Source organism: Anopheles ziemanni, chromosome 3 (genome assembly GCF_943734765.1).
Source record: "Anopheles ziemanni chromosome 3, idAnoZiCoDA_A2_x.2, whole genome shotgun sequence".
Taxonomy (NCBI): domain Eukaryota; kingdom Metazoa; phylum Arthropoda; class Insecta; order Diptera; family Culicidae; genus Anopheles; species Anopheles ziemanni.
The window spans coordinates 58,559,111-58,702,727 of NC_080706.1; the positions used below are offsets into that span (position 1 = coordinate 58,559,111).

A 143,617-nucleotide genomic window follows, 5' to 3' on the forward strand; every position below is an offset into this window, starting at 1 on the left:
TCTCTCGAAAAATCTGCTGCCAGTCTGCTTGAAGCGTTGAAGAATGTGACTGAGAAGGGCTGAAACAACGCCATCATATCCGTTAGCCGCAGGCTTCACCACTTATCCAGTGGTTTCAACACCACCGGAATGTCTTTAATCGCTGCTCGATGGCAACAAGGTGTTATGGTACAAATACCTTCTTTTCCATTCAGCAACATCGGGAAACATCAACACTCAACGCGACGGCCGGGCACCCGGGCCGAGCCGGAGAGCAATGCTTAAGGCTAGCTTTTCCGTTCCATTTCAGCTTCACGGGAGCGAGCGATGAGATCATAATAGAGCTACATAAATGTTCTCCTCCAAACTATTAGCAAAACTTCTTAGCACCCTTTCCGCAGCAGCGGCCACCTCTTTGTGCCAGTCGATTTCCCGAACAACTTATTCCACCGTCGCCATCGAAGTTTGCCTTGAAAAGTAAGCCCTCATAACTATTCCTCACACCTAAGCGCCCCATGCTTTGCCGACAGCCTTAGGATGGAACGCTTGAGGCGAGTATCTAGGAGAGGCTTAAAGTCGATTGCCATCGACAGAGGGGTAGCCTGAGGCAAACGAAGAAATTTAAGCTCTAAAACCTCAGACGAACAATAATTAAACTTGATAGTTGTTCACCCGCAACTTGGGACAATTTGGATATACTCTTCGGAAAGTCGTACAACCTGCAGGCATATATATTCCCACTCCAAAGTAATAGTCTTTAATTGAAATGAATTTTATAGACGCACGAAGAAAGAATTATTATCGCACAACGTGTATCGTACGCGAAATCGCGTCGACCATCGACCGGAAATGGTATACGCTGTTTGCCTATCGCTGTTGCCCCGTGTGTGGCTCCACAATCCGATCGGCCGATAATTTGCAATTCCTTCCTCTAGAACGATCGGCAACACGCCTCCAGAGCAGCAGGTTTTCGCCTTTTTCGCAGCACAAATCCGACCGCAGATTGGGTGTGAGAAGAGCGCTCGTTTTCCGCCACATCTTGCCGGTGAGCTGCTGCTCCTGCACTCCTCTTCGGAGCTCGCAACCGCAAGCATTGTACGTGCTGTCGGAAACAGTAAATAGTTAGCGAGGTTGGCTAGCATGCTCTATTATTTCCGGGACGATCTACCCGCTCGGTACGTTTAGCGACTGAGGCGCAGGCACTCGGCAAGCGAAAGGAATGCATTTCCACCGGTACTGGTTGAGCCGTTTCAATCTGCGGCTTTTCCCTCCCTTTTCCCCTTCGATGTCTCCCATCGCGTTCCGCATCAGCTTGACTTACGTTCTGTTTAATACCGCATGCCGACCTTTAAAGTTTCATCGAATGGAAACTACAATTTAAACACACGCCGACCGACTTTCCGCAATCAGTGTGTACCATTTTCTTCTCGCCCAGGCCGAGTGTAAATTGGATTAAAATCCAATCGAACCGTACCGCATGCTTGACCGAAGACGGTTGGCAAGGAAAACAACGACTCAATAACGGGATGGTGCGAAACTGGATTGCCAGGAAGGAAAGGGAAAGGAAAGGATACAAGAATGGGGCATCGTAATAAAGTTTTATGAAAACTAAATTCTAACTAAATTAAACTTTTCACCCATACTGGCTTCTGTGACATTCCTATCGTTGTCTCATACTACGGCCAAGGCCGAAAAAGCAAATGAATTCTGTCACTAAGGATAGATCATATGATTAAGTTATAGTATTCAGGAACTTTGAAGTCGAATTCGAAACGATACGTTCGGCTTCGTTTCATTCATTTAATTATTGTAATTGTAAATTTTAATGAAAAATCCGATTTGTTTTATTCAATTGACTTTCGATGATAAAAATAGTTTATTAATAAGTTTGTAAATAGAAATAGTATGAAATTTTTTTCATTTATATATTTTTTAAATTATCATAATTCTTTCTAATGTTTTATTCAACAAGTTGTATTGAAGCTATTAGATCTAGATAAATTTACATTACAACGTTATTAATCTTCACCCAAAATTGAAAAACTTCAAACTTTGTTTGATCATAACTCTTAAGCGGAAGCGAAGTCAATTAAATTATGGCATGATGGAAGAATTATGGCATTTCACAGCTTTTAGTAAACCTATCCAACCTAATACTGCGATCACTGAAGCTTTTTAGATAACGCGAACTGACGCTTTTAAGACGATAGGGGAGCGTTTAGCGCGAAGGCCGCACTTAAAAAATTTTAATTTTATTTAATTATTTTCAATTTTTTATTTTAAATTTTATAAATTTTCATTCGCCCCAAACCCATCAAATTCCAGATTACTCAGTTGCAGCAGTCTCTACTTTTTCAAATTCATTCGAATGTAAATCCAAAAAGACATCAAGTATTTGGTGAGACAAGTAAGCTCGGTGCTAAAACCAGTTGCTTAGTTTGCTTGACCTATGGTACGCCTCTGTGAAGATAGCAATTTCTGTGTAGCTCTACTTTGTCAAGAACAGCCGATGATTGACCCATCAGATCACTTTGTATTCCTTTTATTATGAGAAGGAAAAATTATATTTTTTTCATCATTTGTGATACAATTATTTATCCTCCGGTGGTATCTTTTCTAAAGGTAATTTTGAAAAGGTAATATAAGAGTATCCCTACGCTTTGGGAGCGTCGGGTAAAGCCCAATTAATTAACGCCGTCCACTGGAAATGTATTTTTTCCGCACCCTGTACAAATTAAGAAATCCAGGAAACCATGTTATAAGTATCATTTTACTTTTTTCATTTTATTTCTGTATCGCCTACCCATCGAACAATGCCTACAATCAAACATCCGATGATGAAAAGAAATCCGGTTTTTAGAAAAGGTTAGATCCAATAAAGATCCATCGGTACTACCCAGAACACGAAAAACCAGATAACAGCACGGCCCTACAACAGAAGTTTGCTGTGCGCTTGTAGTCGTGTTAATTGTAAAAAAGGGGTTTCAGTTCGGGCTCCGTTTCGGGTACGTCTAAATCAGCGTGCAATCCGGTGTCCATCCGCAAACTAATTAAACTTCATTGACTTCGTTAGCGAAGGTATTATCGAAGTACGGGTACTCCCTCGAGGTGGCCGCGAAAAGATCACCAATCACGTCGCTGTGCAGAAAAACGGTACGATCAAAAGAAGGAATCAAGAGAGAAAAGGTAGTTTAACAAATATCCATCACAACGAATATCCTTGCACGCGTCAAAGGAAACTTGGGGGATTCTTGGGTGCTGACGAACAAAGCAAAAAAAGGCAATCGAAAAAGGTCTACGCAGAAGGAGAAAACGTACCTACGGGTGAACCTTAGGGTAATGGGCGGGGGAGAGGTGAGTTTGTAATAAAAAGAGGCCATTTTGATTGGATTACAATCCCGTGTCGCGTCGGATTTTGGCTCACCTTTTACGATCGGTAAAGTAGCCCATCCGGAAGCCCTTCGGCCATGCCGGTGCAAGCCGCTTCGTTTCGCAGTTCTGCTTGTTCGGCATCGCTAGGAAGTCATGTTTGAACGCGCTGTTGTAGATGTACGGGCAGAGGCCGTGCGATCCCTTCGGGTACGGTCCGGCCGCATCCTGCGACTTGCCACACCGTCCCAGGTTCCAGTTCTGATGACACTTACGCTCGTGCGTACCATAGTTGTCACTCGTGTGGATGCACTGCACATTCTTGGCCGCTTGCATGGGATCCTTCTCGCGGTAGCTCTGCTCCCCGTCGAACCCTGGGCCGGCCGGTTCACAGACTGGAATTTTTTATGGAAAGTTGCAACATCCAATATCCCTTCATAAAGAGAGATTGTACATCGGTTTTCACCTACCGTCCAGCACGCCCAGCTTTCCTGGGCTGAACTTTCTCAGCGAATCCAGTGCCAGGTGGGCCCCGTAGCTGAAGCCGAACATGTAGCCCCGGTCAAAGTCGTAGCCAAAGTCGTCCAGCTGTTGCAACTTTGTCACAAGCACATCCGATATCGGCACGAACTGACGCACCAGACCGAAGTAGTCGTCATGGCGGGAGAAGTTGTTGTAGTTCATACAATAAATACACCCAGACCGCACGCTCGTCAGGTTGGAAACCATATCCACCAACCATTCGGTCTGGCAGCTCTCCTTCCACCCGTGCACTATCACCGCAAACGGATCCGAACTGTTGCAGCCGAGCGCTCCGAAATCCTTAAAGTCCGACGTTACGTTTGCGGTCACGTTTTGGTCGCTGCCGAAGGCCCCGCCGCACACCGAAACGGATGGAAAAGACCAGAGATCAGACCAGACACTTGCTTGTTGTGCGGTTGTTTTATGTCAACCCACCGTGGACGTCCCTTACCCTACCTGTTGTAAATCCCAAACGTGATTAAGTTTGCGTAAAAATTTGCGTCAAATGCCAGGGTCTGCGCCACTAAGCCTGTGGCTACAATGGCGATCACAAACATTCGCAACGAATCTCCTTTATCGGTACGCATTTTCCTTTCCCTTGTTCTACCAAGCTCACTTTCCGGAACCACAAAAACCTCCCGAAACGTTCACTGTCCTCTTCAAGAGTGCAATGATCGCCACTCTGCCCGATCGTTTATATCGGCATCAGTGGATCCTAATAGCATGACCCATTTTGCTGTTTGGTCACCATCTTGCCGACCCCTCGTAAAACAGTCCTCCCACAAAGGCGTCCCGGAGAGACTCTTTCCCAACTTAAAATAATATAAAACTACACAGACACACACAAAAACACTATCAACAAGTACCCATTGTGAGAGTGAAAATAGTGTCACCATCATCGCATCAGAGCATATCATTCACAACGGTTCGATTGTGTACCACTCCAGAGAAACGAAAAGTTGTTGACCAACTTCTGTGGTACCCATTTCCCCATACTTTATCATCACGGATGCTGTTGGCGGTGAGGTTTTATTTATTTATTTTATTTTTTTTTTTTTCTTGGTAAAACACTTTGTTCGAAATTAATCAAACGGAGGAACTATCAGTACTTCCCTCCCGCTCTAGGTGGAAAGTAAAAAGAGGTCAGGAACACGGTTTCCTTTCAATCGAAAATATTTTATAATCACAAATTTCATCCAATAGGGTTGTCCTAAATTTAAAAGTAAACAAAAACTAGCAAACCTGTTCCGACGTTCTGTGCCTGATGTATCGTTCGCTTCAAAGAGCCGGTTCCGAATCCGACAGATGGGTCATAATAATAATCGACACATTTGATTTCACTTTTATTTGTCAACCGGTAGATGCGACACGAATTAGCAATGCTGGTTTTCGATAGATTTGAAAATAAAAAAAAATCGGTGAAAATAGCACTACGTTGAAAAAAAAGTTACTGTAGGTCACAATAGACAGCAGGAATTCTGATGAGACGCAGATTCACTCCAAAAAATTTAAACAAACCGTGTATGGGGTGAGTATGGATTAAAAATTCATTCGAAAATCCGAGTTGAAAGCGTTGATTTAAGGATAACGAATATTAGAAGCAAATTAAAAGGGAAAATATGCCAGCATTGATCTGCATTAGAAGATAATTACGCAATACACATATGCATAAGTATAGTATTTTTAAAGCAAGCTAAATAATCAAGCAATTATCAGACTGTATCTAAAAAGCAGGCAGTTATTAGCCTTTGTCGAAAAATAGCTCGTTTGAAATCTTTCAATCGTTCTGTTTTTATGGTTATAAACATAAACCCTTATTGACAGTCTCGTAACACGAGAGAACTGCAACAACATTTCTAAATCCAATTTAGTGCTTCTCGGAAGCACTCATTTGAGTTAGATTACCAGCCATTGATGGTGTCAATTTCACAGGCACTCGTTAGAAGCACTGCCCCTTCATGCAGCGTCCGTTTCTTTTTCTACGACCCTAATCATCAATGACCGATGGAAGGCGTTCCTCACCGTAATTTGGACCAACCAAAACTGTCCATATCAGCAGCGAAATGTAACGAAAGTGCACATCTATCAGAATTAAATTACGTTTTCTCATTTTATTTGGCTAATTTTACTCTTTTTCCTCACTCTATCTATTTCCATTTCCAGTGGCACCAATTTACTTCCGCCTGCTGCTCACGTGCTTCGTAGTGCAAAGCAAATAAATTCCACCCCGTTCAACCCTATAATTCACGGTTGACATTTTTACCTTGATACGGACCTTAAATCCGACACCGTTTTATAACGTATCATTGAAGTGCATGATGGTAATTTGGTGTTGGGTCGTTCCATGCGTAATTGTATTAATTCGCCACAACCAAAAGTGCTTATCCAAAAGTGCTCATTTGTGGTAAATCATGCAGAGCATAGCAAAACATCCAATCGAGATTTAAATAAAGAGGTAGTATAGGAAGTGAAATCAAAAAATGTGTTTCTATCTTTTCCTCCAAAAATACAATGATAGTCTATAGCAAATTTTTACTTTTAATAACACACACTTGCTACAGACGATAAAGAGCGGATTTTTTATCGTATTCGAAAATAATATCGTTTAGAAAAGAACAGTGCAAAAAACATGATGTATTGTATAAAAAAAAAGATAGATTTAATTTATCAAGGACGGATTTTGAAGAGCTTTGCATACGTAAACAAAGTTATTTGTGAATCTTTTCCTGGGAAATTTCTGTATGGACTAGAAACTTTTTGACCTACATTCGTTCTTATCTGAAATGGTTATTCACTTTGGCGTATCGCCGCACATTGACTACGATAACATGAGAAATATAAATATTATTCTATCTACTAACTACATTTGTCTACTTTTCATATCTCTATTGTTGGCCGCTAGACATTTCTAACGGTTTCTCTGAAAATCCCCTCAATGTTCCGCAACAAAAAACTCCTCATCCAAGTTCCCGTTTTGAAATGGGAAAGACGTAGTTCCGACACGAGGAATTGGTCCGGGCGGACTGTTCGGCACGAACATCAAATATGTCGAAAAGCATACACGTTCGGACCAACCGTTTCCCGATTCGGCCATTTTCGAACGAAATCCAAAGCTCTGAATTTCGAACAAACTTTCGAAAAGCTTAAAGAAAAACTTTCAAGCGAAGCTTGCAAAAAAAAAAACTTTCGAGTGAAGCTTGCAAAAAAAGGAGAAAAAATTATCTTTTTTCTACCTCCCCCGCACACGCTTTTTTTATTGCGTGGAGGCGGTGGAGGCAGATGTTACTTGTTGTCGTATTTATCCACAATCGTCCATTATCATTATCACTTACACTACTAACTAGTAGTCCACATTTTTCTGCAGCGTCGATTGGTGTTGTCTGTCTTCTGATGGTGTGTAGTACAAAGTTATTCAATTCTTGTGTTTGTCGTCCATCGCTCGGGTCGGTCGCTCGGGCTCGTTCGTTTGCTCCACCACACAGTTTTGCTGCAACCAGTTACCCACCAACCAAGTGCTGAAAGTTTTTATACATATTAAATTATTAGAGGATATTTATATTTGATCAGTCGCGAACCACGATCGTTGGTGTTCACACGCAGCATCCAAGACCGGTACGCCACCCTCGCAGTCGTCCTAGACCTATTTACAATCCGGTTTTAATTTAACAGAAAAATGAACTTCAACGAAAGGATGCGTCAATCGAAAGAAGAAAACCAGCAGCAAAAGAATTTGATGCCTGCAGCATCTAGTAAGTAAACCAGTGGTAATAAGTGTGATACGTGAAATAATCCGATGTGTTATGTGCGATATTTTATATCGAACGATATGCAGGACGTTTATTATCCGTAGTGTTCGGGACCGAGTGGTGGTCGATCCGTTGTGTTAAGCCCGGTCCAGACGCTCCGTTTTGCACGCCGTTTTAAGCTTGTGCAGGTTTAAGACGGAATGAAAACGTTGCTTTTTGTGCGACATTATGAACGAAATGCGACTCAGGATAATCAACTTCCGTCGTATTTTCATTGCGTTGGGTTTTGGTTGGTTATGCTAAACCTTTTTTGAGACACAATCAGTTTTAAATTAATTATGTTTTCTTTTTCAGCCTCTTCGTACAAGGCCCCTTCCCCGCGACGCAAGGTTATTTCACCCTATCCTTCCCATAAACCTTCCCCTTCCTCATCATCTAGTTCTTCTTCATCTATTCTGTTGTCTCTATTGGCGCACAAATCAGCAAGTGGCTCTGGTAAGAAACCGTACAAAATTAAATATATCATCTTATTTATTCATTTTACTTTCGTTTAATCTTTTTCAGCATCCTTCAACCACAGGATCGGAGCCGTCACTATTGTCCCACGTCCTTCGATGGTTAGCTCATGTAAGAAAATTATTATTTCACTACGTTACTCGAAAAATCTAACACTATTCTTTACATTTCCTCAGCAACTCCAATCACACGAACTTATTCCGGCCAGCGCGCGGTATCAACAACAGCTAGCTCGTGTAAGAAATTTATTATTTTAATACGCGCAACTCGAAAAAGCTAACACTATTCTTTACATTTCCTCAGCAACACCAATCACACGAACTTATTCCGGTCAGCGCCCGGTATCAACAACAGCTAGCTCGTGTAAGAAATTTATTATTTTAATTCGCGCAACTTGAAAAAGCTAACACTATTCTTTACATTTCCTCAGCAACTCCAATCACACGAACTTATTCCGGCCAGCGCCCGGTATCAACAACAGCTAGCTCGTGTAAGAAATTTATTATTTTAATACGCGCAACTCGAAAAAGCTAACACTATTCTTTACATTTCCTCAGCAACTCCAATCACACGAACTTATTCCGGCCAGCGTCCGGTATCAACAACTGCTAGCTCGTGTACGAAAATTATTATTTCACTACGCTACTCGAAACATCTAACACTATTCTTCTAACTTTTTTAGCATGCTCCATTCCACGTTTCATCGCCTTCTCTACCAGCCCTCGAGCGGCTCCCTCGACGACCAGCTCTGGTAAGAGTCCTTTCCTTCGCTCGTAACTGTTGCTATCCGGCCGCCAGGATCATCATGCATTCTCGTTCTGTCTAATTGACAATTGTTTTCAACAAAACGAGAAAGCATGATGATTCTGCCGGTCGGGTATGGTCATTTTGCTAACTTGTAACTATTGTAGGTACCAGCAATGCAGTGGTAGCAGACTTGACTCCAGGCCAGGAAGCAAATGTTCTGCCGAGCTCGTGTGAGTTTCAGTTGTTGATATATCTTAATATATATACTTTGCATATATATTGCAAAAACAAAAAATTATGTGCAAATCGGTAAGTGGGAAACTTGAAAAGGGAGTAAGTTCTTTTTTCAAGTGTCCCACTTACTTACCTTATCTGAACACTGTATACAAATATTTATGTTAATTTATTTGCATTATATAATATTTTCCCGAGAGTCTTGTAACACTTAGCTCAATTGATAATTAAAAAGTTATTATACTATTTTAGTTCCATTTGATTTTAAATTTAAATTCATTATTTTCCCATTTTAGCTGTTTCAGACCAACTTGCGGCGTCTGTTGAAGCCCTGACGATAGAGATGAAGCGCATTGCTGGTGCAGTCGAGAAAGAACATAGAGAGAACACGGAGCATCGGGAAAGGGTAGAGAAGGCGATTAGCCAAATCCGTAGGGACGTGATGCATGGCCGTACCGAGCTAGAGGTGTTAGTTGCAGCAAGCCGTCCGCGGGAGGGCATCGTGCCAGCCAACTTTAGTTTTAGGACTTTAGATAGTAAGGATGAATTAGACAAGTTAGAATTAAGATTGGGTAATGATTTAGAATTTAAGGATAGTTTAGTTTCACACTTAAGTATTCAAATAAGTAAGGTAGGAGTAAATAGTCGGTTACACGAGGCGATAGATCTAGTTTTTAATAAGATTTTTTTTGTATATATTAATTGGCTAGGTAGGAATAGTAAGATAGGTTTAAGTAAATATAGTAATATTTTGGATTTATTATGTAGGTTAGGTGGTAATAAGCATGTGAGTGTTCAAGAAAGTTATTTAAAATATTTTCTTAGAAATAAGTTTAGGCATGCTAAGGAACGTGTTCACATACCCGAAGGAACTACAACTTCTTGGCACGAAAAATAAAAAGAAAAAAGTTGAACTTGTACCATAATTCTGCTATTTGTTTTATTCATTTTTTATTGACTATTCCACGACTGTGTGGAATAAAGGCACGAATAAATTACCTTCGTCCTCCATCTTTATGCTAACAAACTTACATCTAATTTCATTAAACGATAAAGTAAGTGTAGAGCTATTACTGGTGTTGCAATAGCCTTTATAAATATAAATGTATCTCGAATCAAAAGGTTCTGTAAAAAACTCTTCTGTTCGGTCAAGTTTTTGGCCAGTAATTTTAAGTCCACTTTGGTCCACGATGGCTGATATAAATTTAATAATTTCGCCGTGTTTTGATAGAAACCAGCAATTCTTTGGGTCATTTTTTAAAACCAAACCTGGCCTTACGCAGGCTGTGACCCGGCTACCACTTATCTTTAGTTTAGGTTTTTTAATTTCGAACGCCCTGGAATTTTCTTGTCGAAACTTCTCTAATTCCGATAACCTATTGATAGCTTGCTCCAAGGTTTTATGCCCGCTTCATATCAAGCGCCTCAGGTGGTATAATTTGTTTTCAAATGGGTACGTCGAAAACGTTGACAGTGGTCCGAAACGTTCACATTCCTCCAGGAGGTGTGGAAGGTTGTGAACATTACTAGTCATCATCTGTTGGCCGTAGACGCTAGGGAACTCTTGAATGAATCGTTCAAGCAGCTCCCCAGCGATGGGCCAGTATGCTCTAAACGCCGATGAGGACAACAAAGATACAGCACAAAAATATTTCATAAAATGATTGTACTGATGTACGTCAATGTTGTCCCTCAACACAACAATGCTGGCGTAATGGAGGAATGACGCGTACTCCGATCCTTTTCAGAACTGGGAGTAGTTCACGGATCGCAGCTTTCGGTGAATTTCTACTGGCAGATTGATGCGGGCTAGGTCCTCCGTTATATTCCTTCTCTGATCCTGGGACCACTGCCGACTGATGGTACCCTTCTTCCATCCTTCCAGTAAGCGCTTTGTAACTCCCAAGTCGATCAAATGAAGGCGATCGCCAACAACGACATCCTTAATAATATCGAAATTTCGAATTTGCAACAGCGATGTCTGCTGTTTGCAATGCTCGGGGTACGCGTTGTTTCGGAACCCTTCGTCGGTCCGTTTTTCTGCCCCCACGCCGGTAAACACCACCTTGTGATGTTGGGCCACATAGCGCCCTTTTATGGTGCATTTCTGGCAGCTGGAGTAGCCGTTATGGCCAACTACACCTGAGAACAAGATGTAAAATCCTTTATAAAACACCGAGATTTACCCTTTATAAAACACCGAGCTACAGTATTGGCAATGATAGCGCGCAGCCTCACCACAACCCGCTTTCCATCGATGCTTAATCCGTGCTCGAGAAGCTTGTTGATTTCGTCGCACATGGGCCCCAAATACTCGTTCACGTTTAGTGGTCGGTCCGCAAAAAATAGCAGCCGTCATGACCGGTGCTTCTGGCATCTCGTGTATATTGAACAAAATTGGCCAAAATTGCATATTGCTGCTATTATGCAATGGCAGCCCATCGATAGAAAAATTCAGCGATATTTCGCTGAGACGAAGTTTCTTAGAGCTGCAACCATAAATCGTAAAATTTTTAGCATTCACCCAAAGTTTATACCTTTCAAATATGTTACTTACCGAAAATAGCTGTACAGCGATTTTCCGATTCCGTTGTACCAGAACCGCCCGCCGCTAATTTCAACTATCTCCGTCGATGGGCTGTCAGGGGTTCCGAGCAGCGTCTGGGCAGTTTTCGGAACTTTGGCGCCCGTTTTGAGGAAAAGCCTCAAAATCATGTTTACCGAATGGGTTGACTGGTTAGTGGACAATGCCCAATACCTCAGTCCCATTAACAAAGGCAAAACATCGATACAATCAAAGTTTTTCTCGTCTTCGTTCTCATTATCGTCATCGGAAAAAGGTTCGGAAAGTTGGACCTCGACGTCAAGCTCCGGACGAAGTTCCTCTTGTTCCGAAGATCCAGAATGCGCTTCTGGCTCGCTTGATGAAATGGCTGTAGAGCCAGAGGAACCCGCCCCAGCTTGCAGCAGCTTTTCCCGAGCCATAGACCGACGATACAGCGCACCAGTTGTCCGCAAACGTTTCAACTCTTGCGGCATTTTCTTCACGATTTTTTGTCTTGCACACTTTATCTCACAGGAAAGCACTTTGAAAAATTGATCACGCGTGACTTGCTGATCACACTTTCAACACGAGACTGAAGTCTGTATGGATGCAAATTATTGTGACGCTCGATCGTAATTGATCAATGGTAATTGATCAATGGCGCTCTCTGCCAAAGGTCAAAGCTCCTGTGTTTGTGAGATCCGTCGGAAGAAGATCAGCAGGTGCAAATCGAACGAGATACACGTGCTTATCAAAATCGTTCGATTGATAGTTTCTAAGTGTGCATGAGAATTATCGTTTCTAAAGGCTGATTCGCACGTCGGCAAGTGCAAGTGGCAAGTAAGCAGGCTAGTGGCAAGTAGCTGTTCGCACTGCAGGCAAGTACTTGCCGGTAACTTGCTCACTCACACAATAACAAATAAACTTTAATTTACCATTATTTCATCATCAATAAATGAGAAAATCGATCAACGATACGATCAAATAATATTTCTCGAACATTAGTCGAAAATTATCCTAAACAAATCACGAAAATGAAACAGTTTTTGTTTGACAACTTGTAATTACACGAGTTGTCAACCAATACATCCAGCTACTTGCCCGAAAAATAGACTCGGTTCTATTCCAGTGGCAAGTAGCTACTTGCCACTTGCCACTTGCTAGCTCCTGATTCGCACGGGGTAGGTACCCGGCAACTTGCCACTTGCACTTGCCACTTGCCGACGTGCGAATCAGCCTTAATGGTAAATGTGCCTTTCCCTTCTCCTGCAGAGGTCTCTGAACGAGATGATGGGATCTTTGCATACTAAATTACAAATGATGGAGACAGAATTGTTACTGATGAAGTCCAAAAGAAAATTTGGCACATGGTCATTGAAAAATGGCACCGAGGCTTCTCCGACTGCCTCGATCCCTATGACATAATGATTCCAGTGACATAATGACATAATGCATAATGACCCAGAGCGCTGAAAAAGTACAGCACCTTCCGCATAACATTTGCATAAAAAATAGACAAATTTTAATCGGTGATAAGAAAAACGTTAAACAATCTAATTGAATGAAGTAAATTTTATTGTAAATTTACATCTTTAATGCACTTTAGAAAAATATTCTGACGGCCAGTAAGCCGGCCTTACGGTCGTTGGCCGAAACTTTAGCTGTAGTTGACAAAACCAATCGTGTAAAGATGTTTTTCAGTTGTTGTGAGCCATTCATGACTAAATGCTACTCCGGTTGGACTTTAAAATGTTATAATGGGTCCTACGATGCTTTTTGCGTATGATTTACTGTGGCCAGGTAAGTAAAAACAACAGAATTGCACTCTTTATGATGTTTTCTGTACGGAATAAGTTGCTTAATTCGTGATAGGAAGAACAGCGGCTTTGGGCAAATTTTTCTCCCTGGTTTTCAGCAATGGTATGGCGTTCTATGGGAGTAAAGGGACAATATTTTAAATATACTGTAACAAGCTTCAAAAGCAACAAGTACCAGATTTTTTTACCACTTGTCGCCGTCTGGCTTTAAATATTCTTTGGTCACGTGGTCCGCGATAAAGGTAGATGTTTTAACACACAATCAAACGTAGCGGGTTTAATGTTTTGGCTACGGTGGCTTCAATTCAAATGATGAAGTTATCAAACTTGTCCTAAATTTAAAGAAATGCTACTCTTTATTTTGCTTTTAACGGAAAGTTGCTAGCGTTTTCCGTTTTTGCATAAAAGTCGTCAAAATTTGTCTATTTTTTTAAATGCAAACATTAGTTACATTGCACTTCAACCCTCCACAAATTATGTGTATTACTACCGAGAAAGCCCAGGATGAGACCTAACAGTAGGGCGGAAATGCCTTGAGAATCAAATTTTCGCGTGCGTGATACCACAATAATGAATAAAATAAATGCGTTTATTTGGTTACCTATTTTTGGCTAAATTAAAAAATTTGCGATTTCTAAGGATATTCTTGGTTTAAAAAACTTTTGGTAAGAGGTATCCGCTTGAAATAATGTTGTCGTTAATTTCTAATGATAAACAAAGTTTTTAAATGTTTTGAAAAAAGTTTTAGCTCGGATGGCACCAAGGGGAATCAACACGGCGCTAAGAGGCGCCAGGAGGCGCCAACGGTCGAGAGAAATGTGCGACGAGATGGAAAGTAATAAGCAATACTTAACGATTTATTCAAAAATAAAATCGGAGATTTCTGAGCCAATTCTTGGTTTAAAAAGCTTTTGGTAAGTAATTTCTAATGATAAAAAAGTTTTGAATTTTTTTGTAAAAATCGTTTGCTCTGGTGGCGTCAACGGGATTCGATTCGGCGCCGGCAGGGGTAAATGGTCGAGGAGGTGTGCGACGAGTTGGGGAGGTGAGCGAGCGCAGGTGCGAAACAAAACGGTATATGAAGTTGATGGACTCGAGACGCATGAAGGTTTGTGTCGCGGGGTGCGGAACGAGCGAGAAATCGAATCGGGATTTCGAACTCCTGTACATCCAATCTGGGGGAAAGAGAAAAAGCATATTCGAACAGTCCGAAAGCGCCAAAACTTGGACTTGGGTGGTTGTCTTGGGTTCTTCGAAAAAACCGGAAAAACTAGATGAAAGTAATCTGTCGCTGATTAGTTGTGCGGGACGATATCACCAGGTATTTTCTATTTGCCATATCTTTAGCATCTATCGCATGAAAATGACTGTTGCGACAGCCCATTGAAATAAGTTAGATATTGAATGTGGCTTTGTAGAGCGGCCATGCCACAGTTGTCGTGCTGTTGTCGTTATGAAGCGCAAACTATTACCAGAAATACGGCGCATGTTAGTTTCTTGATGCACTCTTGGAATTATAAGGTGGAAAATACTGTAATTCACAGAGATCACACAAAATTTCCTCACCACAATAGCGGCTGATAAGCATCGAGAGCTTTACGATTTTTCCCTAATTGTAGTGAACTTTTAAAGAACGCAGAAAGATGATTCGCGTTCGAAATGGCCGAAACACGAAAATCGTTTCATACTAGACATTGATCATACAATTGATTCCATTGCATTTTCTATTACCGTCGCAAGATCCATTGAAACTCTGATGTACTGTTTACTGTGTTCTTTCATTATAAATGAAGTAGAAATAGAATACTCACACCTGTTTGTCAAATGAAAACAATTTATCTCAATATTATGCTGTGCTTGACCAATTCGCTCATGGAAGTTTGAATTTTGTTTTCATAAAAACCGGGAGAATGTTTTGGCATACGCTATGTACGTAATGATTTGGTTTTCTCGCATATAATCCCCTGTCTACTACATTTTTCTTTAGGTATTCAGAATAGATGTTGTCTAAGCCAACGCATGGTCAGGTGTCTTCTGACAAGCAATGTTCAGAGCAAGAAATCAATGAACTCGTTATATGCTACATCGCTGTGCCTTTTCATTCACGATACTGCTATGATCTGGAATACAAAATCTTGGGCGGAAATTAGACGCTACACCCAAATTTCAAAAATAGCATCACTAGAGCGCAAGAGCAGAGAGTGAAAAGAGTATGCATGCACATTTCAAAACATTCACCCTAGCTCCGTCACAAGTGAAACTGAAAAGTTTGCCCGCAATGATGTTCACGATCACATCTGCTCTCTACACCACGCTCAGTTGGATCTATACCTCGCTCGCGATCTGATGTTTCCACATAGTGTTCGCCTATCGCCTCAGATTAAACCCATATCCGGTACGGTAGTGAATTGTGAGAAACCAGGCAGCGTTCCGATCCAGGTGTCTTTAATTTGTGCTAAAACTGAAGCCGGTGTATCACCGGAAATGTAGTTCTGCGACAATTGTCTTTGATTTTCGAGACGATCGTCTGAACGGGCCGCGCGTAGCTGCGTTCGATGTGTCGTACCAACTACGTTGTGTAAAATTCGAGTGATTTATAAATTTAGAATATCATCAGCTCGGTGCGGCCACCGGAGCTACTAACGCGATCGCATCCGCAGCCGCAGCACAGCAGGCGTCATTTTCCGCCTCGTAAAAACAGGGCCTCTCGGCGAGATGGTTAAATGTGAAAGCGATACCAACCTCCTGAACACGACGACGGTGACGACGGCATACCATGAGGAAAAATCGATCGTGTGCAACGGAGATGAAAAGGCTAGTCACGGGGAATTCTCGACGGCGTGACTGAACCAACCACACCCGGAAAATCCTACTCTCAGAGAAAATTTTCGCAACATGGAAGTGCAACGCCGCTGTTAAGTGTATGTTCGTGCCACTTATGCCTGACCCTCAAATTGGCACGGGTTTCCATTGCACAGCAAACGCTCTGCAAAGGTATTCCCTACTAAAACTGCACAACAGTCGCCACTCGAATATATTTGTGTACACATTGTGTATATAGTGCCTTCGATACTATCTTGAGCAAGTGATCAGTTCAACACTAACGAAACTGTTTTATTGTTTTTTTCTTTTCAACCTGTAATGCAAATCGCATGTTAATTTGCAACTTTTATGTATGACTATGTATGTCAGTGTAATTTCGCAAAAAACTGACAATATTAAGTTGTGTGTTACAATTCAAAGAAAGTCAAAGTTGTGTATTGCAATCCACAGAAAGTGAATCAATCTTCCATAGAAGTAGTTAAACTGATCTCAACTCAACTCGACTACGGGGTCGGCGAAAAAATTTTCACTCCCAAAATTACATTCGTTGCTAAATCAACACAACTCAAGTGAGTATAATCTTATTGCATTAAATATTATTTCAGATAAGTATAATCTAACACGAATTTGTTTTCAATTCATTGAAATATTGAGGAAAAAAATGAAATATTGAGGAAACTACATAAACCGAAACTCTAATCCATTGTACCATCAGGTAGAATGAAGCAGTATACATCCCTTAAAACGTTTAGTTTCGTAGTTATAAACCATTCAAGAAATTTAGGTGAAATTTTCATAGTTTGCGCTATAACTTCAGTTCTATCACAAAAAATTACACTTACATTTTTTTAATTAAAATTTAAGTGTGACTAAGTCAAGGATAACATGAACAACCGCCGCGTAAATAATTATTTAATCAGTGCTTAAAATCTGTGACTGTGTAAGGTTTATTTAAAGCCATAAAATTAACGTTAGATTTATTGAACATATTTTATACAATTATGCATTTTTTTATTACAAAAATCGGTAAAAGATAATGATCGTTTGCTTTACTACTACCTTCATTATTATCGTGGGATTGAATCTGTATGGTACCCATTACGAATATGCTGACGTTACATACACCAAATAAGTCCAGTAAGCCTTAGGACGAAGAAATAACAAATGAAGGAGAAATTAATCATATTTATCAGGTAAATATTATAACATTGTTTGGAAATCAGCATTTTAAGGTTTTATAGGTTTAGCAAAACGATTATTTTAATTACAACCGTATTTTAACAAATGTGTTATTTGGATATGATTAAACAATGTAGGTGTAGGATCTACGTATGGTGTAACAATAACAAACCCATCTACCCCATAAAAGACACCAAAAACCCTGGTTGAGGGATTAAAGACCGCTCTTTCGTCACACAGCCCACAATCACATAAATAAATCTAACCCGTTCATGCTGTCGCAAGACGCAGTTCCCGGAGTGAGAAAACACTGGGGGATTGCCTAGCAAATAGCGGTTACTCGGTGTGGTTTTTTTTTCGGCGTGTTCTTATCGCCAAAATGCCAATCACAGTGACGCGTTACGTTATCCAAAGCGAAGGCTTAACGCCGAACATACCAAACAAAGTGCGCAAGAGTGCGCTCTCCCTCAAGGTCCGCTGACAAGCGTGTCAGTATGGCATTATTGGATGTGGTAATGCTCTTTGGGTGGATAAACTCATTTGATGTGAGCATTTTGAAGCAAATTTGCATTTTCGAAGCAAATTTTAAGATCAACAAGTTCTCAATCATTTCATTTTGTATCGCCATCATATTTTACTGTACAATTTGGGAGAAAAATTGCTAGATCTGTCTTTTTCCGGAACAATGTCTACCCAAAGGCATTCTACATCAAAAACCGAGCGGGTCAGTATCTAGAGGTATTCCATTTGTGTCCCCACGGGCATACCACCAATCGCGGAAAATTACCATCGAAGAAATCAAAGATGGGGTTACATGTGCCGTACAGCTATAAATAGTGCCTTTGCTATTCTACCAGAACGAAAGCATCCAACACGAAACACGATCACCTGTTGGCTTGCTTTGGCTGGTACGCTGATGGTATGTTAATTGCTTTTTTTTGGCAATTTTGGACATTAGTCCACACGGCTAAAGTATATCTAGTGAAGGGTCGAGAGAAATGGGAAATGCTTGAACTTCTTGCTCGATCCACGAAACTGGATCCACGGGAACAGGAATACGGGCATCACCAGTGAACCATGCGTTTATCAGACCAGTAAATGTCAAAATAGTGTACTCAACTCGCTTCAACTCAAAAACAGCGACAAACCATCAATCAAGCTTTTTCCCTGCTCTGTAAAACTGTTTCATGGTAAGAAGGGCGACAAGACGGAAGCCTAGATATGTCTGGCAGGAATAACCCCGCCCAGAGTAAAAGAAATGAACGCATATGAGCATTATAAACTGTTTTAAATTTATTCAAACGACATCAACCCAGACAGGTTCAGCGTCTCGTTTAGAATCTGGGAAGTCGCGTCGTTGTCTGATTGTTGGGTTTCTCTCGCTATGCGTGCGTTTATTTTGGTACCGATTCGCGTGCAACGCAATGAAATTTGTCCTTCAAATAAATACCGCTCTTCATAACACGACCGTGTTGTTAATTCTTATCTGATGGTTGGTTTGATCTTGCTGTCTCTCACAGATACGAAATCACACGGCCTGCACTACAATGCTGTCGCAAGGTCGGTTCCTCCGTAGTGAATGCAGAAGATCGTCGTGCAGAGAATAAGTGAATCACACTCATCGCATCATTGTCAATAAAGAACGAACCACCGAGCAAACGGGCAAAGCAACAATGGCGTCGACTAAAAAATCTAGCGGAAACATTCACAAAATCCGTGAGTTTGAGCTGGATAAGGTGGTCCTCTCGGATGAGTTCGATATTTTACAGATAGTGGGCGAAGGATGGTTCGGAAAAATACTCCTCGTCGAGCATCGGGCCACCGATACGGAGATGGTTTTGAAGCTCCTTCCGAAGCCATTCGTATCGCTGACGGACTTCTACAAGGAGTTTCATTTTAGTCTCTTATTGGGACAGCACAAGAATATCGTTACCACGTACGATGTAGCCTTTGAAACGGCAGGGTTCTATGTTTTCACCCAGGAATATGCACCGCTAGGTAAGTCGATTCATCAACACAAAGGAAGATTGCTCTCTTGTCTGCGTTTTACCATACCTAAGAAATTGTTCATAAAACAGCTACATTAAATCAGTGATACTAATTTGTAAATTGATTTCGATAACTGCAAAAGTTGTCAGTTTTTTTCCATTAAAAATATTCTAAAATTTGCTTTTAAATCCAATAATGCTCGATCTATTCTGAAAAATTATCCACACATTCATTCAGTATAACTATTCTGCAAACGTCATTGTAACCCCTTTTTTCTCTTAATATTTCTAGGAGACCTGACCTCAAATGTCTCCGACAGTGGAATTGGAGAACTGCACACAAAACGTGTAGCTCGGCAGCTGGCTTCTGCTATTGATTATATTCACCAAAAGTAAGTTTACTCAAGCCTAAACTGGACCGGATTTGAAATAACGTGACATTATGGCATTTTTTCCACAGAGAACTCATTCACAGGGATATCAAATTAGACAACGTGTTAGTGTTTCGGTCGGATTTCGCACGAATAAAGCTATGTGACTTCGGTGAATCGCGCAAGCTAGGTGAAGAGGTACTGAGGCGCAACGAATGGCTACCGTACAGTCCTCCAGAAGTGTTACTTGTCAAAACGGATGACAAATACAAGTAAGAAGTATGGTGCAGAGTTGCATGGTGGACCTTTTTGGATAACTTTCTACGTTTTTCGTGTCCCTCCACAGGACTGATACGGCCCACGATGTGTGGCAGTTTGGCATCGTTTGCTTTGTGTGTCTCACTGGATGCCTACCCTGGCAGAAAGCATCCGCAGATGATCCCCGTTTCAACCGGTACCAACAGTGGCACCAGGCAACGCTTACCTTTCCGATGAAACGATGCCCGAAGCTGTTCAAGCTGCTATCCGCACGGGCGTGCAAGCTGTTCAAGAAGTTTCTCGACCCCCGCTCCGAACGGCGCCTGAAGACACTGAGCGATCTGCAAAAGTACCTGGACGATCGGTGGCTGGCCAAATCTGCCGAGAAAGAGATGGCCGAAAATGAACCGGACGAGCTGTGTCCCTCGATGTACTCCTTCCACAGCAGTGTCGAAGAGAAGAATAAGCTGCTCGGTACGTTGGCCCAGTGTGGCATCGAGACTACGGTTGACCGGGCAGCAAAGAAGAATCGCATCCGAGATTGGATTCAGTCGTCGGTGATTGCTGAAGAGGAGGAGGAGGACGATTCCGGAACCGCAACACCCACCTCAAACGTATCGCGAACGGCCGTACCAGGCCACGTGTCGTCGGTAGCGGCTTTAGAGCGAGCGGAGAAAAAGATCAACTCCACCGTCAAGGAAGCGTCACAGAAGCATATTGATCCACGCACAGGAAACATTCAAATCGGTCCGAGCGAGATGGGATCGGTGAACGCGAAAGACGGCAATAACAACAGCACGCCGAACATCAATGGACATCCGGCATCCTCGACCAACACCGGAAAGCATAGTCTCCTCAGGGCCACGCAAGGGCTTGTGAAGGTGGCATTTAACTCGGCGGCTGCTGTCACGGTGCCAGAAGTCACCCGAAACGGGTCGTTCGGCAAGCGCGGAACTGTGAAGGATAGTGGGTACGGTAGTTCAAACGGTGGCACAAAGACCGCCACACCGAGCAGCAGGAAAATCGCGCGATCCCCAACACTACCGAAACGGTCCACCTTCATTCGATCGGAGAGCAATCCCTACGAGGAACCGGAATCGGCTGACGATCGTGATAGTCAGAGCTTGGAGTTCGACGAGCTGGAAACCGATAGGGGATCAAACGGCTTCCTTAATACGCCAGTGGAAAAGCGAGTACAGGAGAAAAAACCAGAGAGTGCCTACGATAAGATCTTCTTCCGAAGAAAGTGAACCACGCTGCGGTTTTTAGCTGATCGCGGGAGATCGAGAATCAGCATACTTTATGTGGTTTTAACAGCACCGTGCACCGTGAGTTCGTTTTATCTTTTCGATATAGCAACAGCAAACAGCACAGTTTTAAGAAACTACTGCACGTCTCTCAAATGCCGTTTCGGTGATCATTACGGTTCAATCGATCGCGGCCAGCATGTGAGCTATCCATATCAATATGAAGGAATTAACAAAAAAACCAAGTGGACCATCACTGCAATGAATACATCATTTTTTTCTTATTTTTTGAGAAATAAACCAAAGCGTTTGGTGTTACTTTATGTTTAACGCAGTATAGTATAAAAGATTTGTTGAACCAACCTGGTTTGACAAGAAGTGTTGAACCAAGCTGGTTTGAACAACTACTGAATTGATGACACTGGCAGCACTGCATGTGTCAAATGACCGGAACTGTTGAATAAAGAATTTCATTCCTGTGTGTATAGTGGAATCGGTCGCACGTGTTCCTTGTTTCCCGATCCGAAATTAGACCATATACCTCTAATTCTAACAGGTTATGGGCCCAGGCCACGCGGTGTGTATTAAGTGTTGTTAATCTTTCGGGCGAAGTTTTTTTTAAAAGTGAAATTAGTCGCAGTCAGAAAAACAAAAAATACAATGGATCTCTCTAAAGTGAGTGTTGTTCGATTGAATAATCGGAACTACCGAGCGTGGGCGTTCAAGGTAAAAATGGTGATGATGCGGGAGGGAACGTGGAAATACGTTGACCCGGGTGTCGCGCCGGCACCGGTAACTTCCGATTGGACGGAAGGGGATTCGAAGGCGCGAGCTACCATCGCTTTGTTGGTTGAGGACAACCAACATAACCTCATACTGGATAAAACAAGCGCCAAATCCACGTGGGATGCCCTGAAGGCTCACCACCATAAAGCTACATTAACTGGAAAAGTGGCACTTCTAAAGGAAATATGCAGCGCAAATTTCGTTGAAGGAGAGAGTATGGAGAATTTCCTCTACAGCATGGAGGAATTGTATTCTCGTCTCGAGAATGCTGGAGAAAAATTGTCACCATACATGCAAGTAGCTATGATCTTGCGGAGCCTACCAAAGGCTTTCGATACCCTCACCACCGCTTTGGAAAACCGCTCCGACGAAGATCTAACAATGGAGCTGGTGCGGTCCAAGCTACTGGATGAAAGCGAAAAATTGTATAGCGGTGATGCGGCGGAGGAGCGGGCGCTGAAAACGGGCAGCCGAACGAACAAGGAGTCTATTGTGTGCTTCTTTTGTGGAAAACCCGGTCACAAGAAGCAGGCGTGCAAGCAGTTCCTGAAGCAGAAAAGCAGCGAAAAGAAAAAGGTGATAGAACGAGCAAAAACAGTGCGCGAAAACGACCAAGCGTCGTTCCTTCTTTCGGTGCGTTCCAGTGTTCCCGGAACTACGCGTGCGTGGCTTATTGACTCTGGTGCAACATCACACTTAGCCAACGATGAAAAGTTGTTCAGCCGTTTAGACAGAAGTGTGCGTCCTGAGATTTTTACAGCGGACGGCAAATCTATCCGTACGGGTGGAATAGGGGATTGCGTGGTTATTTCGTGCGACAATGACTTTGGAAAGAACGTGTCGATAACACTAACGGACGTTATTTTTGCCCCGGGTATAGAGTGCAACCTTATATCAGTGCCCAAACTTTGCAGTAAAGGTGTTCATACAGTGTTCGACAAAAGCAATTGCAAGCTTGTTTACGGTGCGAAAGTCGTGGCTACAGCTGATAAAGTGGGTGGCCTATACCGACTGAATATGGCTGATGAACGGGCCTTATTGGTGAATGACAGCCGACACACCAAGGATGCAGAAAAGACATCGACTAAAGTGCTGGATATAATCCATAGTGATGTGTGCGGCCCAATGGAGGAGACGACGCCAGGGGGATGTCGTTACTTTATGACCTTAATAGACGATCACAGTCGTTATAGTTTCGTCTATTTCCTGAAGAAAAAATCTGAGGTCGAGGATAAGATTCGCGAATTTGTGAAATTGGTTCAAAATCAGTTCGGACGTAAACCGCGGATCATTCGCTCCGATCAGGGTGGAGAATACTCCAGCAAGACACTTAGGAGATTCTACGCGGATGAAGGAATAAAGGTGGAGTACACTGCGGCGCATTCACCACAGCAGAACGGGGTTTCGGAGCGGAAAAACCGGTCTCTGAGTGAGATGGCCCGGTGTATGCTTCAGGACGCGGGCATGCACAAGCGATTTTGGGCGGAGGCAGTCAACACCGCTTGTTACATGCAAAATCGTTTGCCATCTGTTGCAGTAGACCGTACGCCGTTCGAGATCTGGTTCGGAAGAAAACCAAATTTGACCCACTTGCGACTATTTGGATGCGTCGGTTACGTGTTCATTCCGTCGGTAAAGCGTAAGAAGTTAGACGTCAAGGCGAAACGAATGACGTTCGTCGGCTATTCCGCGGAACATAAAGCGTATCGGATGCTAAACACACGGACGGGAGAAATCCAAATCAGTCGGGATGTTCGTTTTCTCGAATTCAGCGACGGATCTAAGGAGCATCATCACGATGAACCCAAACTGGAGGATAGTCCGACTGGAAGGGAAGAAATCGAGTGGTCTTTCGATGAAACAGTGAAACAGGAAGCTGAACCCGATTTGACTCACGAAACAACCTCTGAGTCCGAATTCTACGGCAAGGATTGTCCAGGTGATGGTTGGCCACGAGGGTTTTGGAACGACAACGACAACAATTGGCTTCGTGGACTGTGGGATGATGATGACTGTAAAGTTCAAGCTGGAGCTGCGGTGCCAGAGACCGAACCTCCGGAGTCTACTGATACCGTTCGTCGTTCACAGAGGAAAACAGCAGGCGTTCCGCCGGTAAGATACGACGAGGAAGTGAATTTGGTGATGGAAAGTTTGCCTGAACCAAGGACGTATAAGGAAGCTGTATCCGGTCCACAGAGCACCAAGTGGAAGTCGGCAATGGCAGAGGAAATGCAGTCCCATCGCGAAAATAATACGTGGGAGCTAGTGGAACTGCCGCCACAACGGAAGGCAATCGGGTCGAAATGGATCTACAAATGCAAGGCGGACGAAGACGGCAATCTCGTTCGTTATAAAGCACGTTTGGTGGCGCAGGGCTTTTGCCAAAAATTCGGGACCGATTATGATCTAGTTTTTGCTCCAGTCGTAAAACAGATAACTTTTCGGACGATGCTGGTTTTAGCGAGCAAAAGGAAGATGTTGGCGAAACACGTTGACATAAAGACATCGTATCTTCATGGTCATCTCGAGGAGGAGATTTTTATGCGACAACCACCAGGGTACGAGAGTGGTAAACCGAATGAAGTCTGCCGGCTGCGTCGCAGTATTTACGGGCTCAAGCAGGCAGCTCGTGTTTGGAATAAGAAAATCGACGACGTACTGAAAACTAAGGGTTTCATTCAATCAACGGCGGACCCGTGCCTATACATTTGCAAAAAAAGCGGATAAGTCCATTTTTGTACTCATTTACGTAGACGATGTAATTGTCATTTGTTACACGGAGGAGGAATTTTCTGAGGTGGTCCACGTCCTGGAACAGAACTTTACAATAAGCGTCATGGGTAATCTAAGATTCTTTCTTGGAATACGTGTTAGGCTAAACAAAGGAAAATTTTGTATTGATCAGCAAGCCTACTTGGAAAGAGTTCTGGAAAGATTCGGCATGAAAGATGCAAAGCCGTCAAAATATCCGATGGATCCCGGCTTCTTAAAACGAAAGGAGGAGATTGGCAAGAAGTTGGATTCGGCGAAAGCGTACCAAAGTCTTATTGGGGCTCTGTTGTACGCTGCTGTGACCAGTAGACCCGATATTTCAATAGCTACAGCCATTCTGGGAAGGAGAGTACAAGATCCATCAGAAGCGGATTGGAATGAGGCTAAGCGAATACTACGTTACCTAAGGGGTACACTGGACAGCGTACTTTACCTCGGAAGAAGCGAACAGAAGCTGGAATGTTTTGTGGACGCCGACTGGGCAGGAGACGAGAGCGACCGCAAATCCAACTCAGGGTTCTTTTTTAAGTTCGGCGGCGGGCTCATCGGATGGGGCTGCCATAAGCAGAAGTGTGTGGCACTATCTAGCACCGAGGCCGAGTATGTATCCCTTGCCGAGTGTCTGCAGGAGGTAAAATGGGTCCTCAAGCTAATGGCAGATATTGGCGAACAACAGGTTGGTCCGGTCGTGGTCAATGAGGACAACCAAAGTTGCATTGCGATGGTTAGCGGAGACAGAGCTGAACGCAAGGCAAAACACATCGATACAAAATTCAATTTTGTGAAAGAAATGGTTCGGGACGGCATCGTGCTACTGCAGTATTGCCCGACCGAGCACATGCAAGCTGATCTACTCACGAAACCGTTGCAAGCGGTGAAGCTTCGACAACATCGGGAGGCAATCGGCATCAAAACGTTCAGCGTTGAGGAGGAGTGTTGAACCAACCTGGTTTGACAAGAAGTGTTGAACCAAGCTGGTTTGAACAACTACTGAATTGATGACACTGGCAGCACTGCATGTGTCAAATGACCGGAACTGTTGAATAAAGAATTTCATTCCTGTGTGTATAGTGGAATCGGTCGCACGTGTTCCTTGTTTCCCGATCCGAAATTAGACCATATACCTCTAATTCTAACAAGATTAAGGGAATCGCGACTACCGAGCGGACCCTCCCCCTGTACGAGATGACTGACGTGAGCACAAAGGGAAAAACTCTAGTGAGCCCTTAACAAGCAGGCGTAGGCATGACCAAGATGGTCAAGAAGAAGTATACCAGGTAAGTGGGGGTCCACGACAGCCAAGCGGTAGCGCCGGTTAGAAAATCGGCCCATGAGCGCCGGGGCTCACCACCTCGACGGCATGGGTTCGAATCCCAACCGAGACCAGACCCTCCCCTGTACGAGAGGACTGACTATCCACGTACAACAGGGAACCAAGTCTCGTAAGCCCTTAACGGGCAGGTATGACCAAGAGGTCGTTACGCCAAGAAGAAGAAGGTAAGTATAGCACCCTGAGAAAGGTGATAAGATATTAGATGTTCGCTTACGTCAAATATTGCCAGTTTTCATGGGTACTATTTGTTCTGCCTTATCAGCATATGTGACTAGACTTTACAAACAGATGCGCATTTTTATCAGAACATATTTTTGTGGTATGCTGAGGTTGGTCCCTCACGTTATCCCAGAATGACCCGGTTAATCAGTCTGCTTTCAGGTCGAATAATGTATCCTTCACCCAACCCTAAACTGACCAGCGCAATAAAACGAAGATAAAAATTTATTCCCGTCTGGTTAACTTCCCATGGCTCCCAAAACCCTCACTACAGGATTAATCTACCCGAGCGACTTCTATCAAGACCTCCGTTCAGTTGTGAAACGCGAATCAAGGCTACTGAAAGCTTAACTAAGATTTGAACGGAATCATAAGCTTACCACAACACCTCGCTTTATAGACGGTTAACGTACACCGGCCGCTGAATGTGCTCTTGGCCACCATGAGACCCATATCAACAGCCTCTATATCTTTGTTTTATTTATTTACTTTGTAATTCGTATCTTTTTCTACGGTGACAAAACAGTTGATTCCAGTTTCAAGAAGTCTGCTATTGAAGCGGTGAAGTGTAGTGCGTTTCGTCAGTCGGCAGTAGCACATCGGTGTGTAAATTGATAGAAATGCAAGAAGATAAATCGCTCGGTTATACTCTAGAACTCTACTCTTCAACTAGTTGCTGATTAGTCTTCTAATCGAAGACAAGGCAGTGTCGAGATTCATTGACGAAGTGAAATGCAACAAAAGAAATAAGTGATAGTTTCCAAAGCGATATTTTTAAACATTCTACTAAAATGTGCTTGTCCAAGTGTATGTGTGATTAGAAAATTACATTTTAATTATAATTATATAGTGCATAAAGGTTTCTGATTTTTAGAGAGAAGGGAATGTTCTGTTCAATGACATCTGCTTTACGTTTCATTTGTGGGGTTCCGTTTCATTTTTCATCTTTCCCTCATCGTGAACAATCGCAATAATAGGAAAAATGGTTCAGTTTTTCAATTAACAGCTTTAATAGCTAGAAATGCATGCAGTTCAAACTTCCATTCAGAAAGCGCTTTTTGAGAATACAGGATTAATTTGGAACCAGCACATCTGTTGCTTCTATCTGTATCTCATATCAACATATTTTTGGGATGATACCTGGTTGATTCTAAAAAGTTTTCGCGCAAATATGGGAATCCCTTGCATCCATAATTTTTCGGTATTGCATAAAGCAATTCACCGATTATAGTTTTTTCAGCTTCACACTTTTCAGGACACTCATTTATCAAGCTTCTGGCTACATTTTCATTGATCTTAATATTTACAAATAAATTCTAAAAACAAATTCATGACTTCAGTCGGGATTGATTGATTTTGCGAATAGACTTTGATCACCTAAAATGGATATTCACATTAAAACTCGTCATGAATGCGCACAACATTCAAGATTCTTTCATTTTGAGCGAATTATACTTGAATGATACTGTTATAGCTTCTTTTGTATCGAATAACGTTACGTAGTTTCTAATCCGCCAAAAAAGTAGTATGATGTAAAAAGAGATAAAGACAACTGTACAACCTTTCGCCCGTCATGAAGTTATCTTACTGCAGTTATCTGATTATTATTTCATTGAAAACATCATTGCACCCGTTGAGACATTTAAGAGCCACTATCGGTACATTCGCATAGCATGTTTATCAATCAACCCGTAAAAACAACCGTCAATCTTGGATGCTCGATAGCGGCAGATGTAGTGGGGGGTCATTTTATATCAGGAAAGTGGGCGCCTATTATCACAAAATTCGTTGCATCATTCGAAAAGCTGCATTATCAAACAGGCCCCTATGTGATAGTCCTATCGTACCTAGCTACAAGTGGGCATAATAATCAATGACATGATTTAGGGCAACCGATTAGCAACTGTCATCTCGGATACTATGAAAGTGAGTATAATACTCCATTTCTCTATCCTCTTTTTACCAGTTAAACCCAGTGTGGTTTGGAAAGCGGTGATTATATTTTTGGCCGAATTCTTCGGCACAGCAGTGCTACTGTTCGGCGGATGCATGGCCGGACTGGACGGATTCGACAACATCACCACTAATGTCAGCCGAGGACTGACCTTTGGGATGATCGTCATGATGGTGTTTATAACATTCAGTGCCACCTCGGGAGCGATCATCAATCCTGTCGTGTCGCTGGCGGCCTACATCTATGGGACCCTCTCGTTTCCGGTGAGTTTCCGCTTCCACCCCCTGATAACAATATAATCAAGGGAAGTTATCCCTTTATGACACTCCATTTTATAAAAACAGCTGACAGTTCTGTACATAGTCGCTCAGTTCGGAGGGGCTCTCTGTGGCTACGGTCTTCTGCGCGCCGTCACGCCGTGGAAATACTATCAGCGGGCCCTAGAATACGGGGAAGGCCACTGCGTTACTGCCCCGCACGAAAGCATCTCGACAGGTGAAGCACTTGCCGTCGAGATACTATTAACTGGCATACTGGTGTGGACCAACTGTGGTATATGGGATCCACGGAACAAGCGGGATACTGACTCCGTGCCGATCAAGTTTGCCTTACTTATTGCGGGGCTTTCCATCGCCGGAGGTCCAATAACCGGAGCAAGTATGAACCCGGCCCGCTCTTTGGCGCCTGCCGTATGGAATTGTAACTACGATGGACTGTGGGTAAGTGCAAGCTTCCTGTCGTTAGTTATTCTTTACATACCATATAATCATCTTTCTTCTAGATCTACTTTGCTGGACCGACGATCGGCGCGGTTTTGATGGCGTCTATTTATCGGTACATTTTTTGGCAGGAGCACAACGAACCAAATATGATGTCACCGTGCCATTGTCACAGCTCAAATCACGAAACTAGCAATCCGAAAAGTCTACCCTAGACCAAAGAACATGGTCAGTACAATTCCCTCCACACCGCACTTGCTTTGTACATAGTATCATCATAAAAACAATCCATTCATATCACGCAAGTAACCTGCAAGCCTATTCGAAAGAAACATCATGTCTCAAACGCGTTAACATTTTGTCCACCAAGCGGCTTTAGAATTTGTTTAGTACAGTCATTTTGGGTAATATTCGTTTATAAAACAAATACTATAACTTGTTTTTGAATAATAAATAACATAACACTTATCTAGCAAGCGTTTTAAGCATATTATTACCCATACATTATTGATCAAATGCATTTACAAAAAAAATCTTAACATTTTGACTGTCAAGCGCACTGTCAGCACACTTTTTCAGTACAGTCATTTTGATCAAATTTGTTTAAAACATTCATTTCGAAAGCAAAGCAAAGGCAAAGGTGACAAAGAATTATTTTTAATAAACACTGTTGCTTTGACACGTTAACTGCCATGTCACCCAAAAGTGGGTTGAATTTTTATTTATTTATGGAGCAAAAACCTTTGTTGTAGGCATAATGACAGTTATAAAAAACTATTTTCGTAACATTTTTAACATTACAATTATTTACATTAACAGTACAATTATTTTCGATAAAATTTGTTTATAAAACAAATGCTACGAGATGTTTTAAAAACCAATTAAAAATAGACTAAGCTTACGTAAGGATTATTTTAAACAACTACTGCAGCCTACTACATAGGAGTGCAATACTATGTGAGTTTCGTGCCATCGCTTACCTCTACATAGGTTTAAAAAGGACGAAGGTACCGATTGAAACTGTTAGAAGCGGCTTCCTACATCAATTAACACCTTGCCGTCTAGATACACGCTACGGTGTAATGACTCCGTACCGGTTTTCATCCGATCACATCATTTTGGTGCTCCCCACCTGACACGCGCCACATCCTACTGGAAGTTAACAACCATCAAATGGAAAATATACAAATTTCACAGGACGCATTCGTACGTAAATTCGAATAAAGAAGAAATAGAATGATTAAACAGGGCGGCCAGATATGGACGAACTGGTGCAAATGCGCCGATCGTAAAGCGTTGCGACACCGTGAATTATGCGGACGTCAAGGTGTTAAAGGGTGACTGATACTTACTTATATATAATAAAGGCTTCTCATAGTCAAGACATCAACCCGATCCAATACCCCACAAAGACCCTGGTACCTAAGTTCCAAAAACTAGTCTGATTATCCGAATATACTTACATGCGCGGAATTGTTATTTGACCTTATTATCGCCAGCGATAACCACGCCCACCGATGATTCGCAATAGCCTTAATGCCGTAGCCGGTAGAGCACGTACTCAGTCTGTTCGCTTCAATTGTCGGAATCGGTTTGTTTCATCGGATATAGCATCGGTCGTCGATAGATAAGTTAAAAATATTTCATCTCACGTATCGATCAACGTAAATACAGCATAGTGAAGCACAGTGTTCGTTGTCGTATGCAAAGCAAAGGATTGGATGACCGTTGCAGCTGATTTTACGAGCGTTCAAGTTCAAAATAAACTAATTCCGGCATCATGGCTCATAACGAATTACCGAAAGAGCAGCAACAACAAGGAAATGATGGTGAAAACCCGCCTATTGGAATGTCACACCCTGGAAAACCCGTTCGTAAAGGGTGGCAAATTGAAGCCTTGTGGCATGCGAGAAGTGAGTTTAATAAATTGGTGAAGTATCATAAAAACTAGAGTAGCTGAAACCACATCAGTTCAGATTGTCAACGTTATCTAAAATATAAAATAGAAAAGTCAGATTAAATTCAGTAAGATTCTAAATATTGTTTTTAATATTTATTTAATTTTTTTCAACCAATAAAATTTTGTTTGGTAATTTTGTAGTGAAGATCGCAAATGACACGTTGGAATTTGGGGATCTTTCAATACTTCCTACAAACATGGTTCAAGCCAAGTAAAATCTACATAGTTTAAATTAACAAAAACGATTGAATTAGCGATACTGTAATATTCGCCATACTGTCAATAGAGTGTAATCAGATATTTTGAATTTAGAAGTTTCATTTTATGCAAATTCAAATAGAAAAATACAAAGAACTAATCGTGTTTTCAGTTTCTCCAGTCCTGCTCGGTGTCATGACGACTCGGCCATAGACGCTTGACATACCCTACACAATCGTATAGTAAAATGTTAATTATACGGTAACAAAAACTAATATTATATATCAAATATAATAGTAAATGTTGCTTACTTTTCATTATTATGTACATTTATGAGTTTCAGGTAAACAAAATTAACACTTAATGAAAGGACAGACATACGAGTATTTAAGACAAGATTAATTAATCAAATGCACACAGGAACAATAAACTTAGAACGCAAATCATTTTTATTTTAATTTTGCAATTAACAGCTTATATTTAAAGCATGATCATAAGGCATACGTTGCACCTTTGGTTCAGACAAAATCAATGGCTGAAATAGATAAAATTGCGAATCACCCAAATCATTTCCACTATTGATGTTGTTCGAAAATAGAATCGGGCCTAATTTTGGAAGATTTTTAATAAGTTCAGTAAAAAACAAACTATCGCCAAACTAAACTGTAAAGTGGATGCTTTTACCAACAGCCATAATTTTGGTTACAGAAATTAAAAACTTGCATAAGATGGAAAAATCCAAGAAAAGCTTAATTTATATCTTGGCCTGAAAGTATTCACATTGTAGAGTAATATAAACACAACCAGTGACGTTGTTAAATGTGTATGGCGTCGTTTAGAAAAAATATAGCCCAATCTTGCTTGATATATTTGATAAGTAATCATATCATACCAAATTTTATTGCATGATTTTAGCGTTCTCGAATACACCTGCCGACCATTGTTACTTTATTGCCCATTATTATCCAATGAAAGTACATCAAATAAACAAATCCAACGGAGGGAGCCCAATCTGACATGCCCGAGATCAAAGATCTTCCAAAGGCATATCATCACGATGAATTATTGCGCTATTAAAACACATTGTCCAGGTTAGCTTCATAAAAGGTCACCTGTAGTGCTGATATGAAAAGCACAGATCCTTTAGATTCTATGAAAGTACAAAAAAAGTATTTACACAATAGTACAATATCGTGAAATTCCAATTGTATTCTAGTATTATTAATATTTATTTATTTATTTAGTCCTCTAAGCATGGCAAAACATCTATAGTATTGATTTTATATTAAATAATCATTGCTTATTTTTCCAATAGTAACAAATAATCCCGCTTATGATGCTTTTGCTAAATTTTTGGGAGAGTTTTTTGGCACCGCAATCCTCCTGTTTCTTGGCTGCATGGGCTGTTTGGACGCATTTGACAACGTAACATCTACCTTCTCTCGAGGGCTCATCTTTGGATTCGTCGTGATGGTCGCAATCGTTACGTTTGGTGTCGTTTCCGGAGCTCACATTAACCCGTCAGTATCAATTGCCGCGTACATTTACGGAGATCTATCATTCGTGGTACGTGAAAGATTGGTTTGTTACTGTTCATCTCCACATAGCGCACTCTCCCCTGACAAACTGACAAATTCTGTTCCCGCAACAGACGGAAAACTCGTAGGAAACTGGTAGGAAACTCTTGACAGCACTACCAAAGCCACTCGTTTTGACGTTTAATCACTGGCGGATTAAGAAGAAGCGAAGAAGACTGAAACAAATGCGTGTCCACCTAGCGCACTCAGGAAACTCGAAACTCCATACAAATTTGACAAGAGTTTCACCAGTTTCCTAACAGAGTTTCCTATGTGGTGATGAACAGTTAGAGATGAACGATGATATTACATACACTATCAAATGTGTTTGCAGATGCTTTTGCTGTACTTTGTGGCCCAGTTCACCGGTGCATTGTGTGGTTATGGACTACTTATGGGTGTAGCTCCTCAAGTATACTTTGACGAAGCGCTTGTCGGTGGTCACGGAAGCTGCGTCACGGCCCCTCACGCGAGCCTTACGGTCGGAAGTGCGTTGGCGATCGAGTTTATTGTGACGGGGATACTCGTATGGACCTGCTGTGGTGTCTGGGATCCCCGTAACGCTCAGCACCAGGATTCGGTTCCGATCAAGTTCGGGCTGCTCGTGGGCACGATAGCTGTTGCTGCCGGACCAGCCACAGGAGGCAGTATGAACCCTGCGAGAACACTAGCGCCGTGCGTCTGGAATAATAGTTATCATGAAATATGGGTACGATACGCATATTAGATTTTCCCTTCAGTCTTAAACATAAACAAGCTTTTCTCTTATTCTAGATTTACTTCGTTGGTCCATCATTGGCGGCTGTTATCATGCCAATTGTCTACAAATTTGTATTCCGTAAAGAAGTGTAGGACCCACGCATTTGAAGCCTTGAACTGTACGCGGAGCGGTAAAGTTAATTTATATTTTAACAACGTCACTCTTTGGAGTTCAAACAAATAATCTTCAATATACAGCTTGCGACTGATGATCATATACTGCATTGATCGGATGCTATTTATTGTAAACAAATTTCAACACCACGTATACCAGAACCGAAACCTCAAAACAGAAATTTTATTTTATTTATTTCGCTAAAGCTAAATGATCGAAAGTAATTAAAAGCTAGATATATAACAACCTACAGCGTCGGCATTTGCTAGTACTATGTTTATGTACACACAGAAAGATAGGCAGAGTCGAGTCACACCCCCAGGGTCCTTCACAAATTACACTCACAACAGAATTGCAACTTCCTTGCAGTAGCTGTCGTAGATAACACCTTCAGTGCGACAAAAGGATATGACGCAGCACTTGGACAGATAGGCATTACTCGCACAGAATTAAACGATAAGTCCGATAAGGAACGAAGTGCTCGCGGAGTGCAGAGGCTATTCAACCTCAAAACCAAATTCGGCAGCAACAAACCAAGCAAGGCTGTGGCTACTTGGCAGGAATCCGGGAGTGTGCTTTAACTCCCGGATTCCTGCCAAGTAGCCACAGCCTTGCTTGGAGTTTGAAGAGCTGCAAACCGATAGGGGACCGAACGGCTTCCGTAATACGCCAGTGAAAAAGCGAGTACAGGAGAAAAAACCAGAGAGTGCCTACGATAAGATCTTCTTCCGAAGAAAGTGAACCAAGTTGCGGTTTTAAGCTGATCGCGGGAGATCGAGAATCAGCATACTTTATGTGGTTTTAACTGCACCGAGCACCGTGAGTTTGTTTTATCTTTTCGATATAGCAACAGCAAACGTCATAGTTCTATGAAACTGTTACACTGCGCTAAACTGTCATTCCACTGATCGTTAAGAACAAAAACCCTTGTGGACCATCACCTCAGTAAATAAAACATTTTTGAAAAATAAACCAAAGCGTATTTTTTTTTGTGGCACGACATCCCCTAGTGGGACAAGGCCTCTCTCCGAAGAGAGTTTGTGTGACCGAAAGACGGTATATTATAGATCGGTGGTCAGCCGTTCGTAATACCGGAGGGTGCCAGACTCGAGATTCGATCCCACACCTGTGGTGTGGTGTTTCCTCGCGCTACCGCTGCGCCATGGGCACCCCCAAAACCAAAGCGTATGGTGGTACTTTATTCGTGACGCAGTATAGTATAAAAGTATAAAATAATAATACCAACAAAAATGTGATAAGATATTAGATGTTTGCTTATTGCAAAGAAGAATATTGCCAGTTTTCATGGGTACTATTTGTTCTACCTTATCAGCATATGTGACTAGACTTTACGAACAGATGCGCATTTTTATCAGAACATATTTTTGTGGCATGCTGAGGTTGGTCCCTCACGTTATCCCAGAATGACCCGGTTAATCAGTCTGCTTTCAGGTCGAATAATGTATCCTTCACCCAACCCAAAACTGACCAGCGCAATAAAACGAAGATAAAAATTTATTCCCGTCTGGTTAACTTCCCATGGCTCTCAACACCTTCACTACAGGAATAATCTACTCGAGCGACTTCTATCAAGACCTCCGTTCAGTTGTGAAACGCGAATCAAGGCTACTGAAAGCTTAACTAAGATTTGAACGGAATCATAAGCTTACCACAACACTTCGCTTTATAGACGGTTAACGTACACTGGCCGACGAATGTGCTCTTGGCCACCATGAGACCCATATCAACAGCCTCTATATCTTTGTTTTATTTATTTACTTTGTAATTCGTATCTTTTTCTACGGTGACAAAACAGTTGATTTCGGTTTCAAGAAGTCTGCTATAGAAGCGGTGAAGTGTAGTGCGTTTCGTCAGTCGACAGTAGCACATCGGTGTGTAAATTGATAGAAATTCAAGACGATAAGTCGCTCGGCTCAACATCTTCAACTAGTTGCTGATTAGTCTTCTGATCGAAGACAATTAAAGCAGTGTTGATTTCGATTGACGAAGTGAAATGCAACAAAAGAAATAAGTGATAGTTTTCAAAGTGATATTTTTAAAGATTCTACTAAAATGTTCTTTCCTAAGCGTATGTGTTATTACAAAAAGAAATTTCATTTAAAATAAGATAGTGTATGGATTCTGGTTTTCAAAGAGAAGAAAATGTTTTGTTGAATCACATCTTTATAACCTGGTATTTGCCTGATTTCGTTTCGTCTTGACAAAGACAAAGTGCTTAAGCTTCACTATTTTAGAATAGATATACTAGAGCGTTAAAAAATTTTAAGTATATATTTCTATAAAGCAATTGATGTTTGTATATGATTGATATCCTTCAAAAATCCATATCTTTCACATCAATTTAAAATAACGTTCAAATAAATATGCAGTCAAAAGATTGGTTTAAAATATACATTCAGAAAGTCCTTTTCGGAGTAGCACGATTTATTTTAAACTGGTTCATCTGTTTCTTCTCTTCGGAATTGCATATTCATAACTTTTTATTCATTTTTATCATTTTTTCAATAAAATAATTTATTCAAGTTCTTTCATGACCAGCATACTAATTTGAAGATCTTGGAGATCTTCACATAAAATTGTGTGAAACTGTGATTGCAGGATATGTCTTCTTCTTCTTCTACTACTACTACTTCTTCTTCTTCTCTTTCTTCTTCTCTTTCTTCTTCTTCGTCTTGGCGTAACGACCGTGTTGGTCATGCCTACCCGTTAAGGGCTTACGATACTTTTTCCCTATGTGTACGTGGATAGTCAATCCTCTCGTACAGGGGAGGGTCTGATCTCAGTTGGGATTCAAACCCACGCCGTCGAGGTGGGCCGATTTTCTTGCAAAATACTTCGAAAGACACACTTATTACTTTTACCACTATTAACAAATAATTTCCGATTTACGCTCACAAATGATTCCGCAAATCTTTTATTTGTGCCATTATTCCTTACGCGTTAAAAAGCGTTATGCGAGATGCATTACTATGGAAATTGACGGTACTTACGATTTTTGAGGACAATTTAAGGCGTCATTTGTAATCCAAAACAAGTGAAATGCGGTATTTAAAGGTAGCTTATTGTATTTGATTTCTAGCGCTTATTAGCACTTTTTCTAGATTTTCATTTTACCTTTCGGAAAATTAAAGATGAAAAGAACTCAAGTTTGACTATTTTTACACCGCTTCACACCGAACTACCGGAGTGAGTGAAAGGTACATCCAGAAAGCAAAATCATCAGAAGATAGTCAACAAATATACTGAAAAGTTGATAAATCTGGAATAATGACGCAAAAAAACGTTTAAAAAAGAGCAGTCAAAATGATCGCCAAAAAACTCAAAACTGGCTGAACAGAAAAATCGTATATTTTTGTTAGATGTTAGATTTAAGATATTGTAACATAAGATTTCGTAACGGTCAAAATTAACACTTTATGGATTCTAGTGTTAATGTATATGCTACGCACTATACAACAGCCATTTTTCACAATGTTCTGTAACCTTCCACTTTCCCAGTTGACCAAGTTCAGGGACATTTAAGATGATTAAAGCAGGCAATCGCAATCCAACTTTCGTTGACATTTTGTATCTGCATTCAACTAAACATCTTATTTCAACTGCTCGTCAAGTAGTTATCTTACCATCTACGTCATCATTACCTAGCGAGATAATTGTAGTAAACACTATCTACCAGCAGCTTCTGTATTCCACGTTTTGTCAACATTTAAATACCAAGATAAAGATTAAGTGACTACCACTTAGTTAAAGAACGTTTTGAAGAGCAGTTTATACGCCCGCTATCAAGTTGACCACTTATATTGAAGAAGCTCGTGTCAAGTAATCTACGCTCAATGATAATCTCGTATACACGCTCACTCACACTCATTGTATAACCTTTCCCCCATCATGCGACCTCACTGAAGTTGTCTAATTATCATTTCATTCAATACACCATTACACCCGTTGAGTCATTTAAGCGCCACTATCGTTACAAGCGCATAGCATGTTTATCAATCAACCCGTAAAAACAACCATCAATCTTGGATGCTCGATAGCGGCAAATGTAGTGAAGGGTAATTTTATATCAGGAAAGTAGGCGCCTTTTATCTCAAAATTCATTGCTTCATTATCAAACATGCCCCTATGTGATAGTCCTATCGTACCTAGCTACAAGTGGGCAATAGAATCAATGGTATGATTTAGCACAACAAATTGACAACTGTCATCTCGGATACTATTAAAGTGAGTATAATACTCCATTTCTGTACCCTCTTTTTACCAGTTAAACCCAGTGTGGTTTGGAAAGCGGTGATTATATTTTTGGCCGAATTCTTCGGCACAGCAGTGCTGCTGTTTGGCGGATGCATGGCCGGATTGGACGGATTCGATAACATCACCACTAATGTCAGCCGAGGACTGACCTTTGGGATGATCGTCATGATGGTGTTTATAACATTCAGTGCCACCTCGGGAGCGATCATCAATCCTGTCGTGTCGCTGGCGGCCTACATCTATGGGACCCTCTCGTTTCCGGTGAGTGTCCGCTTCCACCCCCTGATAACAATATAATCAAGGGAAGTTATCCCTTCATGACACTCCATTTCATAAAAACAGCTGACAGTTCTGTACATAGTCGCTCAGTTCGGAGGAGCTCTCTGTGGCTACGGTCTTCTGCGTGCCGTCACACCGTGGAAATACTATCAGCGGGCCCTAGAATACGGGGAAGGCCACTGCGTTACTGCCCCGCACGAAAGCATCTCGACAGGTGAAGCACTTGCCGTCGAGATACTATTAACTGGCATACTGGTGTGGACCAACTGTGGTATATGGGATCCACGGAACAAGCGGGATACTGACTCCGTGCCGATCAAGTTTGCCTTACTTATTGCGGGACTTTCCATCGCCGGAGGTCCAATAACCGGAGCAAGTATGAACCCGGCCCGCTCTTTGGCGCCTGCCGTTTGGAATTGTAACTACGATGGACTGTGGGTAAGTGCAAGCTTCCTGTCGTTAGTTATTCTTTACATACCATATAATCATCTTTCTTCTAGATCTACTTTGCTGGACCGACGATCGGCGCGATTTTGATGGCGTCTATTTATCGGTACATTTTTTGGCAGGAGCACAACGAACCAAACATGATGTCACCGTGCCATTGTCACAGCTCAAATCACGAAACTAGCAATCCGAAAAGTCTACCCTAGACCCAAGAACATGATCATTACATTTAACTCCAAAGCGCGAATGCTTTGTAGATCCCCTCAAATCACGCGGGAAACCCGCAAACCAGCTTCAAAGATACTTGTTGGCTCAGGCGCGTTAAGCCATAGCGCAAGTACATTGACAAGTTCCCCCCACGCCCTATCTGAATATCTGAATATACTTACGTGCGCGAAATCGTTGATTGACCTTGTTATCGCCAGCGATAAACACGTCTACCGAAGGTTCGTAATAGCCCCAATGCCATAGCCGGTAGAGCACATGCTCAGTCAGTTCCCTTCGGTTGACGGAATCGGTTGGTTTCATCGGATATGGTTTACGTCGGTCGTCGATAGATAAGTTAAACATATTTTACCTCACGTATCGATCGAATGCAGCACAGTGAAGCAGTGTTCGTTGTCATATGCAAAGCAAAGGATTGGATGTTACCATTGCAGCTGATTTTACGAGCATTCAAGCTTAAGAAAGTTAATTCTGTCAAGTGCTACCGGCAACATGGCCCATAACGGATTACCAAAGGAGCAGCAGCAACAAACAAATGGTGGAGAAAGCTCGTCTAATGGAATGTCACACTCTGGAAAACCGGTCCAGAAAGGATGGCAATTTGACGCTTTGTGGCACGCGAAAAGTGAGTTGATACATTGGTGATAGATCATAAAGACTGAAAGGTTAAGTGTCATAGTCTAGCTGAAACCCTTCAGGAAAGATTGTTCAAAAGTTTTAATCGGTAAACGGTATTATGATTGACAACTTTTTGGAAATAGCACATAGAAATGTTGAATCGAATTCAATAAAATATTTAGAACATCGAGACATATGGCCATAGTTGCCGGTCCTTAACCCCTTGGATATCGACATCATTAGGTTAGCTTTCGAAGGCCCAGGAAGCTGGGTTCAATTGCCGTACTGGAGTAAATCCTCGCAGACAAAGCAGAAGAAACAAAAGAAGACGAATTCAATAAGATTCAATGAGGAGGAAAAATGTAATCGCAAATAGTGTTGTCAAGAAGTGATGCGTTGTTCTCTCATTACTTCTACTGTAACAAGCAAAATACGATGTTTGTACAATAAATGGTAAAAGAATCCAATTTTGTGTAAACGTTTAGCTAATCCGGCTTTTGTTTTGAAATCATTCATTTTAAGTTCAATAACTTAAAACCGTACCGTATTACTTCTATCTCACCGTGCGACCAACCATTTACCTTTTGCTCAATTATCCTGTAGTTAAGATAATTGTATTCTTTTTTTCTCAGTTAATAACCGAAAACCAATATGTGCGCATCCAATAAACTTTACTTAATCCATGATAACGATAGCGGCTGATTGTCCCCATGACAAGCAACAGCTGTACCAACTCCCTCAGGAAGGCTTGTACCATTATCAACTATTGATAATCTTATTGTAGGTGATTCCCGCTTCTTTTTGCACTATTACATCGTAAATGGCACGCTGCGTCAAATTTGTTGCACTTTGATCCCAAAATAACGTAGGAACGAACGTTTGTCGCTGCGATCGATATTGCAATACTTCATTGATACATGTAAATTCCGTTTGGTGTGAACACTTGATATTTTCATTTGATATGAACAGTTTGGTATAATTCCTTATAAATACAGTCCAATGTAACATAATGAATTATTTAAAGAGTGGATTTAGTTATTTCTTTACTTATTAGAAAACGACAGTTTCATTTTATGCAAATTTAAATATACAAATATATGTAACTAATCGAGGTTTCAATTACAGAAGAGACTCGTCATATCAACCCGGTCGTTAGCGCTTGGCAAACTCCGTTTTGTTTACAATTCAATTCAATCATACTATTCTGTGCTATTTTTACGTTAACAGAAAGAAATATTGTACATATCATATAGCAGTACATACTTTCATGTTAAAAACTATCTCATCGTCTGACTTTTTTCAACTAAAACAAAAATTACCATGTGTTTATTGTAGTTAAAAACCGCTGCATCCAACGAAAGAATAATAAGGTGTTAAAGAATTTATACAGGATTATAAATAGAAAATCTAATCTCAATTAAATAAAAATGAAATATTGCTCTACACTGCATACGTCCGGCCGATAGCAACGTAAGCCACGTCAATTATGAACTCTATGTTCATCTCACATTATGAAATTGTAAAAAATCCACGATAAATGTCTAAAGACTATACTTAACCAGTATAGTCCACCTGGTATAGAACTTCTACGCTACGTAGAGCATGTAACATCGTTACTATTGAAGAATCCATGTCAAAGTTAACCAACCATACACGATGCAGTACAAATCCAAACAATTGAAGAAACAAATTTTCAATCGATTCCACTAAGGAAAACTCAGGACAAATAGGGCATTTTTGTTTGCATTTAAGGAGGTCTTTCTCCAACAAGTTTTCCCCTTTTGATTTAAATTCGCCGTACAATTTTCGCCGTGTGGGTAAATACAAAATTAAGAATTGCAAATCTCGAAGAATATTATAAGCAATGTAAAGAGGGAGAACCGTACCCATTAATATCATAATTCAACTTGGACATGTCGGGAGGTGACACCCGACCCGAGTGAAAAACGGAAGGTTTTTATAAATCTGTTTTTATAAATATGTGAAATTAAAAAAATTATATCTATATCTGCAACTTAGATAAAGTAAGAACGTAAAGCAATTTTATGTTTATTTTCGATCATACTCGATCATACAACTCGAATCGAAATCATTAGTACAAGGCACAACTTTCATCTATATTTCAGAAAAGTTTCAAGATTTAACTAGATAAAATAATACTAGGTTATCATTGAGTCACCTCAATAAATATTCGTCTCAATTAAAAATTGTAAGCAATCCCTTTTTCCGGATTTAGGATTATAGAATACACTATACTTCCATCAAATATGGTTTTGGAATATTTCCAACAAAAAAGTTGCGTATTATTAAATAAACGAAACGCCGAAACCATACACTCCCGTGTAGGACAGGACTGGCTATTCAAGTACGCAAAGGAAAAACCAACGTGTAGTAAACCCTGAATGGGTAGGCATGACCGAAGGCGGCCATTATACGAACAAAACAAGAGAAAAGATTCAAAATTGCACGAAGAAAAAACACAAACTAAACTGGATAGACGATAAATGCACAACAAGTAACATTTTATACTTTATATGGTAAAGTTTCAAAAATGTAGCCCAATATTGCTTGAAATATTTGATAAGTAACCATATCATACTAAGCTTTATTGCATGACTTTACCGTTCTACAAATATACCTGCCGACCATTGTTACTTTACTGCCCATTATTATCCAATGAAAGTACGTCAAATAAACAAAGCCAACGGAGCGAGCCCAATCTGACATGCCCGACATCAAAGATCTTCAAAAGGAATATCATTTTGATGTATTATTGCGCTATTAAAACGCATGGCGCAGGTTAGCTTCATAAAAGGCAGATGACCTTTTATGAAGCTAAGTGCTGATATGAAAAGCACAGATCCTTTAGATTCTATGAAATTACCAAAACAGTAATTAGTCCATCGAGAACAATTTTATTATGATTCAACTATATGCATTTACTTTGCCTCTAAGCATTTTATGTTCAACAATTATTACTTCTTTTTTCAATAGTAACAAACAACCCCACTTATGATGCTTTTGCTAAATTTTTGGGAGAGTTTTTTGGCACCGCAACTCTTATGTTTCTTGGCTGCATGGGCTGTTTGGACGCATTTGACAACGTAACATCCAACTTCTCTCGCGGCCTCATCTTTGGCTTCACCGTGATGGTCGTAATCATAACATTTGGAGTTGTTTCCGGAGCTCACATCAACCCGGTAGTATCGATCGCCGCATACATTTACGGAGATCTATCATTCGTGGTACGTAAGAGACGATCTTTTTAGAGAAGAATGATGTGATACATTACATACACTATCAAAATTGTTTGCAGATGGTTTTGCTGTACTTTGTGGCCCAGTTCACCGGTGCATTGTGTGGCTATGGACTACTTATGGGTGTAGCTCCTCAAGTATACTTCGACGAAGCCCTTGTCGATGGTCACGGAACCTGCGTCACGGCCCCTCACGCCAGCCTTACGGTCGGAAGTGCGTTGGCGATCGAGTTTATTGTGACTGGGATTCTGATATGGGCCTGCTGTGGTGTCTGGGATCCCCGTAACGCTCAGCACCAGGATTCTTCTCCACTCAAGTTCGCCCTGCTAGTGGCGTCGATTTCTGTTGCTGCCGGACCAGCCACAGGAGCCAGCATGAATCCTGCGAGGACACTAGCGCCGTGCGTCTGGAACAATAGCTATCATGAAATATGGGTACATATAAACAATATTTTTTGCCCTCAGCCTCAAACTTTAACGTTCTCTTCTTCTTATTCCAGATTTACTTTGTTGGTCCTCCATTGGCGGGTGTTATCATGCCCATTGTCTATAAGTTTGTATTCCGTAAGGAAGTACAGAACCCACGCATACCAGAACCAGAACCTCAGCGGGAACAAGTCTGCGTTTGCATTGTCCACAACAAAGAATCGCCTTTCGATAAAGTTTAATTCAAACTTGTCCTTAGTTAGTCATTGACGCTGGAAATGGTTACCCATTAAGAGCCTACCAGATGTTTCCCTTTGCGTACTTGGATAGTAAATCTTGTCGTTAAGGGAAATGCAAACTACAAATGATATTTTGGCAGTGGTTTGAAACCTACCCTAGACTTATTCGTTAAGGCCTATTATAGAGCTCGTTTTTGCACAAATTACACAAGAAACTGTAATCCCAGCTGTAATCCTGTATGATATCGGAAAATGTATATATAACTGAATTCAAATGTACATAATTTGTATACAACTATTGAGACGATAAGGAAGCTACATGAATAAATTATTAAATTTGCTAATCAAGTTCAACTTTGCGTTTTGATTTATTGCTCAAAAGCTAAATGATTGACAGTAATTAACCTGGTGAACCGTCAGGGTTTAGTAAGTACCATATTTATCTACACATCGAAGGATAAGGCAGCGTCGTGTCACATCCCCACATGGTCCATTACCTGCACCTTTTTTGCAGCAGCTGTGGTAGATAACACCTTCTATGCGAGGAAAGGATATGACGCAGCACTTGGACATGACGCGTACGATAAGTCCGATACGAATCGAAATGTTCGAGGAGCGCTAAAGCTCTTCGACCCCAAGCCATTCGATTCATTAGGCCTGTACCCAACTGTTAAACAAGTCTCTGCTACGTCGCAACAGCTGTGTTGAATGAAGACCGCAGCATCCCGTTCTGCTGTCTGGGCCAGAGAGTAATTTGCTTTTCGGAAAATTAAAAAAAACGATAGAACTCGCTAAGGCGGTTTCACCTTTGGATTAGAGGTCAGAGTTAGGGATTAGGGCAAATCGAGAGAAACCGCATCTAGCGTGTATAAACTGGAGCAGTAGACAGCCTTAAAAAAATCAGCATAAAAGGCGAGTGGTGACCTGAGATGTCTGTCTTGCCCCGGGACGACAACAGACAGGAATTATGTAACAGAGAACGCGTACTTAATTAAAAGTTTCTTCGATATCGTGCAAGTCGTATTCAGAACAGAGCCGTATCCACTTCAAACAGTCTAACATACGATACACCATGAGTTTGAAAACGAGCGCACGAATGAACTATCAGCAATCACGAAAGGAAGCGGCACAAAAATTATACCAATTTTACGGTTGAAAGTTGCACCCCTCAGAGATTCGACACAAGCCTGCAACATATCATTGAGAAAAGCGAATACGATTCCACCAGCATTAGTTGCCATGAATTGGGAAGGCAAGGACCTGGAGTTTAATGTGACCACGAAATCGTCGGAAGATTGTGCAGTGGTCGGTCATCGGGATCGAGATTCTTCGAGGTACGAAATACCCCCGTTAGATTCCCCGTGGATGATTTATCAATTTCATGAAAAATAACACATCAACAAAACATTTCACCTACAAACATGAAAAATGATGAGTTAATTATCATATTAACTCAGGTAATTCTATCCAGAGAATCGAAAATCCAGATACCGTATTTTATCGAGTATAGTGCGCATACGAGTATAGTGCGCACCTAAACCAAAACAAAAGTATTGAGGAGTTCGTTTTGGTAACTTGCTGCTTGGGTAACTTCCGAATATAGTGCGCAGATAGTATTTCATCAACCTTTTATTTGAAAAAAAGTGCGCACTATACTCGATAAAATACGGTAATAATCGTTTTACTACAAAAAAAAACTTTCATATACATTTTCCTATAAATTTTAGGAGTTCAGTTCACTATTGTGATCAGCAATAATTTACCAATTATAAGCAAAAAGTTGGTTCAATTGCATCGATTAGTGTCAAATAAATGAATAAAAATTTACAAACGCATAAGAATTTGTTTTGGAAGCAGGAAAAAAACGTGCGAGAAAAAACTCGCTAAGCCGTACTATTTCTATCCGCTTGCTCGAGTCAAGGAAAAACTGTGAAGGGGTAAATCTAAACTTGTACATATCTGTTCGTAGCGACCTAATAAACGAACTTTTTTTAACTTCAAATAACGATGCACAATTGCCACAGTTCAAGCCCAAGAGCTATACAACATTTTCAGTTGTCAAGGTTGTTGAAGCAATGATGAGAATCAACTGTCTCGATAAACCAACATAATTATAGCCGAGATAAACAATGTAAAATCATATCTTTGTATTAAGAACCTTACAGATATTCAAATTTGAAATTATTCAAACTGAAAACAGTTAAGGAAAATCTTTCTGTTTCCGATTCCACATCCATGAATGTCGTTATTTGTTTGGGTGAGTATGAGTATGGGAGTACATGTGCTTGTGTTTCAGGAACTCATTGAGTTACTTTCAAACACTCGTCTCACCACTTTAGCTGAAAGGATAGTGACTACCATTTTTAATTCGAACTGTTACGAACATCAACACTAAAGTCTCAAATTGCACACGCAACGCACATCGGCCATTTTTTCGTCTGACTTTCTGATGGTTATGCAGCTTAAATTGAACAAGAATTTCCCCCTGTAGCATCAAACAACACGAGTGAGAAGAACAAAATCTTGTCTGGTACGAATCTAGCTTCAGTATTCCAAACAAAATCTACCAATCGACGCAGTACGCCCGAACCGGATGGTTCTGACTGGTAAATAAACACATGTACAAGGCGACGCATTAGAAACTGTGCGGTACGCACGCCACACTTTCCATCAGCGACGTGCGACGGAAAAGCGATCTAAAAATATTCCAGTAGTTCCAACGACGACATGTCCCGCGTTTCCCGCGCGATCTCCACGACTGTGAGCTGCGCTGGCTGCAAAAACTTTTCTGCCCATTTTCCATATGTAAAGTCGAACATATGTTCACCCCCCGTGGGCGATGCGTTCGGCTGTGATTTCGAGATCAGTTTCAAATCAAACCCGACCCTTGGCTGATCCTCACCGAGACGATACGAGAGGATTCTCGTCGCGAGTGAAATCCCTTTCGCGGACAACCGAACAACCCAAGTGCATTGGGTGCTAAAGTGTTGGTAGCATCGTGTGTGGTTCTTTGACGCCAGCGTAAAAAACATGGCGCTAGTGCATCCAACGCCAGGGCCCGCCTGCAGAAACATCAACACAGAGGCGACATCGACGACCACCACGATGGCGATGCCGATGGCAGCGACGACGACGACGACACCACCGAAAGGTGCCACTTATCAGCAAAGGCGTCCGCGGCGCGACGGTCCTTCGGTGGCATCAAGCGCCGACGGCTATCAGTGTACTCGTAGCATTGCACCCGCAAGCAGCCTAAGTCGCAAGTCGCCGGCGCATCAGCGATACCTAGTCCCATCCACTAGGCCCTGTACCCCGGAACAGCAGGTTCTTCGTGAACAGTGCCTTCTGCTACTGCCGCGTGTTAGCTTTCCATTTGCCCCGTTTACGGTGAGTGTGCAGGCATAGTAGCCAAAAACTGGAGGAGCGCCCTAAATTCTGTGGTGTTCGAAACATTGTTGAAATGAGTTTATCAGTTAGTTTAATAAATCGTTACCACATGGCACGGGTCGGGTCGGAAAAACACCACAACCCGTACGTCACTAGCGACTGCTTTTTCTCCTACGCCAAAACATGTGCACATTGGCAGTGACTTTGTTTTCCCGAAAGGTTAAGAGCAGGCGAACGATTTACCCAATTACAATTCGAATCGCCACGTTTTTACCGATGGTGAGGTTCATTCCCGTACTTGCCCGGCTGAGCTATTTACATTCGGCCCATCGTCACAATGTTTGCCACCCGATGACCCCCATCCAAAGGCCACGACGATCGTACACTACCGACACAGTGGACCGGTGGCCCTCGAGAGCGTTTAAATTGCACTTCATGCCAGCGAAAAACAACCACCGAAGAAAACCCCCGGTGGCAAGAAAACGCGCGTACCTTTAACGGTCAGAATGTGTATCCGTTTCGATTTGTCGAGAGTCGAAAGTTCAACCTGCCAGCGGATTGTGGGATCGCCGGGTCAGGCCCCACCCGGGTGTCGGGCATTGCAACCGCTTTTCTTGATACCAACGTGATACATTTTGAATGGTGACGTAGATTTGCGCTGAAGGTGATAAATTTATTCCTCACCAGACGGTGCAGCGCGACAGCAAGGATTAGGTGTATGATCGAGTGCCATACATCAGGGGAACGTCATTGCAAACGCCCAATAACAAAACACAATTCAATGCAAAACGCTCAAAAGAAGTACGTCCATCCTCTCTAGTAACCGCATGAACATCGGTTTGGCGGGAAACAAAAACATTACGCAAACGCAAACCTCTTCTAGTTTGCGCAAACATACGCTGGACCTGTAGTTCTGGGTGTGTTAAGTGAACAGATGGAACGACGATAACCCTGCAAAGGTTAGCTGCTGATATCCAATAGTGAACGTCCGACGGTGATAATGTCTCCCGTATAAAAAAAAACAATTCTTCACTTTCAATGCCCACCGACATCAAAATAGTGCTTGTTTATTTTTGTTTCGAAGAAGTTGCATCAATTCTTTAATCTTAGAAAAGGGCGATTTCCAAGAACGTAATCCAGTTACGTAACCAAAATACAAGGCTACCAAAATACAAGGTTAAAGATATGAGAAGTGTTCATTTTATAAAATCATTACATAAAAAGATGATCCAAAGGTGACAATCTACATACTAAATGAAGTTATTTTGAGATGGTTTCGTAAAATCCACAAACAACAAGTTTAATTCCATACTTACCGTTCAATTGATGAAAACCGCCATAAAAGTATGCTAGGGACATACTAGTAATTAACAGAATTTCCCTAGCTCATCATACGAAACGTAGATATTAGTTAACGAAGAAGTTCGACGCTAGTCACTTTAATAGATGAAAAGCAATCGGCGCGCGTGACAGGCAATCTGATTCTGCGATCGGGTTGATGTGATTACGATTAAAAAATACCTCGGATGTTCGATACACTTATCGCAGGCGCACCGTCAATCCGGTTGCCGTTGCCAGTGATGTCACTACGCGAATGAAAGCTACGTAATTCCATGACAACCGTTTTCGCGCATGGCATGCAGCATTCCAGTTGTAGTTGAATGAATTTAAAATCACAAAATTATTAACATGACTTGTACTAATGGGACGAGATAGGAGCGCCGTTGTGCTGTTGCTGCGTGGGCCATCTTTCAACCGGAAAGACTGCTTCATTCAGACTTTGTTGTTGTCGATGCTTGGCAACCGGTTCAAAGAACAACTATACAAAAAAATTTGAACCGATCTCCCTAGAATTCTGTTTTTCATTCTACAACTGATTGAATTTGGTTATCAGTGGAAGCGAGAGTAATTTCTATATATAGTCCGGCAGCTTTGGCGTAGATGCGTTGCCGGGCCTATCTGGCATCCAGGATGCGATTACGCAAGTAGGAGGTCATCTTTCTGGTTCAGCGTGTTCAGCCTCGAAACGCCACTCATCAATAGTGAGGCGCTCCAGATAAGCCTCGGATCGTATTTAGATCGGATGTTCTGTTTAGCTCAATTAAAGCTACAAGCTGCGCTGCTGGAGCAAAACAAACATTCATTTTTATCGATCCCCTGCCCTGAAGATCAGGTTGCGCTGGTGACGAGCCCTTCCAACGCGTGTAGGCACTAGACGTGTACTTGTCCTCGCCCGCCCAAAGCGCTTGTCCCGCCCGCTCAAAGGTCGAAGTAAAAGTATTTCTTGTACGACGAACTGATAACGAACCGATATCTCGGTAGGTCGAAGTGATTTTTGAGATAGTCCTTCGACACGAGGTTCGATAAGCGAAGAACACAAGTATACAATGCTTCAGCGCAAGAAAACAACCATCCAAGGGTAACAAAAAACACAAATCTTCCCACCGGTCAGCAGTGTGCACATGCTCAGATGTTGCAATCATTAAGAGTATCATGCCGGTTTGCGCGGGGCAGTGGAAACTGGGCAAACAAACGTTGATAAAACTAAGCGTTCTTCAAATATTTTACGCAATCTCCGGTAGCGTACAGTGTGTACGAGGTTTCATTGCCCATGTGCACCAAATACAGGACGATAACACAAGACTGCGGTAGAGCGAAGATGATGCCTTGATACGCCACTAGCCTCACGTGTGTAAGCCCTCACGTATTTAAACATGCCTTTATATTTGATACTGTAGTGATACACAACGATATGCAGAATGCTTAACAAAAGCTAATGCGTCGTTCTATACTTGTGTAGAAAAATATTTACTTAACTTAAGAACTGCTTCACGAACGATATTCAATTTTTGTTTTTAGTTAAATCAAAGTGTTAACATATTTAGGATTACAATTTTTAACATATTCAATTTAATTTATTCCCATCGCTTAGGATTTATTTTACTATGTTTTTTACTGTTATTATGAGAGGTTGACGAATCATAAAATAAAATTTCCCTGGATTATCATAAAGCTTAAAACCAATCTATGGCCAAACACTGCGAGATTAACCTCTTGCTCCATTTGAAAATATCGACCAGCTTTATCTCTTATTAAATGCACTTGTCGTCCATCACGCTCTATGCCATACGGCATATCACTTCAGAGCGAAAAAAACTCTCTTGAACTAGTTAAAAAAAACGACAACATCATTTTGGTTAGGGCTATCAATTCATTGCCTATCCATAAAGAGATAGACTCTTAAAGCGTAACAAGAAGCAGCGCTGTCTGCTACCAATTGTAAAAACACCACACCTTGCTCGTGTGTGATAAGAATGGCGTGATAAGAAACGTTAATTGCTGTCATATAAGACTGAAATCACGGCAGGAAAAATCCCGACTGCCTGCTATTGCCGGGAGGAGCTTCTACGGCACGAATTATCGATACGTGGGACTGTAGCGGAGGACATAATTTACACAACTGCCGCAACAAAATTTTTATATCGGCAAATCTGAAAATAAATGCACTTTTAACAAACATTACATTGATACAGTTGGATGACATTATTTTTCACGCACATCTTATTCCAGCACGCCACAATGAATAAATCCACCCTCGATAATATTTCCGTCTTTCTGGCGGAGTTGATCGGTACCGGGCTGCTGGTGATGCTCGGCTGCATGGGATGTGTGAATGGGATTGGTCACGTACCGCGCCATTTTGAGCTGGCAATCAACTTCGGTCTTATCGTGATGATCATCGTACAAATCTTTGGCTGCGTTTCCGGCGCGCATCTGAATCCGGCCGTTACAGCAGCTGCCTGGGTGTACGACCTTGTCTCGACGAAGGTATTATTTGAACTGATTTACAAGTTTCCATAACCGGTAATTAATCGTATCGCTCTGTTTCATTTCACAGATGGCCCTGGCGTACGCTGCTGCTCAGTGCATTGGTGCGTTCATGGGCTACGGTGTTCTGAAAATGTTGACCCCGGCACCAGTGTTCGGAAATGCATTGGAAGGTGGCAAGGCTGGATTCTGTGTTACGGTGCCAAACCCGCTCATCAGCACCATGCAAGCGGTCGGAATCGAGTTTGTTGCCACAATGGTCCTGATCTTGGTATGCTGTGGAGTTTGGGATCCCCGAAATGCTAAGCATCATGATTCGGTAGCGCTCAAGTTTGGTTTCACCGTTGGAGCCCTCGCTGTGGCGGCCGTAAGTACCTCCACCGATCTCGCACATTTGCACTGACGTATGCAGTCTAATTTTCGGCTGTGATATTTTCCTTGAATTTCGCAGGGTCCTTACACAGGCGCAAGCATGAACCCGGCCCGTTCTTTGGGACCCGTTCTGTGGAACGGTGTATACAACGCCCACTGGGTCTACTGGGTTGGTCCGCTTAGCGCAGCCTTCCTGACTGCCTTCGCATACAAGGCCGTCTTCCGGCGGGAAGTTCCGGTAGAGCAGCTTAATCACGAGATGGCCGCACTCAACACTGACAAATCGAACGTCTGATCGCTTGTGCTCCACTGAACGCTGCAGCCTGCCAGCAAGCACATCTATACAAAGGTACACACTAAATTCTCAGAAAAGGAAATCTTGTGCTCCGGTCAACCCACCAATGGGTTGAGATTAACCAGTTTCGTAAACTCACGCTAAAACGTAACTCACAGCATCTATGTTTGTAGTTTTAAGAAATATTTCTATTAATAAACGATACTCGAGGCTGATATCTAACCTACTTCATCCTGCCGGAAATGGTGTCTTAAGCAAATAAATCGGAACCAACAAAAAATTAGCTGGAATGTTCGAAAATAGCTTCAAATAGAACGAGCTTTAGAGCCCGGGGTGGATCAAAAATAGAAAGAAACCATCAACTTTACTCAGTCGAATATGTTCTTTGTGTTGAACATAGTTTTAGTGATTATGTTTGAGAATATTATTGAAAAATGTGCCACCTGTTTGATGCATTGTAGACTCCCAACTGTTTTCGGTTGGATTATCCGCTATGTGAGTTATTCGTGATCGTTAATTTGGTTAGGAAGGAAACACCCTTCTGAATGTCTTTAATGGTCCAGCCTTGAACGTACTTCATATGTACTGTGCAGGAAAGTTTCTCCAGATTGTAAGCAGCACCCATACCCAAAGGATGCTAACATTTACCGTTGGCGGGTTAAATATAGCATACCCCACGAAGAGACAGTGCGGGTGCATTTTTATCACTTGAGCATCAGTTCTATATACCCGATTATTGTTAATCTTACAGTTCTTTAATTACCTAAAACAACATCAAAACATACGTAAAGTAACATTTGATTATTTAGCCCACAACCTAAGTGGAGCATTTGGAGGAATTGGATATGTGCAACGGATGTCACCGAGTTGCAAAAGTCGAATGAAGATTATGCTACAACTTTTTTACAGAAACCCTATGGAAAAATATACCAAAGATGTCGAAAAATACCTTTCAGTAGTTGTGAATATATAACTATATCCTCCCCCAAAAGGTTCTCATACGATCAATTAAATGAAAAAGCCATCTTTTTGTTTTTACTGTTTTCTTATTTCTTCATTTAACAGCTTGTTGGTGAGAAAGCCGTTCGTCCGCACTGTTTTACTTAACCTTAGCTTCACCGTACACTTAAGACTTAAAAATGTTGTGGCTCTCTATTGTTTTCCTGCATTCAAGTTTCCTTCTCTCTTCTATATTACAAAATAATCGAGGTTATGGGACACACGCTATCCTCCAGGGCTCGATGCGCACCGTATCAAAAACGTGCTTACGTAAAGCTATATTATGCAGCGCACAAGAAAAAACAATATGAAGAAAATGTTCAAAGACATAAACATAATACACAACTGCAACTGCCAAAACAGTTAGTTCATGTGTTTAACTGTGGGCGTTTTTTTTCTGTCATCGATAGGTGTAGAAATTATCCCTTCGTTTAGAACGACTCCCGCTATTGGTACAACCCACATACAAACGCCATAGAAACTTATCTTTTTTTGTCAGTCTAAGCAGAATTCAGTGAGCGTATTTCCCATTTTACTATCTCTTTTCCTGCGGGTATTTCATTGTTTTTTATGCCTCACTTTTGCTTACTTAACACATTAAGAGAATTTCGCGAAAAAACATTCGCAAAACTACGCTAACTTCGGTGTGCTAAGATAATAAAGAATCAATCCAAATCGGATCGTTGTACCATCGAACTAAAATTCCACCCTCCATGAAACAACTAAAAGCTTCATTGCTCATAGACTTTTAGATTAAGCTTTAACCAACTACGTACCACCGTTCGACTAAATTCAAATTTTCATACGCAAATTGAATATAACGATTACCGAATCGAAATATCTCCGTCAGCAACATATTCTATGCTTCCATTCGCGTACAAATTATCTCTGTTTTGCTTCTATTCTTCTCTTTCCTGGGATTCCGCGCCCTTGCCTTGCTTACAATTCTATACACTTATCAAACACCGCGATGATCAATACCGAAGAACCCGGGAGCGATGTAAACCCCCATCTAACATATTTAGGTACTAGCTTTTTTACAGATGCTGTCAAACAAAGTTCTCTCCTCGCTAGTGCCGCTGCCGTACGTTGTGCTCTCCAACGACCTTTCTGGCCTCAAATCACGGAATTTCGTTGTTAGTTCAAACATTAAATCAAGAAACCAGCTATATCATCTAGCGGAGTATATGCGTCTGTACAATGTTGCGATTTTGAACGGATGTAAACAATGAAACAATGATGTCAATTTGCCCCAAGTGGTTAAAAATGCATTCTAAAAATCCAACTCTTTTCGTTAATCGATCGTCGATTCGATTTCTTCTTTGATGGAGAGATTCACGGTTCAGTCAAGAATAGGCTAAATGTAGAAGAAGCTCTGTGGATCCGAGACAGGTAGAGCACAACAGCAGGGCGATGGAAGAAAACACAAACTAGCACAGCTCCCACCAAAAGAACAAACACTACTAATTTACATATTTCTGTTGTTTTCAGCTTTGCAATTCCCAACTAGGCTTAATAGATTACTTCGTACACGGTAGCCTTCTTATCTCCCGATCCCGTCACGATGTATTTATCATCGGCCGAGATATCACAGCTGAGCACGGAGGATGATTCCTTCGACTGCAAGTGAATAAGAAAAAAAAACAATGCACGTTAGCACATAAAACTACTCGTAACAAACCGCAAAGCTTTCTTGCTTCCTTCCATTCATTCCTACCTGGAAGATCGAGGCACCGTACGGTGTTCTCCAGGCGTTGAGTAGGTTGTCTTTGCCCGTCGACACGAACCACTTGCCACAGGCAGCAAACTTCAAGCTCAAAACGCAGCTCTCGTGCAGATGCAGCTGATACTTGTCCGGTTTGGTAGCGTGTAGCACTTCCACGTTGGAGTTCTCCATACCAACAGCCAACCAGTCACCTAAGGGGGGAATAAAAATCACGTACATAGGGAAAAGAAATGTATATTAAAATACTGTTCTTTTAACAGCAAATCGTGTGGCACACAATTCTTACCCGTTGGACAGTAGCCGAGTGAAAAGATTTGTGAACTGAAATCATGTTGCTGCAGCTGACGACCTTCCCGGAGGTCCCAGGAGCGCACGGTATTGTCCAGCCCACCCGTCCAAAGCTTTGTACCATCAGCACTGATATCGATACACGATGCACCATCCGTATGTCCTAAAACGAAAGAAAACAAGTTAATATATGAAGATTTTATAAGTATGTTTTTTTTTTTTCAATTTTGCCATCGTTTTCCTCTTGTCTTACCTTGGAACTGTCGCACAAGGGTCTGGTTTTGGAGGTCCCAAACGGCAATGTTTCCATCGGAACAGCACGAAAAGCACACTTTGGAATCGGGTGAGATGGCAAGCGCGTAACAGGCTGGCGCATTCGAGGTTAGTTCGGCCTTTATTCTTGGCGTCGGGCTTGCCAGGTCCCAGATCGAAAGGTTGGACGCTTCACCGCCAACGATTAAAGTCCGTCCGTCCGGCAGTAATTTTACCGATCGAATATAGTTGTCCCGTTGCTGATATTTTAAGACAGAAAAAATGTAATAAATTTTTTTTTTGTCTTACGAATAACTTCCAAACGGCGCTTGTCACTCGGTATTTTGCACTTACCAAACAATCCAACTGTGACACTGGATTCTTATTTCCCGGCTGCGAGATATCCCACGCCTTCACACATCCCTTACCACCCGTGTACACGTATTTGGTTGGATTGGAGATCGTCACAGCGCACACCACTTCGCCATGATTGAGGGAACTGATTTGACGTGCGTGACGGGGAATACCCGGCCCAACTAGGGCATCCTGTGGAAATGGCACTGGTTGCATCTGTCCTTCTGCGTTCACGTGAAACGAATAAGCTCTAAAAACAAAACCGAAACCAAATCACAGGACAACGCTAGAGTGTGTGAAAGTTATCCGAGGCCGAAGGCTAAGTGAAATTATGCTGCTACTTACGGTTTTCCACCGGGAATGCCGATCGGGCCGATCGGTGCACGCATTTGCGAATGTGGATCGAACGCCAGTGGTGCTCGCGCGTAGTTGTTGAGCGAGTGAGGCAGGTTGTTGTGGACCCCTGGGCCGCCATATGCAGCTGCGGCAGCAGCAGCTTGCAGGTCATGTGGTGCACCTGCAAACAAAATAACAACCAGACAAACAGAAATTTAATTTAAATTGTTTCAACTACACTCCCGAGCACACTCGCTGTGACGGAGCCTACCATTTAAAGGACCGGCTAGGTACGGTGGATATCCGGGATTTAATACTGGCGGTTTGTTGACGACTTTCGGAACACCGTTGCTCGCCACCGAATTCGTCGGCGTGGCTGGTTTGGCGATCGGTGTGGTCGGTTTGTCGTCCAGTTTCTTATTCGATGGTGTCGATGCATTCGATGAAGTTCCTAGGAGGGAACAAAAAGAAACATTGAACACAGCTTAGTCAAGTTAGACCAAACAAAATAAAAAAAATGCAATATGGCGTTAGCCTTGTTCCGCACAATAAAATTGTACCTCAATTCAAAATGGAAATGAAAATGACAAAAAAAAAACAATTCCCAATAATACTTATATCTCGAATCCACAATTGTTTCACAATAACCTCATCTCAACAAGGGCCATTCAGCTTCACCAGCTAATCACAGTTATTGGTGCTTAGCTTCATAAACTTCAAATATATTTAAATTTGGAGGGTCACAATTTGGAAGCTTTTGATTGCTATTAGTCAATTCCCACTTGGTCTTGAAGCTAGAAAAATCTAGCCAAACATTAGTTTTTGCAATGTAGTTTACACGAGTTTCTATGCTCTTTTTTGTATAAAATGGTTTCGTCTTGGCTACTTTTGTTATACTTCTGTAGCGTAAGTGTTTTGTATGGGTTTCGGAGCACAAAGAAGGGAAAAATGCACATGTAAATTCTTCTAACAGCCAAAGTCAGATTGAAACGATTTAGCCAGTTTGTTGCCATGGTTCAGTTGCTTCTTTAGAATTTGATCTAATTTATTCTTTCAGTGTCTGAATTCATATCCACTGGGAATTCAGCATGATATTTTCTAACATCCTACTCAACGATCCACATCTGAGCAGATTCAGCGTGTTCCATTATATATTATTCTTACCTGATCGCGGCGAATGCGTGCCGATGCGATCACGATCCTGTACGTCCAGCTTTTTCTGCATCATACCATTTTCCCGTGGAGATGCCGTGCCTGTGACCAACGAAAATAATCTGATGAGAGCCATGCACAATTTTTCTCGAAGGAAACCAAATACTTACCATTATGATGTTGATTCGGCATCGGGCTCATTGGATTGATCTCGGATGCATCGTCCACCACCAGATCTTGGTCTGACTTTTCACCATCGGACTGCTGGACAGAGAAAGTAGAAAACAAAAGATAACATTATAGTCCAAAGGTTATCACCTTTACACCATTGCCAAAATGACTACTTACGTGTCCCATGTCCTTTTCTTCTTTTTTCACTTTCTTCAGCTCGTGCGTTGATTCGGGTGTCCGTGGGCGATACTTTTCGCGATCGTTGGGAGAAATTGAACTTCGCTATTTAGACCAGAAAAAGAGTTAGTTAATGGCAAGCTAGGTGAAAGAAAAGTTCAAGCGATCTTACGTGTCGATCGTCCAATGGCATAATGTTACTGTTGCTGCTTTTTGACTCTTCCGGTCGGTGCAGTTCCTGTTTGTTGAGAATCGCCAACGGATGTTGCGGTGGTGTACTGCCGAGGGCAAGGGGACCTCCGAGCGCCCCCGGGCCGAGGCTGGGATGTGGCATACCGACCGGAATGGGTGGAGCACCGTGAGCACCCGGGATTTGCTGTGCGTGCATCTGCTGTAGCAACCGGGGCAAATCGGGACGTTGTTGTTGCTGTCAGGGTGGCAAATCAAATTATTATTAATCCGTTTTATGAGGATCACCATCTTCATATCCGATGCCGTTCAACTTACCCCAATGACTGCGTTCAGTTCAGACATTGTAATCTGCTTCGCTCGTTCAACAGCGGTTAGGACTTGCTGCTGGTGTTCTTGCGACAGAAAAGGTACGATTTGCGTTATGATTGCATTTAACCTTTTGGATATTTCCGTCTGGAAGTAAACCAAAAATAAGAATATAAGATGAATGTACTGGTTTCGAATATGATTACTGATTAATAAACCAATTTCAAAACCTTCTTACTGTTTTGTCGGTTTTATTTTTCATCTACAACAATGACCAATATGCTTCTTCTTCTTCTTTCGCTATGCGAGTCGGGGTATATCCTCCTACGCTAAGTCGAACGTTTGTTCCCTTACTCGTAATCAGAGGCGTACCGACTCTGTCCGAACTCCTATGAAGGGGCTCGTCCTTTAGGACCGGCTATAAAAGCCATATGTCCACCCGCCGTCCACGGGAGGGATAATTCCTTCCGTTGTCAGGACACAAGAACTCGTGGTCCGCTTGATTGACTCAAACAGCACGAGATGTGCGGCAGCTAGGGTTTGTCTGACGTGAGCTCCAGCTCGGCGTGACCACGCGGTCGTGCCGTAACCTTACTTTTCCGCTAACCCTTTCAGGAAACTTGTGCACTGCTAACCTCCGCTCTGATTCACTACCGAACTGGAACTGATGACCAATATGCACATTACGTCAATAAACAATAAATAAGCTTCTTTATGTCATGCATCTGACGATAGTCACTAGTACCCTGACCATAAATACGTGTTTCCCATTCCAATTCTCTACCGCTTTTTGATCCTATTCTTGATTTCATTCTGCAACAATAACACAAAGCCCCAGAACCGGACGTCGTAGGTCACGCTCTAAATGCAATTTGATAAATGGCGTGTGAAAAACAACGATCATCCCCCGGTGCTAGTTTCCTCCTCTCTAGCGATACATAAGACTGTCCCGGGACCTCCCGGTATTCCGACGACGTTCAATCGCATACGACCATTTGTAGATGATGGACCATAACTTTTTATGTCTTAACCGGAGATACGGTGGTGGAGCTTAGGGCAAATTGGAGAGACCGGGGCACACACCACGTCTACCGTTTCGAGACATCGAACTCCTTTCGACCGCAACGACCAAAGACGTGCATCAACACACGATCGGTGCCGCTATCAGAAAGCACACCGGGCTTTCGCTCTACCCGACACGTTTCATTGGAATGCCAGCGAGTGACACATTGCCATTGGTTGGTCCGCAAGAATGTAAAGCCCCGGGAGAAAGGAAGTGGACACTCTTCCATTACCATTCGCTGTTGCGCTGCAAAGATAAACAACGAAGAAAAGCAAATCCGTCCTACGGCCGTCCAATACCTGCTCCTCCTCGACGGCCGGTGTTAAAGCATCGTGGGGGTTTGTGCTTTTTTGTGGCATTTTCTCCCAATTACCCACTGCGCCACTCCTGTTAGCCTCGAGGAAGGTAGGTTGCCTTATTCGTCCCCCCCATATCCGAGAGCTCGACACATACCCCACGAGTTCACGCCAAACGTCGGTGGATGCATTTTAAATGCAATCCACGTACCGGTGCTGCACACACGCTATCTCACTAGACCATAATCAGACGGCTCGGACCAAAAGGATGCCAATTGCTGTCCGGTCAACGGTGTACGCCACTACGTCTTGGGAGGACACGCTTAGGAGGAGACGCGGTGGAAAATCCGGTCCATATAGCCCGGTGCCTGCTGAGTGCGCGCACGGGAATCTATTAATTTCACATGTTTGCTTTAGAAACGTCGTCGTCACTGGGAAATGACGACACGGCCCACTCTCTTGAGGAGAGGAACTCGCGGATTATTGCCCCTGTCCTTGTTGTGGTTGAAAATCGTCGCCGTACAAAACCCGTCGTTACGACGTCCATGTTGTGTCTAGTTCAAAAAGGCGCTGCTGTAAAAGGGCTCAACGCAATTGCACTTTTCCGTGACGTCTCCGACCGAACAAGCGATCAGCAGCTCAGACGTGGTCATTCGTAGTCGCATTCGTACTTACGCTCGTACACATTGGCCGACGACGACGACGACGACAACAACGATATGCTGCTTGGAGGAAACTCAAACGCGGAGCAGGTTCTCTCGGTGGAGGGGAAAAATGTTGCTTTGCATTTAACTTAGGAGTCATTATTGCATTATTTATGTGGCTTTGCCACATGTGCACGGAACCGTGCAAATGTCTCGCAGCGTCTGTTGGCTGCGGTGCAAAACGAATGTTTACTTGAGGCGAACTTGCCCAAACAGCGCACCGAGCCGTCATGCCGTACGCACCACGACAACACCTCCCCTCGTCTGCGAACGAAGCAAGGAGTAGTCGAAGCCAGAAAGCCAATCGGCCGGCGGCCCGACATCCAAGACGAGGCGGCAGTAAATTACGATGCAAGACAGTAGCAACTGCCGGGAAATAACAACATCACCATCATCATCATCATCATCATCAACACTATCGTAGCAATGGCAACAGCGTTTCATGTTTGCCATGTTTCGTGCAAAAGTGACACCGTCCAAACACACGCCGATGTGGCTAGAAATGGGAGCAAGAGTACGGAGACATTGGCTGGCTACTTGCTGCCGCTGCTCTACACCATCAATATCATTACCGGATGGGAGCTGGGAGGGGGAGGGGAGGGACCGTTGCATTCCCAACGGTAAAGGTGCGCCCCGCGGCCGACAAACAATCCGACCAAACACGCCAAAAAGCGAAGGGGAGCTCTCTCGGCGCGAGTGGCGTCGGGAAGACTGATTGAGTCTTAAGTAGCTACAAATTTATTACCAACCAGATTTAATGGCCCTCCCTCCGGGACCCGCCCCCCTAAGTGCCACCTCCTCCCTCGCGCACCTACCCACCCTATCTATCATTGGTCGATCTTCTCTGCTCGGTGAAGCGCACGGTGGGGCTCAACCCGGACCGGTTGCAGTTAGTTAAGTAATTCGATCGCAGATTGAAGGCGATAAACTTTAGCGCGCGCGCGCTCGAGTTCGCGCTCTCTCTCTCGCTCGTGATCACACTGGGGTTAAGACACTTAGTCACACTTCTCGGGGGCACTCAAAGGAGACAAGACGGACGCACACACCGCGCAGCACGCGAGATGCGAGAGGGCAGGAGGGGGAGGGAGCCCTCACAGCGGTAAAGTGGTCTCTTTGTTGATATTATTATGGCCGCCCCCGTTTGCGAGGGGGGAGGGGTGATGGTACGCCTTTGAGTGGCGGTTTATAATTCAACCCAGGAGTGGATACCGTTGCTGCCGGTGGTGGCGGTTAAGCTTTTCAAGCCTTCAACGGTATTCTAAACGGGCAGGCAGGCAAACCGTAGGAACCACTCATGCTCTTCAGCTTGGAGGTGGCAATGGCACGCCGCACGCCTTCGCCTTTGCTCGTGGTACTAATTTATGATACGGTCCAGCGTCCCCCCCAACTGTTTGCCCCAAGGGAGGGGGGGGGGGGGGGGGGGGTGGGGGTTGTAATGTTTGTTTTTCACCTCAACACACACACACTCACACACACATGGATTGAACGGGAAGAAGGGACGGTCAGGCCGTATAAGGTCCATTAGTTTATGTTATTTTTTACTCCTTCCAGCCAATCCATTCCGCCATCCACCTCACCACCACCACCACCACCACCGATCGGTGGCATAAAATTGAAAATAAAATGTGATCAAAGGTGGTAAATTTACATCCGCACTAATGCTGACTTTAATGCGCCGGGACACGACGGAACGGAAAACGGACGGCGTTGAAAGTTTACAGCGCACGTTAATTGGCCTCCGAATGGTGGACTTTAAAAACGGCGCCCTCACCCAGTGGGAGACGTACATCAAGGTGGATTACTTTTCTCATACTCAACGGTCCCTCCCCCGTCGTTCCTTAACCTTCTTCTTTCCAGTAACGGGCAGCGCGTGAATGTAGTTAAATTAAATTTTATCGTTTTCGCGGATCATGCAAGCGCGGATATACGTATAAGGTGATGGCAACATCGGCGAACAAGATCTTCGTATGGCCAGGAATGGTGAGCATGGTTTCGAAAATCCTTTAACGACACTTGCTTTGCAATTCCCCCGCCGCTTGAGAGCCGGTGGACATAAAAAAATACATGCATAAATGCATTATTCAGCCACAAGCGATCACAACGATTACGGGTGAACCGGCACACAGTTTTTTTTTTTTAACAACTCGTTTTCCCCCGCTAAACTCAAGTTCCCGCAAGAGGTTTATTGAAAGGCAATTCCTTCGCCCACTCTGACAATTATAACTTTTGACACCAATTTAATTTTATAGTTCCGTTCATTTAAGCCACACCACAGCGTTCGAGGTGAGGGGCGACGCCACAACACATCACAGAGTTGGCACAACACTGTAGAGTAGACCCGTGGTGGCCACGGCTTTCGACAAGGAGGTTTAACTCGCACCATGCAGTGACACAGCAGACATGGGCTATGTGGACGCGGTAGGCCAACAAGCAGCAGCGTAAAAGTTAGTCGTCTTACTGGACCGCCGTCGACCCCCCATCAGGCGCCACCTCCCTCGCTCCTCGCTTGGCACAACTCGCAATTAGTGCGCCCGATGATCATCGACAGTCGACACCATCGACGACAAGCCACAAGGGCTACGTTCCGGCGGCTCCGGGACGGTAAAACTAGAAACAAGAAAGCATACACACCCTGTCATGTACATGATGCCCTGTGCTCTCTGTTAGGGCCGAGCGAAAGGATGCGACCGTTTCGACCGGTGTGTGTTACTTCCAATCTTCTTCAACGTGTTCTTGCTCCGAAGAGCGACTTGCCGGGGGCCCAATGGGCAGGTAGGTAAGAAGGAAAGCTATTGCGTTACAACCAGAAGAACTTAACATGCCCACTGCCTACAACACACACACACACACACACACACACACACACACATGGAGCAACACGGTAGAAAACAATGTTTGTCTTTCTCTTGTTTTTTCGCTTCTTAAAACTGCTTCCCAGCACGAGTGGCTACTGGCGGTTGTAAGGCCCGGAGTGGACACGCAACGAATGGACTCTCTCTTCTGCTGCTTCTGGACTGGTTTCGAGTCAAGAGTAACAATCTCAAAGCAAACCCGGTCCCCCGAACCTTCTTCCACCGACTTCCTTCCGTGGCCGCACGATGGTTAGAAAGGACAACGAACAGTAGCACCTCAACGTGCCGCCGTCGTCGTTCGTTCCTGCCGTCGTCCGTGTGTATTCTTTACCGAAAGGTGTCATATGTTCAAAGGCATGAAAACGAGAAGCACAAACATTCCCCGGCCAGTAAAGCCAAACCGGCGAACGGGAAGCTCCTACTGCGAGCAAAGTTTTGCAAAAGGGAATAGGGGGAAGGGGTTGGTGGAACTGCTTGTACAATTATTGTGGTACATGAACCTACAATCGCCGCCAGGTGAGGGATAGGGCAAAGAAGGAGAAGAGACTTAACAAGCTAAAATGGACGTACATCCTCTGCTCTGGTCAGTTACGTGGAAGACCTCGCACATATCGGGTGTACACAATCCGCTAAGTTAATAAAAACAATCTACATAGCAAGAGAACAGGAAAGCTAAATTCTTTTGAAGTTGACAAACTGTTGAATGATTTTTTTTCTGTAAGCTGCTCGTTATAGATTAAGTTAGTTATCTTTGACACAAAGTAGAATTATTTACCTTCATAAATTAAATTAAACAACATACTACTGCATCCAGAAGCGCTTGTGCAGCTGTTAGCTTCGATCTTTTTCGAACAACCCGTTTCTGAAAAACAGATTTGATCTTACAATGTCAATTGTGTGTATCAAGTTTTGGCACTTGATAAATTTTGATATGATAAAAAAGTTTCCTTTTTTTCCACTCAACGGGTTAGAAATAAACATAGAATGAAATAAATTAAGAAAAGTTTAGTATCCCAAAACATTTAGATCGGTTTGTAACCACATGTTTCATTGTGAAGATAGAGATATAAAGACAGATGTAAGGAACTTTTTATAAATACACGGTGTTAAATAAAATTTTCAGCAGCTTACATTTTTTCTCCGGAAATTAATTGAGCTTCTCTCGAGCTAAGGCAATGATTAAAAATCCGTCTAGAATAAAAATTTCAGCAATTCTTTTCGATAGAAACCGGTTTGATTGTGGCGAACCTAAACTTATCTTGAATTGAAAAATTGCTGCATATTAATATCTATTAAAAATCGTTTATCATTTATAATAGATGCTGCCTAGGCTAGGCTGGAGAAAAATTATAAGTAAATTTCTTTGACACAAAATATACAATGTAAATGAAAAATTCAAACATATTGAAGCGCTCGAACTTTGCGAACAATATTGTGCCTTTGGGGACATGGAACGAAATGTAAAAAAGGCACATTGCCGTGTCGCTGCATAATGTAAATCGGTTGGGCAAGTTCTCTTTTGCCACTTGAAAAACTATGTATCCAAAAGCAAAATACATCATACAAGCCCCTACCCCGCAACGTTCTGTTGCAAGCGAACGGTGGAAGAGACCTACTCTTCTCGAACTCAAGTACAAGAGCTCCACAAACAACAAGGCACGCTGGACGACACCACCGTACGGGATGCAGTTGGGCGAATGATGATAGTTTTGCATGGATGATAGTCGTCACCCGGAAGCCACATCATCGAAACAGTGGCGGGAAAAATGTTGAAAATATAAAAGAAGGGAGAGAGAGAAAAAAAAACTAGGTCAAGCTAAACGTAGTCTCCTCTTCTCGTGCTTGGCGAGAATGATGTATCAGGATCGTACGCCAAGATGATACATTAGCAAACACACGAACCCACCACCCCGTCATGCACACACGTTCGTTGATAAAGTCCTACATACGGTTCCGGGTGTGTGTACAGTGTGTGTTGGAGTGTGCCTATAGATCGCCTGTGGATTCCGGTTCCATCCGGAAGAGCGTAGCACAAGGCCCGATGATGGGCGACAACCGAGCACACAGGGGAGGTTGGCGGAGGAAAGTGAGATTGAAAATAAAAACCACACAGCTATTTGCCAACGATCTGAACGGAGGATATGAGTCGCTGAAGGACCTTCCCGGATGAAGTAGAGTGTTGTGCCCTGACGTTGGCCACGCTGCACGTTGGTAGAAACGGAATATCCACCAGCCCACTCTGGCCACAAACATTCCTAATGTGCATCCACCGTAGTATCTGTGTGTCTGATTCCTACCGGAAGACCAAGGACAGTATATGGTGGGATGGAATCGGGGGAATCTAAAGCCTCGTTCATCCGTAAACGAGTGAACGAATCGAACGGGATACACATCCCGAGATATTCCACTGCTGATGGGCCACTCCACCACTAGAGGCATTCGCTTTCCTCCGTCGTTTCGAGCACTCGAGCTCAACGTCACGAGATTCAGGACCCTCTCGCCTCTCTCCTCCTGCCTCGATTTCCTTCCAGCGTCTCTCATCAACTCACTAGAAGTGGTTTTGGTATTTTTCATTTTACCACCCGAAGCCGGATCTTCCACCGGATCCCCTAGTACGATTCCTTGCCCACCCCAGTGTGTGCAGCATGGAGTTGAGTTGGAAAATTAAGCTTACAAACAGAGCCAGAGAGAGAGAGTGAGACAGTGGAAATGAACGGAATACTACACATTTCCAGAGATGCAAAAGCCTTTCGCCACTGAACTCGGTTCGTCGTCCCACGGAACAGCTCACACACGTGGATAACATATTCAACTACCCCTTCCGCTCCGTCGAGCACCTTCCCTTCCGCATTCAGCAGAATGGCCATAAACTACCAGCCATGCACCTAGCACCTAGTCTCTGGCATTGCCGCCGGTCCGGTCTCAGCTCGTGTCGGAGAATTGATGGTATTATGGTAGCTTGTGTGTAGACCCTGCTGTGTGTCACACAGCGATGTTTGGGCAGAACAAAAACTATCTCCTGAAACGCCGATGGAGGAGAAGGCGGGGGAGGCAGGAGGGGGGGGGGGGGGGGCTTCGGGTTCGGTTTTTTGGACCAACAACGACGACGACGACGACGAACAGTACACCGTACACCGTTCCATTGTCGACGACTCCCAAACGACGTCGACGACGACACCCGTCGAGGAGGGCTATGAATGAAAACGAAATAAACCACCAACGGGTGGCGGTGGTGGTGTGGGGGTTTTGTGGTAAGAGCATAAAATAGTTGGAACCAACGGATTCTCCACACTACTCCACCACCACACCACCAGCAGCCCATCGTTTGCTCGCACGTGGGACACAGGAGGGTTTGAGTAACTATGTAGAACCACCGCAGCTCTGCGGTTCGGTTGACCGCATCATATAGGATACAAATATGACCGCAGGAGAAAACCACCACCAGCCATGTGAGGGGGGGAGAAAGAGAGGTGGAATGAGGGCCGGGAGCGGATTGTTGTGGTTTTCTGCACAGAGCTAAACCCAGCACCCGTCGGGGCTGCTTGCGAGTGTGTGCCATTCCGCACATTCACCACCCGTGAGCGAGAGAGAGACGCATCCGATATGAGGTGGAGGTTCTGGAAGTCAGGATAATGGCACCGCTTTTTGGGGCACGGGGATAGATTCAGCCCAACGGTAGGCGACGAAGCGGTCTCCGGAGCGAAAGAGGTTAGTTTGGTTAAGATGGTTTAGATGGTGGTTTGGTCGTTCGGTTTTGGTCGTTCAGGCGGTTGACCCGGAATTCCCGGTGGAAGGGAAATGGGTGGTAGTAGCACGGCAAGCGGACTACTCTGGTGGAGTTAAGTTGCTCATCCGGGTGTGGATCCTTTTTTTCTATATGACGACGCTCGCTCGTTGAACCAACGTCGGGGGGGCCAAGAAAGCCAAGAAGCTCAAGGTACTATTTTATTCAAGTAGAAGCGGAGGAAAGGACGACTCCTTCGATTTCTCCCAACATTCCTTGGGAGACTCATTCGCTAGAGCTGCGTCTAGAGGGTCGTAAAGTGTGGCGGGAGTTCCCTGCGCCCGCTCTTCTCCAATTCTTGGTGGAATATTTTCAGAACATTCCAGACGCCCGACACCGAATGCTTCCATACTGTCTTCCTCCGCTTTCAAGGCACTCGTCGAGAGCAACCGAGAACCGCCGGGATCGATGTTCCGGAAAAGGACCCTCCAAGCGTTCGTCAGCGTTCTGAGTGTTTCGCTCAAGTAGCAACGCCACTTTTCGGAAAGGAAGACCTCCAGCAGCTTTCAATGCTTCACATTCTTCGCCTTCAGCACCGCACCCTCACTGAAGGAAAGGGTAACTTCTCACTTCCGGTACGCATCAACTCTTCCTCCTTCCTTCCCTTGGCGGAACGCAATTGAGAAGTTTCACCGAGCCCATCTCTCGTCGCCTCGACGTCGTCGTCGTCGTCGTCGAGATATTTCACTCAACGCAAGAGAGAACCGAAAATCAGGACTGGTGGCAGCCGGCGGTGCGGTGTGGTAGGAAATTTAAATTGTTCTCAGGCGCATATCACCCCACGTTCTCCACCGATCGTCGCAGAGAACTTCCATTTACATTCCCGTTGGAAAGGCGCGGTGTGTATACTCGACCCCTCGGTAAAAACAAGGGGGAGAGAATGTTACAGGAACTACACCTATTAGCACGGTTGGGATGCGTCGGGTTGAATTTGATGAGATGAAAATAGGCTTCCCTGGGACACGGCTCGTTGGCCACAAACACACACACACACAAACACACTCACTTCCCTCCTTCAAGGCAGGTTGTTGGTAGTGTCGCTTCGAAAAGGATATCCCGAGTCTGGTTAAAGTTTGCAGACGAATACTGACGATACAAGCGAGGAGAAGGATATCTGTTAATACCCCCACGGGGATAAGGAGATTCCATTGTATCCCTTGTTTATCTCGGTACAGCTCGGCTCGTATCGCCCGGAAGGACAATGCGGCCAACCACCACCAACAGCTCTCCCTGCCTCCCCGCCGGTTCTCGAGTTATATAAATTACTCCGACAAGTTTACAAGCGCACCGACGTACGCCACAGTCATGCGGAAATTTATTTTATTCCCTCAGAAAAGGGTCCCCCGCCTAAACCATACGTACCGAGGCCATTCGTTTTCCGAGGAAACCACAAACTCGCCACTAATTAGATCCATTTTTAGATGATTTCGTTCTATAGCACAAACTGTATTCTTCACTGATGAATTATTCCACACGGATTCAGGTATCAATTTAATGTTATTACGGTTTTTGAATGAAGTTCTAATTTCATTTAGTTAGAGATTTTTTTTTTAATTGGTATTTTCTTTTACAAAATACCATTCAATTGAATCAAACCGAAGATAATGCAAACACTTAATTTTCATAATAAATTAATAATTTGAAAACATAAAGTGTTGCAAAACCATAAATGGGAACATCAATATAACTATTGAATTTGTCAAAATGTTTTATGATCAGTTGCTATTGCAAGTTTATGAGCAAGAGTTAGTAAAATTGCTTTTGCTCAAAATTACCCAAAGTAGCAGCAGAAAACTAAGACAGAAATTTGGAAAATTTTGCAGGCAATTGTTGAAGTGTGGCTCGCTTAAAAAACGGACAAAATATTACAAAAGGTTGAAGATTACGATTCTCACTTAATGATTCCATCACTGAAAATATGTGTTTTAGTCTGTTTTGACGCTATCGCCTATCGAAATTAATTTGGATACCACAATCAATTCGAGAGATTAGTTATTTTGTGTTTGAGATTTTAATTCTCTTTCACCAAAGAAATGTTGAGAAAAAAAAAGAACAAATTGGAACCTAGTGTAAACTTCGCTTAAAGCTCCACGTGAAGAAGACTATTGACCACCGGAACCAACACAAAATAAAAAAAAAAAAACTTTGTCCATCCCTGAACCGATTACCAAATTATTCAAGCAGCCCATTTAACTGTTTATGCTACCACTAACCCATTTATCTCCACTGGGTTTCACTCCTCATTTAATACATGTGCATCTCACTAGGCAAATCCCTCAAGCTATTGCACCGCCGTTGCCACTCCATCCTTCCGCTGTTGTTGTCGGGAAAACGAGCATAAGCGAAACAAAACTGGCAGTTCATTTCACGGATGAGAAACAAAACCTTCCCCCCCATTCCTTCTTCTCCAAAATGCATCAACTATCAACTAAGCGAACGAACGAACGAGCCAACCAACCATGTGGTTTAATTTTCCAAATAAAACGAAAATCGACCGAAAACGCTGGAAAACGGCAGCTAATCCAGTTGAGTTCCTCGATCAAATTAGCCCCCCGCAGGCAGTGTTTTGGATTCGGCGGGGATCCCTCCATGACGCTTCCTTGCAAGGCACGCAATAAAGCATGCACCACCGCTACTACGACTCCTCTTCTCGAAGCAGGGTAGATTTGAAGCATAATTTCACATTTGAAACCGGCACAATGGAGACCAGGGGGATATGCAACGGTGGCGAGAGAAGAGCCCCGGAAAAAGCGCAAAGCGCGGAAGAAATTTACAAACATCGTTCGGTGTGCGCCGTCGCTTGGAACATAACTCAATTAGCTAGGTAAACAATGGTTTGGACACAACTCCACCATCCACCAAATGAGCGGTGAGGGGAGACACTACCATTGTTCTGCTCTCGAGGCGCAAAGTGTGAAAGTTTTGATGATTCACCGCCGCGTTTGAATGAAAGTCATCCATAACGAGGGGTTTGCGTTCGTTTGTTTCCCCCATTAATGTGGAGAAATAAATAAAAAAAAACGGGGGGAAAACAACACTCCACACCGCGCGAAGTGTGGAAAGATGCAATTAAAAAGAAATAAATCAAGTTGGAAAAATACATCTGGGCGGAAATCCGGAGCGAGCTGGCGCGCGTGAGCTTCGCTGGAAAACACATTATGTTGCAAAATCGAACAAAACGCCGAAAGATCTTAACAATCCCGCCATCGGCAGATTGCGCAACGGGGTGTGAATGGTCTCATCCATGGTGCAACGGTTCCAGACAGGCACAACACAACGAATTGCGGGCTGCTTTTGCTGTTAACCACCTTCGATTGGGCTTGTAATACAATCCTCCGAATGGCTTCCCCCTCGGGTGCGCCGTGGATTGGGGTTGAAGAGATGATATTACCATGTCCGCTACAATCTAAAACAACAACATAAAAAATGAAATGCTTGTAATCGATGCACGGAAAAGGGCTACTAGCCTCTAGGATGTTTATTACATTTCCCTTGAAATGTGACAATATGCGCGTGGAGTGTGTTCGTGCGTTTCCTCACCGTATATACACTTACTCTCCAAACCGCCATAATCACAGCCATCATTAAATCCTTTGCACATAAACAGTGTACCCGGGTGGTGGTGGTGATGGTGGATGGAAGGAGGTTCCGCCAGCTATCTCGCTTGCCATCGGATTCCTAATGAGTTCTCCCCCTTACGCCATCGACGTTTGGACCCGATGCTCGTCGTGTCGTTGAGTTTTCCCCAGAGATTTCACACCGGCATTCCAAGTATCAAGTGCAACCAACCACGGCCTCCAACAGACACACACGCAGCTTCTCACTCTATCTCTCTTTCATTCTTAACGATCACACACGCCATTATCCGTTGTCATCAGCGTCGATTCGTGCTTGGGTCCAAAGGCCCAGGCCAACCAGGACGTCGACGGAAAGGAATTGCACCGTGCATCCACTGGAAGCTTATTTAATTAATTGAACCACGGGTTCCCGGGTTGGCTGGGTAACTTGATCGCAAATCGAAGCCGAGATGTGTGGGGTTGAGGTTTTTTTATTTTTCTTTTCCACCCTGCCACACGATTCCTTTCCTCCGCCAACCGGGTACTTGGTAATGATATTTCGCACGGTTCCTTCCCGCCACAGGACAAAATCCTAATCTCTATGATGATCATCACCGGCGCAAAGCCCGTTTGCTCTCACTACACTGCTGTGCACAAATGGTCCCAGAGTCCAGGGGTAGAGGAGGACCGAACCATCACCCCCGAAATCCGGTGTAGTCGATGGAAGGGCGTAAAATAACCTAGCGCTCGATGGATGCACGAATGCAGGGTGGCGGGGGGAGGGGGAGCAAAAAGGGCGCAAAAGAGGACACTAATTCCGACCGAGGGGATTAACCAAATATTGCATTCGGGTCCGGAGCGGCCAGAATTTCCCACCCCCACTGGACGGGTTCATATAGCTTGGCCGACCATTTGAAGGCGATTTGGGACAAACTGAAATTACCAAAGCCTCCCCCACTCCCATCACCGGCGGGTGGCCAGCATGTCCTGTGTTGGTGTGCTGGTGGGTTGTCTGTGTGTCTATCCTTGCATTGTCCAGTGCACCACCCGGGTCTGTCCAGCTTGCCGTCGGGTTTCGTGGTTTTGCTAGCATAAATATGACAACCAGCCCCAACTCCCTTCCCTCCTTCTTCCACGTCGACTGCAGAGACTCCACACGCGATATGGATGAGCGAAATAATCCGCTTACCAAAACCGGACACCAGCCTCGCCTCGCCTCGTGTTCCCTTTGTTGGCTCGTGTCCCCTAGTTTTCGCCCTGGTAGCGCGCAAACACAACCATTTGCCAACGGAATCACTAATTCGGCGAAGCTCTCGCCCCCCGCCACACCAGCGCAACACCGGTGGAAACTTGAAATTGTACTCCCGCCCCCACCCTCTCACTCCGTCAACGAACCCACCCGGTTGTGGCGTTGCGTCTGTGCGGTAAACCTCATTACTATGGAACACCATTAGAGAGGACCTTCACGTCCGCAAGTCCCGCGCTCGGCCGTTGGCTGCGAAACGCAATTGACCACCGGAGCACAACCGAATATCGACCTCCCTCCGGCGGTGCCACAACCGGCAAACGCTAAACCCAATCAAACCGAGCTGCCCGGAACGGAAAGCGACAAACCGGTGGTCGCGAGAAGGAAATCCACGCCACGCTCTCGTATCCACCACCAGCAACCCCTCATGCCGAAACCGGTAAGTGGTAAGTGTGGGCACGAGCGAGCCTAAAACCTGACCGCACACAACACCACGATGCGACTTAACCAACCGCCGACGGTGTGTTGAAGTCCCGCGTCCGTCGGTGTGCGTGTCCGGGCCGTCACATCCGCGTCCGAGCCTCCTTTGGCACATCGGCGTGAACATAATCCGCAATCGATCCGATTGTTGGCATTTTTTTCTTTTATTTTGGCTTCGCTTGGTATTCACATTTCCAACAAGCTGCAACGAGAAGAGATCTGAAAAGGGGAGGAGAATTTGGTGCGGGACAAAAAATCGATGACCAAATTGAGCATTATGCATGCTCCGGGTAAACCTATTTTAGATTATGCGATCCATCTAGCGCCAGCGGGACGTGTTTTCGTGCATTCCGAAGGAAAGGCGAAATATACAAACAACATTTCTTTTAAGTTCATTTATAAGTAAAAAAGGAATTTAAATTTCACTGTTGTGTTTTTTTTTTATGTGGACTGCATAACGTTATTGCTTGAAATGGGCCTTTCAAAATGTTGGAAAACGCACGAACCTATCACAAATAATCCCGCAAACAAGAATTTAGCTTCCCTTTTGAGTTGATGAGTATTGGTCATTGTGTCACAATTTTATGTAAAAGGTACAAATCATGTATACACATAAAATTTTAAGTTGAAAAAACACAAGTACAAAACCAGTGGATCGAAAACATAGAAAAAAGAATCAGTTTTTTAAATGTATATAAAAAAAACTGTGTTCGTCAGTTTTTCAAAAGAGAAGTGCAAGTTCAGTTTACTAATATCTATTATATTAGAATTATATTAGAACTAATTAGCGAAATTTAAACTAAATAGCGAAATCATTATCCTCCCTCCCGTATGCGATTCGTAATAACAGGAGATCACTTTCTCAGATGTTAATAGAAGCACCATTCCAACGTTCCGGACGTACTTTACTTTACACTGTCGTAAACGGGTACTTAATGGACATTCTATGTCAACGATAAACACAGGCTCAATCGAAGCGTACAGCTTAATTCTTATGTATTTGGCGTAGCGATAAAATGAACGCACGGGACACTATCGAGGATTACTAAAATGACACACACACACATCCATTAGACACAGACCCACAACACTCTGCTTTTCCATGGTTCGTGCATAAAATCCCTCCGCCACTAGTAGGCGGCTCGTTACGGTTCGGTGTACGCCCTCCCTTAGGTTGCCCGTCGTACAGATAAACAACTCGGTGGGGCCGAGTAATTTGATATTTTTGATTGAAATGTATTTATCTAATTAGGTTCAATATACATTTTCTCTTTTTTCCGTTCGCTATTTTGTGCCCACCAGTAGTAGCATACACAATTCCAGTTCGAGCGGACGATCAGATTAGGATGGTGGCAGCGGCAAATTCCCACCCTTCTGACGATGGCCCACCTTTCTTGCTGCTTCACCCCCGCCGACGTAACGGTGGCGGCGGCAACGCACCAGTTTCGAAAAACTAGTTTCAACAAATATCAAATCGACTATGCCTAACCACTAGTTTCACGCCCCGGAACGTGTTTTACTATTAGCACTTCGTAAATAAAAGGCAAAGAAAAAAAACGAAACAAGCCTCCCGTCACGGCAGAACGGAGTGTAACGTGAGTAATGGCGGTGCCGGTGCGCGCCACTTTACACACGATTAGTTCTACCACCACGGCTCCGAAAACCGACTCCCTCCCTCCCTGCCCCCCAGTTCCACCTTGTTGAGAGTGCGCAGCAATTCAGCCATGTACCATCTTTGGCGAAATGGTAGCTGGTGGGTCGTCGGTTCATTTGCAACATTACCAACGCGTACACGCCGAGAAGTTGTAACTCCACGAAGGCATTAGTACCGACCACACACACATACACACAGAAAAACACAACGGGAGAAGATGCCATAAAACTGAGCACAAGCTCTAGCCTTTGGAAGCCTTCGTTTCCTTCGGTTTGTACCACAGTTGCCCCCACATTCCCGCGGTTCCGTATGTTGTTGGGTTGTGGATGGTTTCGCGGTACCCGCGGCCAGTAATTAGTTGGGGCGACTGCAGTCAACAGAGTTCGTGTTCAGGTGCACCTTCCTTCTTCATTGAACAACGAATTAAATGATCTCGACAGGGACAGTAAGCAAATGGATGTTTGCACCACACAAAGTAAAAGTTACACAAAGTTCCTCTCTAGGGGAGAAAAAAAAACAGTGGGACAAATCAAACCATTGGTCTGTCTGTAAGAACTTTTCAATATGTGTTGAAAGTTTAAACATTTTTTTTCACATGTATTAAAACGCTCTGCTTATCATAATACTTTTCCCTGTAAGAAGAGTTTTGCTTATTTAAACTACAGAAAAAAAGAAAAGGATGTTTTAAAGGCAAAGTTAAAACTTTTTCTCCTCTCTCCTATTTCTATATCATAAACTACTCAAGTCTTTGACAACATCTTAGACTGCTAGGTTTATAAACCACATTTCTCACAACCACAATTCTTACGACAATCCGCACACATGACTGCCACAGCCATTGGAGACTACCCTTGCTTCCCGATCTGCTAGGATTGGCTTAAGTCATGCTCCCACTGTCCTACCCACTCCACCGACGAGCACTAAAGAACTTACGACAGAATAATCATTATGTTTAATCGCATTAAATAACATAATAGGCATTTTGCAGTGGCCAGCCCGTTATTCTACAAACGGGACCGTGAGGGAGGGGTACAGGCAAACTATGGTTCGCCGCATCGTTTAATGCCAGCGGAAGTTAGCACCTGTGAGTGACGTTCTCTCAGTCTAATGACTAATTTTCTGTATCTTGTATCCTATTATTATCATTCCTACATGATAAAAAAATACATTCAGTTTAGTATCAAGCTACAACTAGCGCAGCACTTGGTTTGAAGACGTTATTCTTGGACAGCCATAAAAAAACTAAAACTTGTTGCAAGTGGTAAAGATGCGAACAAAGATGCGATAACAAGTTTCACTTTCAATAAAACACACAAATGATTTCAAACTATCAAACAAAATGGATGACGAAATTAAATTACGTTTTATTGGCTAAAGCGTATAGCAACTACCTGACCACTTTTAGTTAGTTTTTCGTTTAAAAATTAAAAAAAAAAATTTAAAAATTAAACAAACAAACATAAATACAAACTAAATTGACGACAAAACATTCGGAGGAAGTGCGAAGATGCCAAAATTGCTTGAACATTATATTTCAACTTACCTGTTTGTGCATTTCAACATTGAGACCATAAGACATTTCATAATACTAAAAAAGAAAATGAAAGGATAAATTAATTTAAACATTGCATTTACTTCATCTCGGGACTTTGCAAGCAGTTTAGCAGCAGGGTGTTGGACGCTTACCATGACATAGTGCCGCTGCATTTCCGTCTTTTCCTGAGCTAGTTTTTCACATTCCATTTTGAGGCTGCAAGAAGAAAGTATGCGTTTTAATCTACTGTTCCAATCGTTCGCAAGTTTTTGCTCTTTTAACGCTGCGTTTCTTGTATCACAACCATTTTTATTAAAAAATGCTACCGTTTTATTTCAAGCGCTTGTAATGTAGTGATCGCTAAAATATTTTCCACTTACTTATGATATTGTGCTTGAAGAAAATTAAATTCCTCCTTTATCCTATCACAGTTTTCTGTTATGGTGAATTTGAACGGCTGTGCTGCTTGTGGAGGACCCTGTGAAAAAAAAGAAATAAAAAAAAGGTTATCATAAATGCTACAGTTGTTTCAGAAACATTATCAATAATCAACGCATTCTGAAAAGTTGGTAGGGCTTTTCCCTAAAACAAACGAGCAATACACAATAATTATTTTTTTTTTTTTAATGTTCAAAGAGGCTGTCTAAATTGCAATTGCTGAAAAAGATCTCATGATGTATTTCGAACTGCGAGAAAAGCGCAAAAAAAACTACGCATCATCACACAACGAAAATATGATAGTAAAACTTCATTAATCACACCAAGTGGCTCCCGGGGAACCCCGAAGGATGTCAAAATGCACGCGAGAATTCCGCGCTCATCCCCCTCCTACCACCCACCCTTCAAACGCAGTCCAAAAATTGAAGAGTCCCAGCGAGGATTCGCACTTAATTATCTTATAAATGTTTATAAATAATTTTCACCAACTGACGCCTTCCGATGCGGCGTCAACTTTGCCTCCTTCTGCTCGACACTCGATTAAAGTGTGTCGCCATCCTGCCAAGCAGGTCCTGGCCGGGGGCCGGGGTTGCTCAATTCGGTGGCGGCGGGAGTGAAGAAGCACAACCGGGCCGGCAAATATTTGCGACCGAAGCCACGTTGTGGAATTAAATCGGCAAAATGTCGCCGTCGTCGTGATGATGGTGGATCCCCCCCCCTTCACCATCCGGAGGTTCGTTCTGTTCACCCTCGCGTTGTGGCTCGCACTCGGAGGAGCGTCCGCGAAGTGGAAAGCGCGACACGAAATTTCGTCGCCATCTCATCCGAATCGGGCAGACACGAGTCAGTGAGCAGTGAAGAAACCCGTACTGCCGCCGCCTCCGCCGTCACCACAGGGGTGAGAAGATCCATTAAGGGCAATTATTCAGTTTATGATTTGCGCAAATTGTTAGCTGCGTTTTTAATGGGGTTTTTGACATTTTGAAGATGGGCCATATTTTGTGAGTCGTTTGGCGAGAGGTAATCGTTGTTGAAATTTTTAACCATTCAATTTACCATGCAAGTGCAAGTTGGCAGAATATTTTTTGTCTGGTATTGTATTATTTTAATGTGATTGCAAAATTCGTTATACGCCAATAAATCAAACCAATTGGCAGCATCGAACAATTTCAAATCATTCAAGTAAATCTCAAAAAGGCTTCCAATAGTCCAATGAAAGTTAGAACAATCTATGCCATTAGCAACACTCAGCCTCAAGCCCAAAGTAGCGGATAAACCCTTTCCATGGTGTTCTCGGATCTACAAATCTACTCAGTCCCCTCTCATTTAGATCAGGATTAAATCACACATCATAGAAAAACGTCAGGAAAGAAGGGAGATTTCAAACAAAAATAAAACCAAAAACACCCCGGCTGCATCCGTACGAAGAGGGCGACTAACATTGGATAATGTTAAACGCACGATCGGCTACGGTGTTCCGTTGCAAGAGAGTGTCAACCGCAGCAGCACTCACACACACACACACACACACACGCTCCGGGCACTTTCATTCAAGGGGGTAACAACGAAAACTGTTTGACAGATGCTCATATCATTAGACACGGGGACGAAACAAGTAATTCCGTTCAAGCAGCAGCTCGTGAAGCTTCGTGAAGCATGACAAACCCGGTGAAGAAAACGGTAACGAATTATGAAAACAAAACTATTGACAGCCCAAAACGCCATCACCCTCCCGCTCCCGTTCCCAGCGGCCACCAGGAGCCGCATAAACAAGTATAAACCAATGCACAAACCAGACACACCGTTCCGCATTTTAAAGTCAAAACCCTTTTCCCAGAGTAACCCTCCACCATATCCTAAATCCTTCGACACCCGGTTCAAACACGCACCACCACCAAAAAAAAAGGGGATTGGGAACACACCCGTAGCAAGCAAAGCAAAATCCCCAGCCAGTTCCCATCGTTAATCTCGCGCACCCAATTCATTTTCCCTGCTTCTTGGGCAAAGCGTCCGCGGTGCGTCCCCTCACCTTCCCCTAACAACAATATGAAGGGACACAACAAAACGCCACACGTTAAGAGTCCCACCACCACCGGCACACATACCCCCCGAACACTACGCCGGAAGTAATATTTCTCCTCACTTCCCAGCAATCAACAACGGAACAGGGGTTTTTCCCCCTTCCTGTCGGTTCCACCTATTTTTCCAGCAATGCGCCCCCGGCGCCGACACGATCCGGTTTCGGGAAAAGCGGTTACACCCTTACGAGAAAAATTAACCGAACACCATCAACAGGAGGGGGAGAGAGGGAGCGAAATAAAGCGGAAAACTAACCCCGAGGCGAGCCGATGTCGCGTTTCAAGGGTAAACAAATTTAAAACCATCTCTCCCAATCCCCCTGGCCACTGGCCTTTCTGGCGTGCATGCGTGCGTGCGTGCGTGCATCCGAGCAATGAATTATGCTGCATGCTTTCCCCCTTCCTCGTTGCCTTTGGTTATGGCTGTTATGTTGTTGCTGCAGCCGACCCTCTTCCATTTCGGTGCCAAATCAAGCGCCAAGAGCAATCGGGAACGACCCTCGTTGTTGGTGGCTCGTTGAGACTAGCCGGGACATGGAGCGATGCGACGGACCGGAGAGGAGAGGGCAAAAAGTGAAACATTTCTAGTCGTGGAGTAATTGTTAATTAAGAGGGTTGTGTGTGTGTGTGGGGTGCACCGAGAGGGTTCTCGTTCCTCCACGCCGTCGTCATCATCATCCGCGTCATCATCGGGTGTCGTCGTCGTTGGGGAGAAGGCAACGGAAACCGTTACGGCGGGTTCGTCGAGTATAAAAAAAGGAACAAACTTATAGACGCGCATGTGGCTGGAAAAAGGGCGAACCCTAGCCAAACATCCCGAGCTGCAGGGAAAGTAATTTAGGGTAGAACACACTGTTCCCCCGTCGGGAAACTTGTGCAACACTAAACCGATCGTCGTTGTCACGGTTTCCTTTTTTTTCGGTGTCGCCGCCCTTGGTCCTTTAGGAGACGTCTCCGTAACGTATTGGTTTGTTGTTCCCGAACACTAAAGGATCGGAAAATTATCACCCTTCACAGGGAAGACATGTTTTTTTTCTTATGCGCTTTCCTTTCAAACGGAAAGCTTGTACGCTATATTGAAGCAACAGTGCATGACATAGAAAAAAACACATGGCTGCATCATAGCACGATATGAAAGATATATTAGCAATTAAATTTTTAGCTATTTGCATTTTTTTTAAAGCACCTAACTTATTTGAAAAAAAAATACAATTCTAATCGAAATACAAACAAATTTTAAAACCCAGGTTAACTGATTTTTCGTTTCTAATTCATGAAGATCACTGCGCAAATCATGTCAAAATAAAGAACGGCAAGCAACCTCAGAATATAATTGCTATTCTCGTTCCCTTGTAACATTTAATTTAACCGGCTGTGTCTTTTTTTAATTAAATTGATTTGAAATAAATCAAAGGCAATATTAAAATTGATTATCACGTTTCAAACGCCGAGAAGATCTGGACGTGACCAGCCATTTTTTTCGTTCTTTAAATGTTCTTTACGTATCGCATGGCATTTTGACTGGATGCGTCGAAAAGGAATCACTTTCTCACAATAACTTTAAATATTGCTTTTTATGTGTTTAAAGACAAAACTATGATTTTTATAAACAAGGGATACATTTAGGAAGGGATTGGTGATATTATTGTGTACATGTTGAGTAAGAGTGTGCACGTGTTATCTTTAATAAAAGAAACAGCGTATTTTTCATTTTTACTATTTTTAGTTTAATGCCACTTTGCGAAACCAGGCTTCAAATGAACAATCTTCATATTTGGTATGACCGAAATCCGGGGCCTACTGTGTGATTCCAATAAAGCCACCATCTCATCAACAAATAACATACTTTGAGAGGAAAACCAAATCCACAGCAACTAATAAACTGCTCTCGTCCCTTCCGATGCCGATGTTCAAGGACGACCCCAGGGGACGCAGCAGCATCTGGGACACGCTACGAAACGATGCGCCCCGAGGTTAAAAGGAGCACGGGCCTACTACCACCCCTCCCTCCTATCCCTTTTCCCGGTCTCTGTCACATTAAATGTTGTCCCGCAAAGAGTATCACACAAATCCCAAGCAGCCAACCAATGGCCCCGGGAAAGGCGGAAAAACGCGCGCCAGAGCGACAAACGGCGGTGGACGACGCAAACAAGACGCTTAAATTAATCCGGAAATTATTATCTGTGAAACGGCGTCCCTCTCTCCCTCGGTTGGACTCCATAATTTCGGCGGGATTGCACACACACACACACGCACGACTGACGGTGACACGCGGATGGTGAGAAAAAGGAAAATTGCCCCCTTAGCCCTAAATCCGGGCGAAGCGTTTTATACCCGTACCATCTCCCGCCTGTGGCGTGCGGTGACCCCTTATTTCATAGCTACGAAATTAATACCAACCATTTTCCCCTCGGCATTTTCTCCATTGATTTATCTTCCCTCCCGGATGCGCGTTTGGCAGCGCCGGGGAATAATAAGGAGGGAAAACTCGCTTCAGCATGTTGGAAAAAAGGGGGAAAACTTTTCCATTTGCAGTCACAACGGAAGAGTGCCGGGTGCCACCCCACCCCAAATGGTTCGCCCCGCACCATATGTTCAACGATCCCAAACAACTGCAAGGCAATTACGACAGGACACACTTACCCCGAAACGTGTCCTGCGTGTAATGTGGTGTCTCGTTTTCACGTTTTCGAGACGACTGGTATTTCCTTGCCAAGCACTTTATCGATGCGTCCGAGGAGCAAAAGAAATAGACCACAGATTGATCCGCAGAAAGTGATCGCCAGGGATTGCTTTCCATCTGTAGGGGAAGGTGGGGCAAGACGCGCCGGTGGGGCAAGATGCCCCGGCCTGTTTTTCGCTGAATTAAGCCATTTAAAAATAATTTAAGTAATAGAATATGTTCATCAACGTATCTACTACAGACTATGTAAATTTCACTGCACGAAATAACCATTTCAAAAAGAAAACGAGAAAAAACCAAATTGACTCTAAATGATCTAATATTTTGTCACTTTTATGTAAGGTATGGCATGCTTTGATATAATATTTTTTAAACACCGAGGCCTTCTTTTACTACCTGATAATGGTATTTAACGAATACCGAAGAGAAACTGTTTTAAAATTCTCAAAATTTTGAACAAATTACATAAAACGGACGATCCTCAGAGTGGGGCAAGATGCGCCGGCCTTGGTGGGGCAAGACGCCATAGCATTCCAAATGTAAACAATGGGGCAGGACGCACCATTAAAACTAGAGCCAGTCGCACGGTGCCTCCATTATCAACGCATTGTTGATTTAAATAAGTCTAATATTAAACATGCCATGTGAGTTTCATAAGAAACGAATAGTTTTTAGTTCTTCATATGAAATTTGTGTTAATTTTTTATGATATTCAACTGTGTTTTCAAACCACAGATCATCTGGATTACAAAACGTCAAATTTTGACTCTGTCAGAAGTGCTACCTGCAAGGTTGATGTAATTGTAAAGGTTGTATTAAGGCGGTTGTATAAAAGGCCAAAAACAGATCCGTGAAAATATTCAATAATTGTTCGGAATTCAGCAACGAATTTATACCCAAACTGTCTTTTGAATGGTACACCACAAAATTCAATCCAATGTGGGTTACAGGGGCTCAGATCGGACTGTTTACTAGTGCCTCTGCATAGACTAACCTTTCAACAAGCAACCTTGGTCCATCTCCTGTCTGTTTTAGGCCATCTTGCCCCATGTTTACGTAGTGGCGCGTCCTGCCCCACCGGCTGGGCCATCTTGCCCCACTATTGTCAGCGGAGCAAAAACTGAAAGGCCCTTCGAAAATCTTATTTAATATGAAATTGATTAGTTTGATATAGTGTTTGATATTTTTCATACATAAAAAAGATGTTTATTTATCTAACTTTAAAAATTGGAGACTTTTTAATGAAAGGAATAGAAGAAAATAATGTTTTTCGCTTAAGGGGCGCGTCCTGCCCCACCTTACCTTACTTATAAATCTTGACGTCCCTTGGGTGTTCAAACGCACACACCTATCTTCAATATCTATTTTTCTAAAACGACGAGTCGAGCAAAGCTACCGTTGTGTCTTTTTTCGTTGTAACTTCTCGATTTCGTACACCTTCCCATGTCACTGAGAACAGGTTTACATTGTTGGAAAGTACGTTTTCAAGTATCACTTAAAGAGCTACTAGGAGGCGCCTTTCTTTGAAATAGCGCCAGTTTGGCCTCATTCCATCCGGCGCTTCGGTCACACGGAATTGAAGTGTTTCCCAAGGGAGTGGAGAATGGTGCGGTAAGTAACACTCTGGCGCCCCTTGCCGGAAAATGGAACCACTTTTGATGTTCTTGGCAAACCGAGGGTGCCGAGGCAACTGCGGTAGGAGGAATGGAGTGTAACTTCAAACCACTACAAGATAATAAAACTTCCATGTGTCGTTACTGCCACTAGAAGAGTTACGCTATTTATGCATAATAATAATAGACGGAAAAATGTTTCATTTAATGTTGTTAGTTACACCGTTTGTTTGAAATAATCAGCCTCGTGACATTGAACAATTACTTTATTTCTATTACATTGATCTTCAAGATATTGTAAGGTTTAGACGAGAGAAGCATTTTCTGTCAAATAGTTACTTAAACCGAAAAACTGTTCAAAAACTGTGTTAAGTAACACAATATTTTGGTACCATCAGTTAACATGTTTAGCAAACATGGTCGGCGAGTAAAAATCGCATATGAATTTGCAAAAAATCAGTGTGTTCAAACTTATGTTTTCATATTTTAACAGAAAAAAACAGAAATTGATACTCTAGAACCAGTAGGACATACAACAAATAAAAACTGTTTAATATTACTTAAAAATTTCGAAAGGCACTGCTAATCAGCGTAGTTCTCGAAGTCAGTATGAAGTTACGCGTATAAGCAATGAACAAGAAATATTGTTTGTGCTGACTGTTTGAAGACTGTCGTTGTTACTAGTTTGCGCATCGATCAAAACTCTTTGTTTATTCACATCCAAGAATAAATAATATAAGCGGGCAAACTATAACTAGAAAACAAGATAAACAAACCCTCATTGTATGTTTTAAAAACTGAAATTTGCTCATCACTTTAAACATAGAACAAAGAATAAAAAGTGCACTTTTCATGGTTCAAATCAACACAAAAACCTCATACGATTTACCGCGAACGGGGAGCCCCGAGGGCTTGGAAAAGGCTGGCTTTATTTGTGATTTTAAATCCCATTCCTTGTTTTCCCCCTAAAAGAGGAGGAAAAGCCCTTCTCCCCCAAGCCGAAAGCAAACAATGACATGCCGAACAAACAAATAAATAGCCTACCCGACGGCAAACAAAACTAAAATCAACCCACCATTACACTTTTACCGCACACCACCCACAACAACACGAAATGTAAACAGTCGATATTGAGAGCTGTGCATGTGTACTTAAACGCGGTGGTTCCGTTACTCTTCTCAACTTCCGCCCCTCGTTCCGTCCCTGATGCTGGTAGATTTTTTTTATCCTACAAACCCATCGATGCAATAAAAATATCTCCCATTGGTTGGTTCTTCCCTCCCCATCGGTTGCACCACGAGCATCCCCCTCACACCCAAACGTGTTAATGTTTTCTGCTCACTCAGCAACAATTCAGTAGCAGCAACAAAACAAACTTCCATCCGTTTGATGAAGGTTTCATACATTTTCTAAAAAATCACAATTTGGCACTGCTTAGAAAAGAATAATATCAAACATTCGGTAACAATTATTCGAATCATAGATAGTTCAGCTCAGCTTTCTTTCACTTAAATCTGCCCACAATAAATTGAAAATTAAATATACTCAATTACCCAAAGTATATTACGTTTAATAATTCGTTTGTTTGCACATCATACTATCTATCTGAACAAAGAATGAATCCTAGAAAATAAAACAACCTTGCTAATTGGATTGTACTACTGAAAATCAACAAATTCACAATAAGTGTGTTTCGTTTGACAGCTAATCCTACTAGGATATCAATTCTGGTTTTACATTATTAAAATCAATCGAAAACCCCCCATTTTCAAATTTAGAGCGCAACAAAACATTGTCTATTTATTTACGGTCACTTTCAACACAGCAAAATACTTCCTTAATGTTACAATTAGCATCTCTGCCCCCTTAAAATTCATAAATCCTATGGATTTTAAATCTCCGAGGCGGTTACTCCTCCCAAAGGTGAAAAACTAGCATAAATGGCGTCAAAAGTACGTATCACTTCACTCGCAATCCATTCGGAACGCGGGACGACAAAAAATTACGGCGTAAGATGGGAAAAAGCCAAATTAGTGAAAAACAGATAAACCTCCAGCAAACAACTGGGGGAAATTTCACACTCAAATGGCGCCAGATGACGCACACCAACACACACACACACAAGCGACAAAACTGAAAAGGGGGAAGCGCCGGGAAGCCAAATAAACCGCTCGAAACGAGGAGCAGATGACCAAACATTACTTGCTGCCGAAGGGGAAAAGATTATAACGACCAGGGGTTGGCCGCGATATTAGCGAACAGCCCCGGTGGTGGCAGCACCCCGAATGTGCCATCATGTCATGTTGTGTGATTATAATTTATTAGTTTTTAAATTACGCTTGAAAATAACAATGAATGAAAGGAGGGTTGGCCTGCTACTTGCTTACGGAGCCACCTCGACTCGGTCGACTCGGTCGGACGCATCATTTTTGACAGCCGGAATGCACGCTCCAACGCTCTTGAGATTCCTCGCCGATGGCGAGGACCGGAGACGAAGTGTTTTCATATGCGGCTTTTTTTCATGCAAAGCAAGAAGCAAGTGCATACAGAATTCTAAAAAAAAAAAACCATGAAATACTAGTAGAGTGAAAATCTAGCGGATGCAGAAAATTTTAAATTTATGGATACTTTTTCGACCTTTTTCGTTACAAAACAAGATGATAAAATAGCACAAAAGAAACAAACAGATTATGCTGGATAAATAATATGTTGGTACCACTCTTAAATCCTGCCATCAAGAACAACCCACAGTAAAAAAAAAAACAATTAGATTCTGGTGTTAACCCCACTTCTTCATGCACATACAAATTTGTACACTTACAGCATGTCTCGAGTGAAACTAATACCGCTAATGCCAAGACGAATGAAACCACTTACCGGATGCAGAACTGGCTAATGTTCATAAACATCCAACGCCGACGTCGGGCGAAAATTGTTGGCGCAGGACTCTCCGTCCGTTGTCTTTGGATCATCCGAATCCGGAACCGGGTTTTCGAAGCAAATTTAAAACCACAAATACCCAACCCACAGCTTCTGCAGCATTTCACTCCACCGCTTGCGAACACTGGCAGCTGAAGTTTACCGTAAACCACCGAAAAGTGGAGACACACAGGCAGACAACCGAGCGTTTAACACATTTTTCATTACGAAGAACTTTTGCCTTCGGGAAAACATTCTCGCCAAATCCGCCCGCCGGCACACAGTCCCAGCTTCATCACCGGCCAGGCCAAAACGGCTTGGGTGATCCTGGGGTTTCGTTCGGTTGCGGTTTTGCGGAGGATCCTTGGGAAGTTATATTCTGCCCGCCGCAAGAATTTTACCAAGCTTCCCGCACTGGTGCACTAAGCTCGAGAGCCAAAACGACCCCTGGCAGTCTCAAAACCGAAGAATCACCCCAGCACTCCGCTCCCCCTCCAACCACTATCCTCTTCTGGCGAAAACCCAAGGTGCGGTTTAGTTTGATTTTTCCACCGATTCCCTCCTCTCTCCGGGTCCTTGCCTTTCCGACTGGTTTCCATCCGATCCGATCCCATCCGGAGCCAAAGAAAGTTGCTCTATTTTGAAGTCATAGAGTACAGGCAAGCCACAGCCTCCACTTGGCGTTACCCCGGAACCACACAAACCTGAAGCACCATCTCTTTCAGCAAAATCTGCCAACATTCTTTTCCGTGATTCTTTCTCCGTCACTCGCAAACAGAACGAAACTCGTAGTTTCTTGGGGTTGAATTTGGGAGAAGCACATCCCAACAACAGCAACAAGAATAACAACAACACCACCACCACATACAAAACGGCCAAAGAGACGCAAGCCGACGACGGTATCCTGAAACGGGCGTAAAATTTTAACCACACTCTTTGGGGCTTTTGGGTTGCGGTTCGCTCTCTTCCTTGTCTAGGAGATACACATTTCTTAGCCACCCGTCGCTTTTCTGACATGACATAGAATAGCAAAAACGAAGAAGGAACTAGCAAAGACAGAAATATCAAATTTGTTTTAGAAATTTTAAATTAGCAAAAATTGTGGGTAACATCAAATGGAATAAGAAAGAGTTTGCACTATTGAAATTTGTTTCAAATGGATGATAATTCAAGTGGTAAACAAACTTTAAAAGATCCCACAAGTGTACATATACGCAATTTTAAAAAATTAAAGACTAAGGAGTAGCTTGCTCAGATAATTCACTAATAAGCAAGCAAACAAATGTTTAATGAGCCAAAAAAGAATACATCCGCTTCCCTTGTATGTTGATTCCCACGTTATTTCGACACCGACAGCAAAAAAACACACAAAAACACACAGTGGTAAACATGACTGCATTTCTGTTTTCTTCAAAACGAAAGTGACAGATTTACAAATAAATCATCCACTTAAACTCCACAAATTCAAACGCCGTTTCCCTACAGCATACAACAGTGCCTCCCGGTGGAAATAGTGATTTGAAACCAGAATCCCCCATTGAGGCGATTTTTATCGATCATTAAGTGAACCACAAAACAAAAAGAAATCGACAATAGCCAAATATCCATCAGCTCCGACAAACATCGTAAAATCACGTGGCCGGGGAAAGTCAGTGGCTGAAAGACAAAAATCAAACACTCCCACCATCATACTGCCGTGCTCAACTGTTCTTTCCTGCCTTCAGGGTCCACACCTGCGTGGTATGGCAGCACCACGGATCGGTAGTTGCTAGAACCAGCAATCGATTTTCATCACATAGCGATAGGGATACGAATTTTAAAATCGTCGCTATAGCAGCAAAGCTTAATCCACCTATGGAGTTCCTTGCACAACTTTTGGAAAAGTTTCACAAAGAAATCGAATAGCATCAGAGAGAGAAAGAGAGAGAGAGAGAACGAAAGAGAGAGATAGAGAGAGAGAGGGAGAGAGAGAGAAGGAAAACATAGTGAGAAGGGGAGAATAAAATACGGAAACAGAAGCTTACGACTTTACCTTCCCTTTATCCCATCCCATCCAGGCTGAACTTCTTTTCCAGTCCACACACACAAAAAAACAACTTTCTTCGGTCGGTATATCCAGCTCCATTGAGCGAAACAACACACGTTCAACCAATTTCCGAAACGTCACCGGAAACACCTCCACCGCGTCCTCTGTGTACCTCTCCCCTTCCTTTCTGTACCATACCATCTCACACTTCTTCAACCAAAAATGTTCATGTTTTGTTAGCTTAAGGAAGCAACAGCAGCGCCAACCAGGGGAGCTCGGCAAAGGTAAACACACGGAAAGGGACGAATGATGGAGAGACGGTGGGCAAATAAAAGGGCAATGCAGAATGGTTAAACAAACACGGGAGATGGATGAGGCAAGACGGTCCCCACCCCCCCGTTTCACTTTGGGAAAAATACTTTTCCACCATTGGACGGGCTCTAGTTCTGGAGAAATGGGTCGAATTTCAATCTCGACGTTGACGGGGTTGTTTGCTTTTTCAACCCTCAACCATCGCCGCCGTTGCCACCATTATATCTAGCCACTTTTCTTCGGAACCCCCTTTTGTCATCCACCCAATGCGCCTAGCACTTCCCACGTCACCTTTCGTCGACAATTGTTTTGCATATTTCAAATAAAATGCATAATTAAACAAATATTGTGAAACCTAAATAAGGTGGGCTTCAAAGCAGTAAAACTTCCATTTTCTAGACCATTCTCCAGGAGGCCTCTTTCGAGTAAAAATTTTTGTAGTTAGTTTAGTGAAAATGTTAAGAATAGACTGCTAAAGCGCTATTTTAAGTTAAGTGTAGTTAACTCCTCTCTAAAAACTGTAAAAACTAGAGTGGAATAATTCAGATTTAGATTCATAGATCGGATGAACCTAAATCTTTAAAGAGAAATCTTAAAAGAGTCATGTACATACATTCTCCTGGCAATTGAAAGATTAACCAATGTTTTATATATATTATTTAATCATTATTATCTGGATATAATAATCTTCTTATGTAACTGAATAAAAACGAATCAATCTCAAAGAAAAAAAATCTAATCCAAACCAAAACTAGTATTGTACTTAGATATGTTATTCGTTAAAAGTTAAATTGACTTTTACTTTCACTTTTATTAGAGATCACTCATCCAACCTTTCTTTTATAATAAGTTCATATAAAAAGTGAGACCCCCTTTTACATTAGTGTTATGTAACCTAATCGTAAACAAATCAATCCAAACTCATCGATAAGTTTTCGTTCAATAAGTTAGATACAGTTCCTTTGAATTCGACGGTTATAACACTGCTACTGTAGCACTGTCATTGCGCAAGATTATTATATTTTCCTATTTTAGCTCTATCATTACTTTTTAAAAATGGTCCCAGCATCCCGCTACTAGCTCGTATCATGATGAACTGAACCGTCTCTTCACGTATACGGCGGCAAAATGCAAAAGACGTAAAACATCATCAACCATAGCATATCGTAAGGTAGCGGGAAGAAGCAGTCGGTTAGAAGCGACCAGAGGGTGATCAAAATAAGTCGCTGACGTGAGAGATTGAAATGTGAAGGTGTGCAATGAGGGAGGAAACGACTATCTCCGCTCTACGGGGCGCCCGCCGCGTTTGCATGCCTTCTCTTGTGCTAATCGGCCCCGTTAATTAAATACAATTTCCGCGCGCCTTCCGTTCCCTTCCCTCTCCGGCACCCATCCCTTTTTTCCTTCATTTGCCAACATCCTACAATTATTTTCCCTGCTCCTCGCTCGTCCAGCGTCTCAACTCAGTCTGTTCCTCGACACCTTTTACTCGCCACCCTCCTTCTTTACAAGCATTTAGCTTTGCTGCGTGATCCAAAATTCCACCGCAGTACACAACAGCGAGTTGGATGGGGTTATGGTTACCCACTCTTTGTTCTCTACCGAAACATAGGTGGCGAAAAAAAAGAGTGAACAAGAAAAATAAAACAACCACACAATGTTGCGCCGTGACATGATGATGGGAGATGCGTCTAAACGAAGAGGAAAAGGCACGCATTAGAAAAAAAAGGTAATTACGTGCCGTGCGAAGCTATGTATTCGTGAATGTGTGTATCTGTGGTTTACTAATGCTCACACGATAGTTTATGATGGTACGGCTGACTACTTTATCCCTCTTCCTTCTTTCGTAGGACATTGATGATTTTTTAAGCATCTTAAGACGTGGTGCGCGTGGTGTGAGATAGTAATTACATCTATGGCTCGCTTTGCGCTTGTTTTTCCCATTTTTCCTCCCTTTCCCTAAGAATGCGTACTTTTTCCATAACGTTCCTTTGAAAATACCACCTACCAAATGATTTAAATTATGAAAATGTGTTCGTAATGTAATCAAAAACCGTTATAGCTTTACTATATCATTAAAAGTTACACTTACCGGATGACGGGCCGCCACGGCAGCCGCATTAATTCCAGAATTCGGATACATCTCTCGGATGGTGGCGTGATGCTGCAGCCTCAGTACACGATGTAGTCAGTGTCAAACAATAAGCAATAAATGCGGTTGATTTGAAAAAGAAACTGTGAATATATGCTCAGCGCCGAATGACGAAACAATCACACACTTTGCGTCACTACGAAGGAATGCACAACTAGATTTGGCCTCCTTCCGTGAAGGCTTTTTCCATTGACACCCACTTGTAGCACAAGTTGTTTTGTTTTGTTGTTTTCAATGCGTTTTGAACTTTTTAAACTTCGCTGCTATGAACTGTAACACAACAAGAGGATGAAAAGTCACAAGTGAATAAGTATATCAAATAACGAAACCCAAACTTCGGTATAACTTGAAAAACTATTATCTTGTCTACTAAAGTGTTTTATTTAACCATCACAAAAATCCATTTATTCATTGTGTGGACACATGAAGACATCTCCAACGTTTAAGTATAAAGTATCGCCTAGAGATGCATTCCGCCGACGGCCGACGGCTTTAGTTTAAGACACTGCTTACACGTTTGGAAAAATTTCACAATAAACTAAAGTAGACTTTTACCATCATCACAAGATCCGAAATCGTTCCACATGCTTACACACATTTTTCTATCGATAGAATGGCACGATTGTATTTTGAGCGCAAAATGGAACACATAATTTTTCTACCGGCGGCATTTTTAGTGTGTGTAGAATATTTAAATATGATTGGAAACCATTATAACTGGTTTATAGAAACACGAGGCAATGTGGAAAAAATAAACAAAAAACTGATGTTAATAAATTGCGAATTGCTTTAAAAATAAACTTCAAAGGTTCACTCCATTGCGTCTATGTTTTTCAATACTTAAGCAAACAAGGAAACAAACAATGTTGTATCTTTCAGGTTACATTCAGGTTCATGTGCATCCTCTGCTTATCAATTGCTATCGTGGCTGGATAATACCACAGCAACAAAACGCACCCCCATCATCACGCACAAACACTCAATGGCCCGAAATCTCGAGCGCATACATCCAAAGTAGTAATCCAATTTGTGTCGGATTTGGTCTTATCCTCCGGCCTCCTCTTCCGCCGGGCATCCACACCCGCGGGAAGACATGACGCAGCAGCAGCACCAAACCGTGCGGGAAAATCAACCAAATTCTCTTGTCGACGATGACGCCAAATTCAATTATCAACCGATTTCACTTTCCACTCGCGTTCCACTCGACGCACGACGCACACGACGGGTTTATTTCAACGCGTGTGTGTGTTTTTTTCCTTTCTTCCCATCGACCGTTGATGAGGGCAGCGAACAGAGCAGGAAAAGTATATCCACCGCTAACTGAAGCGGGTTTCACTCTTGCTCACACTTCGCGTGCTGTTCCATGACGGTGCATGCCTTCTCTTTCACAATACTTCTTTCTCTTTCCGTTGTTCACCCGGAAGCTCATCGCTCTTCACCGAGCGAGAAGAGATGATGCCGGCAATGCAATGGTGTCGTCGTGTTATATCCACACGTGTTCACTTGATCTCAACGACCATTTTTTGCCTTCTCTTTATTCGCCACCGCGATGCCGTCCGATTACTCGTACGGGTGCTCATCATTTGCCGGCCGCACAAAAAGCTGCGGCCTCTGTCATCCACTCCTCCACCGCCACACCTTTCCCACCCTTACGTTTTACGCACGACGTTCCGAAAATAAGTCGCCGGTTGGTCATCTTGCTCGCCATCATCAGTGGAACCGTTGATGCGGGGCAATTAATTACCAGCGACCCGTAAAAAAGGTCTCTTGCGGTGCCTTGCGCCTCTTTTCGTTAACATTCACACGTACACGCCTGCTTTCCCATCCCTGCCGCACACGCACGCACAACACACCAGGCACAGCCTTGTCACACATGGGAACACACCAAACACATAATTGCCCCCTATCCTTCCTTCAGAAGGGTCAATCAAAAAAAGGGAACGCTCAAGGATCATTTGCTCACTCGCCATGCACACAAAAAAAACGCGCACACACACACACATACAGCTTTGCTCATTTCCTATCCGTGCCGTAAAAACGTACAAATTCTCTAGAATAAATTCCGAGCGAATGCCAATTCCAGAAAAACATTTTGCAATTATCGTGTCATATAATGCGTCGAATTTCTTAACACTTGAGAGGACAACACTTCTCCTAAAACGACACAAACCAACTGTTTCCACATTCAGACTTTGGCTTCTGTGCCGTCTACGGATCTTTGTTGCTTCTGTTTCACACTTCTTCCGACCGTACTCTCCCGTTCAATATACCTAGTGAAATCTTGAAAACAGTAAAAGCGGATAACAATACGCATTGCCACGAAATCCACAGTAACTTTGCTTCTTCTACGCACGAATTAAAGCATTCAGATTGGTTCCCGCAATAATATTTCATTTATCATCTCTTCACAAGTATTTCACAAACTGTTTGAAGCCCATTTTCACGCGTTTTCGGGCTGACAGATGGTAAGCGAACTGGGCAAAAACCCGCACAACTAACGCCTCGTGCACCTACCATTAATTCGTCGCGAAAGGCGACAAAACACGGCCGTGAATCTTTGAACCAGAAACCGACGCTGGAGTAGCACTTGCGGGACGTTTAGACTCACGTACGACAAAGCCTCCTGCACCAACCACGACGCAAATTCAACTAACCTACACGCCAATGTTCACCGCCATTCAACGTACAGCGTACGGAACGGTCGACTGTGTGTATATGTGGTGGTGAAATCGATAGGTCGTATACGTATACGGACGTGGTTGGGCTTGCGCACTATGTTTATCATTGAGCGCTAGCTGCTTCAAAACGGATTTGAACCGAATTTACACCACGCTCGCCCAATTATAAAGCAAATAAAAATTCTAAATATTATGTAGCACTCATGATTCAAAAACAATTTCTTTGTTCCCGATCCCTTCAAATTAAATTTGACTAAAAACATTGATCATTTCACTGCATCTCGCTGAATAAAGCTTTATTTCTCAATCCAGCTTGATTACGGTGCACAACTGTCCGATTAACCTCGAGTGTTGGAATGTACCAAAATGATTTTCTACTGGTTCTGCTTTGGAGCATCGGAAAACAGCACGTCTCGTTGGTCAATGAGATGACGGAAATCAAATATTGACCGTACGCATTATCCATACAATATCAATTCGTCTTCTAAATACAACTTCCCAACCAATGCACTATCAGTCGGAAATTTAGAAAAACACATCAAACAGCAACTGCTACACCACAATGAATCCTACCTAGCTGCTGTAAACATTGAAAAAGAAAATGAAAAAAAAATCATTGCACAAGGAACGCAGCTGAACAAACTAACGTGAACGCGCCCGCATATGATTAAAAACTATTTAAAAAATGATCCAAAAAAAACTACAGGAATTTAACATGGTATGGAACCCCAAACGTCAGATGTTTGCAAAATCTTTTAGGGAGTTATCCTGTGTTTACCTTTGCCCATCAGCCACCATCTTAACTTTATATTGTGTCCTTGATTTGGTTGGATTACGTTATGCTCTTTCAAAAGCGATGGCTAAGTAAAAGGTGTGAAGTGTTTAACACAGAATAATGCTATTGGAAAGGGTAAATATTAACAAACGAAGTCATTGACTCTTTAGATATGCAGAATGTATTGTACAAATCCCCTTGCAGTTGGCAGAATGACAAACTATATAAAGCTGCGGTAATGTTAATAAATTAAGGAAAAACATTATGCCTGTTGATTTCTTCGTCTTTCAATGCCTCACCGATGTTTACTTTGTGCATTATCAGAAGAAAACTGCTCGGGAACAACTTTTTTATTTCATTAAATGAAATAAAAACGAATGACAGAATGAAACAACCTCTGAATGGTGGAATACGCACTTGGAACGAAATCGAGCAGCGAAGACCAAACATAACATATCGGGATGAAAACTCAAATATCAAACTAATTATCACACCTAAACGTGTGTTAGGAGCAAGACTGAATACGCGTCTGAAGAAGTTGAGCACAAGACAGCACGAAATTGAAGGAGTTGAAGGGATGCAGAGGAAGTAAACAAAAGAGAAATGTTAATATTGGCTTCCACCAGCATTGATTCTGACATTCTCAGCCGCGTTTGCTTCTCTCATTGTTTAAATAATTCGTTCGTTCCTTGGTACTCTTCAGCGAGCCCTCCTCCCATACGTTTTATAATTCAACTAACATACGGCCTACAAGTTTTTCTCGATCAAAAAAGGAAAATAACATTGAAAATAAGTAAACATGAAAGCACAGCGGAGGCGCAAGGAAAACTGGTGTCGCAGAAGCAATAAATCGTAAAAATTAAACAAACATTCACCCAAATTTGATCCCCACGCAAAACAGAGAACGGCTGCTTGAGTAAATGAAAGTTTGTTAAATACAAACGTCAACAATAACCGAAAAGGCCCCCCGGCACGCTGTCACATCACGTATGTAGAAAATCACTAGCTAGAAGGAGGGAATCGGAAAAGATGTCTTGTGTGTCGGAAACTTGTCTAGAAAGGATAAAATCTTGTTTTAAAAATCTACTTACTTTAGGCTGAAAAAAGATTACGTAAACGTGCTGCTTCAAATTGAGTGGATCTTAACTTAGAATGTATTTAACATAGAATAATTATTTGTTATCTTAGGAACGTCTTCTCCAACCCATCAACTCCCATAACATTGAAAATATGGTTGAATGAAATGGTAAAATGAAATTCAGTAAATCAGAACAGTTTAAAAACAGGGAATGTAGTGTAGAAGTATAGTAAAATTTAATTTATACAATACAATCCAATATATCTCCCATATAGTCTCACGAATACTTCTCATATTTAATATGTAGTTTAGTCTGGTTCGGTTAACAAAACCTCATCGAGACGTAAATGAATGAAAATATCTCCCCTTGCACCGCCATTGCACTATATGTGGTAAACACCCTCCATTTGTCGAACGCACTGGAGATAAACTCAAAACACAAGGCCCAATCTATCGGGCGCTCTGCCAACCCCATGCCCCCAACGAAACCAGACGATGGACGAGGAACTATAGCGCATACACAAACACAGCCCGACCGCCGTACGTTTCCACACTTCATATTTCAAAATGTTAATTTCCGTGTAAACAATACAACTTCTTGTGTTTAATCAGCCCGAATACCGCCTGATGTGTTTGATGAGACCCCGGGGAGGAGGAGAAAACCGCACCCCGAGGACACGACAGCCACGACATGTAACTGTACAATCAAACATCACTCATGCCTCCGATGACACTCGACAGCTAGGTGAATGAAGGCACCGCCACCACGTGGTACTGGTAGTAGGAATTTAATAGTTGGGCTTATGTCTGATACCGTTTTACCGTCTGCGTTTTGCTTTGCGTTCCAATTGTTCGCCACGAAATACGTTTGTCACAATGTTTGCATAAGCATTTATTGCAAATTAATTTCATCAAAAAATAATACAATAAATTATCATAGTAAATTTGATATCTTCGGTTTTGACATGTATCAAGCTAAACTTGCATGCACATCTATTTACGTGTGATGGACGATGAACCAATGGCAGACATCTATAGTGTAAATGTCATAACTTAACACCGGTTGCATCCAGCTGAAAAGCTGACGGACGAACCTGTATCTGCTCCTGCCAGCCGTCTATTTGCATCCGATTGTTAATGTTTATTAAATCGACCGACTGTTTAAATTTCGTGGCCTGCAAGGTTGCTAGGGTGGCGTCATTGACTTAAGCTGCGCGATTGAACCGGCGATATGTTTGCTTATTTTGGAAGCAATAATTTGTGAGCGGCTACCAACGGTCTGCTCTTAATGAATGGGTTCAACAATCTTCATACATTAACATCTACATAACGCGTCCGTTGCATCTGTGTGAGTTCGGAATGATTTTTTTGCTCTCCAAAAAAGTTTAACAAGTACAAGCACTGTATCAATTGCTTTGTGGAATTGATAACCTTTCATGATGCCGTCAGCAATGTTTTATTCGTAGAAGCTTAAAACCATTACCCACCAAAAACCTTGCTTCTGACGTTTACGTTCGCTGGAGGTCACAGTTTAAGCTTTGAGAATTTTCGAAAAGGTTGCATGACTGAAAAAAAGAAAAAATTAAACTAATAACAAAAAGGGAATCGCTTCGTATAGGTAATGCCATAATCAAAATCCCGTATTTTTTCACTTCAACCTTAAGTTCAAATCAATAAAGTAGTATTTTAATTTCGTTTTACTCAAAAGCCAATGCTACAGATGCAAGCACTTGCTTTAAATTTTAAATATTTGTTAATTTTGTAAAAATAATTGTGACACAAAAGCAAAGCTTTAATAAACCTGGTTATAAGACGGTGAATGGAATGGGGTTCGGTAAGAGATGTGTCGGCTAGGGAGGAAGAGAAGTAGCAAGCGGCGATGAGCCGATACCCCGTTAATGGGTGCTATAATTCTTATATCTTTTAATCAGCGGCCTCAACGGCGCGATCTCGCACATTCGATCAATGGTATCGAATATGATTCGAGCTTTATGATATCGCCGGTCCAAAAGGCGTGGAAAACAAAACGGGAATTACCCGGGTCAATCGAGCGGTTGCGTTAGGAGATACCAGTTCGGGGTGGCAGGTATGGGTGAAGTGAAACCGTTTTGTTATGAACTCGACAGCTGATATAGTAATTAAAAATTTATGGTTGAGTTATTGCACGAGATAGATTTTCCCGCTTTGGGGGTGGTTTTAGTTAAGCCGATAACTGTTCATAGAGTAGCAAGAAAACGGATCGCATGAGTTGCGCGATAAGGAAATATGATTTTTATTCATCCACTCATTTGGTTTCCAGAATTTTGTGGCGCGTGTACTTTGAAGCAAACAAATATCTAAAAGAAAATCGTGTCGTTTGATTTTGTGATTTTCATTCAAGTGAAGTTTTTTTACTTTGCACACATTTAGCTAAGTTTGAAAAAACAATGGTTTTTGCTACCGTTATATTTACATAATTACATTCATTATTCGTTAAGATTTTTTCAATTGTATGAATGATTTTGAAACTTGATGAGTAAAGAACTAGTATCAAATCGAACATACCTATCTACACCTCTCCAGAACTATCAAACCTTCTTTGAGAAGATAATCAATCTAGTAAGCCCCAGATCTGGCACGACTAAAGGCATTCGCTATGACCCCCTTTTCAAAGAGTCTCCTAACACCTTAACGCTTCAGCGATTGGACCGGTATAATTGGATTATAATGTACTTTAATCCTTTATTGTGGATGTGCCTCTAAGTCGTTATCCCCGCAGTTCGAGTGATTTTTTTTTTATTGCTGTAGATAACCGAGTTTTAGGCTTATGGGCAAGTACGATAGATAATTTGTTTATTGTTTGTTGAATATATTATATGATCCATGGTTATTTTGATTAGTCTTAATAGATAAGAGAAAAGACAGTGAATGTGACAAAGATGTTCCACCAATAGTGTTATTAAGACCAAGCTTGCATTCCGCAAAGCTCGCATTGATGTAATGTTCCGACCACATCCGCGGTTTGACATCAGCTACTCACAACCCTTGTTCATCGCTTGTCACTGGTCTGAACCCCGGTTCGTCTTTCGCAGGCTTAATTTGTTGCGGCTCGTACACTCCCGTTTACCACCAGTGAGGTTGATTTACACAACGCCTTAAGCCGTAATCGCGAGCTATCGGAGAATATTATCAGCCAGGATGCCGTGTTGGGGCTGGACCCATGCCCTAGGACCACGGGGCGAGTACGGGCGGGTGCCGGCGGAGCGACTCTCGAACATACGTGATGCCGAAGCGCGGAATGATTGATTGTAGAGCCATCGCACGTTTCAGCACGATTTACGACCTGTAACTGGTCCGGGGTCGTGGTGCCATTGTGCCTTCGAGCTCGTACTTATCGGGTAATCGATTTCACTAATGGCTTGATGCACATTTCCCAGCGTGTTGCTCCCCTCCCCCTCACGTGCCGCATCGTGCAACGTCCGCCGTCGGTTTCACAACCAACCCACTTGCTGTAGCGCCAATCGAGTTCGGCGAGAGCCGCGGGAGTGGAATATTAATACCTGTGGAGAGCGCAAAACGGCTTGAGATCCATCCAATACATAGGTAAAGTATTGCTTAATCAAAAGTTTTGGAAAATGTTATAATCCGATCAATCAATTAGAGTAGTTAAGCGATTAGGTAACAACATTCGGATAAGAATTGTCATTTTAGGCAAAGCAATATTGCTGCGCTAATCACTTCTTGATTGATACAAACATTTATATTTTTACGAATATTTTATTTTTAATTTTGAAAAATCAATGTCAATAAACAGAATTTTAACGAACACACTTAGGAAACTACTCCCGTGAGAAGATCCGTAACGCATCAGAGGTCGGGAATCTAACTCCAGGTATTTCCGTTGACACCGCATTACGACACAAATGAAGGGTTTTATGCATCATTCAAGTCCACCTCGTTGTTTACAACCCCAATCAAGTAGCGTCGATTTTTCGCGGGCGTGTCACGAAAACCGAAAACCGGAGGGTCGACCCGGGGGCAGGATTTGCCGTACAGATTTGTTTCCGCCGCAACCCAATGTAAACCACCTAGAGAGCGTGAAGAGAAGGAGGCAAACTGAAAAGTTGGAACCGGTCGACGCGGACGGGCTGTGGAAACATGTTAATGTAATTTAATTTATACTTACGATAATAAATAACAAAAACACGCATGCAAGACTGACGAGACTCGCTACGATCGCGACTGTTGGTGGTGGATGAGATCAATGGCACACAGTGGTCGAACTGCTGAAGGCAGCGAAGGACATGTTTGCCTTAAATAATTTCGATTCTGTAACTGTACCATGATTTTCAGAATTAATTTCGATCGAGTGACATTAATGTACTTTGGTCAGATGAAGAGTCCAAATATTATACTTCCATATGCATTCATTGCTCTAACTTTGTTGGTCTATCTTTATCTGTTACGCCAAGCAAATTGATGCCACTGCATGTCTCTGGGTAATTTATAATCTTGCACAGAATAATGCAAGGGAACGGGAAATGTACCAACCTAGACGGACAAAGAAAAGTTAAGGCGTCCTCCCTTCTTTTGCCTCACCTCGCATAACAGAGCAATCTGGACTTTACATCCAATTCCTGTAATGATGATTATCATGTTCACACTTAAGCATGCGCAGAATCTTTTTCACACGCATCCCCTATACACGTAAGACGCTAACGAATGAAGGTTCAAGTACAAATGTTTCCTTGTACAAAACTAAAGCATGGTTTTTAGGAAAATATGAAACTTCATCAAAAATAACTTTATTTATTTTGAATTGTATGACGCCGTTGCGGTTGATGATAAAACATTTTTGATTTTTTGGGCTTGATTTGAAAAATGTTAAGTTTCGATTTTGTATTTTGAATCCTGTTTGAAAATTCTGTGGTTTTTCTAACGAATTCAAATGTGAACTAAATTCAATAGTTTTCTCTACAAATATTAAATCCTTAATGTTAGCTATGCTATCTTTCTCACCCCTTCAACGCCAGGCGGCATTTTGCCCATCATTCTACCTAAACAGTTTTTGATTATGAATAACACAACGTGTGCTTGAGGGGGAATCAAATTGGCGGCTCGAAGGACAAGAAGGAAGGAGGAAACAAGAAGGAATCCACCTTAAACAATGGAAGCCCTATAATTACCATTATGAGATATCCTGTTCATCCCGCTCGGCATCGTTTCCGCCAAAAACGAGTATATAAGAGAAGCTCTGCCTTGCCGGAGATTTTGCCAATCGGCAGGGACGATCTTTAAACTATCCGCTCCTCAGCTCGGGCGGCCCGAAATGATTGACCATCACGATAAGGGCCAATTTTCCATCGCCGCAAACTACCAATCAATTCGGGTCCGCGAACCGCCTGTGAATTCCGGTCCGTGGCGCCGCTTTTGTCGATCGATGTCGATCGTAACGTTGCCCTAAGCGATCCTTTTACGACTCATCATCATCAACTTCTTCTCTTCACGTTCGATTTCTTCTTCGACGTTCCGCGGTTTTGTTATTTAATGTATGTCTTGTTCTTTTCCAAATTGAAATCGTCGTTGGGATAATTCCAACGACTCGACTAATTCGACTAGGTGGAACAATATGTTTAGTTCATGGTAAAGTGTAGCAAAAATTACAAATCGGACATGAATTAAAAATACCAAAAGATACTCTCTTTACGTGTGTGTCATGGACTCTCGCTCGATCTTTAGTTGAACTGTGGAATAACAATTGCTTCATCGTAAAACATTGAGAGTTTATATGAATGGATAATCTAATAGAGCAGAAGAAATGAATTTACCTGATATTTTTTCGACATTCATTTGGGGCAGCTGCACATAGTGATAAAGAGAATCTGACGGCAGCATTCACGAAAGATATGTTAAAAGTGAGTATTCATATCGTAAGCTTCATATGATCAAACTGAAGTTGCATGCCATAGAAGCGAGCATTCTTTTATTCGTTCTTTTTTATTCAGGCCGATAAGGAGCGATAATGCCCTACTGAGAATTACGTGGACACCCCATATCGAAGAAAACCTAACCTAAACGAGTAGAGCATTCTGCAGGGGATCGCAGGATCTGTTCCGAACTGTTCACTGCCTATGCTTTCTTGTGCCTCTGTCCTGTTTAATTCGTGGCAATTCACCTGACACTCGTCAACCGTGCCGACGCATTCCGCATTGCACTTCGATGCTTGGGTAGACTGTACCATCCGTTCCCAACTCGGTAGTTGCCGACGACATTGAAGCTGCGTTCCGGTCCTCGAAGGAAGGCGCAAAAAGCAGGAGAGCGTTTAATGCATATGTAATCAGATAACGATCTGGCCACAATATTTATGCGCATCGCTTCTGTGTGCCTTTCGCATGAGGGTCCGGTTTGGCGGATAATGGTTTATTGGTGCTTTCATTCGGTTGGTCGGTTGATAATGTCGTAGCTTCATTGCTTTTATTTCAGAACCAAGTTATATTTGCTAGCGAATACATTGCTTGTAGATTATTACTTTATTCATTTAGTACCCTAGTATTGTTTTTATTCAGTGTATTTCTTGTGTTGTCATTTTGTAGTTTTGTAAAATCAGCCATTTTTGTTCAATTTAACTTTTTTAGATTGAACCCCAGTAAACGAAAATTGGAACATAGAATTATCGTTGAGATTAAATAATACTTAATTGAAGTAAGGGTTAAATATAGAAATAATCCAATTAAGTTCATTACAATAGTCAAAGAGATTCCTGCACTATAAAAAAAGTTCAGAAAGATGTTCTATGAGAAGATGGAAGAATTTATATCATCAACATTAGCTTCTTTACCTGGTAGTAAAACTCTAGTAGATCCTGAGCTTCTATCCATCTTTGATAGATTGTCATATAATCCCGCACCGGTTGGTAACACATTGAAAGTCATTTTTAAAACATTGCGCCGCAGCGCAAATTGAAATATCCATTGTGAAACATTTGCCCGCAACGGGAAAAATAAAAGAAGGACGTATAAATATATACATTTATGTATAAATATCTATACGAGGACATTAACGACATCCTTGCGTGCACGCAAACATGCAAATCAATGTCACATCAGACGCCTTCGTCCTCGTCGGAGAGGCTTCTCGCGTCGCACGCTAAAATCGTTGCCAACCTCTCGATCAATGATGCATCCGTGTTGCGCTCTTTGACGGTCGACTGTTTCGTGTCCGATGCGGAGAACATTTATGTTGCTGGTGCCGTTCATTTTGCCGTCAATTGATCGAATAATGCCATCAGCTCCGATTCCTGACTCCTTGACGTTTCCATCTGCCAACCTCGTTGGCATGTTTTGCGTACTGCGGAAGCTGCTGGGGAAGGAAAACAAAAAATGTTCCGACACACAGGGGGTGCACACAAGCACCAGCAGAAGGGGCAGCATCGATTTATGCGAGGGTCGGTATAAGTGGATTATTAAATTATTTGTTATTATTATGGCCGAATGTCGTCTGCCGCATACCTTTCCGCCACCAGCATGCGAATGACAAATGTGATTTTCAGTCGATTGAATTCCCTGATTTTCCTCCCCGATAACAAGGGACCCATTTTCAGTCCAGTTGCTTACTTTGACGGTAAAAAGGAACATCCTTACGGTAATCGTTTTTCAGTTTCCAACGCAATAATTCACCGAATAGAAAAGGCTCTCTTACGAGATGAAGAAGTGATGCATAAGTATTTGGGAACAAAACAATCAAGCATCATCCTGATTTGCAACTGCTCAAAAAACATAAATGATATAATATTGCATATATTCATATAGTCATAAATTCAAATACTCAAAATAGTCAAATATAACATAGTCTACATAATTCGATAGACGTTTTTGCACGAATTCGATAAACACGGTATTAAATGTCCTTTAATATAAAATTTCGTGAACATAAATATAAATTGTTGAATACAAAAATAAATAATCCATGGATTGAATATAGGAGACAGAGTATACTTATCAAACTATTTTTTAAACTTCTCATATAACTTCTTAACAACGCCATAATAACTACGATATACAGCCGCTACCGCCAGACGGTTGTGGGATTGGCAAGAATACGTAAATTAATTAGTAATTACCCACCGACTGACCAAACCACCACGCTGGGACCTACACACGGTGGCACCTGAAAGTTTGGCCTACACCCCTTTATGGTTATACATTACATAATTAATCAATTATCTCCCCACCCACAGCCGTATACCCCCTACCATTCAAATTCCCTGAACTCACCCCTGGCAGCGTCAGTGTCAGGGTATGATTTAAGTTATCCATGGTGTTTAGTTGCCATTATAGCCAACTACACGCGGTAAGTTAGAGGTCATAAATAGTCTCCCGCTCCACTGATCAGAGCTCCGCGTTCGCCATTTAGACATTTAGGAGGAACGCGCCCGGAGCTGTTAACCCTTTTGTTGATTGGCATTTTGTTGCAAATGGGCAGCTTTTCCTAATTATCTTCGATAATTTGAAAGTTTTTTTGGGGTAACGTATGTGAGATCATATTTTGGTGGTTCTTAATTCTCAAGTAATATTGAAATATTTAGATTTAAGAGCTGTAATACCAAGTTTTTCATAGTTAAACAAATTTCATAGCGAAATTAATTGCAAAGTAATACCAATTTTTCGAAGAAGACAATGTCTAGAAAAGCTTCATATGGAATATATTTTGTTTGACTTTTAAGTTTTGCTGATAAAAAAATAATATGAAATTTTACTAACTTATGCTTTAAAACATCTTCTGTCCTCTTTCTTCAAAACTACAGTACCCACACCCATTTTCAATTTAGAAGCTATATACAGTCAATCGGAACTATTCAACGAGTTCTAATTTAAAACCTGTTAGGGAAAGGCGTTGATTTTGTTTTGTTTCTATGTTCTTTGCTTGTTTTGTACCTTTGTTCGCTCGTTGATTCTATTTTTTTCTAAATAATAGCAAAACATAAGAGTAGCCCAATAAGTCATTCTCAGGCGTTTCCAACACTTATTTTCTGTTTGTTTTACTAGAAAGACGCTCAACTCAACAGTCCAAAACAGTGAAACTGCAAATGAAGGAATGTTGGTAATTAACCAAGAATTTACAATCAGTATTGCGGATGATAGCGATTAAACATTCTTGTTCCCATCTTCTCATTGATTCGGCCTATTACACTGTACATATTTGTTCGACTTTTTGTTTCTTGTTTTGTTGTTATGACCACACTCAGCCGTTACGATGATTAACGTCTTTCTCCACTTCAATGATCATTTGTTGGCTCCTGTTTTTCTTTTCGGCTTTTATGATTTTGTTTTAATGTTTACTGCCTATGTTCCTTCCACAGTACTTCTCACCTCCATCTTAGTGTGTCTTACCTTGCTTTCAAATCTGATAAACTCAAACCCCTTTTTACAAAAGTTCTAATCTAGTCCCATCACCAATCAATTTTGCTAACAATTCCCATTTAATTCCGTTTTATTTCAGTTCGCTTTTGTGAACGTGTTTCAGTTTTTTTTTTAACATGAATATCATCTTTCATCGCAGGGCGTCCCCGAGAGGAATAACGAGGAAAACGACACACGGCAGAACACGCAAACAAAAAACAACAATAGTGAAAGAGAAAACTATATACACAAAGATCGCTTCAGAAGGAGATAGGAAGAGTAGGAAAAAATAACCAGATCGAGCTTTGGTGGTTTAACAACGTCGTAGTAAAAAAGAGAAAAATCAGACACCAAACATAAACCACAATCATCTTTTCCCGACCAGTCCTTCTGGTACATCGCCACTTTTCCTGTTTCAATTTGAACCAAAGACGCAAAGCCCCTTAAAAGCATAAGTGTAAATTATTTCAAGATAACACTTAAATACCCATCTAATATTATACGGATTCGAACCAAGCCGGTCCGTGCACCCCAGGGGAGGGCCGTTCGAGTCGGCGCAGAGAATAATAAACGAAACGAAAGAACACAGAAGCAAGAGGCAAAAGGAGAGATTCGCCACGCTCATCACGTTTTTTATTCCTTCACCATGCAAACCGGCTGCGATCGCAGGCTCCTATGATCATCGACTGCCGAAGATGGAGATAGAGGAAGAAATCATAATTTATTATTAGAACCATTAAACCGTTGCTGCTGCGAAGAGACGGAGCAGCGCTAAAGCGCCTTCAAGATTAAAAAGATTGCTTGCTGGAGAAGAAAAAAAAGTGTGATCCAACAGAGGGAGCGAAGAAAAGAAAAACAAATGAAACCGTATACCTGCCAACGAGGAAATGAAAAGCGGTTGATTCCGGAACTCGGAAAGTTCGGGTCGAAATTCCGTCGGGAAGATCAAGCTCAAGGCCGATATTGAGATGATTAATAGAAAAGAAAAAAATACAAATTCGAAAATAATGTGCCGTTGCAATCATCTTTAAACAGTAGCTAAAAACTTGTTTTATGTCGAAACGATCGATTGAAAGAGGAAGAAAGCTTAACTAAAACAGTCTATTTCACTAACAGCGCTGTCTTTGTCATACAATTTCATATTCTTAAGCAAGAAAATGTACATATTATATGTAGAAGGATAGACAGATGAAGACATCTAACTTAAAAATTCAACATAGAACACGAAATAATCTTATCCGGCTCTGAAGTTTTATAAGATTTCGCAACAATCTTTCTGGTTATACAGCAAATGAAGTAAAGTTTTCAAACGAAAAATATAATTTGAACACATGATTAAAAACATTCAGTAGAAGTTCAGTTTTGCATTTCTTATTATTGTTTATCGTAAAAACAGAATATATTTCTGGTAGCATATTTTCCTTCGGCATTTAAATACGATATAATTTGTGATGTTTTTTTTAGTTGTAATAGGTATTGGGTTAGTCATTTCAACCATTTTGGTGTTTTAACAAAAATAACATGTTTCTCGCGTTGATCAACTCTAACCATAGATCCTCAGAACGATAGATGAGTAGTTAAAGGTGAGTTCTTTAAATATTTAGTTGAAGAAAAGTAGTAGTAGTGGAACACCTTTTCTATTGTTGTTGCTTGAACGGGATTATTCGTTTTGCAATTTTGAGTAATTTTTGTTAATGATCATAAAGAAATAATTTTGTTTCTCTCAACCTCCCGCAATATTTCATTTTGCTTTACTGAGTAATGTTTTTTCTTTCACTTTACTGAAAAATTACAGCTGCTCAGCGATAACGGCCGATGCACTTTGTGCATGGTAGCATCTGGCTCCTAATGTTAAAATTTCCATCAACTTCCCGAGTCGGCACCGTTCCAATGAAATAGCGCTGCTAACTATCGCCCAATAAGCTAAACTGTCGGCAAATGCTTCCTTCCATACGTCGCACCCAAACATCTGTAACGGGCGGATCGAAATTAGAAGACGCACGTTTGGTCGGCACCGTTTAATTGCATGCGGGGAAAAATAATAACACATAAAATACACAAACTTTTCCAACCTTTTTTATGTTTTTTTTTTCGTTGCTTTGTCCTTGCCGTCCGTGTTGTGGGTAACCGGGCGAATGTGAGTCGCGAGCGACAAGGGGAGTTAAAGCCACTGGTAATATCATCACTTCTTGTGTTTTTTTTTCTTTCAATGTTGTTTTGCATTTTGCTTGCTAAACATTTGTCGGAACCGTAGCGTTTGCGGAAGAACGTGTTGGGAAGAGTCGTGTAGAGCGGCCTCGCGAGGAAAAAAAAACAGCAGAGAAAATAAAGGATTCCGGTGCCGAGGGCGTGGAGTGTGAGCTGTGTATTAAACCTTTTTTTTCTCTCTCCATTCCGTTTCGTTTCGTTTCATTTCGTTTCATTTAGCTTCGCTTCGGTCCGCGGCTGAAAAAGCACGAGAACCGGTGAAAAAGATTGTGTGCAAAATTGTTTTTTGTTTTTTTTTTGTTGGTGTTGTGTTTTGTGTGCTGCTTACCAAACACGGCCAGTGCGAGAACGGTCGGATACAGGCTGGTGAGGCGGAGGAAGGCAGCTCCTGTCAAGCCGTAGTCGTCGGCATGGGTATTTTTTACGGTCTTGTGGACGTTCAAGAATGCTCATGCATGTGCTGGGTCGGAAGGGTTCGGAAGGGAATGGCGTACGGGGCGGCGGCGGCATGCAGAATGAGGACGAACGAGGCCGCCTGTGGCTTGCGGAATTGCGATAGTTTGAGCTGAGAGGATCGCGTGAAAAAGTCGTCTTTGGATGAGCGAAGGAGGGTGAGGGGGAAGCAAGCCAAATGAAAGCAAAGGGAAGGTGGAAAAAAAGAAAACAAGAAATGGAAGCGACAGGAAGCGGGCACCGAGAAAATGAACGCCAATGGTCATGCGGTGGTAGGGAGGGGGGTGAGGTTCGCATGGCACGGACAATGGGAAACGGGGACGCCAATCATGAAAGCGAGCGCCGTATACGGGGACCGGGTAATCGACCAAAGTGGACGAGGGGGGGGGGGGGGGGGGGGAAGGAATCGACCGAGGGAGGTGAAAAAAGCGCACGTGGGTGTACGCGGGAAAACTACGTCGAGGAAAACCCACCCGAAGTGTACGACCGAGTGGGTGGATCGGGGAGGAGCTGATTGAGTTGAGCCGTGGCCCAGGGCCGAGAGGGGGAGAGGGGGGGGGGGGAGGGGAAGATGGGAAAGAAAACGAATCAGTTATTGGATGAACGGCTGCCAAGGGCTGGCTGGCAGGAGAAGGTCCTATGAGAGGGGGCTCGGGGAGGGCAAGGGGGGCCGGGTTCTGTTTTGGAATCGGACTCGAGTTTCTTTCTCCTCCCCCACCCATCGCTCCCTTTTCCGGCCGATGTGGACCATCGCATGTTTCGCGGCAACATTCCCATAATACTCGTCATCATTCCATTCCACACCGATTGCAATACCCTTCGGCCCCTTCCCCCCAATTTCCCCGTCGTGGTTGATCGAACCGGGAAGAGCAGAAACATAACGACAAGGCAAAAAATAACAGCAACAACAGCAGCCACAGCCGCTACCCAGCGGCCACACTGGGCGTGAGGAGAAAGAATGAGCGAAAACGAGAGACGGACATATTGTACCAAACACTAACGAAAGGGAAAGAGAAGGATGCGTGAATCAAAAAAAGGCTAAAAAAAAGAATAAGAAGAAAAATGAAAACAACACTGCCCGACAAACCGATTTTGAGAACGTCGACTACCAAATGGGATGTCGTTTGTCGAACGGTTGAACGAGTGGACGAGAGAAAGCATGACTTTAGCAAATGAATTGAGAGAGAGAAAGAGAGAGCGGGAGAGAGCGAAGCTGTGGAAGGGCTCGAAAGGTCTGCAAAGGGAGCGAAGGAGGGAAGCACGGTGTGGAGGGGTATGGAGCCGAACTGAAAACGGCAGCGCCGGACGAAATGGAAGAGCATGGAAGCGTAGAAACGGTTCGGAACGGTTTTTATGCGATGATTGAAGAGGAAGAAGAAAATCAGGCAAAGTGGTGTAGCGCGCCGCACCGTGAGGAAGGTGAGGTCGGCTGTGGTGGGGAGGAGTGGCGGAGCAGCAGGGGGCAAAGTCTCTTAGCAAAAGGGTCTGACTGAGGAAGGGAAAGGCAGGGTGTTGTGTGTGTGTGTATCAGCGGAGTGGAAGAGAACCGAGGAGGGGTGGAAGTGTTCGAGCTCCGACAGTCGACAACGATGGCCGTGTCAGTGGAATCGGCCTCGGGTTTGGGTTTCCTGCGGCTTCCCCCTGGCTCGGTTAGGTTAGGTTATATGGCCGCCCCGTGGTGTGCACGGATCTCGTCCCTCGCAGAAGAAATACGGTTGATCAAGGCAGAGGTGGTCGGGGGAAGGGACGGAGGCACGTTAGCGAGAACCGTGAGGTAAACATTTTTCAGACCAAGCCATTGCAAGCTACAGCGCACCGAACCGACCGAAAAACCGACCCGACTCGTCTCGACTCCACGTGGAGTCGGTAAAGGTTCGCCGTTCTCGACCAATCACAGGCGCGCATCGGCTTGAACGTATTATGGCGTGTATACGGAGCGGCGGGAGGGCTGTACACCAGCTGTACTACACACACACCCCCGCTCTCGCATCCACAACCCGGTGTTTCCGTTCCCGTTCCCTCCGCTAAACCGTATCCGTGCACCGCACCGGATCTTCTACATCCTTGGCTCTCTGGGCCCTCGCGGCGGGTCGCAGCAGCGAGCCATACACAAGTCGAACACGCAGCTACAGCGAAATGCGAACGATGAGGTTGTGCGATGAGTATAGTACGCCATGTCGGTTGCTACGGGTGAGTGTTTGCAGAACGAACGAGAGAGCGAAAGAGAGAGAGCGAGCGATGCGTTGCGTGCGGGGGAACGAAAGGGAGTATATAGTGGTTCGTCAGGCAGTGGCAGACGGTATGAAGGTGGAAAAAAGCACACAAAGCCAGAGAGAGAGGTTTACGAGCGTTCAGGTGCTGGCCGGCTGAAGACGTGTGTACGAGTGTGTGTGGGGCAGGGGACGCATCGCGCTCCTCCGCCGCAAAACCCTTGGCCAAGAGGGGGTTCTTCTTGGAAACGGTTGGAACCGATCGTCATCACCATCGCCATCGCTTCGTCGCCATCGTCGCCGACGCGTTTTTTGCTCTGATGCTGCTGCTGCTTTTCCTGTTGGTTTTCTTGCTGCTGTTGGTAGTGTTGGTAGTCCCCCGTGGTAGGTTGGGGTTTGGGTTTTTGGTTTTTAGGTCTCCGCTGCGCCGCGCGCTGTCAGGGGGCAGTTATTTGGTAAAGTGGTAGGTAGAAGAAGAACCGCCTGGCCGCTAAGAAGGGAAAGAACTACGGGTAAAGGAAACCAAAGGAAGTGGGGGACAAGGCAGAGAGAGAAAGAGAGAGGGAAAGCGAGGGAAAGGGAGAGCTACAAGAGTGAAAAAAAAGCACAGATAGAAGATGAAGAAGTAGCCAAGTTTGTTGTGTGGGGTGCCACGACGGAAACGGTGGACAACGGAGGCAAAGTTGAGACTTTTTTCCCGCTTTGACACACACACCCTCGCCGTTGCACACCACCCAACCCTGCGGCGCTTCCTTCAGCGCTTATCGACGGCTCACGTCTTGAACACCCAAGGCCCCGTTCTTTGCATTCTGTGTTCAGAGCTCCGTCTTATACTTCCGTCACCCGCGTCCGCCTTTTCTGCCGGGCGCGCACCGACCATCATCGAACCGACCGGGAATTGGAAATGGTTACCATTTGCCGGAGAGTGCTGGGTCCTTGTTGTTTTCTTTGCCTTCTTTCCTCGTCCGTTTCGGCTTCAACTTTTTATTTTTCTATCGTCTTCTGCGGAGGGCAACGAAGGGAATTATTGAACCTCGAGAGGGCCGCGCGAGTCTTCCGTGTCTCGTGTGTGTGTGTGTGTGTGTGTGTGTGTGTGTGTGTGTGTGTGTGTGTGTGTGTGTGTGGGCGAAAGAATCACGAGTAAAGAAAAAAAGAAACCCAGAGAGCACAGGCGAGAAGAAAGAGTGGAGAACATTTTTTGGTTGTGCATTCGGGGTTGGAGGTTGTTGGTTTATTGGTTTCACTTGGTTTTGTTGCTGTTATTTTTATTTCTGTTGATACCTTTTTCTGTGTTTTACGTGAAAGGTGCACAACTATCAGCGCGGGTGCGGGGACGGGGCCGCCGGGCGCTGATGGTTCGCGGTCGGAAATTGCAGTCCGCTGAACTGCTGCGCTATCCGCCGGGCTCATTCCACAGCACACTCGTGTTGCAAGCGTGACACAAACGCGGCTCACAAACTCAAAACAACACCAGCAATAACACCAAGAACAGAGAAAACACACACTCTACCGTTTTTGCCCGCCATTATTGCTGTCGGGTGTTTTTTGATGAATGCAAGGGTGTGCGTGTGCAACGGTGGCAGAAAAGGATGGCGCAACGCGGGGGTAAAAGGGAAATCGAATGGCCGATCGAACAAACACCACTTTGCGGATGGAAGGAAAACATTGCACTGCACTACTACATAGCCAAGCGGCTGGCGACGATGCTTCCCGAATGGTGGAATAGACCAAACGATTCCTCTTAGAATCGAAACAAAAGTCCTTAAAATCATAAACTTTTTGCTATTCATTAAACATTTTAAAAAACCAAACCTAAAATCTGAAGTTGTTAGTTAATATAATCTAATAATATGAGATTTTTAACATTTAACAATTCAAAAACCCAACTCGCTGAAATTTGATGGAATATTTTTTGTACAGTTACAATATCAAATATTTATAATTTAACTAACTAGTTAATGCACGGAAAACTCTGCAAGATAATATACAGACTTTTAAAAATATTTTAACAAAACCTTTTTGTTTTGTTATATTTTGCATTGCCAGATCCTCACAAAACAGGACAAAGATTTTGCGCAAAATCGAGAGAAATAGCATCGAGTTGATCAACCGGAACCCCCCGGCGGCGATTTGCAGTAGGTGAAGCTTTTCTACTGGAAAAATCGTTCGATTGATTCTAATCCGAAGAGTCCTTCACCTCGATTTTCCGGTTGCTGTGGGCGTATAAAAAAAAGGAATGCGAAGCAAATCCGGACGCCCGGCACTGAACGAGGAAGAGGAAAAGCCAAAGGACTTCATGAGGAAGCACCTAAGGATTTTTTCTTCTACTTTTTGCGGAGATTGTGACTTTAGCGAACCTACTTTTCTGGGACAGCTTTTGCAACATTGAAAGGGGAGGGAGAAGATTGTAGTCAGTAGCACGGTGGTCTATTAAGAAGAGGGAAAATTATCATTCTGTACCCTTGGGAACCATTTCTTTTTTCCGCATGTACGAATGGAAGCTGCATGTAATTGTTAAAGTAGATCGATAAATGCATACCAACTGGTTTTTTTGGAATCTGTTTTTTTCTATTTTGCGAAGTAAACGTGCTAGAATCTGGGTCATGGATTGAAGAAAAACTTGGCAGAAGTAGTTAAAAATAGCATAGATTTTTACTACTTCAAAACTGATCAGAATTGACCAAATTTCCCAGAGACATGGTTCAGTTGTGCTGTAAAACACAAGCAGTACCATACGTTGATCTGGAATCTTTGTTTTTCATTTCGTTGTTTGTCATTTGTAGATTGCACAGTTAGTGTATCCCAATAAAACCCACTCATGTTCCATTAAAACACTAAACAACTCTACTATTTTTTAATGTAACATACAAGTTAAGCGAAGAACTTTGCTTCTTTTACTTGTAACAAACTAAATGTTTGTACTTTTTAATTGGCTTAAAGTCTCAAATTGTTTCAATAAACACCCTTATAAACAATCTTAGTTTAATAAAAAATTAACAAAGCATACAATATATACGCTTCAGTCAATTACCTGGAATTTGATTTCATGTAATATGCAAAAACAAAAAAACTCCCCAACCAAAAAAGGAGCAAAAAACAAAACGACAAGCATACGAACGGTTCTCGAACGTTGGCATAAAATCGCATGCCAACCTGATTGTTTCTTTTTTAACTCGCCCTGTTGGGGTTGTTTTTTTTTCCTGCCGCGGCTCCTTTCGATTGGCGAACCACTCTTTTGCATCATGATGACCCTTGTGGCCCCGATGTCACCGCTGCGCACCGCCCCTACCGTCGTTGTTGTTGTCGTGTCGGCGATGGATTGTTTCATGCATGCGACCCTTCGTTTTGCGCTGCGGTGTTCCAAGCCAACACGTCGGCGAGGTGGGTGCGGCCCGCGTGTGGCGTATGTTCATGTTCGAGTAACACTTTGTTATGTTTCTCGTGCCCGCCCGGCCCCTCAACATCGGTCGCTTCGGCCATGTGCTACTGTTGTTCGCCTATCACGCGAAATTACATGAACTAACTTTAAAGGGTTGCGAGTGAGCGAATGGGCGGTGGGAGGGTCACACGGGAGGGCGTCGTGTGGCCACGCTCCGCTGAGGTGTACGTCGTCGAACACGGGTAGCTTCAAACATACCACCGTGCAGCCAGCAACCAACTCACGCTTTTCGCATTCCTTTGGCATGACCCTTTCCAGAGTTGGTCGCAGATCCATTTCATCGCCGTAATGCACTGGGGAAATGCACTTTTTGCTCTTTGCAAAAATGGCTTCCACATGGTACCAGTGGACAGACCAGTGGTGGCATTGGTGCCAATGAGTATTCTTTACCCTGGACATGACCTGCTTTTTAGTGTTAGACAAGAAAAAACTGGACACATACAACTGGAATTCAAATTCAACCCCCCGTGAAATATGCGAACGAAAAAAAAGTGGTAAAGCAAATAATTACACTAGGCATTTAGCAATAAGCTTCACTTTTGTGTGAAAAATAGAATTCTTAAATGATCAGTTGAGCGAAGAAAATAATATAAAAACGACAAGTCGCAAATGAATGTGAGAATGAAAATTAATAAACTGAACGGGAGCCCCTAAGCCTAACTAGGGATACTATACTATACTTTACTATGCTATACTACACCGTAAAAAAGGATAAGTTTTCGTCAATTGTGAATACTTTTCAACAAATTCATTGTTACATACTATTTTTTCCTTCAAACAAGAAGTTTTCTAGCTTAGTCCTTGATGGTTGGTTTTATCAATGTTGGTACAAACAAATGAATTAGGATATTGACATTGCGCGGACGTACTTCAAGGATATATTCTTAAATTCCAAGGACCTATAAATTCAACACAAGAAAGGCTTTGTAAAAAAAATCTAGTTAAATGTGTTATCAACTCCAATTAAAAATTAGTTTTTTACTAATGGATTATGCCTAATGTATTTCTATATGAAACATTGATAATTAATCTATGTTTGCGTTGTGGATGCAGAATACGTATAACCTTCAGCTAATTTAGCTGGAGCAGTGTCACACCAACGAAAATTTTCCGATCTCCTCATCCAGAACAATACTCGTTCTTCAGATTCAAACGGTTCGAAAAGATAAACTTCCTTCTCTAACCAACCATTCATAGGGGGTTATTGGCGTTAGTGTTGGGGCTGATCGGGAAGGGCGTGTGGTGGCGACGGCGGTGGCGACGACATCGTCGTGCATGGGCGTCGGTCACGCGATCATTAAACATAAATTTTTACCGTCGACTGCGTAAATCACACTTCTTGTGTGTGTTTTTTTTGTTTCTGTTCCCCCAAAACCCCTCGTAGCCACTCGCACTCTCCCCATCAACGGGAGTTCCCCCACCGTGCCCGGCGTGCTAAAATGGCAATCGACCCCTTCCGGCAGAAAAAAGTGAAGAGCTCGGCAGCGCCGCTAGATTGCGATTGAGGCATTTAACTGCCCGCCGCGTCGACGGGACGGGAAAAATGGAACAACAATTTTAAAAGTCGTCAACGCCGGCTATGATGGCGGTGATTATGGTGCCGCCTAGGGTGGCTTGGTTTGGGGAGAAGGCTAGGGCTCGCTTTACACCGTTCGTGAATCGGTGAAGGGTGCAGCCCATCGGAAAACTGAAAACAAGGGAAGGAAGCAACGAAAAAAAAATAAAACGAAAAGGTGGACAGAGTGCCAACTCGGTAGGTAGTAATGCTGTCCCGGTTGTTTGTTTAGTTCACACCTTTCCGAGCGGCGCATCAATAAGGTGAAACGCGGAAGCTAGAGGAGAAGTGAAATAAACGCCAGGCGATGTCCTTTGCTCGAAAGCGATTAAGGGATCATTCATGGGGATATTTTTAATTTGACGTGGGTGAAAATGAATTAAAATTAATGTGACGCAGTAAAAGCCTCAAGTCAATATCTTCTAGTAATATTGAAAGATAAAATTACACATTGACATTGGAAACCGTCGTTCGACCTACAAACCTTTAGTATGGTAGTTATCCCAACATCACGTTGAAAAATCTGGCCTGCTTTAGAACGAAAAACCGTTTAAAATCTTTCATTCCTGCACTCATCAGTCCCCCTTCGACAGTACACCCTGGAGATAAAGTAATTGCTGTTGATAGCAGCTACCCCCGTAATGCGATTCTTATCGTCGATGCTACCCCTTTTGGGGTATGTATATTATTTCCTACCGTCGAGCCGAACCGTCTTCAGTGCCTGAACGTGCGGTGAAATCACGGCTTGTGGCTTCTCACACGTACACGGACGCTACCTACAATTTACAGCGGCTAAATGGCAGGGGGACGCTCACGCTACAATCATTAATTAAACACAAGCAATTAAAGACATCGGTCTGGCGGCCATGGACCGGTTTGTCTCGGGCGAGCCTCGTGGGGAAAATATGGGCAAATGCTGGCGGCTCTGGAACGGCGTAAATGGTCGGGCCCGACCGACCCCTTCCCGAGGCGGGTTGGGGGTTGGTAGATGAGACCAACAAGCGTAAACAAGTGTTACTACGATGCGAAACACTGATTTTCGAAATGAAAACTCAAGTACTACTTCCGACCGCCACCCGGAGCTACACGCCCGGCTGACTCCCGGCTCGGAACGCGCGTTGTGTCTACGCTCTTATCAGATGTTAAGCCACACACAGGGCGGAAAGGTGTCGTTCATCTAGGTGTGTAGGGTTTGGAGTGATTTGTTCGCCCAAGACAGGCCGGTGGCACAGTGACCTTCAAGCATGCGGGAAGGAAGAATATGGTTGGCATGATTTTATTAACCTAGGGTTAAATTGGGTTTTTTCCAACAGTGTTTTGAGCTTATCATTGAAACTTAAAGAAGATCACTGTTCAGTTTAAGGGCTTAGGCTTTTCTAGACATTGTTTTCCAAATATTGTTTTAACTAACTAAGTTTTCGGGAAAAAACGGAGACCTACTGTAGCCCCTTTTCCGTTAGTGGCGTTAAGTTGCGTTTGTTTGACGCCCGTTTGTTTGCGTTTGTGCCAACGACCACCTCGTCCTTTCCCTCGTCGGCCGCAGGAGAACCACTAATTCCCGCTCAAACATTGCAGTATTGGCGTGCGGGGCGTTGTTATCTTACGACCGCGCGCTCGAGAGAGTGTTTGATTTCCTCCCTAGATCAACAGCATAGAAACTGTTGGGCAAACATGTGCGAACGCAAACAAACCGGCCGGCTAAATTGTATTGACCGTACCGGGCCGTAGTTGACAATGCCACGGTTGACTTTGCTCCAGCGAAGGGAGGGAGCCTTTTTTCGGAATCGCCTTGCCTTGGTAAAAATCCACGACAGAAGGCTATCAAGATGGCGCTCGGCTGGTGACGGTCATAAAATCAGAACGAAACATAGGAAACAAATGATTTTGCAGGTGTTGAAGTATCCCAACCAGTTCTGTTTGAAATGTTGTATGAAACTTGCATCTTCTGGCTGTATTTAGATTTAAAAATAGATAACCGGCGCCTGTTCTTTACTAAAATTAATATTGGTTGAAAACCTATTGTTGATGTTGCTAATTTACTTTAAGATTTCTCTACAGTACTGTTATTACTTTTCAAATACTATTTTTAGCTTTTTTTAAAACTATTTTGCTATCCAGGCCTCTTCTAAGCAATACTCCAAGCAGGCTCTGCTGTTGGAGGTTTTGCTATCCGCTGGTTGAATGCGGTTAGGCATCACCGCATTTCTTGAACCACAATCATATACTATTTACTTAATGTTGTTTACGTCGAACGCTACGTGGCAACTGTTTACAGATATAAAATGATTTTCTCTCCGACAAACAAACACACGATGGCCTTGTGACTAACCTCCTGTGCTCGACTGTGTATCATCAATTTGTTAGGAAATCATTGGCTTTTAACACATTCTTGAGCAAACGAGTAATCAAGTGTGTGGCATAGAATATATACGAAGAGAAAACACTGTACTTCCGTTTTGGGGTTTTTCGGTTTTAAAATTTATATTTTATGTTGTTATTGTTTGAGTTAGTTTTCATTTCTAAACCAGTTATATCCATAAGCACACACCAGTAAGAAATATAGAGACGTTAAAGTAGTTATGCAAATTAATTTTACTAAGGTACTGTAACAATAATATACCGTATAAGGACGTTTGCTGCAAAAAGAGATTCATCATACTTTATGCAATAATTTTTAATTTTTTTTATTTTTTAACGTGAATGACGTGAAGATAAAGTTTGTGAACTTCTTAAAATTCATTGCAGTTAGTTGCACCAAAGAAGGTGATCGTGGGCAGTTTTGGATGGAGCTTGAATGGTGCAAGCTGTCTTCGGAGTTCCAGCGCTTGTTTTGGAATACAACATGATTTCGAACAGTAGGCGCTATACTCCAATTTATGGAACATGATAGAGTGTATTCTAAAAACATAAAATGAAACTTACCCTTATCTTTGGCTCAACCGCAAAGATCGTGTCCGCAGCGAACGTTGAAACAATTGAAACCGCAACGGAGACAACTCAAACCGCCACAGACCAGAAGTATAATCAGGAAAATTGATACGCTCCACTGGGTGGCTTCTGGCAGTTGCGGCTACCGGTCACGCCGGGTTGGTTGGAAAATCGCCGTGAAAATAGTTGCTCGCCACGGCAACCGCACCGGGGAGAAAGGCACGAAAATGGGAGTCGATAAGGTAAATATTGATATGTTTGCACACAGCCGCGCACGCAACCGCACGGAATGAAATGTGCCAAGAGTGACGGCCATTTTGCTCCCGGAACTGGAATCCCGGGTCGTAGTGGGGAGCGTGTGTGTTATCTTTAATTACAGTAATTTAATTTTATAACGATAATCACACATAATATTCTATTCCCAATCGCTCACCCCAGTGCTTCGTTTGGTTTTGCAATTACCAGGGAAGGTGTCTTCCGTTTGCAATCGAACCATTCCCTAAGTTCCGGTAGATCAGTTAGAATTAAAAAGTTAAAGTGCCAAAGGTTACCGAAGAAAGGAATAGTACGGGAGAGATAATAGTCACTGGTGAGAAGCTGAAAGTCTTATCTTTGCAACGCGTGGTTCACACCTGCCCAGGAAAGTAAGTCGGTCGGTAAGTTGAAGAGTCTTAAGACAAGTGCTCTGCTTAGAGACTCGAGATGTTCTTCGAAATGGTGAAAATAAAATAAAGTTAATACAGTCTGCTGCAAGTAAAATCGGACGCTCGAAAAATGAGGCGGTCTGCTGTCTTTTCGCAAGCCTACAGCATTCCCGGAACCGAATATTGACCTTCAACGTATACATTTCTTTTCATTAACTCTTTCACTATGTAAGAAAGTTGAAAACGAAATCAAAATCGATTGTTTTACTGAGATACAGCACAAAATGTACGCGAAGACCCGAAAAGCGGATACGCAAGTAAAATCGGACAGGTAGGTTTCTTTGCCCTTTGGTGCACTTTAAGTGGCCACATGTCGTTCTAGCACCACATTTATGAGTTGGCCACTATTGTTCTTTGTACTTGATTTATAGGTACCCAAATTATCATACCAAAAACCCTAAAAAATAACGATAAGCTGACGAGAATGCAAACAAAGATTGTTACTATTTCACTAGAGATTATTTGTAATGTTTTGGTTAAAATTTAGCTGAAAATGATTTTTTATCATAAGTTTCAAACACAACTCACTTTATGCAATGCAAATAATCAAAACAAGTGTTTAAAATTCAGTATTTTCTCAAGTTTTCACTTGTAGCTAAAAAAACTTGTAGCCGTTTTGGCGTGGTTCCAACTTAATTTTTGTAATTTTCTTTACATGTACTCTTTAATTTACGTCTTTCAATTATCTCAAGAAGTTTTAAATTGGTTTGTAGTCGTGCAACCGCCACCATAAGTTCCTCCAAGCGCTTTGTTACCCACAAGTGTATTGTTATTGGATGGCGGTAGTGAGCAGTTTGGGCAGTTGAATAATACCCATAATCTAGCATCCAGCAATGTGTGTTTTGGATTATAATCTTGATAGAATACAAAATATTACTTCAAATGTTAGTTATTAGGTGCTAGGTTTTTACCTAATTTTGAGAATATTGATGTAATACACCTTGTTCATGATGCCGTGTTTGACATGCAGCTTCCCAGGAACTTCGACGGAGTTACGATACCATATGATCGATCAATCATGTTCAAACTTCAAGATTTTTTTAACTGATATTAAAGCTAATGGTTAATACCTTTGACTATGTTAATTTGTATGATGAATTTTCTTCATTTAATCGTTGTTTTCTTACTTTATTGACTCTTCTTTTCATGTTTCCAAGTTCGTTACTGGGTTATGCTGAATTGATTTGGTTATACCCAGGGCTTCAGTAATGAAATTAACAAACTTTCATTTCATAAGATTATCCAATTCTTTTCTGCGTTCATCGCAGCTGGTTTACCTTCATGTTTGGGCCATCTTACTGATCATAATCTGGGCATAAGCCCATCTGATACCAACAAGTTTAAGTACGTTGCTTCTGAATAAAATTTGAGTATTTTTGTTTCATAATTTGGTTGTCTACCTTGCAACTATAAAGAACAATAGTGGCCAACTCATAAATGTGGTGCTAGAAGTGCACCAAAGGGCAAAGAAACCTACCTGTCCGATTTTACTTGCGTATCCGCTTTTCGGGTCTTCGCGTACATTTTGTGCTGTATCTCAGTAAAACAATCGATTTTGATTTCGTTTTCAACTTTCTTACATAGTGAAAGAGTTAATGAAAAGAAATGTATACGTTGAAGGTCAATATTCGGTTCCGGGAATGCTGTAGGCTTGCGAAAAGACAGCAGACCGCCTCATTTTTCGAGCGTCCGATTTTACTTGCAGCAGACTGTATAATTATATATTTATTTGAGAGCTTTGCAAAGCGTTAGATTGAAAGTACTTATTTGAAAAAAGATAGAACAGTAAATTAATCATTTAATCCTGAAAACTTTGATTAAATTATCAAAAACAGAAAACTTAGTTTGGAGTACAAGGGTAAATTATTCCAACACGTGCAAGAATCTCGCAGGCAATCAATTTGGGTTTATATCGACGTAAATTAATATAATGCTTCAAATATCAAGAAAAACTACATGATTCACTGTTCAAATAGAGGATTTGACCCACTGAGCAAACTGATTACGTTATGCCAAGCAAACGGTGGAAAATTCTCGCGCACATTCACACTAAGTGGCATGTGAGAGGAGTGGTTCTTGAACCGTTCCGGCTTAGGAGGTTGTCGAGCTCAGTCACTTCATCGCCCAATATACACCCGAGACACTTGAGGGTCGTCTACTCGAGCGTCATGGCTCAAGAACACCATCTTCAAAGCCCATTCCAGGACAGCAACATTCACACGCTGTGCATGCCGTCTTGAATATCAAACGCAACCGAAGCCTACCCCTCGCCCGTTAGTCGGTCTCGGTCAATTGAGCACTCCAGCCAACCGGAGCATATAATACATCAAGGGAGCTTCTTTTCCGTTTTCGGACCCACTTCAGATCAGTTCCACTCATTTACACAGGGCGTGTTCGTGCTGCCTGCCTGCCTGTTGTGCACTTCCTCCCGACGGCAGGTTCCATCCAGCGGCTAAGTGTCGCTGCCGGTATGTTTCGAGAGCTCGCAAAGAATATTGCGTAAGATGGGCAGGAGAGGTACTTTTGCAGTGGCAGCGTACCTTTCGCAACTATCTGTCGCCGTTCACAGTGCATCAAGGGCATTAAATATCGAAAGCCATAGGTCTCAAGAGGATGTTTGCATTCAGTTCAAGTTACTGCATATTAACCTTTTTTTATTTCAAAATGGATTGTGATTTATAGAACTGAGACATCTGCAGAGTTTTAAAAGCCTTTAAATATTAGGGTTATCTCAACAAGCCTGCATGTGCCGAGCACACAGTATATACTTAAAATGCGTCAAAGATGCACGAGAGCAGAAAGAGGTGTGGTAATTATCTCTTTCACCTTTACTCCACTTCGCAGTCAAAGAGAAATCCTTCCGTTACGTACGACTGCACGAGCGAACGGGAAAAATAAATAAATAATCAAAAACTCGTGTGGCAAATGACCACGACAACCCGCTGCCGCCGCCGACGACGACGCTTCGGGCGCTAGAGATTATGATTCGTATGGCAAAAGGGGACTGAAAAGGTGGCTGCGCAGTTACGCTTCGCCAAGCGTGGTGATTTAATTGAATCTTCACCTTAATCGTCCCCGGACGTCGGGCCAGAGATTTGAGGGTGCCTCAGTTACAGTCAATGATCGTACCATTTGCGCCTCATTTATATACCTATTTATTTGTGGATTCCGCACTTTAGGCGCTTTATCGTCAGGTCGAGCTCTTGACACATTCATTTGGAAAGGTTGCGGACGATTTTTGTCACAAAAATGTAATAAAACATATCTAAAATATCACTCCATACGACAGAATACTAGCATTGTTTTATTGATGTTTATTTTAAATTTTAGTAATGGAAGATTGATAGGGAGGCGTAGGGATTTGGCCCGGAGTGTTAGAAATATAAAGCTTCCCAATCCGTTATAAATTAAGGCTTCAAAACTCATATTTTCCAAACAGGTTGTATTAATATGCTGGTATCCTTAAGAATTTATTATGTATGCCATGATTTTCTTAAGACTATAAATCACTTCAAAATGCGTTGGTCTACGAGTCCAGTGCATTGGTCTATGACCAAGATAATGGATTGTTCAATGAGTAATTTTGCCGTTCTGTTTGAAAGTAACTTCAAAAATAATGTTTTTCGCAAGGTCTGAAAAATGTTACGAATTATCCAAACGTTACTTGAATTTTTAGAGTTTGAAACATAGTTTGTTTCTTTAGGTGAACAGTACCTAAAATAGATGCAATGAAATCTTGTTCAGACTGACACGAAATGGCTATGAATTCGGACACTGACAACTGAATATCTGAAACCTTGACGAAAATGCAATCTTTGTGTAGAATAACAGATATTAAAATAGCAAATTTATCATTTAGTTTCGCTTCTTCAACAATGATAATAATAAATAGCCCTTACCAAATTAGTTTAAATATTATTTACACACACAACCGGCACACAGATTGGCCAATTTGGAAAGAGCCATCGATGATTTATCAGTGAAAATCTAAAATGAAATTAAAAAATGAATTAAAATGTATGTTCTGGTAGTTACTCTACATTTCCATACCAAAGAATCGTTATATGGTCGATACATCGAGTGTAACGATTTGTCTTGTGCAGACACTTTACTAATGTGGCCGAAAATGCCATATCTACTTTGTTAAAAATTATGTTAAAAAATGATGTGTTTTTATTTTTCCTCATACGTAACTGTGATTGATGATTATATTTTCTACGTTTGGCTTCGATATGACGATTGAATCGTTTTAAAACATTCAACATCTTTAGTCAACGGAGATGTAGGCCCAGGTTCATAGTGAATGCCGTACAACCCACAACCGAACTACGGTGACAGATATTTGCAATAGTTGGGGTAGGTTAAATATGGCCACGTCAGGCTTTGGTTCGCTTAAGCGTGTCCTCTTATGGTTCTCCGCCTTCCTCAGCTACGACGCACTTCTCAGCTCAAGTGGTCGAGTTAATTGAGGAGAAAACTTCCCCTTCTAGGGAACCAGGCTATAGCCGACCGGCTAAGGTACAGAGAACCGACCGCCGTACCGGTCTGTTTTTAAGACTCTTAGCAGCAATGATTACAAATCACTGCGTAGATGGTGCGCAGCTGTACCGCGTTCACCCGCAAAGCATCTGGAACGCTCTCCCTCGCTCCGACCATTAGGATTCCAAGAGACTCCCACCAGGGTCCCGTGCTGGTCTTCCCCCTTGCCGGGAGAGTGTTTGAACGGAACGGACCACGTAAATTAGTGATGGAAATTGATTCCGGTGCTCCCGTGTGCCCCGTTTCGTTCCGTGGTTCGCGTGGAATGAAGTGGCTGCAGAAAATTTTACCGTGATGCCAATTGTGAACAAGTGCTGCAGAAGTACTGCTCCAGCTGTCAGCTACCCTCCCACACCCCTTTTCTCCTGCTGGAGCGCGGTCTAGAAATGCCATCTCAACGAGCGAACGCAATTATCCGGCTCACGGCAGCCCGGTCTCGCTCGTATAACAGCTCGTGGCCCATAATAGCTTCGGACCCCTCGGTTCGGGTTTTGGTGTGATTTTTGTCCGCTGCACGGTAAAATGTTTCGAATGTTTGCGAGACCAAGACGCTTTACGCCATGAGCCCCAGGAGACCGGAACAATGACTAATCAAATTAGAAACCAAGTGTCGGAGCCGACCCAGCGGAACCGCAACAGAAGCCGGCCCTCGTTTGTACGTTTCCTGTCCGCTGACAGTCCAGTCGACCGGGTGGGATTACGATTCGATCTGCCAGTTCCGATGGAGTGGTTTCTAGCGCGGTTATTTTCCCTTTGTTTGGGAATTAATTCGTAACACGGATTTGGTAAAGATTTTTCGGCGTACCGGCGGTAAATGCCGCCCCCGGGGGTATGCCTTCCGGGGGTGAAAAATGGCCACTGGCGGGTTTGAGTTTGAGTAATGGAATGGGTATCGTGTGCTCAGAATCACACCACGCCGTGTCTAACAACTTAATCAAGCGTTTCTAACAAGGAAGCAATAGAAATCAGATGTTAGATCGTTGATTGCTGATCAAATCAAAAACTTACGCAATACAGAAATGAAGTAGAGCAGTGTTATCATACCTGATTTTTATAAGAACCCGTATCCAGATTAGAATATGCCATGAGTCTCAGGGAAAACTCAAATACTCCATTTTGAGTGTTCAAATCCAAAAAAAATAATTTTTGTACGAGATTACAAACAATCCCCAAATTGATAAATGGAAAATCTAGAATGTCGAAGAGCAGGCATATGACTGAACATGTTCGCTACGCCGGGGAAGTCTAAAAGACCATGTCAGCCACCGATTTTACCACCCGGTGGTCAAACGGTACCGTTAAATCCTATTTCTTCTACTGAGACCAATGCAACGTTCCGGGTGCACTCCCGCAACGGCATAGCATTTGAAGAAAGCAATGGCCGCAGATGTCTATTGCCTTACGAAGGCACACGAGCATGATGCCATCAGTTCGAGACATCCAAAGGAGAATGCGCAACGGGACCATCTCAATTTGCAACATAACACAGTCATCATCTTATGCGCCACACACGAAGTTTAGATACTGAGAACACCCTCCCTTTCCTGGTCTTAGAAGGAACATCGCAAGAAAATCTTCCTCGGCAACACTACAGCCGGGTAGGTATTGGTTAGGAGTCGGATGAGCGAATGTGTGAAGTGTAGGAAAAGTATCTGATGCCACCGAATGAGTGGAGCGCGGTGTGGTTAAGTCATTATCATTATCGCCACAATCAACACGTCCTGGTTTCGGTACATGAGCGTGTGCCGCCATGTGATACTCGGTTAGTGCATGCGTGGTCGTATGCGGTTTGCTGTTTGAAGACGCACAGATTTTGATCTGAAATAGAAGGAACGCAATGGAAGCGCTGGTAGAAACCATAGGATGAGGTCTTTTCCAACCCAACCCAACTTTGCAGAGACCAATTTCAATTGCTCCAATTCAAATCCTTTTCAACTATAACATTTCTACTTAATTAACATATTTTTACAAATTGACGATAAATTATGAAATCAAAAAGTCTCAGGAACAGGGTTACATTGTGAAATGATGAGATTATAATCTCATGGATTTGTGATTATTGACCTACAGATATGTGATCATTGGTACAATGATCATGAAACAATGAAAATTGTATGATCTTGGCTCAATCTAGTTTGTTTTTATTTAGAAATAACCGTACAAATGTCGGGGAGAAATTACTTCAAATAGCTTTGGTTATTTAAGACTACTTCAAACGTGTTTCTCTGTGTATGCCAAAAGCAAGTTCTTCACTCTAGCAGATTCTTCTAACGCTACTGCGGTTTGCCTCCTTGCCATGGCAGTGAGATAGGGTTGTGGCTTCAACTTTCAGCCACCTCTCCGTGTTCCTATCCCCGCAATGGTGGCCCCAGAGGAGCAGCGTGACAAATTCTGATGCAGCAAACCGAACACTCGCGGTTTGGTCCGTTGACGCGCAGCGATTAATTATTAATTCCCACTATAATTTGATATGACACATGAGAGACGTGGTGGCTGCTTCTACGACCGTGCCACCGTGCGGTTTCTGAGCTGGTTGACTTCACGATTTGCATGATTCACACGTACGAAACCGCCGAAAGACAGATACAGCCGGTTTGTTCGAAGTGTTGTGAGATGCTGCGGGCAATGTGAGTGAATTATAATTAGACTATGCGACTTGCTAGTTACGACATGTGATTAAGCTTACCACTGCTAGTTTTAGATTTCATTTTCCGGGATGAAGAAGTATTTATCCGTTTAAACCTAAACTGTTACCTTATCAGTTTTTTACACTCGTACACTATGTTTTTCAGGAACTCAGAAATTAAAAAATTAAATTAAAAATTAAATTAAAAAGTTCTTGTATTAATTGTTCTTTCTTATCTTACGAAAACTGAATCTGATTAATGTTGTTCCTTCTCGCCCACATTAGTAGTCCGTAATATTATTCAAAAGGTTAAAACCCTGCTTTGTAGAAAATTTATAGGTTTTTGCTCCTACGAAAGTTGTCACCTTGGCCTCGAAACCGAAGAGCATAAACTGTAAACATTTTCATCATCATCATCATCATTAACATTATCATCACCATCGTAACGTAATATCTCTGCTTCAACCATTGTTATTAATATTTTATACATTTTCATCAAACGTAATTTTCAAACACGCAAAAAGCCAGCATAGGCGAATAAAAACGTTTGTTAATTTGGCATCGCAAATTGTGTAGGGTAATGGTAATAATAGTATCGCAATTAATCATGTAACTGACATCATGATATCACTTACACTTGTCAAGATCTCAAGTTTTTATATAAACTATGATCGAAACACCTTTATTCTTCAGAAAAGCATCTAGTTTTGCGTACACCATAACAGTACATAAAAAAACTGTTTATTTCAACTGTAATTTATTTTTGTAGCATATTTCAAACAGAACGGTAAAATTACTCGTAGATCAACGCATTGGACTCATAGACCAATGTATTTTGCAGTGATGAATTTTGGAGCCTGTATACTACGGAATGGGAAGATAGCTATGGTGTCATATAACTAACAGAACCTTAAAAAATAAGCACAATGTCGAACAACTGAAATAGATAAAATAGTGCATTAACAAAGAACATCCTCCAACTTCTAGCCAGGTAACAGAGAAAACAGTGTTACAGGCAGGTTACAGATAAATTAGTTATGAGTTTCCTAAGGCTTAATTAGGCTGAAAAACATCATGGCAAAGGACTGTAACTAAATGAAAAAAAAGAAATGGAACTGTGTGGACACCAAAAAAATCCAGTTCCTCTAAAACCCCCGCCAAGGATTATCGTAAATCCATTTCCGCGATGCCTTAGCACCACAGGATTCCTAGGATAGCTTGTGTCGGCTAAAGCTTGCCAACAAAGGCAGGGATCAACCGCACCCTGAGGGATCAACCGCTTCAGGCAGTTAGGCAGGGTGTTGTCGTGAGGAAAATATTTGGCAGTATATTGCGTAGGGAGGGAAGGTTAAGAATCGGATAATATGACAACTACAGACGGGAGCAACAGAGGCAGAGGACACTTAAAGTATGATGCTTTCGTAAGTGGGAACGTTGAACCGGGAAATCAATAAAAACCTTTCCAACACTCGACCGAGAGGCTTTTGCCGGCTAAAGGTCACGAAGGTGCACGGTACTTTCTTGGCGGATAATCCTCGCAGGAATTTTAGGCATTTAACGGTACGGTCACCAATAAGGATAATTCTTTGCTTGATTGTGGATAGCGTTTGAAGAGCGAAACATATTCATTAAATTTTGAAAATGTCACGTAATGTTTTCTTAAAGTTGGTTTGGTTTGTTGAAGTTTGTGAAATTGCTACACTGTTAAAACTGGTTAAAATTTACCCCATTTCAAAACATATAACAAATTCTGATATGAACATTTAAAGTCCCAAATGGGTGGTAGTTGGAGTTATATGGCTGTGAAGGAAGTATACTAATTATATTCGAACACATGTTGCCTCTTACCGTCGGCAGTTTTTGCTACACAATCGGTGTCTATTTGCACCGTTACCAATTCGAGTGCACCCCAGGATCAATTGAATGGAACGAATTGAACACTTCTGCGGGGACGCTTTGGACGTGCTGGAGCCTCTTACAAAAAACTTTGAAGCTCGCTGCAAACCCTCTCTCCGACATAGAATGGGCTGGAGGCAAGGGTCACAAGGCCAGTCGGGGTGACTGTTTTACATTTTCACCCTCCTGGCCCTAACCGTTGGGCGGAGAAGGAAGCCAAATGTCTGAACAACCGGAGCAATAAACTTCTGCACAGTTGGTGGTCGTGTAGGATTGAACTAAGAGTATCTTCTAGCACTTATTAGGTACTGGTCATTGGGTTCGAGGTTGGTAACTAATTATATTAGACGTTTGCAATGGCGTGAAGCGGTAGCGACGGTTAGAAGTTTAGTTAGCATGAATTTTGATTTTGTTTCGAAAAGAATCTAAAAAATATGAAACAGTTAAAGAAGTAGTATAAGGATTTATAGAGACTTTGAGGCTTCTTTCGCCTCTTTGAAACAGTTAAATTAAAGTATAAGATATGCTCCTTGCTGGAATAATGGAAAACCTATTTAAGAGAAAAGCGAATTAATGACTAAAGGTTAAAGGAAAATTTTATTTGTTATTTGTTATTGCTGGAATAATGGAAAACCTATTTAAGAGAAAAGCGAATTAATGACTAAAGGTTAAAGGAAAATTTTATGGATAAGCCGATACAATTTTGATTTTATGAATGTTTGTTATCAGAAGATTTTTTGTTACCAAATAATTAGATTGGAAATACTACGAATTTTACTTGCATTTGTTGAATTTATTGTGGCAAATTTTTTTAAATTAATTGAACCGGATAAGAGTGGTAGAATAAATTCTCTATAATATAAAACCATCTGGATGAACTTGGATGAAAAAGACAAACCCTCCCTGAAAATTAAATGAAGGAGTTAGCTTTGTTTTCGTGGAATGAAAAACAAACCATCTTCTCTCTACATAGATCTCTTCCCTGAGATTTATCTTCCACGAGATGTGAAAAATAAACTTCAGTGTTTTTTGTCCTTTCTTGTGAAAAGGTTCTTTCAAGCAAACGTATGTTTACGTGTAAAGGTTTAAACGAACGATCGGCGACGGAAAAGTTTAGCAATATCCTTCTTTAAAGTATCTTCTGTTCGTTCCCAGGACCTCACAGGGAGCAGCAACCAAGAGAGGATTTGTAAGCTTCTGTTTTGCTTACCGGCTCTTCTGTGCTGCAGTAGGAGCTCTCCGGTATCCTTATTATTTATTTACTTAGAAATTAAGGCAGAAAAATAACGTCAAAAGAAACCCGAACCTGAAATCCGGCCTTGCCGATGTTGTTAAAAACGATTTGCATTCTTTTTCTCCTCTATACAAACACGTTATCGGAGATCTCGTTCGTTTTCTTTGCTGGATGTTGTCTTACTCTAAAAGTATTCCTTGCAAGTTTAATTCCAATATTTCAGAGTCATCCCAAGATTTTATCAATTAAGTGAGATTCTGTAAGATGAAAAATATAACATTTTCTACAGCCTAAAAACTGGCCAGAATAATAGGTTTTGAAATTATCTATGAAAAAAACGTTTTGTAAATTAGAGCATACGATTCTCTAATCGTAATAATTCACCTCCATGACTGATAGCGATATCGAAGAAAAGCGAAGCCACAATGATTTTGATTCATGAAATGCATAAACATACTTTATGTCTTTTCTTTATTTTATTCACCGTTCGAAGCTTTGATCGAAAGTATCTTGTTTATAATTTTGTATTTTTCGTATACTTTGTTACATCACTCATTTTACAATTATTTTCAATCGTGTGCAGAATTGTGTTTTTCAAATAAGTGCTCAAATAAAAGCAACGCGTGGAATACATTTATTCAATCCACAATCATCTAGCTAAAAAGGGATTGCTGATAAATAATATTAAATACGGTATCATCAAACAAGGCATCACGTATTTTTAATTTAATTTATGTTGATTAACTTACTTTTACTGCTTAAAAGCTATAAAAGGACGCTACACTTTCTTATGATACAGTAAAATGGTGCATTCTTAAAAGTTGCATTTGTACACAAGTTAACCAAAATGACTTGCAGCATTTCTTGTTGATTTTAGGTTGAATTCTCAAAAAGCTATTTAGTATAGCACAACTACGATTACCTCAGAATAAACAATCACCTCTTAGAAAAATTACTGAATATTATCAATAGAATGTTCTCAAATGGAGTATGATGGCACTGTTGAGATTAGTCCTAGACTGCTTGGTCGTTCACGTGGCTCAGTTTATGTTTGATTGTCTCCCGCTTAGATGTCATTATTATCGTCATCATCTAGCGTATATCGAAAGGATAAGTGTCACTTCGGATTGCAAGGGAAAGCACCGATGCGATTCGCTTTAATAATCTCAATACAACACATCAGGCCAACGCTTATCCCGTACCAATAGGCACACACACCCCAGACCGGATTCGTAATTCTGAGTTCGAAATCCTTCCAACACTCCCAGAATATCTTTCCTGCCAACCAACCCCAGCCAAAAATCTCCAACCCCGGCGGGCGATCAAAACTTTCTGAGCTCCCCTTTTCTCACAAGTACAACAAATAAAAAAACATCACGCATGTCAGTAAGCATTTCGATCGTCAGAGCAGAAGGGGATGAAGGGATGCGGGTAGCAAGAGGCCAACAGAGGGCGTAGGGCCGCGAGAACGCGACGCCACCCCGGGGAGGAAATCGGAGACGAGGGAGCAGAAATATATTTTCGCTCGAAAAACCCCAACCGAGAGCCCGCCCGCAAGGAATGAGGTTTGTGCTCTGCGGTATCAAGTCGCGAAGGATATGTATGTGTGTGTATGTGTGTATGTACAAGAGGTGGGTTTGGGAAACCAAGGGTTGAGGCGGAAACGTGTGAGTATCGAATCACGTAGGGAACGAACGAATTGGAAAGGAAAAACGTAGTGGTTGGCCTGGAAAGACAGGGGAAAGAGGATGTGGGAGAGGAATTGAGGGAGCATTATTGAAGAAACGATGGAAACGAGGAAAATAGGCGGCGCGGTGTTAAGCGAAGAGATCCCCTCAGGAACAGGAAAAGAGGATGAGGTGGTGCGGCAGATGCAAGGAGAGGGAAATGAGAGGGAGATTGTTGAAGAGCGACAACGACTAAAATGTGTATAAGGCAAGACGTGCGTGGGGCGCAGTGAGAAGCATGTCAAGCGACCGAGGGCACAGTGGGCAAACGGCGGGATAAAAGCTTAAAACATCTACTTTGTATTTATACAAAATGGAATATTAAACCAAACTTGAAAATTCTGAAGTGTCTACTTTCCGAGACATTACATGCCGTATAAAATAGCAATGATTACTTCTAAAATGGCACCAAAAACCTTGAGCCTCACAAGTTGACTTAAAACGTCTTTAGAGCATGGTCGGGGGTCAGCTTTTTGGGCTTTTACTATAACCTACTTATGTATCAGTGCAATTCTATATAAGTTTATTAGCAAGGTCAAAATTGGCTGCCTCCCGCTATTTGGGACATTGGTAGTCAAAGCTTTAATAAACCAAGATAAAAGCTTAGTAACACAACTTTCCCGTTGTCACCCCACTACGACATTATTTAAATTGTGTTGATAATTAATTATGTAACGTCCCTTAAGTTTGACGTCTTTTGAGGTTCTGTTTATAGTTTGTTTCAATACATCTGTTAAAGTTTGCTAGTTAATATTTATTACAAACAAAACATAATAATTGACCCAGATTGCTGAATGATAAAAATTGGGAAGCTATGACTGTTTGTGACTTCTGTTGAAACCACCGAAACCTTTTCTCACTATGTTGATAAGATGGCCTCCTGAATTATCGCTATTTGATTTCTTCTGTTGAAGTCCAGTGACGTCGACACACCACTGATTCAGAGATTCTGAAAAGTAATCTGTGCAAAAGATAGTGGAGTCTGTTTGCCTTGGGACGTATCTTCTTCATAATTGATTGGAAAGAAGAGATCAAATAGAGCAAGCACATTTTCTTCGTTTTTAAACTTTGTGTGATTTTCATCTGAGTGCAGCCGAGTGCGAGTATACAATTATTAGCTTAAAATTGTATATTGAGCTACACGAAGTTAATTTTATCCCTAAAAATTAATGTCTGTTACGATTGTCCAAAAAGTAAACAAATAATTAAGTAATTGTATAATATTCCTTGCCATGTAGCTACATTTTCGATAAATACTCAAAAGATTCGCTATGGCTTTCAGCTGTTGAAATCATGGTTGTTCACTATTTCCTTACAGTTTTCGCAACAGGGTATCAAATCAACCTTTAATAATTTCCTGATATTAAACAGAAATGTATTTAAAACATGTTAGAATCATTTTAGTCTACACAATAATTTAAAAACTGTATCATAACATTATATTACGAAAAATAAATCGATGGCTACGTTATCATTACATTCGAATTATACTTTACCCTAAGTTTTTGCTGTATGTGGCCCATCGTGCATGGATGTTCGGTCGTGGAAGTAGACGGACAGGAAAAGAGGTATAGTGGGTCGGAAGGGATGGAACGAGCGGAGGGACAGTATAAGCACGAGATGTAGAATGATTGGTTTGCTGTGGAAGAAGTGTTTGGTTGTGGAAGGGTATAGTAGCGAGGGGGTGTGTGTGTGTGTATACCGTTGCTGGTGGTGGTGGTGGTGGTCGAGGTTGTGGGCATGCGGGACTAAAATGGTCTGTCTATCATGAAGGGAAGAAGGGGTGTGTTGGCACCGGGTAGGAGAAGCAACGGGCAACAAGGCACCGCCATCTCCACCTAGCCGCTCAACCTTCCCCTTGCATACTTGACAAAAACCGAAAGGAAGGCAGGCAGCAAAAAATATTGGTTTCTTTTCATAAATAGTGCCCGAACGCTGGATTTTCATTGGTCGAGCCGACGGACGGAGCTGAGTCGGGCCGTTGTAATCTGCCGGCGAGCGACTCCACGTGGAGTCGAACGTATTTTCTCGCTTCGCATTTTGCCTTATTTGCCGTAGGGGCGCACACACAATCGTATTCCCTTTCGCTCGCTTGCACCGCGCTCTCTCCCCCTCGTTCAGCCTTCGAGCAATAGCTTGCAAACCCATTTCGGAATGTTTATGGAAGACCGTCGCCGGATCAGGTCGTGCTTGGGTGCGGGTCAGCCGGTTGGGTTCGGTTGGCGGGGGGTCACCACCTCTCTCGCACTATCACGCCGTTCCTTTCGCCCGACGTGTTTTCCATTCCATGTTGCTCTATCTCGCTCGCTCGCATTACTTGCTCGTCGCATATTAGACACACTCGCCTACTTCGACGCTTTAGCAGCGCGGGTTGTCGAAGGACGCAGCAGGGGAGGGCAGGGGAACGTTTTCATTTGTTCGCCGTCCGCGCACTTCGCGCTACCTGCTCGTCGCGGGACAACCATCCCCTGGTCCTTCCGCTGCTTTCTTCCTGCCACCAACAACCTTTTTCCACCCTACCGAGACAGTTTTGCTTGCGTTTCGTTAAACCTGATGGAAGGAGCGAAGCAAAAGGAAAGAAAAAAAAGAAGTGTTTTTCCCAACCAACAAAAAATAACCCAAACAGTTGTTCTCGTTCTCTTTTTTTTGCTTTTTTAGGAGCCAACCTCAACACATCACTCGACCGCCGGATGGTTACCGACTCGACAACCAATTCCTTCCCATCTCTTCGCCATGGCTTTCCCGTTCGCTTTCCCGCAGCACTCTTGCCGACACCGCAAATGGCTTCCTTCTTCCATTTACAGTAAATTTCGGTTTTTAGTAGAATGTCGAACTACTTTTACCATTTGAATAATTAATCTGCTCCAGAACACTCCGAAAATTCCATCCGTATGCGAGCAATTAAGCCCTCAATAGTTTTAAATATTTTCACCTTATACTTAATTGGTATCGTTGTAGTATTGGTTTATAAGGAAGCTATTGTTGTAGTATTGGTTTAGAATATTTCCATATAATTAAAACATATTTATTTATCTTTGAAAACATTGGTAAAAAAATATATCTTCTTCTTCTTCTTCTTGGCGTAACGACCTCTTGGTCATGCCTGCCCGTTAAGGGCTTACGAGACTTGTTTCCCTGTTGTACTGTTGGATAGTCAGTCCTCTCGTACAGGGGAGGGTCCGGTCTCGGTTGGGATTCGAACCCACGCCGTCGAGGTGGTGAGCCCCGGCGCTCATGATTTTCTAACCGGCGCTACCGCTCGGCTGTCGCCGACCCCCATATATATTGGGGGTGAAAAACATATATATTGGAATTATATATATAAATTAAATATAATCGCAAAACACAGCCTCAAGTTTTATATTTTCGTAACGATATGGCAACATGGTTCTAATTTTGATAGACTGCAAGTAGCCTTTTAGATAGTTGTTTTTAACTGATACAATATCGTTAATAATGATTTCTCTACACTTTGTTAACGAGGGGAAGCTATTTTTATTAAATAATTTGACTAAAATTTTATTTGTGCAGTTTTCGTCAAAATATTCAAAATGACTCAAAAAAAAACAATTGAATTATTGCTTGAAGGTTCCTGAAATTTACTATGATACACCAGCAACGCGACAAGTTTATTCTGTTTTATGTGCGCGTTTGCCTGTGAGCGTTTTCCATACAAATTCTCTCTTACTTTCTCTCACACTATCGCATCCCCGTTCCAATCTTTCGAACTGCAACCTTGGTCCGTTGTAAATGACGTTTTTGACAGTGTTCCTTTTTTCGCATCGTTCCTCATTCCTACACACTTGCATTTGCAACTCCAGCGATCAAGTCCTGCCAGTCTAGCGCAACCGGAAGCGAATAGCTACGCAGTGTATTTCTGTGTGCTTGTGAGTGTGACGAGCAATCGGTGAGTCCTTGTGAACCTGCTAAAGCTACGGAATGCAACGAGTATGAAGGATCGACTTTCTTTACCGTTTCCCAAGTAGGTATGCGCTTCTGTGAGAGTGCCTTACCCTGTGTCTGTGAGAAGAAACGTGTCCTTGTGGAAAGTAGTTTCGTATTTTTTACTTTTTCACTGGTCCCATTATTGCTATTATTACTCCTCCTTATCTTCTCCGCCCTTCAAGACATGCTTCGCTGGAACGAGGGTTTCGAAGATGCCTCTCAAGATGATTTGCTTCTTCTTTATCGAGTCATTTTGTTCATATACGCTTCCTTCTAGCCGGGTATGATATTTTATCCTCCCCTGTACATTTGTATTTCTCACTTGAGCCTTTTTTGCTACTCCGGCGGCCAAACGCCATCCGGAATTGATCAGACACACGTAGGCGAAGTTTGTTCCTGGCCTGCCTTGTGTACCTACGTTTTTCTATCATTGCATTTAACACCAGCAAAAATTTCTATCCTTCTGTTTACCTGCTACCTACCATGAATCTGATAGAGGGTTATTTTTTCTACTTGTGTAAATATTCTCGCTTGCTTTCTCTAGTGTTTCTCTTCTAGTTGCTAGCCTCTTGTGTCATGTTTTTTTCTTCTGTGTTTTCTTATTGTGAAGCACATCACAGATTGATTTTTTATATGACACTGGTTCTGCCTACAGAAGTTTACGTCTTTAGGTTTCTTTAACAGCTTGCTACACCAATTAGGCATTAATTTGGGAAGAATGGCATTCGCTCTACCCTCTACCTCTCTTCGCCTTTGGCCAAATCTTGTTATTTAAACATACGCAACAATCCGAGCGCATGTCCATATAAATCATAACGAATACAGTTTAAAGATTATTTTTGAAATTTTAACTGCTTTTATTGACATTTTTACATTTTCTTCTATTAGTTTATAAAAATTATGGCACGAGAAAACAATTCTTCTAAATGCGATTGTGTGCAAAACGTTAAAAAAATTCAGCCACATTCTTCCTCAGGCGAGAAGTCAAACATTTTGAAGAAAATTCCCCAAGCAATTTTTGCAAAGTGCGAAGCAAAATGTGAAATTCCCGTCTGTTCCAATCCAATCCATTCAATATGGTCATTCCTCACAGCCACGATCTACTCGTTCTTATGCCACCAACTGGAACTCGGTGCAACGTGTTTTGAACTTTTTTGGCCTCTCGTTCTGCGGCAGCTTTACTCGTTGATGCATCTTTTTCGCAGTCTTGTTCGTTTCTTCGTCTTCTAGCGAATTGCGACTAAGCGAAAAGAAGTATTTCACTTTCCCGCTGCCCTGCGTACCCGCTTCCCAAGGTGGTATTTTTTCCCTCCGGTATGATATTCTTCTCACGCTTCCTGCCACCCCGGCATCCTCTTTACGCCACCGTCCACCAAATGCCCTGTGGTATTATTCCGATGATCATTTGCCGCGTGTCGACGCCCTTGACTGTGGGCGTCTGCTTTTATTCGTACCATGCTTTTCCTGCCGTCATAAAACTCGTTGGTTGCCATTTGGTCCCTTTTCGGGACGCAAAGTCCTGTTTGAATTTTTTTCTAGCTTTCGAGATCGTCGAGCTGCCGTCCGCGTGGCCTTCGCTGGTTCAATCGGATGTACAATATTCATTTGGTGTTCTGTGCTCGAAATGGGGGGAAAATTGATCTGCGTCCTCACACTCTACGCTGGTTAACTTTTACGATGGAACAGGAAGTAGAGAATTGGATATTTTGCGTATATTTTTTTGAACGAAAAAACTGTACCGTATTTTCTGCATAATCTTGTCCCTTCTACACATTCTTCCAAACGCTTTTTAGAACTCTTAATCTATTCATAGTTTGAAGATATTACAAACAAGTACTTTATGAACAAAATTTAGATAAAATAAAAATCGAAGAGAAATAAGACTGAACTGTAATATTATATCGCTTCAACGTCAATTTCAACTATAAAATGTTTTCAATTTTGACTGACTGTGAAAATACATGAAAATAAAATAATTGTATCAAAATATTGAAAAATATCAAAGTGACAATAAAACGGAATTGAAATATTTTAGCAGAAAAACTGGTTTAACATTTCTTTGCAAATTTTCAAGAAGCACATAAGTTGAAAAAACGCAATGTTATTGTTTCGTAAATTAACGAATTGTTGACAACACACCAGTAGAATCAAACCTCAAAACGAACGATTAGTAATGGATAAATAAAGTCTTGGCACTCTATAGACTTCGTAAAATAAGTGCTACGGATACAAAGGAGTGAAATTCAAAAATTTACCATAAGAAAATGATTTTTTTTAAATATTGATATTCTTATTTATACCATATCCAACACTAGTTGAGCTATAATCTTAAGAATTACTTGCATTCATAGTATGTACATTCAATGAAATTTATGACCAAATATTGTAACATATCATATGCTGTAATCTATACAAACATTTCTATCTTTTAATGCTATAATATTTAAAATATGAAAACTCAGAAAATTCTGCACATTGTAAGTGTGTAAAAGTGTGTTCCTTCGTATCTAAGCCCCTATTTACGGTGCAGAGAGCTCATCAATAATTCATTAACTTTTCTACACCCTCATTTGGTGCTTTTTATGAGCTTTCTACTGGTAAGGCTACCCTTCTAAGATGGACAGAGAAAAAGTATAAAAAAGAACTAAGACGTGGAATTTGTATTACGAAAGTTGCTCCATCTAAGTCAAGCAAACCGGAAGGTCCTAACCGAAATTCACTAATACTGACTCGTCTATGGCTCAGATAGGTTGAAAACTACAAAAAAAAAACAAAACTGAAGCAAAAAACCAAAGAATCATAGAGACCTACCGAAAATGTTCATAAAGGGTAGCGAAAAAAGGGTTTTCCTTGCCAATTCCTTTCCCAAGTACATGTTCTAAGTTGGGGTTTTCTGCCGTGCTGTAAAAAGGAAGTAAGAAGGGCGATAAAACCTTCGCATATATGATCTTTTGCTTAGAAACATTCAAATTCAATGGTCTTAACAGAAAAAAAACTAGCTTTTGACTTTTTCAACAAACCAATTCAACCTAGTATTCATTTTTTACGATAGGGATGCCAAAAGAATAAAACAAAGCATGAAAAATATTACGTTTCTCTTTATTTTCAGTCGGTTTCTGCCACCGGGCGTCTCCACTGCGGAATAATCAACCAACTTTTGGCAAAGCAGATAGGAGAAAAACGGATTTGCTTTAAGTTAGTGGTAGAAAAATACGGTTTTTGCTATGATTCTTAGTATAAATTAAATCCTGATATAATTATAATAAATGATCCATCATCGAAACGGCCTTCATCATGAATGTAGGGGATATGTTTCTTCTAATATGTTAATGATACTTTCTATTGTCTAATCTACAATGATGTAAAATTGGTTTGGTCAAAGAATTGTTGCTTGAGCTGTTTTAAAACGAATGTGCCCAGTATAAATGTTCGTAAAATAATCAAAACTAATTATTTTCTATGCCTTTTGCACGATTTGAAACAATAAATTATCCTACAGATTTTTTTTTATTTTTAAATTCCAGAAACGCATAAAGGATGATGATTTTTTTATTTGTGTCCAACCATTCACATAATATTTTACCTTTGTGTTTTGGTATAAGTTGGCGTTAGGAAATTACTGACTTCCCTTGCTTTGCTATGTCCTTACTTTCACAAGGAGTGGTTTTTATATCTTTAGCACTTCATGCCCATGACTTCTTACCGCTCCGGTTAGCCCATTTTTCATCACAAAGAGGAAAGAAGCTACCGTTCCACCCACCGGTGGTAAGATGGGGAGAAAAAAACGCTGGACAAGATAATAGTCACACCGTGGATCCGGCGGGAAAACGCATCAATTTTCACGTCCGTTTTCGTTTCACTCTTCATCTTTCTCTCCTCCGGAAGAAATCCTCTGCCGGCCTTACGATCCTGTCCCACTCCTTCGTTAGTCACTTCTGGCGTTAGATCTAACCCGCAATCTCGTCATTTCGTAGGGATAGCAGTGAGGGAAAACTTTTCCTCTTGGATGCTTCAGTGGAACCCACTGCTGTCCACAAGATATCGCTAGACAGCAGGAAAGTCCGGTCCACGTGGGGGTGGAAAGGAGATTATAAATCAAGTTGAAAGTTGTGCCCAACGGAGAGAGCCACCGTTTTGCGGACTGACAACAGACGAGTTAGGGGCTTCCCCCGGATGCCTTCGCCCGGGTTTTATCCGCAAAGTCTTTCCGGTCGTCGGCCGGGGGGTTTTCCCAACTTCTACCCTTCACGATATTATCCGGCCTTAGTTCGACGGTGTTTCGATTTTGCGCTTCGCTAACACCATTTTCACCACCTTTGGTAAATATTTCTTTGGGAGGAAATCGCTCCCTCCGCTTGCATCTAATAGATTAAGGTCTTTTTTTTTATTTTGGCCAAAATTCAATTAAACTTGTTTTCCACTCACATTTCGGGACTGTTTTCCCTCGTGATGAAGCCTTCGAGAGTGGCGCTACATGACTTGTGAACTTTCTTTTCTTCCCCAAAGTTTTGCTGCTAATTTTGTGAAAAAACCAAAAAGGCACTTGAACTGTACATCTTAAACGACTCATTTCAATCATTAATCCAACACCGACTAGTGACCTTGTACTACGTTATTTGTATTGAATGGATTTATCGAACTTGTATAGAAAGGATAATAAACCAAGCTGTTACTTCACGAAATTTTTAAACAATTAATGACATGAATTAGCAGTTGTCTTTTCAAATTAAATGTTTGGGAATGTTTCACTTAGTTCGTTTAAAAAACATATCCTTTATGTTCGATATTTAAAACAACACTTTTCCCAGGCCAATAAATATATAACGTGAATAAATTCAGCAATAACGAGGATATTGTTTCCTGAGTATATAAACTTTCGGCGTAGTCTCCTTCACAAATATATGGTTTTAGAGCTTTGACATAGTACCGCTCCTGTCAGTGTTGGTTGTATTTCTCGCCATTTTTCCGGTACCAAATCACATCTCCTGCCCCTTGAATATGTCTAAGATTACCCACAACGAAGGGGAATCGCATCATGCCTTCGCCGTTCGCGGAAAACCACGGGCAAAAAATCTCTTGGCGGAACGGTGGCGCGTTGAAGCGCAAGGAAACTTGTTTTTCCGCCTGCTTCACTCCGGAGGTGGTTCGAAGATGGTGTTTCTTAATTAAATTTCGTGTTTAACATTCTGATGATGTTAATTTAGCAGGAAGTCCAACACGGGCGGCGAACGCGAACGGTGCGACGTCTGTGTTGTTGTCCTCGTTAGGGACAGTTTACGTTGGAAAAGTTCACGACTTCCCGAGTCCCTGGTGGCGGCGGCAGTAACGCAAGGATGATGAAGTGCATGGAACGTGAGGTGGGACAATTTCCAGTGTTCTTTCGTCTTTCTAGCCCATATATTCATCCTACGGACTGGAGATTGACTATTGGATACAATCAAAACAGTAGAGATTGGGAATTTGATTTGAATTTGATGAAGTAAGATTTTCTTAGTTCGTTTAACAGCTAACAGAATCCATTTTGTATGTTGAACTATGATAAAATAGAGAGAAATACTAGCTAATGTACAACATGTGTTTAAATAGAACAGAAAGGCTACAAAAGATAACGTTTACGAAAAGTTAGATGTTTCCATTACGTAAATAACAACAGCAGAGCACTATAATCAGTAATATACTTTAGTTTTACTAACATAAGTGCAACACTGAAACAGAATCTCGATTTGTCATAAATTAACTCATTCATCTAGTTTATTGTAGTCGTACAATGACTATTAGAGTTTATTATATAATTGTTAATATTTAGACTTTGTTGTTCAATATTTTTGAGATGAAGAGAATTCACCAAGAACATAAAAGAAAATCGATGATCTTTTTGAAATTTTAAGTAGTGACAATGACACCCATATTACAGGCCTTTTGTTAAATTAATGTTGGACCTATTCTGCCATTCTACGATTATTGACAAGGCTGTTGACGCCAGGTCAATAGTTAAAAGAAGAGATTTGTGCTGGTGTCACCTAAACTAACTACCGTGATTATACTTCTGTTTCCTAACCACCAACACTTGGCGTTCAACACCTCATTATATAGGAGGTCGGTTGTTAGCAATGGCCGGTGCAAATCGTAGATCCTCTCTACGATTGCCGCTCGGTGGAGCTGGGGAGTGCAACCTTTATAGCTCCAATCATCCACACGTACAAGATACGCACGTAAACAACGTACGTGTGCAAAGGCTGAAGTTGAGTGGCACGCCTGAGCAGGCGAGTGTGCGCACACAGAAGTCGTTTTGATTGATTGATGATCAATTGGGTCTTAATTTATGCGAAGTCATATGCATAATACAACCATTATACATTCACCTCGACACGGTTGCGGAGATTGTGTCGTATCAGGTTTGCCAACGAAAGGTCGAGCCGCGGAACCGAAAGATTGAAGTGGTCAAGAGTGCGGCAGATGGAAATGGTGGGGACGAGGAGCTGTGTGTGCCCCTCACTAAGCCTCCCATTCCTCCATCCGAGCCGGTTCCGTAGGATCCATGTTCGTTAATTGTTTTAAAACGTTAAATCGCCATCACTCACCTCATGCCACCAGCTCCTCAAACCTGGACCCAAGCACCCGAAACCCACCAAGACTCCCGGGCCCGGAGCCCGTCGGATCCGCTGCGGTGATCAAGATCATGATCCGATGATATGATGCTCGACCATTTGCATCGGCATCGAACCGAAAAGCGGGTTATCCGGTGCGGGGATCTTTAGCGCGACGGAATTATTCATTAGGCTGGCAGTAGGAGAGGGAGCGCATCACATGGGCTTCATTCGCCGGTCGTTTCGTTCCTAATAGATTTACATCTTTCATTAGGTTCGAATTCCTGCCCGTCTCGTTCGTTTTGTCTACGTTCTTCTTGTTTTCTTTCCAGCCCCGGGGCTTAGGTCCATTTCTTCGGTGGCATTAGTTTAGCCTTTTTATTACCTCTTCTACTTTAAAATCCATGCGCCCAACACTCGCACACTACCCAGCCCGTGTGTTGCCCAACCAACCCAATTCTACACTATCCATTTTTTATGATTTGGTTGCCTTTCCATCCTTGGCCTCCATCCGTGCCCCTTCCGTTCGGCCGGATTTCGATTGCGGACGACGAATGGTTTTGGTATCTCAATTCGTTGATCAAAAGCTCATTATAAATTCATCAACGCTTGCCTGGAACGCCGCGATGCTCTTCATATCCCATGGACCGTCGTTGTTTGTCGTGTGGGCTCGTGTTCCGTGTCGTGACAGCCGGATAGTGTATTTTGGGGGCCGGGGAACACAGGACAGGGGGCTAGCGGCTTGTGGGCAGGCAGCGCGCGGAACTCGATTAATGGCATGAACAACAGACACCTTGAGAAAGACTTATAAGCCGAAAACCCTTCACACAAATGCCTCCGGCTCAGGGTTCAGGCGTTTCCACGTATCGAACATCGAGCCTGTGGGCTGATGGCTCTAATCCGGAATCATAAACAAACGATGACTATCCGTGGCCACTTCATCTCGCTAGCGCCGCAATTTCGGCCCCGTTTCCGCTCTTACGTCGGGTCGCTCGTACGAATCGGTTTCTGGTGACATTACCCGAAGCATCCTGCAGCAAGCCCACCACGCAGGTTGTTACGGTACAATGCTTGATGAGTTTTGTTATTTTTTCATGTTTATACTTGTAGCAGCAGATGAAGAGTTGCAAATGTAAAATGGCATAAATTTGTGTTGTTATTACTTAACCTCCTTCGGAGCATCTTTTGCCACTCGATTTATTTGCAGGATCTACTGGCAGGGGCAGCAACTAGATGGACGGTTTTTAACTTTTAGTATTGGCTATCGTTTGAATGGCAAACATTTAATGCGTACGTGGTTCCATGAACTATGGAACAAGAGCAAGGGTATTTTCGAGACAAGCATTCTTAATGTAATTGTAGATTCGTAGCAGTGTATAGTATTATAAACGAAGCAACGACGTGAATTGAGACAATCAGCAACGTTTCAAAAAATCATTGTTGCTTGTTGCTCAGAACACTTAAACGATTCGGTATTGAGGGGAAGGAACTCAGTTGGTTCAGCGATTATCTGACAGGTAGAACCCAGAGGACAATTTTCAAAAAATCTGTTTCAGATCCTATTGAAAACACCCTTGAGGTTCCACAAGGAAGTGTTCTTGGACCAATTTTGTTTATCATGTACATACATGACATGAAGCAGGTCTTACGTTCCTGCGAGATAAATCTTTTTGCTGATAACATAGTAATATTTATATCGCGAAAGGACGTAAAACAGGCTGAGTCCGTTTTAAATGTAGACTAGGTGGCTCTGGATGGCTGGTTGAAATACATGAAACTCGCATCAAACATTAGTAAAACACACTACATGGTGATGTCGAGGAGGGAGTGGATCGGCCAGCTTTCCATTCCCATCAACACGGAACCGATTGACCGAGTCTCACAGGTTTAATATTTAGGAGTCATTCTTGACGACGGACTTACATTCAGTGCACATATTGATGGGGTCATCGATAAGGTGACAAAGAAGTGTGGTGTGATAAGTAGACTGGGGAACAACCTAATTTTGTTTGGGAAAGTTCACCTCTACAAATCAATTATCTCGCCGCATTTTGATTTTTGTCCATCAATATTGTTCCTCGGCAATCGGACACAGCTCAAAAGGTTGCAAAAAGTGCAAAATAGCCGGTTAGAAAATCGACCCATGAGCACCGGGGTTCACCACTTCGACGGCGTGGGTTCGAATCCCAACCGAGACCAGACCTTCCCCTGTATTATAGAGGACTGACGCATAGCGTAAAAAAAGTCTCGTAAGCCCTTAACGGGCAGGCATGACCAACAAGGGGTGAAAGAGTAAATGAGGCCCCGGCCGCCATGTTTTCGATCGTGGCTACACCTCTTGTGGGCGTTTAAACTGAATGTGTGCAATTGGTGATACATTAATTCGTTAAATTCAACCTACGAGTATTCTCGGTTGACAGAAATTGACATTGTTGCTGGTACTATGTAGTTCCAGCAAGAGTCCCAGCAATCTGCCATGGAAAAACTTGCTGGTACTACATGACAGCTGCAAAAAATTTGAATTTTTGTCAACCGGGTTTGAACCGTAGTGTGTACTAGTGATGGGTAAATTACACAAAAAATCGGAACCGCTTCCGAATGACTCCACCAATATCGGAAGTGGCTCCGTAAGGTAGGTGCAATACTCCGAGCTTGGAACCGTTCGGAGCCGTCCGGAACCGTCCGGAGCCGCTAGTCGGCAGCCGGAGCCGCTAGTCGGCAGCCGGAACCGACCGGAGCCGGAGTCATTCGGAGCCGGAGTCATTCGGAGCCGTCCGGACGGTTCCGGACGGAATCGTGGGTTTTACTAAGCTGAAATCGGAGCCGGTTTAAAGATGCTCGGAAGCGGTTCCGGACGGTGGGTGTGGTTCCGAGAACCCATCACTAGTGTTTACCGTTAATTTCGGCTACGCAATCAATCTAGGGGTGCGGTATGAGGCACCTGAGGAACATTATTTCACAAAACTATAACAAACTCTCTTTTTCGGTAGACCTAGCGCAGTCCGCTCGCTTCGCTCGCTGCGAGCGCGCCGCCGTTTCCAAATCATTTCTTCGGCTAAACTCATTGTTTCATGCTGTCCATCATGTGTGGTATAGTTTACTTACTAGTAACTTTACATGTAAAAGTATATTAACCCGCATTGAACCTCCACTGCGTGATTAGTTTAAACCGTGATGGTCTTTTAAGCGAACCGTTAGCGTTCAAAAATTCGAAACGAATACATGTGTCGCGCTTTGCATAGCTTCAGGCGCTAAATGTGAACCAGTAGGAAGAGGAGAATCTAGCCCGTGGCCTCATTTACCCTTTTACCCAGATATATCTTCGCACAAGAGGTGTAGCCACGACCGAAAAAAAGAAGGCCGGAGCCTCATTTACTCTTTTACCCAAAAGGAAATCACATAATTTTAGAATTTTAGATTTTTAACGAAATGTCGTCATATATGTCAAACAAATAAACTAGATGTGTTAACCTGTACTACACTCATTTTGGTCGATATGATTTTTGTTTATATTCCTTAATCGAAGTTGTTTTGGCTAAAGAACTGTCATCCAGTAATCTCCAAACGCAGCAGTACTAACGTACTTCTGTTCCAATAAAACTCTTGAGCAGTGTATGTAGACGCTACTTTGTTTACCTTTAAGTTTGTATCGTTGTGGAAAAGACGAAGAGAAAGTAAAAGGTGTTTCAAAACAATTACAATTCCATACTGGTCAGGGTTTTGTTGATCATTTAAGCATGTCTGATCCACACGACGAACTGTGCCCGCCCAATCAGGAAGATGATGAATTAACTTTACCGCGTGCTAGCATAAACAAAATCATCAAGGAGTTGGTAATTTAATTCCTATGCGATTTTTCTACCCGTTATACAATTTTCCTTCTTCCCCAATAGGTGCCATCAGTCAGAGTGGCAAACGAAAGCCGAGAGTTAATACTGAATTGTTGCACTGAGTTTATACATTTGATCAGCTCAGAGGCGAATGAGGTATGCAACCAGCGTAACAAGAAAACGATCAACGCGGAACACGTTCTGGAAGCCCTTGACCGTCTCGGCTTTAAAGATTACAAACAGGAGGCGGAAGCGGTGTTAAATGACTGCAAACAAGTAGCCGCTAAGCGACGCCGTCAGAGCACTCGACTGGAAAATCTTGGCATTCCGGAGGAAGAACTACTTCGCCAGCAGCAGGAGCTTTTTGCTAGGGCACGGGAAGAGCAAGCAGCTGCGGAACAGCAACAATGGTACAACGTCCAGACGGCAACTCTACAAAATGCCGAGGTTTTCCAAAAACAAATGTCACAAGAAGAAGACGATAGTGATGATTACTAAATGGAAGGTTTGCAATCAAATCTTTTTGTTTCGAATAGAAGGAAAGAACATACATTATAAAGGTTGCTTTTGTCTCTTTATATTAATACGTTCAGTTTCACGGATGTGGTAGAGACATTAGATTGCCAATACATCGGTTTCATGACTCAGTTGCGTTTGCAGGTTCGAAAGTTTGTTTTTCAACACTTGCACGCCCATTAGTACAATGTTTTCCGGCTTCAGTGCTCCAGATGATTCAACGTTGAAAAAAAATTTGTTCGGTTTCAGTTCCCAATTATAGTCAGCTTCATCTAAAAGAAGAAACAAATTAAAATAGTGTTTCCCTTCTATCGGAGTAGAGTCGATGGTGATTACATTTATCGTCATCCAACTCCGTATGCTCGGATTTTGGCCATTCATCTGGCTTTGGAAACAGCGTATGCCTCATAGCGTTGTCTGGATCGTACTCAAAACTGACGCCACACGTAGGGTTCCATTTGGCATGCTCTTTTCCGAAACCTTTCTTCGCGTATGCTTTTAATTTCAGTTCCTGTCCTTTGCGTAGCTTAATAATGAGGATTTCATCCGTTCCTTCACCGTACTCGTTATCTTCGTCATCCCGGTGTC

The 143,617-nt window shown here is 42.5% G+C and overlaps 10 protein-coding genes across 10 annotated transcripts in view; 7 read left to right on the forward strand and 3 right to left on the reverse strand.

Annotated features, from left to right (window-relative positions):
- Positions 1-3,029: 3,029 nt before the first annotated feature.
- On the reverse strand, positions 3,030-4,457 carry LOC131285105 (uncharacterized). Its single transcript, XM_058313962.1, has 4 exons — positions 4,327-4,457; positions 3,819-4,210; positions 3,404-3,743; positions 3,030-3,117 (listed from the first exon to the last, which is right to left on the reverse strand). Exons 1-4 carry the CDS (start codon positions 4,455-4,457, stop codon positions 3,030-3,032), a joined length of 951 nt encoding a protein of 316 aa, XP_058169945.1.
- A 14,693-nt stretch (positions 4,458-19,150) lies between these two features.
- On the forward strand, positions 19,151-21,344 carry LOC131288200 (serine/threonine-protein kinase meng-po). The gene is made up of 4 exons (XM_058317314.1): positions 19,151-19,475; positions 19,758-19,857; positions 19,926-20,108; positions 20,183-21,344. The coding sequence occupies exons 1-4, from the start codon at positions 19,151-19,153 to the stop codon at positions 21,342-21,344; spliced, it is 1,770 nt and encodes a 589-aa protein (XP_058173297.1).
- Positions 21,345-26,153: 4,809 nt separating this feature from the next.
- On the forward strand, positions 26,154-29,339 carry LOC131285106 (aquaporin AQPAn.G-like). The gene is made up of 4 exons (XM_058313964.1): positions 26,154-26,176; positions 28,428-28,668; positions 28,750-29,124; positions 29,187-29,339. Exons 1-4 carry the CDS (start codon positions 26,154-26,156, stop codon positions 29,337-29,339), a joined length of 792 nt encoding a protein of 263 aa, XP_058169947.1.
- A 1,565-nt stretch (positions 29,340-30,904) lies between these two features.
- On the forward strand, positions 30,905-33,711 carry LOC131285107 (aquaporin-like). The gene is made up of 4 exons (XM_058313965.1): positions 30,905-30,998; positions 32,598-32,848; positions 33,194-33,568; positions 33,634-33,711. Exons 1-4 carry the CDS (start codon positions 30,905-30,907, stop codon positions 33,709-33,711), a joined length of 798 nt encoding a protein of 265 aa, XP_058169948.1.
- A 4,028-nt stretch (positions 33,712-37,739) lies between these two features.
- On the forward strand, positions 37,740-38,940 carry LOC131285108 (aquaporin AQPAn.G-like). Its single transcript, XM_058313966.1, has 4 exons — positions 37,740-37,809; positions 38,019-38,269; positions 38,351-38,725; positions 38,788-38,940. The coding sequence occupies exons 1-4, from the start codon at positions 37,740-37,742 to the stop codon at positions 38,938-38,940; spliced, it is 849 nt and encodes a 282-aa protein (XP_058169949.1).
- A 511-nt stretch (positions 38,941-39,451) lies between these two features.
- Positions 39,452-43,501, forward strand: LOC131285109 (aquaporin-like). The gene is made up of 4 exons (XM_058313967.1): positions 39,452-39,584; positions 42,572-42,822; positions 42,894-43,268; positions 43,334-43,501. The coding sequence occupies exons 1-4, from the start codon at positions 39,452-39,454 to the stop codon at positions 43,499-43,501; spliced, it is 927 nt and encodes a 308-aa protein (XP_058169950.1).
- Positions 43,502-46,528: 3,027 nt separating this feature from the next.
- LOC131285110 (aquaporin-like) lies at positions 46,529-51,380 on the forward strand. The gene is made up of 4 exons (XM_058313968.1): positions 46,529-46,885; positions 50,456-50,713; positions 50,784-51,080; positions 51,165-51,380. The coding sequence occupies exons 1-4, from the start codon at positions 46,529-46,531 to the stop codon at positions 51,378-51,380; spliced, it is 1,128 nt and encodes a 375-aa protein (XP_058169951.1).
- A 1,074-nt stretch (positions 51,381-52,454) lies between these two features.
- On the reverse strand, positions 52,455-88,977 carry LOC131287910 (protein groucho-like). The gene is made up of 16 exons (XM_058317004.1): positions 88,665-88,977; positions 74,884-74,981; positions 74,656-74,719; positions 74,513-74,557; positions 57,343-57,480; positions 57,008-57,262; positions 56,836-56,940; positions 56,658-56,751; positions 56,500-56,589; positions 55,607-55,786; positions 55,345-55,516; positions 55,000-55,249; positions 54,647-54,905; positions 54,392-54,556; positions 54,097-54,296; positions 52,455-53,999 (listed from the first exon to the last, which is right to left on the reverse strand). Exons 1-16 carry the CDS (start codon positions 88,713-88,715, stop codon positions 53,892-53,894), a joined length of 2,274 nt encoding a protein of 757 aa, XP_058172987.1. The 5' UTR covers positions 88,716-88,977; the 3' UTR covers positions 52,455-53,891.
- A 53,369-nt stretch (positions 88,978-142,346) lies between these two features.
- Positions 142,347-143,050, forward strand: LOC131286098 (protein Dr1). The gene is made up of 2 exons (XM_058314967.1): positions 142,347-142,516; positions 142,577-143,050. The coding sequence occupies exons 1-2, from the start codon at positions 142,421-142,423 to the stop codon at positions 143,009-143,011; spliced, it is 531 nt and encodes a 176-aa protein (XP_058170950.1). The 5' UTR covers positions 142,347-142,420; the 3' UTR covers positions 143,012-143,050.
- Positions 143,051-143,072: 22 nt separating this feature from the next.
- LOC131286097 (DNA-directed RNA polymerase II subunit RPB3) overlaps positions 143,073-143,617 on the reverse strand; it is a 1,086-nt gene continuing 541 nt past the window's right edge. Inside the window, exons 2-3 of the mRNA XM_058314966.1 lie at positions 143,366-143,617; positions 143,073-143,301 (exon numbers count right to left, since the gene is read on the reverse strand). The exon at positions 143,366-143,617 is cut by the window's right edge and continues 311 nt beyond it. Of these exons, the coding sequence (XP_058170949.1) occupies positions 143,129-143,301; positions 143,366-143,617 (425 nt within the window). The 3' untranslated portion in view covers positions 143,073-143,128. The remainder of the gene's footprint in view (positions 143,302-143,365) is intronic.

Bases quoted from the DNA above. Each gene is read 5' to 3' on its own strand.
- LOC131285105 (XM_058313962.1), bottom strand. From the start codon at position 4,457: ATGCGTACCGATAAAGGAGATTCGTTGCGAATGTTTGTGATCGCCATT. The intron at 4,211-4,326 runs GTAGGGTAAGGG...GGCCTTCGGCAG, and splicing joins ACGTTTGGGATTTACAACAG to CGACCAAAACGTGACCGCAA. The intron at 3,118-3,403 runs GTGAGCCAAAAT...TTTTCTGCACAG, and splicing joins TACTTTACCGATCGTAAAAG to CGACGTGATTGGTGATCTTT.
- LOC131288200 (XM_058317314.1), top strand. From the start codon at position 19,151: ATGGCGTCGACTAAAAAATCTAGCGGAAACATTCACAAAATCCGTGAG. The intron at 19,476-19,757 runs GTAAGTCGATTC...TAATATTTCTAG, and splicing joins CCAGGAATATGCACCGCTAG to GAGACCTGACCTCAAATGTC. The intron at 20,109-20,182 runs GTAAGAAGTATG...GTCCCTCCACAG, and splicing joins AAAACGGATGACAAATACAA to GACTGATACGGCCCACGATG.
- LOC131285106 (XM_058313964.1), top strand. From the start codon at position 26,154: ATGGTCAAGAAGAAGTATACCAG. The intron at 28,669-28,749 runs GTGAGTTTCCGC...TTATAAAAACAG, and splicing joins ATGGGACCCTCTCGTTTCCG to CTGACAGTTCTGTACATAGT. The intron at 29,125-29,186 runs GTAAGTGCAAGC...TCTTTCTTCTAG, and splicing joins GTAACTACGATGGACTGTGG to ATCTACTTTGCTGGACCGAC.
- LOC131285107 (XM_058313965.1), top strand. From the start codon at position 30,905: ATGGCTCATAACGAATTACCGAAAGAGCAGCAACAACAAGGAAATGAT. The intron at 30,999-32,597 runs GTAAAGGGTGGC...TTTTTCCAATAG, and splicing joins ACACCCTGGAAAACCCGTTC to TAACAAATAATCCCGCTTAT. The intron at 32,849-33,193 runs GTACGTGAAAGA...ATGTGTTTGCAG, and splicing joins ACGGAGATCTATCATTCGTG to ATGCTTTTGCTGTACTTTGT.
- LOC131285108 (XM_058313966.1), top strand. From the start codon at position 37,740: ATGTTTATCAATCAACCCGTAAAAACAACCATCAATCTTGGATGCTCG. The intron at 38,270-38,350 runs GTGAGTGTCCGC...TCATAAAAACAG, and splicing joins ATGGGACCCTCTCGTTTCCG to CTGACAGTTCTGTACATAGT. The intron at 38,726-38,787 runs GTAAGTGCAAGC...TCTTTCTTCTAG, and splicing joins GTAACTACGATGGACTGTGG to ATCTACTTTGCTGGACCGAC.
- LOC131285109 (XM_058313967.1), top strand. From the start codon at position 39,452: ATGGCCCATAACGGATTACCAAAGGAGCAGCAGCAACAAACAAATGGT. The intron at 42,823-42,893 runs GTACGTAAGAGA...AATTGTTTGCAG, and splicing joins ACGGAGATCTATCATTCGTG to ATGGTTTTGCTGTACTTTGT. The intron at 43,269-43,333 runs GTACATATAAAC...TTCTTATTCCAG, and splicing joins ATAGCTATCATGAAATATGG to ATTTACTTTGTTGGTCCTCC.
- LOC131285110 (XM_058313968.1), top strand. From the start codon at position 46,529: ATGGCGCTAGTGCATCCAACGCCAGGGCCCGCCTGCAGAAACATCAAC. The intron at 46,886-50,455 runs GTGAGTGTGCAG...ATCTTATTCCAG, and splicing joins TTCCATTTGCCCCGTTTACG to CACGCCACAATGAATAAATC. The intron at 51,081-51,164 runs GTAAGTACCTCC...TGAATTTCGCAG, and splicing joins GAGCCCTCGCTGTGGCGGCC to GGTCCTTACACAGGCGCAAG.
- LOC131287910 (XM_058317004.1), bottom strand. From the start codon at position 88,715: ATGTATCCGAATTCTGGAATTAATGCGGCTGCCGTGGCGGCCCGTCAT. The intron at 74,982-88,664 runs GTAAGTGTAACT...TTTTTTTCACAG, and splicing joins CCGTGGCGGCCCGTCATCCG to GGTCCTCCACAAGCAGCACA. The intron at 55,250-55,344 runs GTAAGTAGCAGC...TTTTGTTTTTAG, and splicing joins GGCATTCCCGGTGGAAAACC to AGCTTATTCGTTTCACGTGA.
- LOC131286098 (XM_058314967.1), top strand. From the start codon at position 142,421: ATGTCTGATCCACACGACGAACTGTGCCCGCCCAATCAGGAAGATGAT. The intron at 142,517-142,576 runs GTAATTTAATTC...CTTCCCCAATAG, and splicing joins ACAAAATCATCAAGGAGTTG to GTGCCATCAGTCAGAGTGGC.